The following is a 144179-nucleotide window of genomic DNA, read 5'->3' on the forward strand; positions in this document are numbered from 1 at the left end:
CAGAGGAGTATCGCTTCCCCTTTCAAGAGGAAGACACTCTCTCTACAGGAAGACACTCTCTCTACAGAAGAGTCATTAGAGACAAATTGCACTAATTATGCGGTTGAGAGAGCATGTGAGGAATTCGATGAATCCCTTATGAAATTAAAGCAGCCTCTCAAAACCTCATTTGGAGGAATGCTCTTCTCTCATGTTGGTGAAGCCAGCATAACATCAGAACTTGTACCTTCAAGGGCTCAACATGAGTTATACCAAGACATAAAGAGCTCCATAGAACATGACTGTAAGGATTCACAAGTTTCCAAACCGAACTCAGTTAAAATTGTCAGAGGACCAAGTGTGCCATTGTACACATTGGGTACTCTTGAAGAAGATGAGAGCCAAAAAGAGGACGAAAGTGAATGGGAATATGAAACAGAAACAGGATCTGAAGCTAAAACACAAACAGTCCATGGTTTCTCTCAAAGATTCTATCGTGGTATGGTTAGATTTCCCTACAAGCAATGATGTTAAGCACAAATGCACGTTGATTAGCCCTCAAGCTAGTTATAACATCAATATGACAATAAACACTTGGGTGTCATTGGGACAACCTAAACTCATCCCTACAAACAATGGTCTTGCAAGAGGAGCCAATGGACAAAGCATCGAAGTTCACGGCTACTTTAGCTATGCTAAAGTAACCGTGAACTTATCCCTACAAACAATGGTCTTGCAAGAGGAGCCAATGGACAAAACATTGAAGTTCACGGTTACTTTAGCTATGCTACTCAAACAATCGGTGGAGATGTGGAATTTAGATTCCATGTTACCACATATCTCCTTGAGTATGATGTAGTCCTTGGTGGCACTTGGATACGTGACTTCTTGTATTCAATTGATAAATCCATGCAAACAGTCACCTTGAACACTTCTGCAAGCATTGTACAATTGCTATTACGGGAGGAAGAGGAGCTAAAATTTTCAACGTATATTACTGAAAAGATTCCTAGGATTTATGTTGGATTGGAACTTTCAAATAAAATCACCACAGCTCAAGCACAGCTTTATCCAACACGAGAACACAATCTCATGACCTTCGAGCTATGGGATTTGTTAGGTCAACACTCACGGCTCATCCTGAAAGAATTCCCTTAGGCTTGAACATGCCATGATTAGGGTACTTTGAACATACAATGTATATTGAAACTAACCCCCTTACTTGCAAGTTTTTTGTGGTTGAGTATGTGTTAGAAGCATATTTGATCTTGTGGCATAAATGGACTATTGCTGTCCAAGCACCATTGTGCTTCGCCAGCGATAGGGTCATCATGATGGTCAATGACACAAAGTTAACAATACCATACTGTAAGGAAGAGGATCCAACCCTAATGGATTTCTATGATGTTGAACGCAAAAAGTTACAAGCCTCTTCCACAAAAACCCCTCTACACAATGACCTACCATCTACATCAACGACCGACCCCCGATAAAGCATATACTCTTTCAATTACATCCTCACCAACAAATTACAATGCCACAACCTAGCAATCCACTTCTATTCGTGAAGAAGTTCCCCACGTGCAACCATCTTACAAGGAACTCAAAGAAAAGCCTTGGAGCCTATGCCTCTTCATTCGACAAACCGCAGACAATCGCATGCTCAAAAGCCTCATCATCAACATCCACTCCACAAGAGACTCTAGCCTCATCATCGTAAAAAATACCCATGAGTCTCAAACTTGCACCCTCAACGCCAACTAATGTGAAGGAGGGCTCACAACCTTCCTCTTCAACCAAAAAGAAAAATCCACCAAGACAACCAAAATCAAGATATCTTAATGGTATCAAAATATGGGTGGAAAAGCAGCTACTTGTAGCTTAAGGCTACTACGAAGGTGCCAATCGAGTTTGGGTGCCTCGATTATCAAAGCCTCTTACTCAACACAGCACTCAAAAACCAAGGAAAAATAAAAGTACTCCACAACACCGTCCACAAAAGCCTATGTGAGTTCCTCAAAGAACTCCACCAAGTCAATAAGTATGGGTACCAAAAAGATTACTGCAAGCACAAGGGTACTACTAAGATAATACCGAAGCTTGGATTCCCAAGCACATCAAAAAGTCCCCTAAGCATGTTCAAAGAAACAAATCTTCGCACCAAACGCATCAGCCACCAATTTATAATGTTCATCAAAGATGGGTGGCTCTGCATGTGCTTCAACAACTAGGATACTATGATGGTAATCCCATCATATGGCTGTAAAAATTGAGCAAAGTGAAAATAGCCTCGCTATCGACTTTAACCCCAATAGCTTCACCTAAAGTTTGATAAGAATGGAGGCCCAAGCAACACCAAGCAAGTCACTCAAACACTCTCATGCATTCAACACCTACAAAAGAGCTTGTGTGTTCTAGCAACCCTAATGGTAACCAACCAGCAGTCTTATCTACCGCCTCGACAACATTTGAGCCAAAAATTCAAGCAACACCAAGCAAGTCACTCAAACACTCTCATGCATTCAACACCTACAAAAGAGCTTGTGTGTTCAAGCAAACAGTCTTATCTACCACCTCAACAACATTTGAGCCAAAAATTCAAGAATCAATTCTCACGTCTGTAACGGAGACTTATGAGCGTATCAAAGACAAACTCACAATGCTCTTTTCACCCCTGTGGATGTGAAGCGCAAGTGCAAAAGCCAAGCGATAGACATAAGAACCTATTCTCTTAAAAAGGAGAGTAGCCACAAGAAGGTAGTAGTAAAAACACACACACACATTCTGGAAAATAACGAGTGCCAACATAAAAGATGTGATACCCTGCTAAAGAGTCTTCCATGCCAGCAAAAGCATGCTAGTTGTGTTCTCGTAAAACAAACTATATGAAGCTAATTTTTATTTATGTAATCCCATAGAAGCCTCCATTTGTCTAACCTATAGAGGCCTTGGATATTATAGGTAAAGCATTTGAGAGGCATATACATATTTACAATAAGAAGGTTGTGATGTAATGGCATCAAGTATCCGTCTCGATGTCAGAGATCGGTGCCTGATTCCTTGCATGCCCTTCACTATTTGAAAACTGAGAAACATCATTGTCAAAATGATCATCTATATTTGCCACAAAAGACTGAAAGATTGCATTTGTCTGCTCATGAAGAGAGTGACCATTCATAACCACATTCCACATTTTACCCACTCCCGAGACATCATGTATGAAATGAGGACCAAACAAAGATGAACTAGCAACATTAGACCCCTCTGTCCAATTTCGAACCACCAAAGTTCTTGGTTTAACTATTTTTTTTGGTGTCTGCCAAGATTTCAAATCTTACTTTTCTTTATCTTTTTGAGGCAATGGTTACTTTAGCTTTTCCCTTATTAGCTAAAGCATTTTGTTGCTACACCATATATTTCCCCTTTGTTTTGTTGTGCATTCAAAGCTGGTTGAGGTGATTGCAAAGGCATAGATGCCTTAGGGGGCTTGGTATAAAATTGAAGGACACTCAGATTGCATATGTCCAAATTTACCATATGCAAAACATGAACTAGCAAACTTGTCCCATTTAAGATGAAAATAACCCTCTTGGGTTGGCATCCCTTCCATATGAATATCCAAATTCACACATTCTAAAGTAAGTCTTTGTGTTCCATAAAATGCAGAATTATGGACATTGCCATATGAGTGGGACGGACATACCAGTTTACCAAGTGACTGAGCCAAGTAAGGTAATGCCAATTGACAATATAGAGGAAGATCTTTGACTTCAAACCAGACATGGCATCTATGTCTTATGAGGCTTTGGTAGTCATTAGTTGGTGACCCTGGATAAAGATGAACAAGTTGTTGACCATAAAACAAAGGATTTTTTCTAGCTTGTATTTGGGATCTGTGAAAATGACTTCATAAAAACCACGATCCACTATGCACAAAACAACCTTCCAACAATGCTTTTAGCCATTGTCCAACATCCAACGTAGCAAGCATGCTACTAGGGAAAAAAAGAACTATTGCATTATGAGCAAGGTCCATCATAGGTGCAAACAAAGCCTGAGCTGGAACTGCCACACGAAATTCTGGAGGTGGTGCATCTCCCCAAGCTTTTTTCATAGCTGAAAATTATGAAAAAAGAAAAAAACACACACACACACTTTTTGTGAAAATACGCACTTTTTAGTGAGAAAACACACACACACACACACACATACACATACACGTACATCCCAACAAGCTTCACAGAAATCCTTCTGACATACTTGACGAGGCTTGGTTAATACCCGAACATGCTAGCCAACAAGGGACGTCAAGGCGACAATTACATCCTCACGCCCTCCGAAATCGAAGCTTTCAAGACGAATGGATACGTTCACCTCAAGGTGGGCTTTGATCGATGGTTTCATTTTTATTTAATCTTAATGATAATTATTTAAGTTCTCATTGATGTGGCCAGCAAAGATGACCTGAGTTAACTGTATACAATTTTAAAGTTCCTGTCATAGTTCCTTAATGCTCAAATCATAACATGAATGCTAGCTTCAACATTGTGCTTACAGCTGAGGCTCCTTGCTCCTTGTTATCTCCATTTACCTCATCTTCATGAAGCAACATGTAGGGTTGCTTTTGGAACATTATCTTCGGACTCCGAAATGCTGTACAGTGCTGGGAGTCTCCAGAATAGCTTGGAGTGGGCCTCGTGGTGCTAATATGGCTTGGACATGAGGGTACGTGGCTCGATGTTGCACTCTGCAGCACTTCCCTAATGCTGCCAAGAAAGAGGCAAGGAGTGCCGGTGTGGTTGACCACTCGTTCGGTGAGTCTAGAAGAGATTGTGGGTGTGGTCTGCCATTTGGTCCGAAAGAGGCAAGGCCAGAATTGCATACAGGCATGGGACTCACTAGAACATGCAAGGGAGGCCGATACCGTAGGTAGCATGTCACAAAAGCACGATTGAAGGAAAAGCGTCTTAGACGAATGAAGTTGGAGTACTTTGCTCTCTTGCGCCGAGGATTTGTACTTGTGGGCGGGGCTAAATATAGCAGACCAGCGAAAATGGTAGTTGATAAAGAATCTAATCCAACCCGTATTCCGTCTCTTGGGTAGGTTTTTTATGGAAAAAAGATTTCCCAGAATGACAATCGCTCAGACTTAATAAAGGTTGTCATGACACCTATAGTAGGACAAAGAACCTCTCGTGATGCTCGCGAACCAATTGACGATGTCTTCGTTGCTCACGTTCGTCAAGTGGGCGACAGTTCTGACCAGGCACTTTCCTCCGTTCAGAAGAAAGGTCGGAGTCATTGCTTCTCTTGCGGGAAACATCTACGCTCTAAACGCTACCACAGGTAGAGCCCTCTTCTGGAGCTCAGCATGGCAGACCCTCCCTCAGGAAGACTTTTGGTGCGTGCGCTGTGACTTTAACATGATTGAGGCAATAGAGGACAGGCTTGGAGGTGGCACGACCACAGTTTGAGGAGTAGAGTACTTAGCCTAGGAGGAGATGATTCTTGCTGTCAGGAGACAGGACCCTTGGCATCTTCCAGAGTTTGGGCGTAGCCTTGGGAGCCTTGGCTTCTCAAAATTGGATAGGAGGAGCACCGGTCCCAACCTCTCTAGACTTGACAGGTTTATGTTGATGACGGGCCCTCCTCTGGTTAATGATATCTCAATCCTGAAGTCTCTAGAATATTCTCCTCATGAGCGCCCAGATCCGTACGAGTAACTTGCTGAGAGATCCTGTCTGTTCCCAGTGCCCTTGTCCACTTATCTCCCAGTCATCATACTCAATGGTTTCACAGAAGGGACCAAATTATCCTTGAATGGGCAACGGAGTAAACTTGAATTTTGTATATGCTGGACAATGCAGTAGGGTTCATTGTCTCAACTAGTGTGTCACACATACTCTACCGTATGCTTTGTTGTTAACTCTGCATCATGGGTTCTCTAGGAATGTAGCCTGTGCAATGGACTAGCAGCTGCCCCAGACATATGCTCTATGCATGTCACAAGGGAATACCTAGGTATCTGGGCATCTGTAAATAATCCTCTTTTATAAATATCAAAATGTGGTTGTTATGCAAGGCTGTTTACGCATCTACAGCCGCCTGTCTCGTGGTGGAAAATCTCAGCCTTGTATTCCACTTGGATGGGTCATCTTCCCTTTCTATTGGCTGCCATTTAAGAATAACGGGCTGATCTGTCTACAGCATAAGCTCATTTTGGATGGGACTATGGCCTGCCAGACCCATGTTTTGTGATGTAGAGCTGCCATAGGTAATCTCCGATCACTCTGTTTCGCTCCTGCTTGCCGATCATGGCCATGAGCTGACGGTCATGTCACCAAGGATCACCAAGATGGATCAAGATTGGAGTGTTGTCCGACAAGATGGTGTTGGTAAGGATACAGACGGCACCGTCTCTGTCACACGCCCACTCATCCTCATAGAATCGGTCAAAGTGGGCCAGGTTTGGGGCTGGAACATGGCGATCCGATCTGGAAAACTGTAAACTGAACAGCAAAAATCAGGTCCTCCCATGTGCCACTGTCAGCCCCAGCCACTGTGGCATTTGTTTTGCCACTGCTGCAGTCCTTTGGAGCTTCAACCACCACTTGGGTGAGAAGTTGGGTGCTGATGGAGTTGCACACCTTGCCTTGGTTGCCATGGGGGCCAAACGCAGTGATGGAGATGCACACCTTGCCTTGGTTGCCCTGGGGCCAAACATGGGGGATCAGAAAGTGTGGCTGTGCCTCGGGAGAAGCTTTCCGTAACACCTGGTCTTGCCTGCTATTAAACGGTGCTGCTATATCATGAGTACGTCAGAGTTGGTCCCTGTGAGGGCTCTTCTAGAGTTCCTTTAGCACAATCAGCTTGCACCTGGTACTATAGGTCCTCAGGCATTCCAAGAGACAATTGACATGGCCAAGAGAAAAGCTTACGTACCCGTGATGTAGCATGTGTCAAGCTACGACCGTGTGAAACAATGAGGCCTTCTTTATACTTGAGTTTAGTGAGTCTTTAGCAATTCTTTAAACAACATACATGAACTAAAAGATGTAGTCAAGACAACACCAGATGGGGTCCCAAATTACCCATTGAAGGGTCGCCCTACAAGCAGGAGTATTTGCTTTATTTCTTTTGGACAATTGAATACAAGTTGAACTCTGTCCACAAGACTATGGGGACAAACTGACCGACTGACTGCCAAACGCAAGGACAAAGTGACCAAATGCTGGGCACAACTGTGCATAAGTTGTAGGCGAACTGTGAACCTATCTTCGAAGAGAATACACCAGCCCGAGACTTAGGGTTGGTGTGCTAAGAACTCTGGGAAGAGACTGAGCTTCTAATGCCTTGGGCTTGAAAGCACAAAGGATGTTGAAAGTATGCAAAGGTTGGTTGCCTAAGCACACATGCTTGACGGAGACTGAAAACTTGAAATTTTATCTGATGATTTATGGACTGTGGCAGACTCGACTTTATATATGTCCACATGGTACTCGTCGGCTGTGGTTTATATTGTTGTCGGCCTGTTTTTATTTGCCACGAGTGGGTTTTAATTAGCATTTAATGCTGAATAAGTCATGAACTTCTTGGTGATGGAAAAAGGACCAAAACTCCTGAATGGTAACTTTCTGCCCACTTGCTTGAGGCTTTGCTTCATGATCCCTAAGTATACACAATCACCCTCTTTGAAGTTGACATCTCTCCTTGACTTGTTTGGTTGTCTGGTATAAGCCTCCTGAGCTTTGGTAAGATACTCTTTGACTGACTCAATGATGGCTGAAAATGTTTTTGATGTCTTGTTGGCTTCTAAGGAAGGAGATATTATGCGTGAGAAGGGATGAAAATCTTTGACCAAAGGCTACCTCATAAGGAGTTTTGCCTGCACTCGATGAGTGTGTGTCATTGAGCACCAATGGGAGATGAAGCTCCCACTTCGACTGCTGACCATGGCAGTACGCTTTAAGCACATCAAAAGCCAACTGGTTGTAAATCTCTGTTTGGCCAATGGTTTGAAGATGGAATGCACAGGACAATTGCGATTTGGTACCAAAGGTGTCGAACAGAGCTCGCTAGAAGTGAGATGTAAACTTCGGATCTAGATTTGAAGTAATGGTCCGTGCCAGACCACATACTGGATACCAATGTTGGAGAAAGAGATGGGCTATATCTTCTGCTGTGGCCGTCTGTTTGCATGGTATAAGTATACAAAATTTATAGAATGTGTCAACTATTGTCATACACTTAGTATTCCGAGATCCGGAAACTGGTCTAATGAAATCCATCGAAATGTCATGAAACGGACCCTCAGGAACGGGCAATGGCTGAAGCAACCATGCATGTTTGGTGTGAGGTACTTTCACTTTTTGACATATGGGACATGCGAAAACATAGTTGTATACATCCCTGTGCATCTTCAGCCAAGAAAATGATCTTTCTAACTTCTCCAAACTACTATTGATCTCGCGATGACCACCAAGGAGTGAATCATGGGCACCTTGGAGGAGTGCCGGTTTCTTCTCCCTGAGAACACATAGTCGACTCCTGTAAAAGAGTCAACCATCCTGAATGGTGTAATGACCCAGTTGTGAATAAAGGGTCATACTGTAAGGAGTTCCAAACTTTGGACAAATCACATATTGTGATTTCATATTGTTTGAGTCCTTTCCTTGTATCTTCAACACAGTGGACTCTTGTACTGTTTTTTTTTCGAGAAGGACTCTTGTACTGTTTGAATAATACCTTTCCGACTAAGAGCATCTGCTATAGGGTTGTGCTTACTCCGCACATACTTAATCATTCCACCCAACCGTTGAAACAACTGACTCCACCGGTGCTATCTATCACTCCACTGGGCACTTGGCATAGTCTGTAACCACTTCAAGGCCTGGTGGTTTGTCTTCACAGTAAATTCCCTTTTGCAAAGAAAAGGTTTCCACTGTTTCAAGGTTGTGATAACCCCTAGCAACTCTTGGCCATAGATAGAATAGTTCTTTTCTGCATCATTCAACTTCCTGCTATAATACGCTACGGGTCTTCCTTCTTGTTGTAATATTGCTCCAATGGCAAGATTACTAGCATCAGTGATCACCTCGAAGGGATTATCCCATGATGTTGTGCATTAAGATGTATGGGGTCCTGCAAAAACTATATCTATGGGTGGCTGCAAGTACTATGTAACATTCATTGATGACTACACGAGGAAAGTGTGGGTGTATTTCATGAAAAGGAGAAGAGTGAAGTTTTCACTCATTTTCAAAATTTTAGAGTGATGGCTAAAAAGCAGACAGGGAAGCATGTGAAGTGCCTAAGGTTAAATGGAGGGGGATAATACTTCTCTAATGAGTTCTCTGATTTTTTGCGAAAGAATGACATTCAGAGACAATTTACATGTAGATATACTCCGCATCAAAATGGAGTTGCTGAGTGGAAAAACAGGCACATTGCAGAGATAGTACGAGCATTGATGATAGAGAAGAATATGCCGCATAGCTATTGGGCTGAAGCTGTTTCTACAACACTTTATATCATGAACAGGACTCCTACTGGAGCCATACATGATGTAACGTTAGAGGAGAAATTCAGTGGCAAGAAACTTGATTTGTCTCACTTGAAAGTTTTTGGATGCATAGCTTATGTGTATGTGCTAGATGAGTTGTGTACGAAGCTAGATCCAAAGGCAGAAAAATGTGTGTTTATTGGATATTTCCTTGAGAAAAAGCGATATAGATGCTATAACCTTATTACATGTGAATTGAGGGTAACCAGAGATGTGTTTGATGAAATGAATAGTTGGTATGCTGCTGAAAAAGATGTTGTTGGGGTTGATGTAAGTGGAAATGTGATTGCACAGAATGCAAGTCAACAATCACAATCATTGAGTGGACCTAGAAAGTCCTCGTGTTGGGTCTGTTGATAGACGACGGAGTGGCATACTGCGTCAAAATACTAGTTCTGAAAATGCAGTTGGTATATCACGAAAAGGCAAAGAGAAGGTTGGTGAGCCTCTTGGTATGCCCGACATTTCTGCAGGGCATTCTTATGTTGATGAAGAGTCTCGTGGCTCGGAGCAGAGCCTTAAGATGATGAGCTTGGAATTCCAGCTTTTAGAACACCTAGTGTAAGAAAGGCAACCGGTTGACAGGTTGATTTATATTGGTTATGTGGCTCATCATTGTGCATATATGGCTAAAGTTGTGCAAGATGTTGAACCCACATTTATTGAAGAAGCTATTGGGAATGTAGATTGGGAGAAAGCCATGGATGAAGAAATGGTTGCATTAGATGCAAATGAGACTTGGGACTTGGTGCCATTGCCTAAAGACAAGAAGGCTATTGGATGCAAGTGGGTACAAAATAAAGCATAACTCAGATGAAAATATTAGCAGCTATAAAGCAAGATTGGTTGCCAAGGGTTATGCTTAAACTTATGGCATTGATTATAATGAGATGTTTAGCCTCGTTGCTAAGATGGCAACCGTGAGAGTTGGTGGCTGCATCAAAAGGATGGTTTTTACATCAAACGGATGTTAAGAGTGCGTTCTTGCATAGTGAATTGCAAGGAGTGTATATGGATCAGCCACCAAGTATGAAGATGTGAGTCACCTGTATGCAAGTTGCGTAAAGCCTTGTATGGCTTGAAACAGGCATCGAGAGCATGGCATGATAAGATAGCACAATATCTTATCACCATTGGCTTTCATGTGGCAGATGCTGATCATTCATTCTATGTGCGGAAGAGTGATAAGGGCCTTGTGGTCATCACAATCTATGTGGATGACTTGATCGTTGGAAGTGATAGTGGAGAGGAAGTTGAGAGTGTGAAATGTCTCCTTAAGCAGAAATTTGACATGAAGGATTTGGATGACCTGAGGTACTTCCTTGGCATTGAGGTTATTAGGACGGCCAAGGGCATATGGCTGTCAAAGAGGCAGTATGCATTGGACATGCTGTCCAAATATGGTATGGCTGGTTGTAAGTCAATTTCTATGCCATTAGATTCAAATGGCAAGTTGAGTGCAGTTGCGGGTGAGATTTTGGAGAACCCCACTATGTATAGGAAAATAGTGGGTAGCTTGATTTACATGACGATCACGAGGCCAGATTTGAACTATACAGTTGGATCGTAGATTCAGTTTATTCAGGTTCCTCGGAAGCCACATTTGGATGGTGTGAGGCGCACATTGCGCTATGTGAAGTCTATAGTAGACTATGGTCTCTTTTATGAGCCTGGTACAGAGTTGCAGGTGTTTGGATACACCGATGCAGATTGGGCTGGTAGTATTACAGATAAGAGATCTACCATTGGATTTATGTTCTCTTTTGGGAGTGGTGGTGTGACATGGAGTAGAAAGAAGTAGCCAATAGTTGCCTTGTCCAGTACGGAGATAAGAGTATAGGGGCGCTGTAATGGCAGCATGTGAGGTAGCTTGGTTGTGTAAGCTACTTGGTGATTTGGGACTGCAGGTTGACAGACAGGTTGTTACCTATTGTGATAACTTTAGCAGTATACGGTTAGCGAGGAACCCGATTTTTCATGCGCGGACCAAATACATAGAGGTCCACTATCACTTCATGAGAGAGAGGGTCTTAGCAGGAGACATTGATCTCATGTATGTTAGCGCAGAGGAGCAGGTTGCCAGGTAGCTGGCATTTTTACGAAAGCCCTGGGAGCAAAGAAGCTTCGCAGATTCCGGACTATGCTTGGAGTCCTAGAGATGGAGTTGAGCTTGAGGGGGAGTGTTGAGATGTCAAGCTCAACACAAGCTGACACTTATGATATGCTTGGGTGATCATTTCCGCCACAGACATCACTGGCGTGTTTGGTAGGGTATTGACATGATAGATCTTCGCCAGTGATTCTACAGCTAGACTACACCAGCCACTAGTCCACCACTGAGTTGTGGCATACTTATCTTGCCAGCTCACTCACTTAGCGTGTTCACATTATGGACCGCATGTACATAGTACTTTAGTACTTATCTTGTATTTTCTTTTGGTAGAATCCTTTTGTTGAGAAGAAGAAGAACAATTTTCAGCCTCTCATCTTGTGTGTTCTCTTTTAGGGTTTGTGCGAGTGTGTGTGTGCTTGCAAGAGCTCAAGCTCTCTTCCTCCTTGCATCTTTTCGTTCCGCTAGGCTATATGTAGTGGCGTGCTTGCCCACACTAGCCCGAATGCCCGTGGTGGTATGACTTGAACGTCTCATCCCTAAACCTCGGACTCGCTCACCACCCGCTTTTCGGTGTGCGTACTTGGAGCCCGATCGAGCCCTCATGAAGTCACTACAGACTATGTGACATTACCTCTTCCTTAAGAAGAATTTTTATCCGCAAAAATAAACTTTGGAAAGTTCTTGGTAAGCGTACTCAAGCGTTTCCACGTGGACGCTGCATCCTCTCTATCCTTCCACTTAACAAGTGTCTCGGTACACAATATGCCTCATGTTCCGATCTCTAAATCCGAGAATACTCTCGGATTTGTGTGGAAGAGTCGTTGGTTCAATAAGCTCCACCAAAACGCGTGGAGAAACTATGTTCTCTTTATGATCAATAGTTTTTTGTAGTCTACTGACGTGAAAAATAGGATGAACTCGAGAGCTCTCCAGCAACTCAAGTTTGTATGCTAATCCACCAACCTTCTTAAGGATTTTAAAGGGACCGCAATATCTAGCCAAAAGTTTTTGACACTTTCCCATTTTTAACGTCTCTGACTTCACAGGAACTTTCAAAAATACGAAATCACCTTCTTCAAAGGTTAGGGACTTTCAAAAATATGAAATCACCTTCTTCAAAGATTACTTCTCTGCGACCCTTGTTTGCATACGTTGATACCAGAAAAGATGGTGGAATGGGGACTCAACAGGCAGGCTCACTGGATTTACCAACCCTCAAGAAACATGGCATGCTGCACTTCAGTCAAGCAAACTTAGAACTATATTCAAGATAAACAGATGCTACTAGGCATCACCGAATCATATCTCGGAATCCTGCTCTCACTCAAATGGTGCTCCTGCATCATCAGAATATCAATACTGCCCCCAACCAGGCATCTCTGAAGCTCCTACCTCAAGCAACCACGATAACGTACATAGTGTACGCCGCCAAGGCCCTGTACATTCCATGAGATGATCCTCATGGATGACTTGCTGAGGTGGAGGCTGTTGCTCAGCCATACGACGGGCCTTCGCAAGCGGCTTGGATGGAGAGTAATCCCCATCCGAGCGGCTATGAATCTGCCCACCCGGTGCGCTGCAAGAGTCTCGGACCAGGCGCCAGTGGCTGTGTCCCATAGCGACTGCCTCCCGCTCGGAGAGAGAAACCTCATGTATGCATACATAGCTAGGGTCTCGTGCTAGGTCTGCCACTATGCGAACCACCAAATGTCGATTCCCGGAGGCATCCGCACTCCCGATATCAAAGAAATGTGCCAACTCCCAGAGTCGGCCTATCACGTCTGTCATCTCCAAATCGCTCACATGGTGAGAAAACTCAACTGCCTGTGTCTTCAAAAGACTAAGAGCGAGATCCAGAGTCCACTCTCGGTCGTTAGTGCTGCAACGAGGGAAGGAGAAGGCCACCGCTGAATCAAGTGCCTCCTCCCCTCGGGCCGGAGGTATCACCACATGAACTCTGATGGGTGCTGGCTCATGGGGGCCCTCCGCTCCAAAAAGGCGTGTAAAGGAGTAGTCGAAAGCCTCCGAGCGCTGTCTAGTGTCGAGACTACTCAGTCGACTGCGGATAGAGGATATCCGTGAAGCACGAATCGGCATGGTAGGTCTCCTTTGCGGTGCACGAGCAAGGTCGGTGCTCAGTGCCCGCCGGATTGCAGGTGAGCGCCAGGGTACTGCCAGTGCCTCTCGGGGAGCTGAGGCGAGCGGAGGGGGAGGAGGGGGGGGACTTAGCTCCCTACTTTTGGAGGAGTCGTCCATTCTCATCTCACAGGATAAGTTGAAGGTGTTGATCAACAGTTCTGACCAAGCACTTTCCTCAGTTCAAAAGAAAGGTTGGAGTCGCTGCTTTTCTTGTGGAAAAAGAGGCCATCTGTCCAAAGATTGTTTGTCCAAGAAGAAGGACAAGATCAAGGGCAAGACTTCATCTTAGAAAAAAGGTAAAGACATGATACAGGATAGTGATACAGATTCTAGTACCACTTCTAGGGCTCCAGGGCGCTTCCAGCTTAGGAGACCCTAGATGGTGTGCTTCTCTAGTACACATGCAGTTTCCCCCCATGTGCTTCTAGCCAGAAGAGGCTTGTGGGCGGGATAGAGGGCTGATTACAGCTCCACTTACTGGTGCATGGGGATCGTGATTCGGAATTCCAATCATTAGACATCTGGCAGGACATGGTTATCTTTGGTACAACAAAGATTATGAACTGGATCTGTTCCAAGTTCATTGTTTGAGGGTTTTGGGACGTGATGTGTTCCGTCCACTGTTGGGGATTTGTTGGGGATTATGGGCGAGGTATGTCCAGCAACTCATCATCTATTCTTGGAGTTCACTGCACACTTGTGTAGGAATTCGTTGACAAGCAAAGTTCCTTGCTGTTCGTGGTGGCATCTTGTTTCGAGGAAACAGGTTGGTGGGTGCTCTCTCCGAGGTGATTCCAGTATTCGCGGTGTTGGAGGATCCATGGTTGCATCTTCATCGACTTATCTTCTTCTGACTCTTGCACACTATGAGGTGCAGAGGGGGTGTTAGAATTGTGCATCTCAGTGTTTTGGGGCTTTATTATTTATCTGGGATTTTACTGGATTTTTCTTCTATTTATTTGCCCAGGGTTAGTCGGCGAGCCCTAGAGGCAGTCGGCCAGTTTCCTCCTGCACTATATAAGGAGTTTCCCATTATTCACTCCTTCATCCAATTCCCTTGCACATAGTTCAACACTCAATTGCTGGCCGTTGCCATTGTAAAGCTTTACTGTTGTTATAAAAGGTGATCTTGTCCAACTCTCTCTATCTCCTTTGCACTCTCTCATATGTTTTTTGTTTATGCTTCCGCCTGTGCCGAGGTTATACAACCACTTCCTGCCTAGATATATATCTACTCTAGCTAAGTGCATGACCTGGAAATCGGATCTAGTCTCATAGTCCTGTATAGCCAAAGGTATACCCAAAACCACCGTGTACCAAAAACGGTTTTGTCATGACCGTTCGCCAATGAAACAACGTACTTATGATCACTTTTGGTTTTGGATAAGTGCAACTTCTTAACCAATGCATAGTTAAGAAAGTTGTGCGTGGTCGCATCGTCTACCATGACGGTGACTCTACGGCCACCTATCCTGCCATATAGACTGACCAAATCATGTGGTCCCATCGATGGCTACCTCATGGTCCGTGTAATGTAGCAAGCATGGGTACTATCCGTACGATAGACAGTTGTCTCTCGGAACTCTGCAGAACTGAGTGGCAACCTCTGGATGGTATGCATTTGTCGGAAGGATTTCCCCTCCTTGGTGTCAGTGGAACTCCCTCCAGTATCCGCCGGCTTAGGACATGCTGCTTTGCTATGTCCTGCCTCAAAGCAATGAAATCATAATTTTCTTTTCTCGCTTTCTCGTACTGCTCTTTTTTTAAGGATTCTCGCTTGGTTTTTCTCTTTTAGTCAACGTGGTTTCTTCAACCAGCATCCACCCTCCCTTCTCTGCTCATTATAGCCCCCTTGCCTCTTATCACCCTGAAAGAACTTTCTTTTAAAGCTCGAACCACCCCTTTCCTCTCCTAATTTACTAAGACCCGATTTAGAATGTCGCAAAACATCATCGTAAATCTGTGCGTATTTAATGGCCTCATTGAGATCTTTCGGTTCCTTGGGCTCCATAAAAGCCTTATAGTCCGGGTGTAATCCTCTCGTGAACCCGTGCAAAGTCTGGAATTCATCGATCCCTTTCAATTTAAGCACAATCTTGCGGTAGTAGTTGATGTACCGGGTGAGAGAAATGCCACGTATCGAGCATTTATTCCACTCATGCTAGGATCTCTGTAACTTATTCACGGCGGGTAGGAACTCTTTTCGAAACAATGTTTCGAAATTCACCCAGGTGCGATGACGTCTGGCATTGTCGGCCAAACTCATTTACCATTTATATGCTTTGCCTGTCAACGACAGGCTGGTCTCTACGGGCCTCATATCCTCAGTTGTCTACCTAAGGTTATGAATATCCGACCATTTCTGTACAAAGATATTCATTGAATCCTTGTTGCGCTTTCTCTCCTCTCCTCGAAAGCTCGGCGGCTTGAGATCCTTGATAAGATTAGCAGTCGTTATGGATTGCTTGGTAGGCGTTGTGGCCTGTCTGTCTACCTGCACTAGGCCCTACGACCCCTGGAGAAGGGAATCTCACCCTCTTCTGTGTTGGTTGTTGCGGAACTGTACTCCCTAATGATTTTTGCATGGCCAAGAGGCCAATCTTATTCGGGCAGAGCAGTCGCTCCAGGTTTTTAGTGCAGCTTCGGGAGCATTGATCAATTGGCGCAAGACAGTGGCCTTTTGGATCAGTAGTGCTCCCACTCCGGCATGGAGCCCGGACCCCGGTTTTAGATGGATTCCTCCAGGCACAGCAGTGCGGTATTTGGGATGCCAGATTGGCCTCGATTTGTCACCTGAGCAGCAGATTGCCCCGCTTCTTCTGAGCATTCGGAAGAAGCTACTGTATTGGAGTACAGCTCGACTATCCTTGGCTGGGAGGGTGGTGGTGGCAAATCAGGTGCTGTTAGCGACCATGTGGTACATTACGTCTTGCTGGATTTTCTCGAGCTCTTGCATCAGCCAGGTACAGAGGCTGATCAGGAACTTTCTGTGGTCTGGGCGGGACGGTCAGCCAGCTCGGGCAAAGGTTGCATGGGCAGTTATTACACTTCCGCTGGCTCAAGGCGGTTTGGGCATTATAGATCCAGTCGATCAGAGTAGAGCCTTATTGGGGAAGCTTATTGTTCGGGGGTTGCTTCCAGGCGCTGAGCCTTGGAAAGAGCTCCTCTTGCAGCGACTGCAGGCTCGGGCGCCCCCTGCAGGGGGTTCTTGGGCACCAGAGATTCGCTGGATCTTCATAGAGATGAGGAGGACAGGCCTCAGTAGAGGATGGGAGGACAGATTTGCTTTGAGTATCCTGAGAGCTTGGGAGTTGCTGAGACCGGGGCTCTCTCAGCGGCCACCTTCTTGTGTTGAGGAGCGGGCCAGGCAGCCGCTCATCTGGAGCCCAGCGGTTCGTACGGAGCAGGGTCATATGCTGGGTTCTCGGCCTCGTCTAGCCTGGGGACCTTTAGCGGCAGGCCCAGCTCGTAGTTTTGGAGACTGGCAGGCTTTCTGCAGTCTACCAGAGGAGACCCAGGCGGAGAGGCTGAGTCACTTCAGAGGGGGGTTGATTATGAGGGATGATATTCAGGAGGCACTTACAGAGGAGTGGTTCACACCCCTCGAGCCAGTGGCCCCACGGTGGATGGGAGCCTTTACACAGTTGGAGATCCTGATTGCTGTCAGAGCCAGCACTGAGGATGGCAGATGCCTCTATTATGAGATTCAGGATGAGGGCAGACTCCAGAGAGTGGAGGTGGAGTCGCCTTTGGTTGCAGAGTGCACCTTTCAGAGGATTCGGGTAGTGGCTGCCGCTTCTCGGAAGTGGCATATTGACCCCGACCCTGCTGATGTGCTCCCGGATTGGCGCATATGGGCATATGCAGCGCGCCCCTTGGCCCGGCTACAGTGGGACCCCGGGGAGTACGAGTGGCATGATCCTTATGCATCCCTTGAGGCCACAGAGATCACTTTTTTCTAGTATACTGTTCGGCTGGGACGGCATATTTTGACGGCGAGGAGGACGGTTTCTCCAGCGGCAGCGGGGCATTGGCGACTGCAGGGACTTTCACAGGAGTTCCTGGAGGATTTCTGGGCTCGGCTCTGGGCTAGTCGACAGGCCCGCAGGATCTCGGCTTTTCAGTGGCTGGTCGCCCACAGGGGCTCAGCAGTTGGCACTTGGCTTGTTTACAGCGGTCTTTCGGCGGCCTGCGTCCGATGCGGCCACCCTATGGAGACACAGAGACATTGCCTTTGGGACTGCCCTCAGGCACAGCAGATTTGGTTGCGGATGCTGTGTATTCTGGCCCCCCTCTCTCCAGAGGGTATGTTTACGTGGGGTGCCGCTGCTTGGTCGACTTCGTCAGGGCCTGCTATGGGCTATGAGATGGAGCAGGGCAGTCAGGCCATCAGATTTATTAGGGGCCAGCCTCGCCTGGTTCCGGCACCGGATTTCTCGTCCGCCAGCTGGACACAGGAGAGGGATTTACGATGGGAGCTCCTCAGCAGCCTCACCATCTGGTTCACCTGGAGGGCCCGGTGCTTTACGGCCTTTGAGGGGAGATTAGAGCCACCAGCAGAGACTGTTCGGGGGATTTGGCAGGAGTTGATCCACACCCTGCGAGGACAGTACGACCGCATCCGGGGAGACTCGGATGAGGCGATCTTACGGCGCCAGGCCTTTCACACCACTTGGCGCTGCGGCCCGTTCTACACCCTACACACGGGATCCCCCCGTTGGCACTACAGGCCACCTGTTTGGCTCTTCCCCCCCCCTATTGTATGATTTAGCCACTCAGTTCTTTATACTGATGCTTGTATTTTGCAGCACCTAGGGAGAGTCTCCCGGGCTGCCATGATGTATTCACTGCTCTTCTCTCTCTTAGGAGCAAGAGAGATCTTTTGTAGCCCTACGGGCGTTTTTACTTAACTAATGAAAGGATCTTTTCTCGGAAAAAAAAACTGTACTCCCTAATGGAGTGGTCGGAATAGCATCTAAACGCTTGTGGATGCTACTCAACATAGTCAAAATCTCAGATTGGCCTCTTTTAAGTTCTTTGGTCCTAGCAAACAGTTGTGAGATGGACTCTCTCGAGATATCTATATCCGACTCATCTCGGTCCATGGTATCAGTGTGGAGAGCATCGTCTCCATACTTCTCCTCGTCTAGGAGGTCATAAGCACTGCCAGCATCTATGGACTGGCTGTCAAATAAGTTTGTGGTATCCACCGCTGCGGATGGACCCATGGGGTCATTTACGGACAGGGGCGCAATGGGCTCTAAATCAATGGACACATCCCGGGTCTCATGTGAGATCGAGGGAGCAGATAAAGTATCGGTTTGGTGAGCCGCTGTTGCTTGGTGCATGCGGCTAAGCTCAGCCTGTGAAAGGACGGAAATGGAGGACAACATACGAGAAAAACCTCCTAGACCCCTTGCGGGTGGAGTACCCCCACTAGATATTTTGGATTTTTCCTTTTTTTTTCTTTTTTAATAAAAAATATATTTTAATGCTTTTTTTTGTTGCATATATGGAAAATAATATTCAATGAAAATAAATAAATAAAAAGATGCAATGTAAAATTGGAACTAGCTACCCAAAATATTCCCTGAGTTGTGCCGGCCTGAGTCGAGGTGGCGTGCGCTGCGGCAATGAATCCGGTGATGAAGTCCGCGATAGTGCTAGATGTCCTCACACCTTGGTGGAGTTCGAAACGTTGTTTCGAAAGGAGTTTCTACCCGTTAATGAGTTGCAGAGATCTTGGCGTGAGTGGGATAAATGCTCGATGTGTGGCATTTCTTTCACCTAGCACATCTCCAACTACCGCGAGATTGTGCTTACATTGAAAGGGATCAATAAAGTCCGGCAATCTGATGACAACGCGATGTGATGAAGTACCCGTGGTGGCAGCGCACAATGGCGTGGTGATTGCAGCCCGAATTGATTTGTTGCGCCACTGAATAGAGGGAGAGATTTTGCCACTGTGCCCACCCCCACTTTTGCTTGTACTGCAACCAACGGTTTTCTGTTGTGCCAGCCACGACTCTGGGGGGTCGAGAGAGAGAGTTTGCTGTTACTCACTCCCCTTCTTCTTGCACCTGGGTGTGGCTGAGTTGGAGACTGCGCTCACTCTTTCCTCATGCGTGGTTGTTTGTGTGCGCCGGCTATTGCTGCCGTTTCTTACTCGTGGTGCCATTTGTGGCTGGGCATCGTTGTGTTGGCTGCCGGTCAAGTGAAATGAGAGAGAGGGAGAGAGAGTGGTAACTCCCCACGCGGGTGCTGCGGTGCTGCAGTTGCTTGTTCGTGCTACTTGGTCTTGGCTGGGCTGTATGCCGTTGGGCTGGTCGCTGTTGCTCTGCGACGGGGCTGCCGTCTCTGTTGTGGCTGGGCTATACGCGCCCCTGCGCTACTTACTTGGCTGGGCTGTATGCGCCCCCCACCTTTTCTCCTTGCCGGCTGCAGGAGACGATGAGAGAGAGAGAGAGATAGCCCTTCAAGCTTCCATGGTCATGGCTGCTTTCTTCTCCTCCACCCACACACAGTCACCGTGCAGAGGATAAGATGATGTGATCCTTCAAAAAATCCAATTCTATGGTTCAAAAACCTTAGTGGGCCCGGCCCCCGTTCATACGGTGAGGATGACACCTATGCTCTGATACCAATGTTACGATGTACCACTACACGGAGATACACGGAGAGGAAGAAGGCCTGGCTCTAGTTCACCTCCCAGCCATAGAGCAGAATGGGGACTATGTGACACTTCCTCTTTCCCTTCCATCCCCCGTTGTTTTCTTTTGCATCTTCACTCTGTTTAGGGTCGTCACCATCATTCCCTCTTTCCTCTCACCCTAGAGACTTCTTCGTTTTCTTACATCCTTTGCAAAGCCTTCATCCCCCAGAAGTGTAATGTTATGGCACAGCTACATCAGGCAGCTTCCACCTTAGGCTCTTTTTCGTGATGTCTTGGCTTGTCATTTTTTAAATGTTTTGGAGTTTTTCTTCTTGTCACTGTGTTAGGGAGTGATTGTTTACTATGGTGGTTTACAAGCAATTGTCTTCTATTATGGGTTTGTTTATTCACACTGTTGACTAAATATGACTTCTGTGTAGGAGGTTTTGTCTGAGGAAGAGGTAACTGACTTGGAGGAGGAGTATATGAAGTTTCTAAGGCGTGAAATTCATGTGGAAGGTCGAGACTTCTGTGACATGTCTGGTGATTACGCAAAGCCACTTGATGAGTATTCTATTATAAATATTATGCTCCCATCCAGGTGTTCTCCCTTTTGGCTCTCAAACTTACCACAAATTTGTGTTGTTGTCAATGGCGGTCTAATGTATTTGTTTGGTTTTATTCACCTTTTCACTCACATGACTTGCAATGATTTTGCCCACTACCCAGTCCATCTATGCCGCTTACTTCACCCATCAGATTCGTTCCCATCCAGTGTGGTTTTTGGGATGCACATGTGACTTCTGTATTTCAAAATACAGCAAGGTCTGTCCTTTGCATTGCTATTTCATAAGACCAGGAAACAGAAACAAGTAGGAAATAACAAGTCTCTGACATTACATAGTATACATGAAAAATAAAATTATAAAATTCAATAGAAACAAGTGAAGGATCATAATTTGGAGGAGATGGCAATGAAATTCGAGAAAATCAAAAGCTAAGAGGAAAAAAACTTGGAGAGGAAATTAGGAAATGGGAAACAGAAAATGGAGCTTAGCTAGGAAACGACCATTTGTTACTATGTTGTGATTTTTTTGGTCGAGAATTATGTGCAGAAATGTATCAAGTGTTAGTTCAATAGAGTAGAAAGGCTTAGAGATACTGGTATGTACTCACTTGAAATTCCTGAATAAGTGGCACAGTATCTCATGGATTTTATGGTTGGACTACCATGGACCAGTAGGGTTCATGATTCAATCTAGGTCATTGTGGCCCGATTGACTAAGATGACGAGATTTATATCTACTAAGTGTGAAGAGCCATAAGTTGGCTCACCTCATCACTGAGCAATTGTACAAGCTGTATCGTTTGTTAAGGGCGATTATCAGAGACCGGGATTCCAAATATTTGCAATTGTGGCAAGTGGAGATTAGGAGTTATCGGGATTTCCAACTATTTGCAATTTTGGCAAGTGGAGATTATCAATGAACGGGATTTCCAAATATTTGCAATTGTGGCAAGTGGTGTTTACTGAAGTTTAACACACGGTTGAGCAAGTCGTTGTCAGATCATCCTGAGTCAGATGGTTAGATGTATACAGTGAACTAACCAGACCATGGAGGATATGCTGAAGGTGTGTGTCTTTAGGAGACAATGCGAGTGGGGATGGTACCTGCCATAGAAAGAGTTTGCATATAATTGTAGTAAGCATTTTGCTACTAGATTTATTTTGTATATGCTTATGTATGGGTATCAACCCCTATCACCCATAATTGTAGGACCAAGGAGTGCAACTAACTCTGGACATCTTATAAGACATGTTGAATTGCAAGGGGGAGTGTTAAAGTTGCCCGGAACCCAGGCTAACTTTATGCCAATGAGAGGAGACTTGCGAGTCTTACAGGTGGGTATGCAGGCAGTGGGTTTATCTTTAAGTCCCGAAGGAATCAACGTTGATGAGAACACGTACACATTACAAGTTGTCTTTTGGGTGTCGTGGTACTTGTTAGACCACAAAGAAGATACATGATACAGCGTATCGGTTAGCATTACTTGTGGAAGTTGGGATTCTGTCATGTGCACAGTGTATCTACTGTGTGCAACATGCACACAAGACTAGCTTCGAGGCTTGGGGAAGCTTGGAGCTAGGCAGGCTGATTGGCGAGCTAGGCTAGGGATAGACTGACGGGCGGGCACCCAAGGTGACTGGCCAAGAGCTTATAAAAGGGTGGCCAAGGTTAGTCAATTGTTCATAGAGTCTCGTGAGTCTTTGCAAGAGCTCTATGGTGAGGAGCCTGGATCTAGTGCAGACGTGCACCTGCTTCATGTAGTCGAGGCCTGGTAGTCTCGAGGCCCACGAGGGTAGCTCTGTGGCGGTATGGGATGTCATGGGGTAGAGACTGGTCGGTGTGCCTTGCTAGTTAGCTTAGCTCGTGGCTCGGTGGGGACAACCAAGACTTGTGGGTTTTGCCCACGGTTGTCATGGTTGGGTGGTGAGTCTGGCCTGCACCCCCTTCATGTTGTTTGGCTTTGTTTTGCAGGTTTCGAGTCATGTTTTAGGAGCGCTCTACGAGAAGATCCGTGGAGATTTGACAGAGGATCCAGGATGGGAGCTCATGGATTGACTAAGACTCAATGACTGAGCAGCCTACCATTCAGGCTGTGGGAGGCCAGTGGATGATTCGGAATGATTTACTGTTCCGTAATGACAAAATTTGGGTACCACAGGTCCCTGACATTAGGTCCAAGATTCTTTAGGAGTGTCATGACACTCCTTCTGCTGGACACATGGGGTACACAGGACATTAGCTTTAGTGAAACACACTTTCTATTGGCCAAAGATGAAAGGGTATGTAGAAGAGTATGTCCTTAAGTGTCAGGTTTGTCAAGCAAATAAAGCTGAACACTTTAGACAGGGTGGGATGTTGCATCCTTTGCAAATCCCAGGTAATAAATGGGAAAGTATTTCCATGGATTTTATTACTGGATTGCCAATAACATGTCAAGGCCACGATTCTATTTGGGTTGTGGTGGACCGCTTGACAAAAATGGCTAGATTTTTACCTACACAGAAGACTGTTACAGCTACGCAATTAGCAAGGTAGTTTATCGAGCAATTGTTTCGACTATATGGTTTACCGACTGCAGGACATAGTGAGTGATAGGGACTCCAAGTTTACAAGTGACTTTTGGAGGCTTGTTTTTGAGAAGTTGGAAACAACTTTGAATTTGAGTTCCTCATATCGTCCTCAATCTAATGGCCAGACTGAAAGGGTGAATCAAACTTTGGAGGACATGCTTCGTGAATATGTCTTCCAAAAGATGGAGAATTATCTTCCTATGTTAGAATTAGCATATAACAGTACTAAGGATACGAGTACGGGTTTTAGTCCTTTTATGCTTATGTATGGATTTCAACCTAGATCACCTGTTATCGTGGGATTTTCAAGACTTCATTACGATGCAGCGCGCACTTTTTTGCAAGATATGCAAGAAATGTTACAAGTTGCGAAGGAATCTATTAGAAGTGCTCAAGACAGAGATAGATTTTATTCTAATAGACATCGTTCACCCAGAGAGTTCTCTGACGAAACGATGGTGTATTTGCAAGTTTTGAAAGATTCCGAGACTTTACGGACAGGTCGATCTCCGAAATTATCCCCTAGATACTGCGGACCATTTCGGGTTATACGTTGAATTGGTTCAGTTGCATATGAATTGGACTTGCCTTCTCATGTGAAAGTTCATCCTGTATTTCATGTTAGTAGACTTAAGGAAGTACTGGGTGGAACAAACCAATTTGGTACTTCTCGAGAAATCATAGATGTGGAGGATATGACATTTGTGCCACACGAACCAAAAAAGATTGTTGGATTTCGTGAAAGATGATTATGGAATACACTACTCATAGAATACAAGATCAAGTGGAAGGATCGTGTTGAGGAGGACACTACATGGGAGACATTGACTACCCTTTAGAGGGACTACCCTGGGTTTTTTTATTGAGCTCGAGCTCTTAGAGGAAGGGGAGTATGTCATGTGCACAGAGTGTATCTACCGTGTGTAACACGCACACAAGACTAGCTTCGAGGCTTGGGAAAGCTTGGAGCTAGGCAAGCTGATTGGTGAGTTGGGCTAAGGATAGACTAACGGGCGGGCACCCAAGTATGGACAAGTGGGTGCCCAAGTGTGGACGCCCGGTGACCGGCCATGAGTCTATAAAAGGGTGGCTAAGGTTAGTCAATTGTTCATAAGAGTCTCGCGATTCTTTGTGAGAGCTCGACGGTGAGGAGCTTGGATCTAGTGCAGACGTGCACATACTTCATGTAGCCGAGGTCAGCAGCAGTCTCGAGGCCCGCGAGGGTAGCTCTGTGGTGGTATGGGACGTCACGGGGTAGAGATTGGTCGGTGTGTCTTGCTAGTTAGCTCAGCTCGTGGCTCGGTGGGGACAGCCAAGACTTGTGGGTTTTGCCCACGGCTGTCATGGTTGGGTGGTGAGTTAGGCCTGCACCCCCTTCATGTTGTTTGGCTTTGTTTTGCAGGTTTCGAGTCATGTTTCAGGAGCGCTCTACGAGGAGATCCGTGGGGATTTAACAGATTCACCTAGTGTTTCACATCAATCGTTTAGAAGAACGTCTAGGTGAGGGTGGAGGGGTATTGATCATTTCAACATTGGACTTGTGGCCTAGAGGTTAGCCGATACTACTCAGTGACTACTCACTGCGACGACACTCAAGGGGTGTGTTCTGGTGGTATGGGATGAGAGGATTTATTGCATATGTGGGGCATGTCTCTACATGCCTCTAGACCTCCAGCTTGGGGGTGAACCCTAGGGGCGCTATGGTTGGGTGGTGAGCTATGCTAGGCTTTTTGTGCTTCTTGGTAAGGAAGCTAACCACAAGTGGTCTTCTTGTGAGAATGCACAGCGGAAATGAAGACAACTGCTGTAGAGAGCAAGACATAGATGAAAGAGAGAGAGAAGCTAGTGTAACTCTGCTATATACACCAATAAATCTCGGAATACACAATGGAGAGTGTGGGGGGGCAAGGGGCCATTTTATATGGCCCAAGGCTACTGGTCGGCCAGTCTAGAACAGGCCGACAGCAGCCAGATACTCACGACCAGCAAAAATAGTGCACACGACCAATAAAACTCAGGTCGGCCAGGTCACCAGTAGTTGGCCAGGGTTGCACAGCAGGTCGGGTATCAAACAACTAGTTGGCCAGCAAAAGGAGATAGCTGACAACTGTCACAAATCCCTATATTCTAGGGACATGCGGATGCGTGTTAGGCCTAGAAACATGCAGATGCATGTATGTATTATACCTGGACATGTGTATGGATCATATGAGTGGATGCATATGAGTCCAAGGACATGGCAGGACATTTGTGGACTTTCGGGCGGTGCCCGTGTGGATTCCGGCCATGCACACATGGTGTGTTATGATGGCAGGCGGAATATTTTCAAGTACAAGAATGATGATAGGTGGTTCTCCAAGTTTACATGTGCACAATGCATAAATGATGCATGCCATAACTTTATTTTACTTTGTGTGACATTGTCTTGCTGCCTGGACAATGCTTGTTATTTTGGCTTGTGAAGTCCGAGGGACCGGGGACGCCCGGGCACCTTGTGGACACATGTGTGCACTCCTGTTTGGGCCTAAAACAGTGGGCTTATGGGTTTTGCAGGTGGTAAGTGCGTCCACACTCAATTTACAGCTTATTTCATTTACTGCTAAAGTTTATTGGTTTGCAGGTCCACACTCATTAATAAGTGGCCGGACAACTTATAATGCGTTCGCATTTGGTTGGACCAAAATTAATGAAGTCCGGACAACTTATGGCCATTTCCCATTTGGTTGGACCTAAACTTATACAAACAGGACAAATGGAGCACTATGGGCTGGACACCTACCTGGACACCTTATGGGGACACTTGTCAGCCTGTATGTGAATCCACCAAGCCCCATAGGTGGCACTGGAGAAAGGCGCCTCCTTCAAGAGGTCATTTGGGCTGTTTTATTCAGAATTCAGCACATTGGAGAGCTGGTTGAAGCTTTGGGAGTTGCTACAGGGCTGGTTGCTTGCTTCCCGGACTCACACAAGCTTGGATATCGATCCCCACACTCTTCTAAAGGGCTGGTTGGTAAATTTCAGACCTGTATTTTCTGGTTATTGCGAGTTTTGGGCTGGTTACAGGTGTCCAAAGTCAACTTGGACAATACAGGACAGCTCTAGGGACCTCCACAGGGCTGTAGGACCCTTTACAGGTGGATTTCTCGCGATGGAAAGCTGCTGTTTTGGACTGGTTATTGCATAAAACAGGCCGGACAGCAATGGAATATGAGAGCATGGATGTGTCTCAAGGATTCCTGGTGTAACAGGTGTTTAGGGCAAGCATTGGGAACACTTGCTCGCGGAGAACACAGGTTTCTGGATCAGTTTCTCGCGTGGAAACAGGGCCTAAAGATCCATTTACATCCTGTGCAGGGCGGAGTACCTGTGAGGATTGTGATACTCTTGTGCAGGGCGGATGTACCTGTGAAGAGGCTTGTGCAGGGCGGATGTACCTGTGTGTAGGGCGGATGTACCTACAGATTCTCTTGTTTGAGATGTATTCATACATGATGTATTTGGTAGAATCAGGTGCAGGCTGGTGGTGAATCCCCAGGCACCCATAATCTTGTACTTTGCAGACTCTTTTGGTAATATAACCTAAAGGGGGGGGGTCAGCCTATCATCGGCCCCTTTATGTGGTGTACTGTCATTTTCAGCTTTGTGGTTGTAATGCTCAAGTGTTAATGCTCAGAATCTTGTTCACATTTATACGATTCCAATACACGCGTCCGCCTCCCGTTACATTGGTATCAGAGCTCAGTTTTTCCCCTCATTGGAAAACGGTCTGAGGCTTGGAATCATAAGTGGTGACCTGATTTGAGTGTCATGGACAGCCACATTTCTGACAGTGTGGAGAACACACAGGACCGTGAATTTCATGGTACAAGGGATGCAAGAGATGCTGCAGGCAATGATGTCTATGGAGATGCAGGTACTCATGACACTATGCATTCTGATTTGGAATCTTTGAGGCGTCAAGTGCGACGCTATAGGGCTGAAACCGAAGAACTTAGGTCATTGAAAAATGACCCGGATGTACAAAGGGTGTTGGCTGCGAAGGCAAAAGCTTCGGTCCATGAAGTCACTTTTGAAGCAATTGCAAAGGAAATGGATGTTGAGAAACCCCGAGAGCTTGCACTTGCATACCTAATGGTTAAGGGTGATGTATACACTGAAGCAGATGGTAGTTTGGCTTTCAAGAAGCCACCCCTCATGGCTGCCCGTGGTGATGCATATGTTGCACAACAAGCAGAAAGAGCACAGCAAGTGCCAAATGTTGAAAGGATAAGAGTCTCTGGTGCTAGGCTTGATGCAGGTCAAGAGAAGAGTAAGGATGAGGGATCCTCTACTCATTCCCGCTTTGCTCCAAGAAGACATGTCCGTTCTCGTGTTGAGCTTTCCACTCATTTGGAGAGTGTGGCTCAAGAGAGAACGAAGAGGGATCGTGAATCTTCATCGCGGCATCATCATCATGCAGATGAACAGGATGTACATAGGGATGCTTATAGAAGGAAGAAGCCTCGAGAGTTCAAGTCCGGTGACAAGGATGTAAAGTTTGAAAACTTTCAGGGACGGATGGACTCTACCAAAGCACTTGCTTTCATTAGACAGTTTGAGATAGCTTTTTGCAATGAAGACTTTTCGGAAAAGTCTATGCTCAGGCATGTGGGAATGCATCTCAAGGATACGGCAAGTGATTGGTGGCTTGCAAAAATACTTGATGGAAGTGCTGCCCCAACTTGGTCTTCTTTCAAAATTCAGTTTTATGATCAATTCTTACCACCAAACTTTGCAAAGGATGTACGCAAGGAGTGGGATTGGCTGTCCCAAGATGAGGGAGAGTCCGTTGCTTCATACATAGCAAAGTTTTGGAAAGTCCTTCTCAAGGTTACTCCCTTCATGAAGATTGGAGAGGACGAGAAGAAGAGAAAGTTTGAATCGGGGCTCCATCACATCATCCAACAAAGCTTGGGAGTGTACCCAAATAAGACCATACAAGAGCTTATACACTCAGCCATGATTGCGGAGAACTTGCACATGAAAGCACCCACAAATAAGCCATTTGCAGGTCAAAACAAGAGCAAATTCAGGGCTGGTTATGACCAGAAAAAGGGTGGACAGCCACCTAAGAATGCTCCCAAAGATGGCCGAGATGCAAAGGATGACTCCGAAAAGAAGCCGGGGGGTAAACGCCACAATTTTGGGCTCTCAAAACAGCAATTGGAAGAGTACAGGAAGGCTGGAAAATGCTTTAAGTGTGGCAGTAAAGATCATATTTATCCTAAATGCCCACAGAATCCTAAGAATGCTGAGCCTAATGTGCAAAAGCCTCTTGTGAATGTTGTACCCGATGTGCAGGGTAATACTGGGCATGAGCCCAAGAGTAGAGTCATATGCAAGGCTTGGGGCAAATTGAAGGATCAGCCCGCTTTGTTTCTTTTTGATGATGCTTCCACAGATAACTTTATATCCGTACAGATGGCTGCCGCCATAGGTCTCAATGTGGAAGACATGGGAATGCAAATGAATGCAGATGCCGCCTTTGAGGGCAAACATGTTGATGTAACTCCGGTCATTGGTAAGCTCCGTGTACATATACAGGACTACCTCGACTATGAGAGCTTTTTAGTGGCTCCTCTTACAGGTTGTGATGTTTTGTTGGGGATGCCCTGGCATCACCGTTTAGAGCCTGTTAAGGCTTACAAAGAGAAGAAAATCAGCTTTGTACATAGGGGCCGTGAGCACTCTATAGATGCTGGTACTACTGGAAGTACCATACCTCTTGTAAGCCATGTACAAATTAATAAGGCAATAAAGAAATCAGCTTGTTCTTACTTGGTTTTTGTACGTGATACCATTGAACATTCTAGTGTTGATGTTACTGCATTAGATCAAGACAAGCTTAACTTTTTGAATGAGTTCAAAGATTGTTTTGCAAATGCTTTGCCAGCAAGGTTGCCACCAGAGAGGCCGGAAGATCATTGCATAGATCTAATTCCCGGTAGCTCTCCACCTAATAGGCCACCATACAGGGTGAGTGCTAGTCAACAAGAAGAGATTATGGCACAGGTGAATGAACTTTTGGAAAAGGGTTTGATTCGGCCTAGTTCCTCGCCATATTGCTCGCCGGTACTTCTTGTTCAAAAGAAGGATGGTACTTACAGGATGTGTGTTGATTACCGTGCCCTCAATAAGATAACCATCAAGAATCGGTTTCCGATTCCGCGCATTGATGACATCTTGGACAAGCTTGAAGGTTCGGCATGTTTCAGCCGAATAGACCTCAAGAGTGGGTATCATCAAGTGAGAGTGGCACCTCAAGATGTACACAAGACTGCATTCAGGACAGCCTTTGGTCTTTATGAGTTTTTGGTGGTGCCTTTTGGCCTTACAAATGCACCCGCTACCTTTAACAGGATGATGGACAGGGTGTTCAGAAAGCATAGAAAGTTCACAGGTATATTCTTTGATGACATTATTGTATTCTCAAAGAATGAAGCCCAACATCGTGAGCACCTGGCTATTGTGTTTAAAGAGCTCAAGGAAAATCAGCTCTACATAAATGCAAAAAAGAGTGAATTCTTCCTCCCAGAAATTCACTATCTTGGTCACATTGTATCAAAGGATGGTGTGCGCATGGATCCCGCAAAGATACAAACCATGCAAGAATGGCCAGAGCTGAAATCAGTCCATGAAGTGAGGAGCTTCCTTGGTTTATGTGCTTACTACAGGAGGTTCGTCAAGCATTTTGCTTTCATTGCCGCTCCGTTACATGATTTAACGAAGAAGAAAGCAATCTTTAAATGGACACAAGAAGAGAGAGATGCCTTTCAAAAGTTGAAGAGTGCAATCATCTCGGGACCGGTACTCATTATTCCGGATTTGCACAAACCTTTTTGTGGTGGAATGTGATGCATGTGGGGACTGCATAGGGGCTGTTTTGAACCAAGAAGGACATGCCATTGCCTATGAGAGCAGACGCTTGCAACATGCAGAGCTTCACTTACAGGTTTATGAGAAAGAGTTGTTGGCTGTAATTCATGCCCTTACTATTTGGAAACACTATCTTTTAGGGGCTGATTTTATGGTCAAAACTGATCATCAAAGTTTGAGATACTTTTTGACTCAAAGTAAGCTCTCAGAGAAGCATATGAGATGGGCAAATTTTCTCTCAATGTTTCATTTTCAGATTTTACACACTCCAGGGAAAAAGAATGTGGTGGCAGATGCCTTATCTAGACGACCACAGGTTCATGCTATTACAGTTGCATACCATGAGGACTTATCTGATATGCGTAATACTTATCATTTGGATGAGGATTTTGCACATGTATGGGCTGATTTGCAAGAGGGTATTGCTGTCCCATCTTATGTCATAAGAGATGGATATCTCATGATGCAAAATCGTATGTGTGTGGTAAAGAACCTTCGCCATAAGGTTATGGATGAGTGCCATGCTCCTCCATATGCAGGTCATAGAGGTATTTTGGCCATGGCACAAGCTTTGGAGAGAGATTTCTTTTGGCCACATATTCGCAAGGATATTGAAGCATATGTACGTGAATGTATGGTATGTCAAAAGGTCAAATTTGACAGACATAAAGCACCTGGATTGCTTCAACCTTTGCCTATACCAAATGAACCATGGGAAAGCATTGCTATGGATTTCATTATGGATTTGCCAAGGACGCCACAGGGAAATGATGCTATTTGGACCATTATTGACAGGTTTAGCAAGCAGGCACATTTCATTCCCGTGCGCAAGACAATAAAGCCAGATCATATGGCTAGGATGTTTTTGGCACAGATATTCAAACACCATGGCATGCCTAAATCTATTGTGGGGGATAGAGATCCTAGAACCACAAGTTTATTTTGGCGCGCATTGTTTTTCAATATGGATACAAAGCTGAACTTCTCATCAGCTTACCATCCACAGACAGATGGGCAAAGTGAAATAGCAAATTCAGCCGTCCTCGACTTGCTGAAATCTTATGTATCCGACCGCAAATCGGATTGGGAGAAGTATTTGCCAGTTGTGGAGTTTGCCTACAACAATACGGTACATACTTCTACGGGCAAGGCGCCCTTTGAGATTATCTATGGCAAGGTGGTACTACCACCCATCCTTCGTACAAAGGATGAGATTTTTGCAGCAGATGAGTATGTCAGAGACTTGGATACTGCATTTGCACAGGTACGGACAGCCATAGAGAGGTCTCAAACCAAGAATAAAAAGGCAGCTGATAAGCATAGAAGGGATGTACAATTCAAACAAGGTGATTGGGTCTTGCTGAAATTTGAAAAGGCATGCCTTCGGAAGAGGCCAGGAAAAGAGGGAAAGTATCCTAAACTTTCCAACAGGTACTATGGACCTTTTCAGATCTTGGAGAAGATCAATGATGTTGCATTTCGGCTTGTACTCCCAGATCATTGGAACATGCATAATGCTTTTCATGTGAGCCTATTGAGGCCTTATGTGGGACCGACACCGTTTGAGCCGGTTTTGGAAGACCCACCCGAGGTGGATGAGCTGGAAGAGATTCTTCAACCTGAACAGATTGTTTTTCACAAGGAACGAAAGCTTGCGGGAGGCAAACTTGTTCGTAGGTACCTTGTGAAGTTCAAGAATTATTCAGCTTTGGATGCGAAATGGATGGATGAGGCCTACTTCGAGGATTACCCAGATCTCTTGAAGGCCTATCTGGAGGCTTTTCAGTTGCGGTCAACTGATTAGAAGCCGGGGGGATGTCACAAATCCCTATATTCTAGGGACATGCGGATGCGTGTTAGGCCTAGAAACATGCGGATGCATGTATGTATTATACCTGGACATGTGTATGGATCATATGAGTGGATGCATATGAGTCCAAGGACATGGCAGGACATTTGTGGACTTTCGGGCGGTGCCCGTGTGGATTCCGGCCATGCACACATGGTGTGTTATGATGGCAGGCGGAATATTTTCAAGTACAAGAATGATGATAGGTGGTTCTCCAAGTTTACATGTGCACAATGCATAAATGATGCATGCCATAACTTTATTTTACTTTGTGTGACATTGTCTTGCTGCCTGGACAATGCTTGTTATTTTGGCTTGTGAAGTCCGAGGGACCGGGGACGCCCGGGCACCTTGTGGACACGTGTGTGCACTCCTGTTTGGGCCTAAAACAGTGGGCTTATGGGTTTTGCAGGTGGTAAGTGCGTCCACACTCAATTTACAGCTTATTTCATTTACTACTAAAGTTTATTGGTTTGCAGGTCCACACTCATTAATAAGCGGCCGGACAACTTATAATGCGTTCGCATTTGGTTGGACCAAAATTAATGAAGTCCGGACAACTTATGGCCATTTCCCATTTGGTTGGACCTAAACTTATACAAACAGGACAAATGGAGCACTATGGGCTGGACACCTACCTGGACACCTTATGGGGACACTTGTCAGCCTGTATGTGAATCCACCAAGCCCCATAGGTGGCACTGGAGAAAGGCGCCTCCTTCAAGAGGTCATTTGGGCTGTTTTATTCAGAATTCAGCACATTGGAGAGCTGGTTGAAGCTTTGGGAGTTGCTACAGGGCTGGTTGCTTGCTTCCCGGACTCACACAAGCTTGGATATCGATCCCCACACTCTTCTAAAGGGCTGGTTGGTAAATTTCAGACCTGTATTTTCTGGTTATTGCGAGTTTTGGGCTGGTTACAGGTGTCCAAAGTCAACTTGGACAATACAAGACAGCTCTAGAGACCTCCACAGGGCTGTAGGACCCTTTACAGGTGGATTTCTCGCGATGGAAAGCTGCTGTTTTGGACTGGTTATTGCATAAAACAGGCCGGACAGCAATGGAATATGAGAGCATGGATGTGTCTCAAGGATTCCTGGTGTAACAGGTGTTTAGGGCAAGCATTGGGAACACTTGCTCGCGGAGAACACAGGTTTCTGGATCAGTTTCTCGCGTGGAAACAGGGCCTAAAGATCCATTTACATCCTGTGCAGGGCGGAGTACCTGTGAGGATTGTGATACTCTTGTGCAGGGCGGATGTACCTGTGAAGAGGCTTGTGCAGGGCGGATGTACCTGTGTGTAGGGCGGATGTACCTACAGATTCTCTTGTTTGAGATGTATTCATACATGATGTATTTGGTAGAATCAGGTGCAGGCTGGTGGTGAATCCCCAGGCACCCATAATCTTGTACTTTGCAGACTCTTTTGGTAATATAACCTAAAGGGGGGGGGTCAGCCTATCATCGGCCCCTTTATGTGGTGTACTGTCATTTTCAGCTTTGTGGTTGTAATGCTCAAGTGTTAATGCTCAGAATCTTGTTCACATTTATACGATTCCAATACACGCGTCCGCCTCCCGTTACAACAACCCTCCCATACCTAGAAAAAATGGGAAAAAATACGTGGAAGTGAGGAAAAATGGGGAAACACAAAAACTGGGTGGGCACACCCACAACAGAGGCCCTGACATAATGTACAGGCATTTGACACAGTACCACGAGAGAGGCTCTTTCAGCGCCTGTAGTCTCTTGGCATACCAGCAGATATGACATGGGGCATCTATGCATTATATGAGCAGGTTTTTGGGCGAGTCAGATGCTCGGGAGGTATGTCCGAGACTATTGCTAGCACCATTGGCGTGAAGCAAGGATGCCCACTTTCCCCCATGCTATTTGGGTTATACATTGATGAGGTGGCTGACTTCATTACACGGGGAGGCGGAGATGGAGTTGATCTAGCAGGTACCTCAGTACATATTATGCTTTATGCTGATGATATTGTATTAGTGTCTGAGTCTCCAGGAGGTCTACAGCAGCATCTACATGCACTCCATGATTTCTGCACACAGAGGGGTCTTACTGTGAACCTTGGGAAAACCAAGGTTATGGTCTTTCATACATCGAGATAGGGCAGGAGTCAGCTGACATTCACTCTCGCAGGACGCCAAGTGGAGGTGGTGACATCATACGTGTACCTAGGGGTTACCTTCTCTACAGCAGCCACGCGCTTCACCATGGGTTCAGCAGCCAGAGCTAGATTGACACGGGGATATGCAGCATTGGCTATGCTAGAGAGACAGTGCCATTTGGCGCATTTTTAGGAGCCCCAGACGAAGGGGTGGCTATTTGACACATTAGTCACACCGGCATTGATGTATGGAGCAGCGGTATGGGCGCCAGGCTTTGCTACCCAGTGGTGGACACAGATAGAGAGACCACAGGCCCTCATGATGGCACGCATGATACGCAGCAAACCGTCAGTACCTCATGACATTATCCAAGCAGAGTTTGCTGCGCCTCCTATGATGGTAGAGGCCATATTCCAGACTATATGCCTGCTAGACAGATTCAGAGAGGAACCACAGGACAGATTGTCATACAGAGCTTTTGAGGCATCTAGACAGCTGGCTGAGGCAGGAGAGAGAGGTTCATGGTATGCACAGGTCACACATTGGTTCTCACAGCATGGCCTAGACATGGATCATCTACCACCATTCCAGTATGACAGGGATGCACCACATATCCGTCTCTCTCATAGTGAGAGGAACAGAGTATTGAGACAGGACCTATGGCAGCTCTATACACGAGAGACATGGATATCGCCTACACAGCCTCTTCCACCAAAGATGCTATACTACAGAGATCACTTCATGAGTATCACTTCATGAGTATCACTGATGATGGATTTATAGAGAGGCCTAGATACATGGAGGGCTTTTTACCACACGGCTTCCGAGTGGCTATTGGTCAGCTTTTCATCACATCGATTGGAGATTGAGACTGGCTGAGCAGCACGGATCCCCCGAGAGGAGAGGGTATGCAAATTGTGCAGAGAGGAGGTGGAGAGTGAGGAGCATTATGTATGCAGATGCAGAGCATATACAGCCATCAGAGAGAGATATCCCATTTTATTCAGAGAGCCACATTCCCTACGCCAGATCTTTGAGGCAGCAGACCAGCGCATACTGGGGAGATTCATTCTAGACATACAGCGTCACAGAGAAACATCATTATAGCCTAAGACAGCTCCAGAGGGGGGACGACAGACATAGATTACTACATTTTTTTAGAGATCCATCCCACTCCCAGCCCTTACACAGCAGGGAATTACTCTCCAGAGAGCAGAGACACTCAGAGCCCACAGGAGACAGAGGACACCTGGCTTTCGGACACCACGCGTATACCAGAGAGAGATGACAGAGATCAGAGCTGAGTTTCATAGAGAGGGTGCGGAGGGACTCACTCGCTTCAGAGCAGACCCAAGCATGTTCTTCAGGGAGCTGTGGACACCCCCTTCATTGATGTATACCATTTTATACCCCCAGTATGGTACATGATGGAGCTAGCTAGGTTGCATATCATGATTGTATACTCCATGCATATAGCTTTGCATTCTCCTAGTAGTAGAGCTCCATCCCCTCTCCCCCCACTCATTGTACTTATTGCACACCCAGATTCAGCTTTTTTTTTAGTTCGGTACTTTTTCATTTTGTTGGGATGACAGAGGATACCCCACACAGGTACACTGATTTGTCTCATAGGCCAAGTTCGGTCTTTTGGAAGACGTTAATAAATCTTTCTTTCTTTCTTTCTTTCTTTCTCTCTCTCCCTTTCTTGGAAGTAGGTGCAGGGTTGTAGGCAGCTGCAGGAAGTGCATAGCCGTGTGGGTTTCTCTCTCTCCCCTACACACTTGTGGGGTATCAGCTTGGAGTTTGGTGGTTCCAAACACATGAACACAGATATCATGTCGATGGCATTCAACTAATGGAACTTTCAGCTTCTCTTTGCTTTGGTTCGGGACTGTTTTGGAAAGGGTTTATGGATTGTTTCGTGGCAGTGCATGTGGCTACAAACATGAGTGATTCCGGGACTGTTTTGAGATCAGTTCGAGGGCTTTTTTGAAACTGATTATGGGCTGTTTTTGGTTGGCTGCAAATTCAGCTATGTGCTTGGGTTTCTGGCTGCAAGTACAGGTCACTTGGATGTGTTTCCTCGCATGGAAGTGATGCAAGCTCGCATGGGTTCATGTTCATAGATCAGATTGCTTTCTTCTTGCTTGAAAGGAACAGAGGGACCTACAGTTGTGGGCATATTTATGTTTCGAGATGTTTCATGAGGGAACAGGTAACTTGATGTATGCCGTTGTTGGCACTGTTTTTGAATGGTGCTGTGAATGATTTTGTATTTAAACAGGACAAAGGTTTCAAGGGGAAACATGCCTAAGGGTTTCATGTGGAAACAGGTCGTAGGTTTCTTGAGGAAACATGTTTTTGGTTTCTCTAGGAGATAGGTCACATGTAGGCAGTGGGTATAGGAATGGACACATGTTTGGTAGTAGAGCCTTGTTGCTGATTGGACAGGGGTTCGGGAATCCATGGCTGAGATGGATAGTACCCTTGGAAGACAGAGATCGTTGGTACAGGTGTGTCGACTGTATGGTATGCTCTGTTGTGATGCGAGTTCTCTTTTGGAGAATAGTTTGGAGTCTTTGTTGTGATGCAGGAGCACTGGATGTGTCAGGGTGTGATGCTGTTCATAGGGTGAGAGGCTATGGATGGTTGTGGCAGCCCTGATCATGGGAGAAAGCTTCTGTATGCAGGACTCGTGTGAAAGAGTCTTTTGATGTGAACAATGGTTGGACTTGTTTGTGGATGCCGAGTGGACAAGAAGCCATGATGTAGGGTCTTTGTAGGCTTCAGGAGTTCTACTATGATGACTGAGTTTCCAGCCCTATTGTAATCAAAGCTCTCTTATAATCAATTAAAGAAATACCGCAAGGGGCGTCACTGCGTTTTGGGGCCAATTGGCGTCCATGTACTGTTTGCAGAAGCACTCTAGCTCCCCCTGTTTGTTTTCCTTTTCTAGGTCTTCAAAGATGTTGAAGTGTTTTGTGTGCAAGTTTGTTTTTGCACCGCCCTTTGGTTTCATCTGAAGACCGAGGCCGGTTCACAGCTTCAGTGGGCAATTGGGCCCAATCTGGTGTTGACTCTCATCTTCTTTATCGACTCTTCTCTCTTAAATAAAGTGGATTGCATAAACTCCCAGGTGTAAAGAAGGCTTTGTTGCATGTTGCAACGGTCAACTTGTTGCATGCTACACTTGGGCTTAACCCTAACCCTAATTGTGGGTTAGTACACGTCCCTAGTCCTAACCCTAGGCATGTTAGGACGTAACAAAAGGAGGTGTTCCCTCAAGGAAGCGATGTTGCCTAAGATGCATGTACCAGAACCAGAACTAGAACCCATAGTAGAGCCAGAATCCATACCCGAACCGTAGATCTCTCTGAATCCCGTTTAGAGGAGGAAGAGGTCAGCCTAACAGTTTCCGTAGTGGTGGATCTCTCTAGATCTAGTTTGGAGAAGGATGAGGACAACTCAACAGCATCCGAGAAGCCCAAGTCTCTCCAAATCCTGTGAGGAGGAGGATGAGGGTACATGTGATCCAGAGATTGAGCTTGTAGATCGAGCCTGAGAATGTGGAGAAGATTCTACAAATGGACCATCATGGAATTAGAGCAATGGTGTATGGAGTACCCTAGTGCTCCCAGTTTAGTAGGAAGAGGTGTCATGTGCATCTGTTAAGCCCGATGCTCATGGACGTGATTATCCTCGCTAGCAGGTATGTATTGAGATTGATGGGTAGATTTGGACTTGATTTAGAGGCCCTACAAGCACCTAGAAGTGCCCGAAACATAGACCCATGAATGGGACACCTTTTGGGCACAATTTGGAGGCGAAATATGTCCTTTTGGACATTATTATGTAGGTCCAAGCGGCATCCTATTACTATATATATAAAGGAGGTGATGAAAAGCAGATATCTTACAGATCTCTCAAGCATCTTTCAAGTGTTGGCAAGAACCCCCCGCATAGAGCAGCCCAAGGCAGCTCTAGGCACAAAGGCAAGCATTTGGAGAGCACGACCAAGCTGTGGAATCAACAAGCTTTTGTATGTACACAAATTTGTCACCTGCACGCCCGTGCCATGGCTAATCCTCAGCATGAACACTGGTGGAATCCCTGATCTAAGTCAACATGTAGGGCATCATTAGCAGTAGGAGCATTACCATCAGCAGGAGCACCATCAGATCATCAGCATCAGCATCAGCATCATCAACATCAGCATCATCGCGGCAAAATCATCAGCAGCATCACCATCATCCCCATCTACATCATAGGAGGGCTTGGAACCCTATCAGCAACCAACAGAGATGCCCAACCAATAGGCAGCCAGGTCCTAAAGGCACAACAGTAATAGGAATTTTAGCATGAATATTTGACCACAAAACATGCCGACAGCGACTGGTACTGGCTGACCTGTACCTCAGGATCATATATAAGCATTCAATCATAAAATCAGTCATAGCAAGTAGTTCATTCATCATTTTATCATCCTCAGTCAATAGTAGAAGTCATGTAGGGCGAGAGGTCACCCCTATGGGGCTGACCAAGGGCCTAAGTTATGTACATACATTCAGCCACCTTTTTGTACCATATTGAATACAGAAAAACCCTGACACCAATCTCTCTCTTGTTCTCTCTCCTTTGTCGTCATCATGTTTATTTCAACATCTTGTTCTTAATCAAGCTTAGGGCTGTGGATCAGTACAACAAGGCTTGAGTGCATGCAACATTGGTATCAGAGCATTGAGGCTCAGCCCACTAAGCATAAGTCCCAAGAAGGTACACAATTTCAGCAGAAGAATGCAGCAGGGTAGCAGATGGAGCGGTCGACAACAGACGAAGCTAGAGGAAGCATTCCCTGAGTGTATGCACACATAACTAGTACGTCATTAAGCTCTCTGATGAGTTCCAAAGGCCTAGCAACATGCATGATCAGTTCCGGCAGGTGACCCACCTCTGTGTTAAGGGTAAGGGGATAACAAGTATGGGGATAGGAGTGGAACATATGCTCAGTTCTTCAACAAGACTTGGAAGTGGAGATCAGCAGTGGAAGGTGTTCAGACAAAAATATCAAACAAAGTCAAAGTCAAAAGTAGAACTTTAAGGTTAGAAGTCCAGGGAGGAGGGATGCCAGTGTCCACCCTGTCATCAAATTTAGTAGGAGGGGATGTCACGTGCACGCTTGTGCCATGGCTAATGGTCAGCATGAACAATGGAATCCTTGATCTAAGTCAGCATTTAGGGCATCATTAGCAGTAGAATCGTTACCAATCAGCAGTAGCACCATCAGATCAGTAGCATCATCATCATCATCATCAGAACCATCAGTATTAGCAGCATCACCATCGTCACCATCTAAATCATAGGAGGGCTTGGCACCCTGTCGGTAGCCTATAGAGATGCCCAAACAATAGGCAGCCAAGTGCTAAAGGCATGGCAGAAGGTGTGGGCAACACTAATTAAAAGTGTGGGCAACACTAAGTAAAAGAACAGTAGTAATAGGAATTTTAGCATGAATATTTGTCTACAAAATAGGCCGACGGTTGCTCGTACTGGCCGACCTGTACCTCAGGATCATATATAAGCATTTAGTCATAAATCAGTCATAGCAAGTAGCTCATTCATGATTTTATCATCCTAAGTCTCAACAGTAGAAGTCAAGTAGGGCGAGAGGTCATCCCTATGGAGCTAACCAAGGGCCTAAGTTATGTACATACATTCAGCCAACTTTTTGTACCATATTAAATATAGAAAAACCATGATACCAATCTCTCTCTTCTTTTCTCTCCTTTGTCTTCATCATGTTTATTTCAACATCTTGTTCTTAATCATGCTTAGGGCTGTGGATCAGTACAACAAGGCTTCCGTGCATACAACACTGGTATCAGAGCATTCAGGCTCAACCCACTAAGCATAAGTCCGAGGAAGGTGCACAGTTCTAGTAGAAGAATGCAACAGGGTAGTAGATGGAGTGGTCGGCAAGGCGAAGCTAGAGGAAGCATTCCTTGAGGGTATGTACACAACCAGTACATCATTAAGCTCGTAGATGAGTTCCAAAGGCCTAGCAGCAGGCATGATCAGTTCTGGGAGGTGACCCAGTATTGTGTTAAGGGTAAGGGGGTAGCAAGCATGGGGACAGGAGTGGAACAGATGCTAATTCTTGAGCAAGACGTGGAAGTGGAGATCAACAGTGGAAGGTGTTCAGACAAAAATATCAAACAAAGTCAAAGTCAGAAGTAGAACTTTAAGGTCAGAAGTCTAGGGAGAAAGGATGACAGAGTATCCACCCCGTCATCAAGTTTAGCAAGACCGGATGTCACGTGCACACCCGTGCCATGGCTAATCCTCAACATGAACAGTGGAATCCTTGATCTAAGTCAGCATTTAGGGCATCATTAGGAGTAGGAGCATTACCAATCAGCAGTAGCACCATCAAATCAGTATCATCATCATCATCATCATCATCATCATCATCTGTAGAACCAGCAGCATTAGCAGCATCACCATCATCACCATCTAAATCATAGGAGGGCTTGGCCCCTTGTCGGTAGCCTACAGAGATGCCCAAGCAATAGGTGGCCAGGTGCTAAAGGCATGGCAGAACTTGTGGGCAACACTAAGTAAAAGTACAGTAGTAATAGGAATTTTAGCATGAATATTTGTCTACAAAACAGGCCGACAACCGCTCGTACTGGTCGATGTGTACCTCAAGATCATATATAAGCAGTCATAGCAAGTAGTTCATTCATGATTTTATCAGTCATCCTATGGGACTGACCAAGGGCCTAAGTATCTACGTACATTCAGCCACCTTTTTGTACCATATTAAATATAGAAAAACCCTGACACCAATCTCTCTCTTCTCTCTCCTTTGTCTTCATCTTGTTTATTTCAACATCTTGTTCTTAATTAGGCTTAGGGCTGTTGATCAATACAGCAAGGTGTCCGTGCATGCTTTGGTATCAGAGTCTTCAAGCTCAGCCCACTAAGCATAAGTCCTAGGAAGGTGCACAGTTCCAGTAGAAGAATGCAGCAGGGTAGCAGCAGGAGTGGTCGGCAACAAGTGAAGCTAGAGGAAGTGTGATGGAATACAACAACCCTCAGGCAGCAGCGTGTTGAACAGAAAGTACAAGTGCGAGATGGAAAACACCAGATTGGGTACAATTGCTGCTTTGATACCACTGTGACAGAAAAGAGCGAACCTCGGGAAGCGTGCCGAACAAAAAGTACAAGCGCGAGATAGAAAGCACCAGATTGGGTACAACTGTCTCCCCAAGCGTGTGCCAAAAGCATCCCTGCTGGAGTATTTTATAGTTTTTTTATTACTAAAAATAGGTTATAAGGCTATTTTTGTCCGAGCTTTCTCATTTACAAAAATTGAGTAATAAAAAATATCAAAAAATCTCACTCCCGTGATAGTCCTCTTGGTTGAGAAGACAACCATCCTCGGTTGTAAATATTAGCGCACACGGGTGATTAAACACATTAACCGTTCCCATGTGTAAGCAATGATTGCATAGGCGTCCCCATTTGATCTAAGAGGTTATGACTAACATTTCCTCTTGTCAGCGCACACAGCTGCCACTCAGCTGGTTAACACAATTAATTCTGGTTTAAACTAAAATATGTTAGCGCACACAATCGATTAACACGCAGTTAATCTTGACGAAATTATACCAGCGCACACTGGTGGTTAACGAATAGTTAACCTTGGTTTAAGCCAAAATTGGCATGGTTTGCAAAGTAAGTCCGAACATGGCCTAGAGGCTGGCTCAGATGTTCTCATGGACATGGCATACCTCGGACAAACTCAGTTCAATGAATAACACTTGAATCTAGTGGTATAAATCCGAAATTCACTTTGTTTCTGCAAAATAAATTGCAACAGTAAGATCAATATGTTAATAAGTTAGTTCAAATCTATCATGAATTGCGAATTGGAATATAAATTTTGTTTTTCCAAGGTTCTGGAAAAATAAATTAAGACTAGAAAAACATACATAAATTAATATATTATTTGCTAGGTTAATGTCAAAACATGTGATGAAAAATAGATAACATGTGTATTTGAAACTTTTTAAAGTTTCTACAAAAATAAACTTAAATAACAAATATTAAATAAAACTTGATGACGTAAAATAGAATCCAAAAGTAAGAGTCTTACCTTGATGTATTGTTGGCTACAAAATGAAAAAGTTCAGAGAAATAGAGAATTTAAAACAATTCATAAATAACTCAAAATGTAATCATTTGGTAAAGATGAGGACTTACTAAGCGTACGTCGAGCTGATAATTGTCGGAAGCTCAACGCGACTCCATGGTAGAAATCATCGATATGACCAGGTTGTCTTGAGATGAGCTTTGAAATCGTCGCATGTGTGCGGGGCCATAGCACCATACCGGCACGACCATCAAATTTGGAAAATGATAAGCACATTTACCAATTTTAGTATCTTTTTTTTAAATTTGTTGGTGGTCGAATGTCACCTTGATAAAACGAGTGATGTGTTGCTCGTCCGTTTGGAGTTGGTCTTCTTGTTGACGATGATGAATTTCTTCTTCTCTCTCATCTTTCTCTTCTTCTCCTCCCTCTTCTTTCTCTTCTTCGTCTTCCTCTTCTTTCTCTTCTTCTTCTTCTTCTTCTCCTTCTTCTCTCTCCTCTCCTTCCTCTTCTTCTTCTTCTTTTTCTCCCTCTCCCTCTCCTTCTTCTTCTCCTTCTTCTTCGTCTCCTCCTTCTCCCTCTTCTTCTTCTCCTTCTTCTTCTTGGTCTCCTCCTCTCTCCTCCTCCTCTTCTTCTTCTTCTCTGTCTCTCTCCTCAGCTAGCGCTGCCACGCAACCCTCGTTTTATCCCATATAACGTCGTGTATGCTTGATGATGAGAGTATAAAGGGCAAAGTGCAGTCTCCATAGTATTTGTCTCTTAAAGAGACATGCGCGCTGCGCCGGCCGATGAGTGTGCTGGCACCGTCGACTGTTGACGCCGGTGATGCTTGACGTTGACATCTGTCGCTCGTTGTCGGCCATGTGGGTAATGACCGCCTCTTGCTTCGCCGCCCGTCGATGGTTATCCCGCTGCTGTAATATCTGGTGATATGCGCTTGGCCTCTGTCGGTGGGCACTGTTGTGGGCCATCTTGGTCGGCGGCGCTTTGACGCATGGTGTACGCATGGTGTACTTCGGTGTCGCCATCTGCGTTGGGCTCTTGGGCTTTGTGCTGCCACTTTGTCAATTCACACAGGACCGTTGGTCCCATGCTGGGTCGTCTGAGTGCCCCAAAGCGCACACTTTTTGACAGACGGAGCGTAGGCTCTGATACCACTGACGGAAAACAACGAACCTCGGGTAGCACGTCGAACAGAAAGTACAAGCGCGAGTCAGAAAACATGAGATTGGGTACAACTGCCGCTCTGATACCACAGTGACAGAAAATAGCGAACTTCGGGAAGCGTACCGAACAGAAAGTTCAAGTCGAGACAAAAAACACCAGATTGGGTACAACTGCCTTCCCAACCACACACTTTTTGACGGACGGAGTGTAGCCAGGCTGTGATACCTTTGTGACGGAAAACAACGAACCTTTTGGGAAGCACGTTGAACAGAAAGTACAAGCGCGAGACAAAAAACATGAGATTGGGTACAATTGCCGCTCTGATACCACTGTGATGGAAAATAGCGAACTTCGGGAACCGTATGGAAGAACAGAAAGTTCAAGCCGAGACAAAAAACACTAGATTGGGTACAACTGCCTCCCCAAGCGTATGCCAAAAGCGTCCCTGCTTGAGTATCTTATAGTTTTATTATTACTAAAAATAGGTTACAAGGCTATTTTGTCCAAGCTTGCTCTACAAGCTTTATTTTACAAAAATTCAGTAATAATAATTATCAAAGAATCTCACTCCCGTGATAGGAAGCATTCCCTGAGGGTATGTACGCATAACTAGTACATCATTAAGCTCTCACATGACTTCCAAAGGCCTAGCAATAGGCACGATGGGTAGGTGATCCACTGTTGTGTTAAGGGTAAGCGGATAGCAGGCATGGGGATAGCGTGGAATAGATGCTCAGTTCTTCAGCAAGACTTGGAAGTGGAGATTAGCAGTGGAAGGTGTTCATAAGAAAATATCAGTCAAAGTCAAAGTCAGAAGTAGAACTTTAAGGTTAGAAGTCAAAGCAGGAAGGATGACAAAGTGTCCACCCCGTCATCATGTTTAGCAGGAGGGGATGTTTGTGTCATGTGCACGCCCGTGTCATGGCTAATCCTCAGCATGAATAGCGGAATCCCTGATCTAAGTTAGCATTTAGGGCATCATTAGCAGGACCATTACCATCAGCAGTAGCACCATCAGATCAGTATCATCATCATCATCTATATCATCAGCATCAGCATTTTCACCATCTAAATCATAGGAAGGCTTGGCACCCTGTCGGCAGCCAGTAGAGATGTCCAAGCAATAGGCAGCCAGGTGCTAAAGGCATGGTAGAAGGTGTGGGCAACACTAAGTAAAAGCATAGTAGTAATAGGAATTTTAGCATGAATATTTGTCTACAAAACAGGCCGACAGCTGCTGGTACTGGCCGACTTGTACGTGAGCATCATATATAAGCATTCAGTCATAAATCAGTCATAGCAAGCAGTTCATTCATGATTTTATCATACTCAATCAACAATAGAAGTCATGTAGGGCCAGAGGTCACCCCTATGGGGCTGACCAAGGGCCTAAGTTATGTACATACATTCAGCCACCTTTTTGTACCATATTAAATACAGAAAACCCCTGACACCAATCTCTCTCTTCTTCTCTCTCCTTTGTCTTCATCATGTTTATTTCAACATCTTGTTCTTAATCAAGCTTAGGGCTGTGGATCAGTATAGGAAGGCGTCCATGCAATCAACAAAATTAGCATGCACGAACTAGATCTAGGTCAAGATCCAAGATTAATGTTCATATTCATGTTTTGGAATATACAGTAGATTAGGTCTACCTTGTCTACCATGTGTTTGTTAGAGAAGCAATTCGTTTCTTTGAAGAAGCTTGTGCCAAGAAATCAGATAGTAGTTGGTGACAATTGTTTATATCAACAGCTACATAGCAACAAAGCATATGACATGGTATAACTGTTGGCCCACGTTTGGTTGTGCTGAAGTAGCTGCAATGGACGCTTGAAGATATCCATAGTGGTGTGCCTGCGCACTAGCAACCCCTCGTCTTCGCCCTGGCCTCCTGCCCTGTTCGCACCCCCAATACCCCCCCCCCCCCCCCCCCCCCCCCCCGGCGTGAGTAGCTCCCCTGCACTTTCTCCCGCTTTCCCTTGTTGCTGCCCGCCTGCTGCCTCCCCCTCCCCCTCCCCCTCCCCCTCTGCCGTCTGTAGCCCTCGCCTCTTCCTCCCCTTCTGCCTACAACTCTAGCTTCCCACCCACCCTCTCCGCCTTAGCCCCCTTTGGCATCCTTCTTCGCGGGGCTTTCATCCCCCGCCCACCCTCTCCGCCTTAGCCCCCTTGCCTCTTTTGCCTCCTTTGCTTCTTCAGCCTCAAGACTGCTTCCCCGCTTTACCTTTTCCCTCCCTCCATTTTTTCCGATTCAGGTGTTTTTCGTTTTCAAGGTTTAATTAAATCCGTGGCAAGTTTCGGCCTCTTTTGGTCTTGAACCCCAAGAGGACTCCATGGCAGCCGCTTCGTCATCCCCGACTGAGGCCGCCGTCCCTCCAACTCCTCGCTTCAACAATTGCATCCTTAGAGGCCTCCACTTTGGTATGCAAGATTGTGGGTAGCCGCCCGGCACGCGGACAACGCAAGGATCTATTACAGGCTAGCCTCCCGGGCGTGCGTGGAAAGATCACTGATATTCATCCTTTGGCACATGGCTATTACCAGGTTGAGTTCGACTCACCAACAGCTCCGGACAGAGTCATGTAGCGAGCCACGTCGCACTACGTACGTCCCAGGCCTTCTTTGCACGGTGGCAACACGACTTCCACCCATCATCCGACCCTCTGGCCGGCATTTCAAGCTTTCCCGTGACAGTATGCTTCCCAGGTTTTAGGAAGGAGTACCTTCCTCTCCTCTCGGTGATAGGTGGTGCGATTGGGAGAGTGATGGAATCCCCTTTCACCGATGCCTTGGTTCTTGTTCGGGCGGCCGAGATTCCATCCCTTCGTATTTGCGTAGCCTCTCCGGAGACAATTTCTCATGCCATATCTGTTCCTTGCCTCTGGGGAGCTCCTATTCTATAGAGAGTTGAGTACTATGGCCTCCTAGGACAATGCTTCATATGTAGGCAGATGGGACATCTCGCTAGAGCTTGTCCTCGTCGTCAGTCTAGGAGACTGCCTCTAGTGGCCCCCCCTGGTCCTAGCTCACATCCTCTTCAGGGGGGTGGGAGGGAAGCTAGCCTCTAGGTAGTAGAGCACCAGGATCCGACCGCGGCCGCCATAGCTACAGGAGAGTGGTAGACCGTTGGCTTGATACGAAGCTCCGAACAGGCCACTTCTAGAGCAAAGTGGTGCCGTTGGGCATGCCATGCTGGCAGGCGACAGGAGGTTATGGTTTCGTCAGAGAATTGTTTCAAGCATTTATCTTAGCAGCCCCTCGATGGCGATGCACCCCCCCACCCCCCCCGCCTCCCCTCCCCAAGCGCGGCCCCGCCTTTACCTCAAGGAACCCACCTCCGGCCCTGCCTTTATGGAGGCCGTTACCTCATCGAGATCCCTCTCCAGGTTCCTAGATTCCTGTAAGGCCCTCATCCCCAGCCTCCTCCTCTCTGCTAGGCAGATTCCTTCCCTCCTCTTCCTTCTCCCTGCCCTGAGCTGCCCCGTCCCCCCTTGCCTCGTCCCCCCCTCCTCACCCACCTTCGTGAACAGCTTCCTTTGACCCCCCCTCCCTTTTCCGCCTTTCTGGAGCATTCCCGCCACCCAATCGGCGAGTTCAGTCTGTCGCATGAGGAGTCGTTTCTTGGAGTCGGTAGAGATGACCATCGCTGTCACTCGGGTGAGGGTCGCTAGGTGGCTCCCCCAAGGTTCTGGGGTAGCCAGTGGATTACAGTTTCTCCTGATGTCTCCCTGTCGAAGGACTCGTATGTTTGAGGAGACGGTGGCTCCCATTCGGTTTTGCATGGTGTTTCATCACTCTAGGCCCTCCATGTGCGATGATCTTCTCCTTCCCCTTGAGTGCAGCACCGGGGATGGAATGGGATACGGAGTTGGTATCTACCGCCATATAGGGACAGACAATCGAGCTCTCTCATCACTTCCATGATTTGCGCATCACAGATGTGCTTACCCATCTTTGGCCCTTGGCTCGGATGGAGTTGGGAGGCTCGGGCCACATAGATTAGGATGGGGAGGTGATGTCCTCCAGCTTAGAGGTGTTGCCTTTTGTGTTCCTTCATATCTCAGTAGTAGTACCCCTTCCCCCCTCCTACAGATACCTGCATTCCAACAGGTGGAGCTATGATTATGCTTATTCCCATGCTCGGATAGGGTGGTATCAGATGGAGGGCAGGATCCATGCCCACCAGGTGCGTCTTCGCCCCAGGACCGACTGTGACTACTTGTCGAAACCCACGACCAAGACTTTTCAAGTGGAGGACAATTCCGATAGTTCTGCTTCCCACAGAGATTAGATATGTGGGTTGTCTCATGGAACATTCAGGGTTTGGGGGCCCTCAATGCTTTTAGAGGCATGGCACCCTTAGAGGAGAGCTTCATAGAGCAGCAGTTGGGAGACCCATTGATATCCTCTTCCTCCCGGAGCACCATCTTTCAGAGGGGCGTACCTGCTAATGCGGGAAGATATTGTCCAGAGGAGTGACACTTTCTGGTCCCCCACTTTTGGCCCCTCTGGGATGTAGGGGGAGTATGTATTTCTGTCAGTGAGAGGAGCTATTGCCGACAGTAGTAGGCTCAAGCATCATTGACTCTGGTTGGGCTCAGTGGGTGACCATTAGGTTTGGAGTGGACTGTGTGGCTTTTTTAAATGTATATGCGCTAAACCCCGCAACAGGCAGAGCCATCTTCTGGAGTATAGTTTGTCAGTCCCTTCCACAGGCCGACTTTTGGTGTATGGATGGGGACTTTACATGATAGAGTCAGTAGAGGATAGACTTGGAGGAGGTATGGCTACAATTTCTAGCTTAGAGTACTCTGGTTGGGAGGAGCCATAGTTGTCAGGTACGAAAAGTTCGATTCGGTACGGTACGTTCAAATATGGTCTTGGAATGCACCGCTAAATTTTGAAAATAAAAATACGGTGGAGGTACGGGTCCATTTAAAAAATACTTAAAAATATAAATATATATTGTTATACACACATACACATAGATGCAAAACTTAGAGAAGTTACAACTTACCCAAAGCATAGAAATTTAGGAAGAGGGAGAGGCTTGAGGAAGAGGGAGATTCTTGAGAGCGCCTAGAGGGGAGAGAGGCTTGAACCTTGAAGGAGAGCTCGAGGGAGAGGATTGATCTTGAGAAATAAGCACTTGTGAGGGGAGGGTTGAGCAATGAGCACTTGTGAGGATGGGGTTGGGGGAGGGGCTATTATAATTTATATAGGATGCATGATGCATTGTAGCGGACTGGGATGCCCGTTGTGCAGGCACACTAAATCACTAGGGTCCTCTCTAGGGCAGTATACCGTCAGGTGTTGGCACAGGCTAGGGAGATGGCGACCTCTCTGTCCCACTCCACTACGCACTCACATAGACTCAAGACGGAACACCACACAAGAGCTACCTAAGTGACATACACACATCACAAGATAGAAGTAGGCAATAGTTGGGACATCACAAGACCATGTATTGCATTGGGGATCCTCTCTCGGTACAATAGGCTCTCTATATACAATGGGCATGCCCCTTGGGCTATCATGAGCCAGGTGCTAAAAGTGGTCACGAGATGACAGATGCCTTTGGAGTAGGTGAGAGCGCCGAGCACAAGTAGGTGACAGATGCTGTTGCAGCGGTAGCATAAGATGGGACGGTTATGGGGAGTAGGAGGGCGGGGGGCAGGGGTAACGGCAAGGTTGGCAGGTGTAGGAGATGGAGTGGACACGAGGGGTGGAAGGTAAGGGTTAGGGGGTGAGGGTGTGTGGGAGTATGCAGACTTGGCTGGCGGGTAGACATGTGTGGGTGCTGGGGTGAAGGATGTGAAATGACCGGCGGGGGTGGGTGGCGGATGAAACGGTTGCTGGTGATGCAATTGGTAGGTTGGCAAATGAGATACCAAGACTCTTATTTGCGTGATCAGCTCAGACACGCTCTCCCTGGGCAAGAGTTGAAGTCTTCCCAAGTCTTGGAGAATGCGGTCTTCATAGTTGCCCGGCCTAAAGGTGCGAAGGAAGGTATCCCTCAAGGTGGACCAATCCACGAAATGGTCACTCGGGAACTGACTAAACCACTTGTTAGCGGAGCTTTCTAGAGTGGATGGGAATAAATCCAAGTAGGCATCCTCCCGCTTGAGACCACGACTTTTGCACATAGAGATGAAGCGCTCCACGTGGTCATCCCCATCTTCTGAGGTGGAACCCTTGAACATGGGAAACTTGATGTTAATCCGGCCCAACACCACTGACAAGGGTTCTCGAACTGGAGGGTTGTTCCCGGGGTGACCTTGATTCATGGCGGCCATGGGTAGAGGGAGAAGAGCAAGAGCACTTTTTGGAGGCACGAAGCGGACTGGCCGCTTGTTGTGACTGTAGCACTTGACAGAGTGGGGACTCTTGATGGGACTGATGGAAGGAGAACTCCGTGAACGTGAATTGGGCATGCAGAGATGATGAACTATGACAGACTCAAAATTTTGGGAACTCTTGACTCACATGAGTCCCCAGTAGGATCGCCAATATTTTAGTATGCCTGTAGCGGATTGGGATGCCCGTCGTGTAGGCACACTAAATCACTAGGGTCCTCTCTAGGGCAGTATACCGTCAAGTGTTGGCACAGGCTAGGGAGATGGCGACCTCTCTGTCCCACTCCACTATGCACTCACACAGACTCAAGACGGAACACCACACAAGAGCTACCTAAGTGACATACACACATCACAAGATAGAAGTAGGCAATAGTTGGGACATCACAAGACCATGTATTGCATTGGGGATCCTCTCTCGGTACAATAGGCTCTCTATATACAATGGGCGTGCCCCTTGGGCTATCATGAGCCAGGTGCTAAAAGTGGTCACGATGACAGATGCCTTTGGAGTAGGTGAGAGCGCCGAGCACAAGTAGGTGACAGATGCCATTGGAGTGGGTGAGGCGCCGATGATGAGTAGGTGGGCACCACTTCGGGTAGCCAAACTTGGAAGTGGGGTTGCTGGAGATTCCCATTTTGTGTGGCTGGTGGTTGGCCTTTCAGGCGCCCTTGAGGTTCACAAACTTTGGATGCCTGATCTTGGGGGTGCCCGATCTTGGGTTCACACAATGAGGATGCCGACTTGGGGATGCCCGATCTTTTGGGGGTTCGCACAGTGAGGATGCCGACTTGGGGATGCCCGATCTTGGGGATTCACGAGGCTCGGGTGCCATACCACGGGCAGTGAGGGTGACTACATGCATCATGCACATTGCAAGCAAAGGCTAAAGCCTAAAACAGTCCCCAAAACGCCCAAGAAACGGCGACAAAAACCGTAAAAAACGGCAAAAAAAAACGGTCGTGTGGATTCGACCGAACCGGAACCGAACTGCATGAATCGAACCAAACCGTTCGTATCGAACTAGACTACCTGGGCGGTGCGCGAGCTGGGTGTCACTGTGGGAGAAGCTGATCCTAGCTCTTGGGGGGTAGGACTCTTGGCATTTATCAGAGTTTGGACACATCCCCAGGAGTTTGTGCTTCTTGAGGTCTAATAGCAGGAGCACTGGCCCCAACCTATCCAGACTTGATAGGTTCTATGTGGATGAGTGAGCTTGCAGTCGTGGGGGCATGATTGGTATTATGACAGGCACTAATTTCTCCGATCATGCAGCGGTTATTCTGTCTCTGTAGGATCCCTAGAGGTAGGACAGACACTTGAGCACTTGGATCCTCGACAGCCTCATTTAGGACTCCGAGATATGCAGCAGGATAGAGCAGCTTTGGGAGGGGCTGGATTTTCTATTAGGATCAGCCGCATGCACCTTGGATGTAGGCCTAGGTGAGATTAGCCGTTTACTGCAGGAGGCAGCATAGAGCAGATTGGTTGGATTCTGTGAGTAGGAGAGGAGCATCCGCTGAGGCCTTTCTTCTATTTAGCAACTTTAGGAGAGCACCCGAGATAGCCTGTGGATTGAGGGTCAGTTGGTTGCTACCTCTATTGAGCTTAGATCCATAGAGGAGCGGAGGGTGGAGTACAGTTACCATGCAAGAGCGGACACTGGGAATTTCTTTGAGATTGCAAGCCCCCACAAACGGAGAGATGGTATCCATAGGTTGTGAGGCCAAGATGGATCTATCGTTTCGAAACCCCCCCATGTGAGAGCCATAGCCATAGACTTCTTCAGATCCCTTCTCACGGGTGTCCCCATATCCTCATAGGTGGTGGATGCGTGAGAGCAAGTGTGGCAGCATACGAAAGAGGTGGTTTCCTCCTGTGACTTGGTTGAACACAATGCTAATCAATACACTTAAATACACTAAGATTTGAAGGACACTTGCTCATATACAAGAAGTAAATTGCTGAATTGACAAGAGACACACAATGAGCCGGAACGGCCGACCCCTCCCTTGAGTAAATTGTATTACTATTGGAGAAATTCAATACATAGCTTCACGGGCATCCTTTGCCAAATCCTCCATGCCAATGCATACGAAATTCAGCATTTAGAAAACAATGGTATGTCGATGTAGATCACCAAGGAGCTGCCTTGATGCCCGGCTCGACTTCAGTGCCCATATTCTCTACCATTGGCTCTATGTTCTACCAAGCAAGGTAGCAACATCTTCAAGAGCACATAGGACAAGAGAAATACTACACAGGGCGGCTAAACAAGGAGTCCTGCCCTTCTACTGAATAAGTAAATAGGGAGGATCAGGTCCTGGACATTGAGTCTTGTCCGCCTCGGGACTTCAGTGAGTGTGAACTTGGAAGCAGTCATAATTGATAAGTGACTTTTGGGCACCCAAACTTTAATGAAGTGGGAACGCACTCACTTATAAATATTGGCTAAGTCCTAAGGGCTATTTGAGCCTAGATTGGGTAATACTTACCACCTGTTCACATGCCACACAACCATGTCAGCAGATAGTTTCACACGCACGGTTCACGGGCGGGCGTCCCCTAGCCCGGAACTACACATAGGTCATGCAGGCATGAAAACAGCATGCAATTTCATTTGCAGGCAAGCACATAAAGATGCTATGCAATGCAGCATTCGCATGAGCAATTTCCGTTCATGAAACCATATAAGACCAGGCGTTTCCAGGCAAGTATATGCGATACGAGACCCAGTGGAAAGCCAATCCTCCAGGCGTTTCCGGGCATGTACACAAAGGCACAAGTCCCAGCGGAAAGCCAAGTCCTCCAGATATTCCGGGCATGATAACGTCAAGTCCCAGCGGAATATCATGTCCAACTATACAGCATGACACGTGTCAATCACATGCATAGGCACATTCCATAAGCCATGGACACCAATCCAATATGTACATAGTGTGAAAGCAAGAGTGAACCATTCGGGTGGCCAAATGGTGACATTCCCCCCCGCTTCTAAACAGTTGTCCGCAACTGAAATGCATCCAAATATGTTTGAAGCACATACGGGCAATCTTTGAAGAACTCTTCATCTACCCATTTAGCATCAATGGGAAGATAGTTCTTAAACTTCACAAGGTAACGCCTCACAACTTTGCCTGCAGCAAGCTTGCGTTCCTTGTGATACACAATCTGCTCTGGCTGCAAGATCTCCTCAAGCTCATCCACTTCAGGTGGATCCTCAATGACCATTTCACTGGGCTCCGGCCCTACATACTTGCGAAGGAGACTTACATGAAAAGCATTGTGTATGTGCCAATGACTAGGTAATGCCAATCTGAAAGCCACTTCATTGATCTTCTCGATCACTCGAAAAGGCCCATAGTACGTGGTTGCAAGCTTAGGATATGCACCCTCTTTGCCAGGCCTCTTTGCAAGTCTTGCTTTCTCAAATTTCAGCAATACCCAATCATTCTCTTTAACATCCAATTGCCTTCTATGCTTGTCGGCAGCCTTTTTATGCTTGTCTTGTGACCTTGCAATGGCTGTCCGCACCTGAGCAAAAGCAATATCCAAGTCTCTTACATACTCATCAGCTGCAAATATCTCATCCTTTGTGCGAAGGATGGGTGGCAAAACCACCTTACCATAAACAATCTCAAACGGGGCCTTTCCCGTAGATGCATGTACTGTGTTGTTGTATGCAAATTCCACAAGCGGTAAGTACTTCTCCCAAGAAGACTTCTGATCCGCCACATAACATTTCAAGAGATCCAACACAGTTGTATTTGCAGCCTCACTTTGCCCAGCTGTTTGAGGGTGATAAGCTAATGAGAAGTCCAATTTGGTGTCCATATTATCAAATAAGGCCCGCCAAAAGAGACTTGTAGTCCTGGGATCTCTATCCCCCACAATGGACTTTGGCATTCCATGATGTTTGAACACTTGTGCAAGATATATTTTAACCATATGCTTAGCTTTGATGGTCTTTTTGACCGGCAAGAAATGAGCTTGCTTGCTAAACCTGTCCACAATTGTCCAAATTGCATCATTACCCTGTTGGGTACGTAGCAAGTCCATAATGAAATCCATTGTAATACTTTCCCATGGCTGCGTGGGAATAGGCAATGGCTGAAGCAAACCTGGTGCCTTTTGCCTATCAAATTTGACCTTTTGACAGGTGATACATGCACGTACATGTGTCTCTATGTCCTTCCGCATGCCTGGCCAAAAGAAATACCACTCAATCATGTGCGTAGTAGGCATTATGCCTCTATGACCAGCATATGGAGGAGCATGGTACTCATCCAAAACCTTTTGCCTCATGTCAGACACCACACATAGGCAATTATCTTTCATGAGATAACCCTCTTTGATCACATATGAGGCATGTGCATGACCAGCCATCAAATCAGCCCAAATAGTGGCAAAATCAGCATCCGTATGATACAAATCACGCATGGTAGACAAGTCCCCATGAGAGGCAACCGAGATAGCTGCTACATACGGCTTTCGTGACAATGCATCGGCCACTACATTCTTCTTTCCCGGGGTGTGCAAGATCTGAAAATGAAACATAGAGAGGAAATTGGCCATCCTCATATGCTTCATAGAGTTTGAGTAAGAAAATACCTCAAACTCTGGTGATCTGTCTTCACAGTGAAATTAGCCCCAAGAAGGTAATGTTTCCATATAGTAAGTACATGAATTACAGCCAAGAGCTCTTTTTCATAAATGCCAAGAGATAGCTCTGCATCATGCAATCCACGACTCTCATAAGCGACGGCATGTCCCTCTTGATTAAGGACAGTCCCTATGCAATTTCCAGATGCATCACATTCCACACAAAAAGGCTTTTGCAAATCCGGAACGATCAACACTGGACCATGAGTAGTTGCATCTTTCAATTTGAGGAATGCATCTCTCCCTACATTAGTCCATTTGAACAAGGCCTTCTTCTTTGTCAAATCATGTAAAGGAGAAGCAATCCATGCAAAGTGCCGAATGAACCTGCGGTAGTAAGAGCATAATCCAAGAAAACTACGGATCTCATGCAAAACCGATTCTTGATGGTAAGCTTATTCAAAGCTCTATAATCCACACACATACGAAAGGATCCATCCTTCTTTTGAACTAAGAGGACGGGTGAACAATATGGGGAAGAGCTTGGCTGAACCAAACCCTTCTCAAGAAGCTCATTTACTTGCTTCATGATCTCCTCTTTTTGGGATGCACTAACACGATAGGCTGGCCTATTAGGTGGTGAGCTACCCGGCACAAGATCAATGCGATGATCTTCCGGTCGTACAGGTGGTAACTCATTTGGTAACTCATCAGCAAAACAATCATTGTGCTCTTGCAAAAATTTCAGCCTATCATTACAAAGAGTGTTTACATGTACATCATTTTCCTCAACAGGATCTCGTACAAAAATCAAGTACGCAAAAATACTCTTTTTCATTACTTTCTTAATTTGTACATGAGATACAAGGGGAATGGTATCACCCTCTTCACCAGCATCAATTACATGTTCTCGGCCTTTATGCATAAAGGTGATCCCGTTAGTCTTGTAAGCCTTGCACGGATCAATACGTGTATGCCAAGGCTTTCCAAGCAATACATCACAGCCATTCAAAGGCGCCACAAGAAAATCCTCATGATCCACATAGCCTTGAATTGTTGGGGTAAAGGCGTTATGCCCACCCTTATAGTGTGTACAAGCCCATAAGTTATAGTACATAGTACACTTAGTACTTTTAATGTACTAAGTGCACTATGTGTACTAGTGCAATATACATGTGTGATAGGGGAGTCACACACTCATGCTTTTCATGAGTTGACTTATCCCCACAACTCTCTCTCTCTCTCTCCCTTGCTTCTCTGTGTATGTCTCCCATGAATGAACTCTAAACCCTAATTCAGTTCCTTCTCCCATCAACTGGTATCAGAGCCGGTGCCCGTCGAATCTCTGTGCAAGCAGGCTTGCTCGCGTGAATGTGGTGAGGCGCCTACATCAACTGGTCGTGCTGAATTCTGGTCGCCTTTCTCTGCCCAGCCAACCAGCGTGGGCTGCCCAACAGCCACGAGGTCTGGCCAAGCTTGGCGCAAGAGGGAGGGCCATCGCTGGTGAGAAGCGTCATCAGCACAGTCGACTACTTAGGCTTGCAGCAAGGGACCTGGACACAAAAAAGCGTCGACTTGAGGCGTGTAGAAGGCGCCAGCGCTAAATGAGCGAAGGACGACTTGACACAAGGCGTGTAGCGTCGGCTGGTCCAAATAGCGAGCGAAGGCACTAGGCGGGTTCTGTGCAACAAATAGCGTCGAGCGTGGAGGCGAGCGAGTAGCGAAGGCTGCTGGTTAGTCGTCGGCTGGTACACGTAGGCGAATATAAGCGAAGGTCGCTGTGCATTAAGCTGGTGAAGCGTGGAGTTCCAGCGCACGCACTTGGCGCCAGGCGCTCAGCAGCGAGCGAACCAGGCAAACACCAGGCGGAGCGATGGCGTGGCAGCTGGTAGGCAGGCGAGCATAGAAGAACGCCGTGCATTCAGCTGGTAGGCAGGCGAGCAAGAAAAAAAAAAAAAAAACGCCAAGCATTCAACAGGCGCTCAGCCCCACGTCACCTGCTGAGGAGAAAACGTAACCCGTTCCGTAAATCTGCAGCGCAGCCAACTCCATCAACACAAGCAGAATCAGTTTTGCCTCCCCCTTTCTGCATCAGTTTCCTGCAACAAAATTCAGAAATCAAGGTATTTGCCTCAATTTTTTTTTTGGGGATTTGCAATTGAGCAGGTGCAATCATTAATTGAGCGAATACAGGCGCCGAATTGCTCAATTTTTGAGCAAAATTGGCAAAATTGGGTGACATTGGTCACAATCAGGATCAATTTGCAGGAAATTGGTCAAATCAGGATCAATTTGCAGGAAATTGGATGTCGAAATTTGGGGCTTTTGATGTAATTGTGCAATTAAGCACTCATACATGCAGTATGATGTGAAAAATCGCACATTTGGGCAAAATTGCAGCAAATTGCAGTGCAAATCAAGGGGCTTTTGTGCCGATTTGGTTGATTTGCATGCAGGCAATCGCATTTGATGCTATGTACAATGTGTTGATGCCTTACAAGCACTCAATGTGCCTGTAAATCAAGGGGCTTTCATGTATTTGATGTATATGTGGCCAGGGGGAAGCATCGTGAACACTCTGGATGCCTTCATGTGCGCCAATGTACCATGCATGATCAGAAATTGATCTCAAATCAAGGGGCTTTTCAAGTTTGTATGCTTGTTGAGCTTGGCAAAGCAGCAGGCAAGACATTTATGTCTTGAATCCTCAGAAATCAGCTTGCAGTCAAGGGGCTTTTGCCCAATTTCTGTTCGGGACTGTTTTATGCAGTGTACAGGACTGTAAAAGTCTGATTTTCACTCATTTGGACAGCCAGGAGAGCATTTATTGCTATTGTACCTGCTGGTACAGATTTGGCACAGCTTTGTGCATGTTTTGGCATGGCTGTACACTGTTTTGAGTGATCAAAAGGTTCAAATTCAGCTGCTGAAATTGCCGGTACAGGTTTGGTACATCATTTGTAAGCAATTAGTACTGTTGTACAGTACTTTGGAAGGGCAAAAGAGCACATTTAAGGTGCTGTCCAAAATCTGCAGCAACCAGATTTTGGTGTTTTCATCACAAAAAGTGGGAGAAAAGTTGCATTCTTGCTTCCGCAGTGGGAGATAAAGCTTGGGAGAACATTTGTGAGCACTTTGTGTGCTTTGGGTGCAGTGTTTGCACATTTGCAGGGAGTCAGGCATTACAGGTTGCATTTTGCTATGGCAACCACAGGTGAGAGCTCTTCATTGCTTCACATCAAGAAGCTTGAAGGCTCGCATAACTATGATATTTGGCAAACCCAGTGCTACAATGTGTTGCTCCAGAAAAAGCAGCACAAGCCTATCAAAGAAAGGGGTGTGATGCCCGCTTCTCTTACAGCTGAAGAGTGGGAAGATATGGATGAGCTGGCAAGATCTACTATCATGTTGTCTGTGTCAGACTCATTACTTTTCAGCATTCGTGAAGAGAAGACAGCTTGGGGAATGTGGCAGAGATTGCAGGACTTGTATGCCCAACAAAGTGCCTCAAGCAAAGTGTATTGGTTGAAGAAACTCATAGGCCTTCAGATGAAGGAAGGGGCGTCTATGACAGCCCATTTAAATGAGTTTAATGGTATTGTCAGCCAGGTCATCAATCAAAAGTTGGCAATGGACGATGAGTTCAAAGCCACCTTTTTGTTATGCACTTTGCCAGAGAGTTGGGACACATTCAGGACAGCCACTAGCAATTCGAATGCTATGCTGTCATATGCAGATGTTGAGGGTGCTCTTCTTCAAGAAGAGATGAACAGGAAAAACAACTCTGTTGGCAAGTCTAATGCAATGAATGCACGTGGGAGATCCCAGCAAAGGGGGAAAAGCCAAGAAAGGGGAAGGAGCAAGTCTCGCTCCAAAAAGGATTTGGAATGCCATTATTGTGGCAAAAAGGGACACATTAAAAAGCAATGCTACAAATGGAAAAATGATCAAAAAGAAAAGGGAAAAGGCAAAGACAAAGAGAAGGATGAAGCCAAAGATGTAAAGCCAAAGGGCAAAAGTGGAGTCAAGATCGAAGAAATCAATGTGTCACATGCAGGTGGCAGTGAGGATGAGGTCCTCTTTACGTCTTCACTTGATGCCCATTCACTTCTTACAGGTGGTCATGGTATGCACTCATGGATCATTGATTCAGGTGCCTCCTTTCATGTCACAGGTTGCAGAGACTTGTTTGTCAGGTACACTGCTGGCAATGAAGGAGTGGTTTATTTGGGTGATAACCATGCATGCAAGATTCTTGGCAGAGGTGATGTGAGGCTTGTGTTTTCAGATGGCTCACAGCTTATGCTCCATGATGTCAGGCATGTGCCTGAGATCAAGAAGAATCTGCTTTCTACTGGACAGCTTGATGATGCTGATTATGTTACCACATTTGGTAGTGGAAAGTGGAAGATTAGTAAGGGCTCACTGGTTGTTGCCAGAGGCTCTAAGGTGGACACTCTTTATTTCATGCATGCAGGTGTTTGTCACCATGCTAATGTAAATGCAACCGAGCTGCCGGAAATTTCTATGTGGCATAGCCGGTTGGGACACATGAGTGTCAAAGGGAATGGAGCAATTGTCTCGTTTGGGTTACTTGCCTTCTCTAAAGTTTTCAAGTTTTCAGTTTTGTGAGCATTGTATATATGGTAGGCAACTACAGTGCCCCCACAAGAAAGCTCTTGGACAGAAAGATGCTCAGTTAGAGCTTGTGCATACAGATGTATGTGAGATGCCTCAGCTTTCTTTGGGAGGGGCAAAATATTTTGTGTCTTTTATTGATGATGCCACACGCAAGGTGTGGGTTTATCCTCTTCGTTTGAAGAGTGATACATTCTCAGTGTTTCAGAAGTTTGTTGCTCATGTTGAGAATCAAACTGGCAAAACACTGAAGGCTTTGCGTTCCGACAATGGTGGAGAGTATACGTCCAAACAGTTTCAGGACTTTTGTGATGCTAAAGGCATCAAGAGGGAGCTCTCTACTCCTTATGATCCTCCACAAAACGGGACAGCAGAGAGGATGAACAGGACCATTCAGGAGAAGGTCCGTTCTATGTTGTCACATGCTGCATTACCTCATGGTTTTTGGGCTGAAGCTGTTATGACAGCCGTTCACCTTATAAACAGGTCACCTAACACGAGGCTTGGTGGGAAAGTGCCAGAAGAAGTATGGACAGGGAAGCCTCCGTCATACAAGCACTTGAGAGTGTTTGGTTGCGTTGCGTACGTGCACATACGCAGGGAAATGCGCACCAAACTTGATCCTAAGTCTCATAAATGCATATTCCTAGGATATGGTGACAGAGGTGAAATGGGGTATAGACTTTGGGATCCCATGAATAGAAAGATCATACGCAGCAATGATGTCATTTTTGATGAAACATGCATGTATAAGGAGCCTGCAAGGCAACAGGAGCCTAGCAGAGTCATCTTTGATGATGATGGACATCATGGACAACAACAAAGGGCTGTAAATCAGCCATTACAGCAGGAAAACCAGCCCTTAAATGGTGCTGAAAATGGTCCAAATGGACAGCCAGACATGGCAGAAGATATCCCTATGGATATACCACAGTTGGAGGATATACCGGGCATGATTTTTCAGCCTTATGGCATGGAACAGGAGCCACCAATGGGTGATATGCAGGCTGGACAGCAACCTGCAAATGATGGTCATTGGGTACGGAGGTCCACTAGACCCTCCAGAGCCCCTGACAGGTTTGTTCCAGGGGTTGACTACTTGATGCTTACTGACTGTGGGGAGCCCTCATGTTATAAAGAGGCTTTACAGAGGGCAGACAAGGCTCTATGGGAGCGTGCCATGAAGTCAGAGATGGATTCTCTGCATAAAAATGGAACATGGAAGTTGGTGCCTTTGCCTGCTGGCAAGAAGGTTTTGCCATGCAAGTGGGTATACAGGCTCAAAGTTGCATCAGATGCAAAGCCAAGATACAAAGCCAGGTTAGTGGCTAAGGGCTTCAAGCAGCAATATGGTGTGGACTTTGATGAGATCTTCTCTCCAGTGGTCAAAATGACCACACTTAGAGCTGTGTTAGCTTTGGTTGCGCATGATGATCTGGACTTGATTCAGATGGATGTGAAGACTGCTTTTCTTCACGGTGATCTCCATGAGGAGATATATATGCAGCAGCCAGAGGGTTATGCAGTGAGTGGAAAGGAGAAGCTTGTATGCAAGCTGAAAAAGAGTCTTTATGGGCTCAAACAGGCACCAAGAGAATGGTATCATAAATTTGATACATTCATGAAATCTCAGAAATTCAGGAGAAGTGACATAGATCACTGCTTGTACACCAAGAAAGGTTTGGATGGCAGTCTATTGATTCTCATTTTGTATGTTGATGATATGTTGATTGCCGGGAAATCTCGTAAAGAGATGGATGCCTTGAAGCAAAGGCTGCATCAAACCTTTGATATGAAGGATTTGGGTGATGCAAATCACATCTTGGGTATGCGGATACTTCGGGACAGAAATCAGCATGTGTTGTATTTGTCTCAGAAGGAATACATTGGCAAAGTTTTCCAGAGGTTCAATATGGACGGGGGGAAGAAGGCTAGTACTCCTTTGCCTCCATATGTGAAACTCAGTGCTATGGACAGCCCACAGTCAGATAGAGACAGGGCTGATATGGCCAAAATTCCGTATGCTTCAGCTTGTGGCAGTCTCATGTATGCCATGGTTGCTACTAGGCCGGACATTGCATTTGCAGTGGGAGTGGTTTCTAGATACATGGCCAACCCTGGCAAGAAGCATTGGGAAGCAGTGAAAGGTGTCATGAGATACCTGAAGGGCACACAGGATTTGTGCATTTGCTTTGGCAAACAGGATGCATTAGTGCATGGTTACACGGATTCGGATTATGCCGGTCATCCAGATAACTGGAAGTCTACTACCGGTTATGTATTTACATTCACAGGAGGTGCTGTGTCATGGATATCCAGGATGCAGAAGTGCACTGCCTTATCTACTACAGAGGCCGAGTATATTGCAGCCACAGAGGCTTGCAAGGAGGCATTATGGCTATCTCGGTTAGTGGTTGATTTGGGCTATACAGGGGATATTCCATTGTTGCATTGTGACAGTCAGAGTGCCATTCAGTTGGCAAAGAACCCTGTTTTTCATGCAAAGACGAAGCATGTGGATGTGAAGTATCACTTCATCAGAGAGGTGATAGAGAACAAGCAAATTCAGCTTGTTAAGATTCACACGGATGACAACCCGGCTGATCTGTTGACAAAGAGTTTGCCTCCGGAGCGGTTTGCTCATTGCAGACACTTGATGGGCATTGGATGAGGCCAGTTTTCAGCCTTGATATGGCCTTGTATATTATCATGTACATGCTGATTTTTTCTTTTCCTTTCCTTAAGGGCACTTTGCCTTTAAGTGGGAGGTTGTTGGGGTAAAGGCGTTATGCCCACCCTTATAGTGTGTACAAGCCCATAAGTTATAGTACATAGTACACTTAGTACTTTTAATGTACTAAGTGCACTATGTGTACTAGTGCAATATACATGTGTGATAGGGGAGTCACACACTCATGCTTTTCATGAGTTGACTTATCCCCACAACTCTCTCTCTCTCTCTCTCCCTTGCTTCTCTGTGTATGTCTCCCATGAATGAACTCTAAACCCTAATTCAGTTCCTTCTCCCATCATGAATGTGTATGTGCAACTTGCCAAAAATAGGCATGACCTGCACTTCTCTACCAACAAAGGTAGCCCCTACTTCAATTTGAGGACCCATGTCCTCCACTTCAATACCCAAAGCAGCTGCCATCTGAGTGGATATGAAATTCTCCGTTGCACAATCATCAAACATAAACAAAGCGGGCTGATTCTTGAGTTGTCCCCAAGCTTTGCATACAACCCTATCTTTGCTATCATGTGAAGTGTTGCCCTGCACATCCGGAACCATATGCACATTAGGCTTCGGTACATTAGCATTTTCAGCTTTGTTCTTCTTATTTGGGCATGCTCTTTCCATGTGCTTAGTGCTGCCACAAGTAAAGCATTTGCCTTCACGCAGATATTGCTCCTTCTTCTCAGCACTAAGACCGAAGTTTGCTGGCTTATAAGGGCGCTTTTTAGCAAACTTATTTTCAGCTTTTGGACCTGATTTCGCTTGGTTTTGGTCCCTTTTAGGTGGCTGTCCATCATTTTGCAGGTTTTGAACAGCCCTCTCTTTGCCTTGAAGTGAGGGTTTAGCCTTATTGGATCGACTCAATTTGAGTTCCAATTGCTCGGTGGCGGTGGCGGCGGCTGCGATTAATTGGTGTAAGGTATGACCAGGATACATTTGTAATCCCGCTTTGTACACGGGTTGCAATCCCGATTGAAACCTTCTCTTCCTTTCTGCCTCGGTGACATGCATAAATGGAGACACCTCCAAGAGCACTTTCCAAAACTTTTGTACATATGCATTTACCGATTTCCCCTCATTTTGCTTTACCCAATCCCACTTCATTGTTATCTCATTCAATGCATTGGGAGGCAAGAATTGAGCATAGAACCTCTCCTTGAACTCTTCCCATGATCTAACAGGATTCGGTGGGAGCTTCTCCGTGAGCCACCAATGGGCAGCAGTGCCTTTCATGAACATGCTCACATGCCAGATCATGGATTTCTGAGTGAAATCCTCATCACTGAAAGCAATATCAAACTGGGCAATAAAAGCAAGTGCCTTTGATGCATCATATTTCCCATGATATACGTCAAACTTCACAGATTTGTCTCCGGCTTTGAAGTCACGAGACTTTGATGCATGTGTGTGCATCTCAACATGTTTTCCCCCATGTTTGTCCATTGGGACAGCCCCTGTAACTGGCATCATTTTTGGACCAAAAGGTGATGCATAAGGCATAGATTCATGTGCCCTGTAAGCATGAGGCATGGCTGGCCCCTCAACATGCATTGATACATTTTCAGCCATAGCTTCTCCCTCATGAGCACACTCGAAGGCATGAGTGGCATGAGAGATACGCGGAATACCTGCACCAACAGAAAATTGCAGCCCATGTTGCATGTGTTGTGCATGTACATTTTCAGCCGGCAATGGCATTTGACATACATTTTGACCACTGCCATAAACATTGTATCCTTCACGGGCTACATAAGGTTTTCCTGCATGGCGTGAAGTCACTGATTGTTTCTCTCCCATAGCATGGAGATTTATCCTCTTAGACATAAGTTCTTGTTCGGGCACCAGTGGGGATTCCAAGACATGTGGGATGGTTGCCTTTTCTGCTCTAGACATCCTCGTTACGAGCCAAGTATGCACGTGCTGCATCTCTCGGTTGCATGTGCAACTCTTGAGCAATCATTGCCATTGCATGATCCATATAAGATTCAGCTTTCTTGGCCTTCAAACGATCATGTACCAATGGATCCTCGCGGCGATAGAGATTCAATTCTTCTTGTTGTGCATGGAGAAGACCCTGCATACGAGTAAGTTCAGCCCTCAAAACTATGGACTCTTCTTCTTGCATCTTCTCTTTGCCACGGGACGGCTGTCCCACATATTCATGTTCCCTATTGTGCACCACATGAGTTTGCTCATCCTGTAAAGCATTGGAGGCATGCATTTCATTGTCCCTGCCTCTTGTATTAGCATCTCCAACATTTATTGTATGACTGTCCATAATGTTCTAAGTGTAGAGATAGCTAGTGTTCACGGTGATCGTCTCTCACGATAGAAGTGAAAGAGAACCGTATGCTATGATACCAATGTGACTTGGTTGAACACAATGCTAATCAATACACTTAAATACACTAAGATTTGAAGGACACTTGCTCATATACAAGAAGTAAATTGTTGAATTGACAAGAGACACACAATGAGCCGGAACGGCCGACCCCTCCCTTGAGTAAATTGTATTACTATTGGAGAAATTCAATACATAGCTTCACGGGCATCCTTTGCTAAATCCTCTATGCCAATGCATATGAAATTCAGCATTTAGAAAACAATGGTATGTCGATGTAGATCACCAAGGAGCTGCCTTGATGCTCGGCCCGACTTCAGGGCCCTTATTCTCTACCATTGGCTGTTCTACCAAGCAAGGTAGCAACATCTTCAAGAGCACATAGGACAAGAGAAATACTACACAGGGCGGCTAAACAAGGAGTCCTGTCCTTCTACTGAATAAGTAATGACAACACATTGTCCAATTAGCTTACCAGTCTTCATAGAAGTTGTTGCAAGCGGAAGCCTTTGCGTTGGAAGCTTTAGAAGTGTTGATATCTTCGATTTGCTGCAATCCTTCGCGACAAAAGTCTTCAAGAGGATGAAGGGAACCCTGGGAAAGCTTCCCCTATGGTTCAACTTGAGAAAGGAAGGCTGAAATTAGGGTTTTCAGCAAAAAGACCAGAAATTACAGCAAAAATGAGAGCTGTTTTGCTGAATTTCAGTCATTGGGAGTGAGTAGGACTTGGAAACACTCTTGGAAGCTTGGAAAACACCCTAGCAAGTTGGGTATGGCTATGGAGAGCTTGGAAATGGAGAGAAATGGTGGAAAAACAGAGTTTTCAGCCTCCAAAAATCCTCATGAAGAGAAAACACGAATTTTCTCTTAATAAGTAAGTGAATTGGGGTCCAATCAGGTGAGGGGACATGGGGAGATGCCCATTTATCAGTAAAAAGGGAGAATCAGGTCCTGGACATTGAGTCTTGTCCGTCTCGGGACTTCAGTGAGTGTGAACTTGGAAGCGGTCATAATTTATAAGTGACTTTTGGGCGCCCAAACTTTAATGAAGTGGGAACACACTCACTTATAAATATTGGCTAAGTCCTAAGGGCTATTTGAGCCTAGATTGGGTAATACTTACCACCTGTTCACATGCCACACAACCATGTCAGCAGATAGTTTCACACGCACGGTTCACGGGCGGGCGTCTCCTAGCCCGGAACTACACATAGGTCATGCAGGCATGAAAATAGCATGCAATTTCATTTGCAGGCAAGCACATAAAGATGCTATGCAATGCAGCATTGGCATGAGCAATTTCCGTTCATGAAACCATATAAGACCAAGCGTTTCCAGTCAAGTATATGCGATACCAGACCCAGTGGAAAGCCAATCCTCCAAGTGTTTCCGGGCATGTACACAAAGGCACAAGTCCCAGCGGAAAGCCAAGTCCTCCAGATATTCCGGGCATGATAACGTCAAGTCCCAGCGGAATATCATATCCAACTATACAGCATGACACGTGTCAATCACATGCATAGGCACATTCCATAAGCCATGGACACCAATCCAATATGTACATAGTGTGAAAGCAAGAGCGAACCATTCGGGTGGCCAAATGGTGACACCTCCGCTCTTCGGACCCTTCCACCAACTCCCTTCACACTGAACCGGAGGCCTTGGCGGCACTTCCGAGGGGCAAATGCCCGGGAGTGGACGGGCTTCCAATCTCCTTGTTTCTTCGTCACTGGGATCTCATGGAAGGTGTCCTTAGAGCAGCCTTCAATGAGATTATGACTACAGGTGCCATGCTACAGAGGCTATCAGAGGGCTTGATCCACTTGATTCCCAAAAAGGGCGGTGACAGATTGGAGATTTGGCAGTGGGAGACCCAACACCCTGCTCGTGACCGCTTACAAGATTTTGGCCAAGGCCATCTGTAGGAGACTACAATGTTTCCTCCCCGACTTGATTCATGATACTTCGACAGGTTTTGTTCAGGGTCAGAGCATTCTGGACAACATCTTCACTTTCTGGGAGGCGATTGCTTCGGCTAGGATGTGCCAACAGGATCTCATTGTGCTCATAGTGGCTTTTGCAAAAGGCTATGATAGAGTTGATTGGGGGTTTCGAGAGGGGACCATGTGTCCGATGGGATTTCCGGAGGAGTGGATATGTGGTGTTTCTGGATGTTATTCGTCTCATTCAGGAAGCCAGAGGTGATAGATTTCCTCTCTCGCGTTCGGTTCGACAGGGTTGCCCTTTAGCACCATACCTCTTTCTGTTTGTAGCCGAGGCCATGAGCAGTTTTCTCTGAGCTCAGGAGACTGGGCTTCAGGGATTGCGTCTCCCCATCCGTACACAGGAGGAGCTGCTAGATTCCAAGTTCGCAGATGATACAGCAACATACTTATAAGGTGATGAGGGGAACCTTTAGAGATTTGCAGAGGCGATATAGATTTTCTGTTGTGCATCTGGAGCCCAGATCAATTGGCACAAGTTGTGTGGATTTTGGGTTGGCTCTTTGCCCACCCCGACATGGCGTTCAATTGGTGCTTTCTAGTGAATCTCGAGGGGCACTCCAGTCCGTTATCTTGGATGCTAGGTGGGCATCGATATCTCCCTGGAGCAGCAATTAGCCCCTCTCTAAGCATTCGGAAAAAGCTGCTATATTGGAGTTCAGTGAGGCTTTCCTTAGCTGGCCAGGTAGTCGTGGGCGAACAAGGTTCTTCTTGCCAGCATGTGGTAGATCACTTCTTGCTGGGCCTTCTCATGGGCTTGCATGGGTCAGGTTCAACGGTTAATCCGCAACTTTCTGTGGGCTGGCAGCGAATGGGAGGCCTGCCCGGGCCAAGGTGGCCTGGAGAGTGTGTAACTCGCCTGTGAAGCGCGGGAGTGGGTGTGCATCGCTTGACCAGGTGGACTTTAAAGTATTGTGGCAAACAATACACAAGTGGAGTTACTAGGCTTCTCCAACATCTCGGAAAGGTGGGGGGCAAGTTGCGCCATGCAAGGAAGTCCCCCTAGCTATATCCGTTGAGATCTTCAACAATATCAAGGGTGGATTGGGTGCTCACCGTGATAGTGGTAGAAGCTCAAGGGTGGATGGTCATTTCCCCGCCTTATGATACATCCTCCCCTCCCGCCTCCGTCTCCTCCATAGTCACACGGTGACGGGGGACGGGGACGGGGACGGGACGGGGGACGGCCATAAGTAGGGAACGGGGACGGGGGAGGGAACGACACTCAAAAAATACTTTTTTTTTAAAATTTTTCTACTCTACACTTATTCTACTTTGGAAGTACATCAAAATGAGCACAAATTTAAACTAAAATGGTAAGCTTTTGAGTCATATTAATAATTAAGTAGATAGAAAATGAGTCATGACTCAAGAGTCAGGACTAAGCCTTAAGGAGGCAGAATACATGGACGGACTCAAATGAGTCAATGACAAAAAAGTGCTGAAGACTAGAGGCTAGAGGCTAGAGCTAAGTAGTAAGGCCCATGAATCGTGATCCATGAATGATCATCCACGTGAAGTGCTCGCCTCATGGTCATGGGTAGCATTTGTGGTCTTCACACGCTCCCACCAAGAGGCGACATCCGCCCGTAGCCTACACTCTTGGCTAGTGTTTGTATGGGACTCTTGCATGGCGACAAACTCGTTGCTAAGGAAAAGCCTCCTCAAAGCATCGCTACAATCCTTCAACCGGCCCAACATGAGAAAGTTGTAGGTAAACCGGGTGTCGGAATATTTGAGGAGAGAGAGATAGGACCTCTTGTTGAACTCATGCCGAAGTCTTTGGTGGTTGAGGACAAAGGAGACCATGGTGTTGGCCTCCTCAATGAGCGGGCTGATCCATGGTAATGCCCCGATGTCCTTGAGGAGGTTGTTTAGGCAATGAGCCATACAAAAGGACACCGTGACGTGTCCATACATACCTTGGAGAATAGCTCCCGCCGCCCTATTGGAAGGCTCCCCATCCGCAACAAAGCCCACTACATGCTCGGGGCCAACGATCTCCATGGTGGTAGCCCACTCCACTGCAAGCACATCCGCGCTCTTCCCAGTGCCGGATGCATCATGAGATGAGATGAAGTACATCTCTCCGCGGGAATATGCAACCACGTCGTGAATACTCCTCTTGCTGGTGTCACTCCATCCATCCACAATGAGGGAGACTCCGTTCCTCTCCCATTGCCGCTTTGTGTTGTCGCGGCCGCTTGCTCTACAATGCGCTTCTTCTTCTCGAGCAATGTAGTGCGCAAGCTCTCGGATGAGGGGGGCGTATAGGTTAAGCCATACACCCCAATCTTCTTAACCATGACCTTGAAGTATTCCAACCTATTCAAGAAAGTAATTTACTAATGAGAAGGGGACTAGGATGATGAAAACATGAATGATGAATTGGCAATGATCGATTGCACTTACCTAGCCGCTTGAAAGGCAATGTGGTCGTGGAAGAAGTGTTGGGGTAAAGGCATTATGCCCACCCTTATAGTGTGTACAAGCCCATAAGTTATAGTACATAGTACACTTAGTACTTTTAATGTACTAAGTGCACTATGTGTACTAGTGCAATATACATGTGTGATAGGGGAGTCACACACTCACACACTTCGTGAGTTGACTTATCCCCACAACTCTCTCTCTCCCTTCTTCTCTCTGTGTGTATGTCTCCCACATGAAAACCTAACAATTAACTCTCCCATTCAACTGGTATCAGAGCCCTGGTTTTAGGGTTTTGTTCTCAAGTGCTGCATCGCTGGAAATCAACTGTAGAAGAGCTGCGTGTGGTGCCGCCTGTTTGTGCTCCCTGCGTGTGCTGTACGGACTTGTTTGCTGCGTGTGTTGAACTAGGTAGCAGGCAGCCATTTCTCCTTCAGCGGAGAACGGGTGCAACGGGGAAGGGCGAATCCAGGGGGGCATCGGCGTGGTACCCGGATTCGAGTGGTGGCCCATCAAAGCCTACCGCCCCTGCCCAGCCTTCATCCAATCGGGCGGCCATTACAGGCGGTCCGGCCAAAGCCTGGACGAGATCGCCTTCGGGCGCCGTGCTGCAGGTTCGCGCGAAGCTGGAGGAGTCGGGCGCCGTGCGTCGCCGACCTCGATAGCGAAACTTGTCACCCGAATCACTAGCAGTCGGCGCTCAACCTCATCGCGTGTAGCGCTGGCCCTGGGCAAGTTCGCTTCGCTCCTCGTCACCTTCTCCAAGGCGTAACAGCAGCGCCCGACCCTTGTCATCATAGCTCCTCTTTGCTGGTGTCATCTTTTGCTGCTCCGAAGTACGGCTGGACTGTACCCCTCTGCTGCCCCGTTTTCTACTGCTGAACCAGGTCGTACAGCCACGTACAGAGCTGTGTAGAGACTTTTCCGAGAGTTTTTGGTTCGTGTGAAGACTTCAGGGTTCAGCCTTATTACCTGGTTGTTCCTTGGTTGCTGAGGAAAGTGTTGGAACTTTGGAGAATTAGAAGTCCTGGAAGCCGACCTGGGTCGTTGGTTTCAGAGCTCCTCAGCTATTGCCCACCTGCACAGCAGCAAATATGAAGCCCTCCCCCCTTTTCCTGCATCAGAAATCAGAAATTTACGAGGTATTTGCTTCAATTTTTTTTTTGGGATTTGCAATTGAGCAGGTACAATCATCAATTGAGCATGTACAGGTGCCAAATTGCTCAATTTTTGAGCAAAATTGGCAAAATTGGGTGACATTGGTCACAATCAGGATCAATTTGCAGGAAATTGGATGTCAAAATTTGGGGCTTTTGATGTAATTGTGCAATTGGGCATTCATACATGCTGTATGATGTGAGAAATCGCACATTCGGGCAAAATTGCAGGAAATTGATGTGCAAATCAAAGGGCTTTTGTGCCGATTGGATTGATTTGCATGCAGGCGCTCGCATTTGATGCTTTGGGCAATGTGTTGATGCCTGTCAAGCACTCAATGTGCCTGTAAATCAAGGGGCTTTTATGTACTGGATGTTTATGTGGCCAGGGGGAAGCACTGTGAAGACTCTGGATGCCTTCATGTGCGTTAATGTACCATGTATGATCAGAAATTGATCTTAAATCAAGGGGCTTTTCAAGATTTTATGCTTGTTGAGCTTGGCAAAGCAGCAGGCAAGACTTTTATGCCTTGAATCCTCAGAAATCAGCTTGCAGTCAAGGAGCTTTTGCCCAATTTCTGTTCGGGACTGTTGTATGCAGTGGTCGGGACTGTAAAAGTCTGATTTTCACTCATTTGGACAGCCAGGAGAGCATTTATTGCTGCTGTACTTGCTGGTACAGATTTGGTACAACTTTGTGCAAGTTTTGGCATGGCTGTACATTGATTTGAGTGAAGAAAAGGTTCATTTTCAGCTGCTGTACTTGTCGGAACAGGTTTGGTACATCATTGGTGAGCACTTAGTACTGCTGTACAGTACTTTGGAAGGGCAACAGAGCACATTTAAGGTGCTGTCCTAAATCTGCAGCAACCAGATTTTGGTGATTTCATCACATACAGTGGGAGTAGAGTTGCATTTGTGCTTTGACAGTGGGAGATAAACTTTGGGAGAACAACTGTGAGCACTTTGTGTGCTTTTGGTGCAGTGTTTGCACATTTTGCAGGGAGTCAGGCATTGACAGGTTGCATATTGCTATGGCAACCACAGGTGAGAGCTCTTCATTGCTTCACATCAAGAAGCTTGAAGGCTCACATAACTATGATATTTGGCAAACCCAGTGCTATAATGTGTTGCTCCAGAAGAAGCAACACAAGCCTATCAAAGAAAGGGGTGTAATGCCCGCTTCTCTTACTGCTGAAGAGTGGGAAGATATGGATGAGCTAGCAAGATCCACCATCATGTTGTCTGTGTCAGACTCTTTACTTTTCAGCATTCGTGAAGAGAAGACAGCTTGGGGAATGTGGCAGAGATTGCAGGACTTGTATGCCCAGCAAAGTGCCTCAAGCAAAGTGTATTGGTTGAAGAAACTCATAGGTCTTCAGATGAAGGAAGGGGTGTCTATGACAGCCCATCTAAATGAGTTTAATGGTATTGTCAGCCAAGTTATAAATCAAAAGTTGGCAATGGACGATGAGTTCAAAGCCACCTTTCTCTTATGCACTTTGCCAGAGAGTTGGGACACATTCAGGACAGCCACTAGCAATTCGAATGCTATGCTGTCATATGCAGATGTTGAGGGTGCTCTTCTTCAAGAAGAGATGAACAGGAAAAACAACTCTGTTGGAAAGTCCAATGCAATGAATGCACGTGGGAGATCCCAACAAAGGGGTAAAAGCCAAGAACGGGGAAGGAGCAAGTCTCGCTCCAAAAAGGACTTGGAATGCCATTATTGTGGCAAGAAGGGACACATCAAAAAGCAATGCTACAAATGGAAGAATGATCAAAAGGAAAAGGGCAAAGGAAAAGACAAAGACAAAGATGAAGCCAAAGATGCAAAGCCAAAGGGCAAAAGTGGAGTCAAAATTGAAGAAATCAATGTGTCACATGCAGGTGACAGTGAGGATGAGGTCCTATTCACATCTTCACTTGATGCCCATTCACTTCTTACAGGAGATGGTCATGGTATGCACTCATGGATCATTGACTCAGGTGCCTCCTTGCATGTCACAGGTTGCAGAGATTTGTTTGTCAGGTATACTGCTGGCAATGAAGGAGTAGTTTATTTGGGTGATAACCATGCATGCAAGATTCTTGGCAGAGGTGATGTGAGGCTTGTGTTTTCAGATGGCTCACAGCTAATGCTCCATGATGTCAGGCATGTACCTGAGATCAAGAAGAACCTGCTTTCTACTGGACAGCTTGATGATGCTGATTATGTTACCACATTTGGTCGTGGAAAGTGGAAGATTAGTAAGGGCTCACTGGTTGTTGCCAGAGGCTCTAAGGTGGACACTCTTTACTTCATGCATGCAGGTGTTTGTCACCATGCTAATGTAAATGCAACCGAGCTGCCGGAAATCTCTATGTGGCATAGCCGGTTGGGACACATGAGTGTCAAAGGAATGGAGCAATTGTCTCGTTTGGGTTACTTGCCTTCTCTAAAGTTTTCAAGTTTTCAGTTTTGTGAGCATTGTATATATGGCAGGCAACTGCAGTGCCCCCACAAGAAAGCTCTTGGATAGAAAGATGCTCAGTTAGAGCTTGTGCATACAGATGTATGTGAGATGCCTCAGCTTTCTTTGGGAGGGGCAAAATATTTTGTGTCATTTATTGATGATGCCACACGCAAGGTGTGAGTCTATCCTCTTCGTTTGAAGAGTGATACATTCTCAGTGTTTGAGAAGTTTGTTGCTCATGTTGAGAATCAAACTGGCAAAACACTGAAGGCTTTGCGTTCCGACAATGGTGGAGAGTATATGTCCAAACAGTTTCAGGACTTTTGTGATGCTAAAGGCATCAAGAGGGAGCTCTCTACTCCTTATGATCCTCCACAAAACGGGACAGCAGAGAGGATGAACAGGACCATTCAGGAGAAGGTCCGTTCTATGTTGTCACATGCTGTGTTACCTCATGGTTTTTGGGCTGAAGGTGTTATGACAGCCGTTCATCTTATAAACAGGTCACCTAACACGAGGCTTGGTGGGAAAGTGCCAGAGGAAGTATGGACAGGGAAGCCTCCGTCCTACAAGCACTTGAGAGTGTTTGGTTGCGTTACGTACGTGCACATACGCAGGGAAATGCGCACCAAACTTGATCCTAAGTCTCACAAATGCATATTCCTAGGATACGGTGACAGAGGTGAAATGGGGTATAGACTTTGGGATCCCGTGAATAGAAAGATTATACGCAGCAATGATGTCATTTTTGATGAAACATGCATGTATAAGGAGCCTGCAAGGCAACAGGAGCCTGGCATCATCATCTTTGATGATGATGGACATCATGGACAACAACCAAGGGCTGTAAATCAGCCATTACAGCATCAAAACCAGCCCTTAAATGGTGTTGAAAATGGTCCAAATGGACAGCCAGAGATGGCAGAAGATATCCCTATGGATATCCCACAGTTAGAGGAGATACCGGGCATGATTTTTCAACCATATGGCATGGAACAGGAGCCACCAATGGGTGATATGCAGGCTGGACAGCAACCTGCAAATGATGGTCATTCGGTACGGAGGTCCACTAGACCCTCCAGAGCCCCTGACAGGTTTGTTCCAAGGGTTGACTACTTGATGCTTACTGATTGTGGGGAGCCCTCATGTTATAAGGTTGCTTTACAGAGGGCAGACAAGGCTCTTTGGGAGCGTGCTATGAAGTCAGAGATGGATTCTCTGCACAAAAATGGAACATGGAAGTTGGTGCATTTGCCTACAGGCAAGAAGGTTTTGCCATGCAAGTGGGTTTACAGGCTCAAAAGTTGCACCTGATGCAAAGCCAAGATACAAAGCCAAGTTAGTAGCTAAGGGCTTCAAGCAGGAATATGGTGTGGACTTTGATGAGATCTTCTCTCCAGTGGTCAAAATGACCACACTTAGAGCTGTATTAGCTTTGGTTGCTCATGATGATCTGGATTTGATTCAGATGGATGTGAAGACTGCTTTTCTTCATGGTGATCTCCATGAGGAGATATATATGCAACAGCCAGAGGGTTATGCAGTGAATGGAAAGGAGAAGCTTGTATGCAAGCTGAAAGAGTCTTTATGGGCTCAAATAGGCACCAAGGGAATGGTATCATAAATTTGATACATTCATGAAATCCCAGAATTTCAGGAGAAGTGACATAGATCACTGCTTATACACCAAGAAAGCTTTGGATGGCAGTCTATTGATCCTCATCTTTTATGTTGATGATATGTTGATTGCCGGGAAATCTCGTAAAGAGATGGATGCCTTGAAGAAGAGGCTGCATCAGACCTTTGATATGAAGGATTTGGGTGATGCAAATCACATTTTGGGTATGCGGATACTTCGGGACAGAAATCAGCATGTGTTGTATTTGTCTCAGAAGGAATACATTGGCAAAGTTTTGCAGAGGTTCAATATGGAGGGGGGGAAGAAGACTAGTACTCCTTTGCCTCCATATGTGAAACTCAGTGCTATGGACAGCCCACAGTCAGATAGTGGCAGGGCTGATATAGCCAAGATTCCGTATGCTTCAGCTTGTGGCAGTCTCATGTATGCCATGGTTGCTACTAGGCCGGACATTGCATTTGCAGTGGGAGTGGTTTCTAGATACATGGCCAACCTTGGCAAGAAGCATTGGGAAGCAGTGAAAGGTGTCATGAGATACCTGAAGGGCACACAGGATATGTGCATTTGCTTTGGCAAACAGGATGCATTAGTGCATGGTTACACGGATTCGGATTATGCCGGTCATCCAGATAACCGGAAGTCTACTACCGGTTGTGTGTTTACATTCACAGGAGGTGCTGTGTCATGGATATCCAGGATGCAGAAGTGCACTGCCTTATCTACTACAGACGCCGAGTATATTGCAGCCACAGAGGCTTGCAAGGAGGCATTATGGCTATCTCGGTTAGTGGTTGATTTGGGTTATACAGGGGATATTCCATTGTTGCATTGTGACAGTCAGAGGGCCATCCAGTTGGCAAAGAACCCTGTCTTTCATGCAAAGACGAAGCATGTGGATGTGAAGTATCACTTCATTAGAGAGGTGATAGAGAACAAGCAAATTCAGCTTGTTAAGATTCATACGGATGACAACCCGGCTGATTTGTTGACAAAGAGTTTGCCTCCAGAGCGGTTTGCTCATTGCAGACACTTGATGGACATTGGATGAGGCCAGTTTCAGCCTTGATATGGCCTTGTATATTATCATGTACATGCTGATTTTTCTTTTCCTTCATTTAAGGGCACTTTGCCTTTAAGTGGGAGGTTGTTGGGGTAAAGGCATTATGCCCACCCTTATAGTGTGTACAAGCCCATAAGTTATAGTACATAGTACACTTAGTACTTTTAATGTACTAAGTGCACTATGTGTACTAGTGCAATATACATGTGTGATAGGGAAGTCACACACTCACACACTTCGTGAGTTGACTTATCCCCACAACTCTCTCTCTCCCTTCTTCTCTCTGTGTGTATGTCTCCCACATGAAAACCTAACAATTAACTCTCTCATTCAAGAAGAAGCGGCCACCGCCATTTCCACCTCCTCCTTCAACTTGGGGTTCCAATTCTCCCCAAGTGTAGATTCTCGTCGTGGGCCACGTAATGGTTGAGAGGCCGTGGAGATGGAGGGTGCCGGCGTCGTGGATGGAGTAACATTCCGACGTGATGGTGAAGGTGATGGTGTGCATGATCGCGATACACCACATGACTCCATTGTAGAGGCTTGAGTTCCTCTCCCCATCGTCGTGGGATCCACAGCCACTTGTGGTGTCCTTCTTGTCGCTTCGACCGTCTCCTAGAAGCTAAGCTTGTCAAGAAGTTCCCGTCTCTTCTCGGGCGTGACATTCGTGCAAAACCTCACCTCATGCCCACTCTCATGCAAGAGGTGGGCTCGCACTTTGTCGGCGCCACCCGTTCACCGGTACGGGCAAAGCTTGCATACCCATGGCCGAGAACCGCCTCCATGAGCGGATGGGGTGTAGTTAACCTCCTCCCACCATGTCCATCCCATTGTCCTTCTACGGGAAGCCCTAGCACGTGAGGAGGATGCCATGGTTGAAAGATGGCTTGACTCTTGAGCCTTGAGGAGAGAGAGAGAGAGAGAGAGAGAGAGGCCTAGAGCCTAGAGGCTTGGAAGTTGGAAGACTCAAGAGTCAAGAGGCTTGAGGGAGAGGTGAGAGAGAGAGAGAGAGAGAGTCTAGATAGTAGGGCGGTGGCCCGCGGGCCTTGTGTGAGAGGCTTGGAACTTGGAAGTTGAAAGCTAGAAGAAGCTTGAAAGCTTGAAAGTTGTGTGTAGCCTTGTAGAGGCTTGTTCTTATATAGATAGGCAAGAGAGAGAGGCAAGCCTCAAGGGCAAGAGAGAGAGAGAGGGCCAAGCCTCAAAGGCTCAAGGGCCAAGGCCCAAGGCCCAAGCCATAATGGCCAAGCGGTGACTGCAACGGTTGGAAACGGCGACTGCAAAATGGCTATAAACGGCGAGCGCAACAGCAGAAAAACGCGCAAACGGCTCCCTGCCATCCCCTCACAGAACCGTCCCCAACCGGCGTCCCCGTTCCTGAGGCGTCCCCGTCCCCGTCCCCTGTGAGTGACGCTTCTTAGGGGACGTCCGTCCGTCCCCTGCCGTTCCCGTCGCCGGTCCGCCGTCCCGTTTCGGTGTCCCTCCGTTCCAAGCACTCAAAGAGGCAAAGGTTTGAGTCTCCCATGAGGCAAGCCACTCTTGCTCAAGCCACCCGGGGGGGGTCTCCTCTTCTCTATCACATCTCTAAGAACGGCAAGGATTAGCGGATATAGAGATCGCATGTACCATTATTGAGTCCAATCTCTTATTCCATGTGCTTAGGGTAGATCAATGGAAGTCAATGGTGAAAGCCATTGCAAATCTGGACCCATGTGAAGGATGGACCGGCATCTCCTATCATGACATGCGCACAAAGAGGCTTGTGGATGAGAAGGAGAGAATCGATAGATCTCTCAACCCGGTGCGGGCGGCATGGTCCAAGTATGGGTGTAGCATCCTCTCCGGCGGATGGAGTGACCGGAAGAATAGAGGCATCATCAACATACTTGTCTCTTGCCCTCTTGGCACATACTTTGTGTGGGGCGTGGATTCTGGAAAGGCAGGGAGGAAAACATCGGGCGCATTTATATAGCCATATTAAGCAAGCCATCATGGAGGTAAGTTTCAAATTGTGCTCAAGTCTTAAAAGTTTAAAGTTTAGCATATGTCACATGTGGCTATGTCATGACTCAAGTCTCATACGCTCATTGCATCCATTCATGTGTATTGTGACATGTAGATCGGACCGGAGAACGTGGTGCAAGTCATCACCGACAATGCTTCAAATTGCCGTCGGATGGGGAAATTGCTCGAGGAGGACTATCCATCCATAGTGTGGACGCCTTGTGCCTCCCATTGCATTGACTTGCTCATGGAGGATATGGGCAAGTTAGTGTGAATGAAGGAAGTACTAGCTCATTCTATATGTGGATGACATGTTACTGACTGGGAATGATAAGGAGAAACTTTCAGCCTTCAAAGCTGAATTGCAAAAATTATTTGAGATGACAGATTTGGGATTATTGCATTATTATTTGGGCATACAATTTGTGCAGACAAATATTGCGATTTATGTAGAGCAATCAAAGTACATTCAAAAGCTGTTGCACAAGTTTGGTTGATATGAGTGTTTACAGCCAAGCAGTGGACTGCCTCATATACTTATGCAACGCATACTCAGATATAGCAAATTTATGCACAACCTAGGTACAAAGCATTGGTAAGCAGTTAAGCGAATCTTCAACTATCTTCAAGACACCCTAGATCTTGGTTTGATATATGCCAAGGGGCAGCTTGTAGTTACATGCTTATAGTGATTCAGACTGGGCTGGTGACTATGATACATGGCAGTCAATGCGAATTGTTGAGGCACTCCAAGAGGAGCCACACGTAGGCGAAGCGTGTCAAATTGCCATGATCCTCTTTCACATAGAGGGTGCACTCTGTTGGACTATTGTGAAAGCCTTGGCTGGTCAAATAAGTATGTATTTTTTCATACCAAGCTCGGGGAGCATGTTTGAGACCATAAAGTGCTTTTCGAAACATGCATGCTTTGCTTTCATGACCATGCATCTCAAAACCAATGGATTGATTTACATAAACTTCTTCCCATTGAAAAAAGTTGGTTTTATGTCCAATTGATGCACTTTCCACCATCGATGATGGGCAGCCAATGCAACAACACATCTAACTGTGGCCATACGAGAAGTAAGTATGAAAGTCTGATCATAATCAATGCCCTTTTTTTGGGCATATGCTTTGGCCACAAGACTGGCCTTGTACTTGTCGATGGTACCGTTAGACTTTCTTTTCAAACTTGTACACCCACTTTGTGCCAATTGACTTCTTGCCAGTAGGCAAGTCTACCAAATTCCATGTGTTATTTTTGTGGATAGAATCCATCTCATTTTGCATGGCTTTCATCCAATGCTCATCCTCACGAGCCTCTTTAAATGGAAATGGCTCATGAAGTGTACTCTTGCAAAGCAACATCTGCATGTTCTCTTGCATTACGTGAACTAGCCCGTGTCCTGCTACCAAGTGGAGCTGAAAGCTTTCTCTCCTTTAAGGTACCGAGTAGCCAAAGAGGCACAACTCTAGCCTCTTGCGTTGCTGTCCGCTCTTCCTCCACTCCTTCCCCTATATTTTGAGGTGTAATGAGCTCATTTATGGGCTGATTTTGAGCACCTAGATGCTGTCCATTAGGCAAAGTTGATGGCTGATCTGTTGTGCCGTCAATTCTCAATGGGAAGGTGGCTGTCCATAAAAATTAGCCAATGGGTGGTCTGAATTTTCTGCAAACAGGTCTCTGCTATCCAAAATCCTGTGTGGAAGGACTAAAGAGACGGTAGTCTTTACTCCACTATTGTAACCCACAAATATGCACTTAGTGGCTTCGTCATCAAGCTTACCTTGCAATTGCTGAGGTATATGTGCATAAGCAATACATCCAAAAACTCTTAAGTGATCAACTTTAGGTTTTTTCTCGTGCCAAGCCTCATATGGCGTTATGGTTTTCATTGCTTTGGTAGGGCATCTATTCAACACGTGATTGCCTCTATCACAGAATTTGTGAGGTAAGCCTTTGCCTTTAACCATGCATCTAGCCATTTCTATCAATGACATGTTCTTTCTCTCAACAACACCATTTTGCTGAAGAGAGTATGGCATCATGTATTGATGCTTTATGCCTTTTTCTGCCATAAAAGCTTTGAAAGCAATGGACATGTATTCCCCCCTCGATCCTCACGGAGGTTCTATGCTTTGCAACCTGTTTGATTTTCAACACGTGCCACAAAATATTGAAAACATGCAAATACATCAGATTTTGCTTCAAGGGATACATTGTCGGCATAGGACCACACACATCACTGTGTGCAAGCTGAATTTCCGGGTATCCCTTGTTGATCCATCTTTTGGGAATGCAATTCTGTACATCTTATCCCATATGCACCCTTCACATACATGTTTTGGTGACAGTTCTACATGAGGCATGTCCTACACCATTTGATGCCTTTGCAATAGCATTAGACTACCATAATTCACATGCCCCCACTCGGCATGCCACACTTCTGCCTCTTGCATGGTAGGTCTAAGAGTGGTAACCACATGAGCATCATGCTTTCTCCTCAAACTTGTCAAGTTGATATAACCCATGGTACAATTTGCCAGATGTGACTAGTGCATAGTCACCTTCACGGTCTTTGATTGTGCACCTATCGTCCTCAAAGTTCACTGCATATCCTCTTTCAGCAAAAGAGGAGTTGGACAACAAGTTCTTCTTAATCATAGGCACATACAATACATCTGGAAGACATAAATCTGCACCATCTGCTGTTGTGAGGATCACCTCACCAACACCCTGAACTGAATAAGAAGAATTGTTTGCACATGTTACCCGTTTGCCTTCAGGAGAAGCCATAGTCTTCTTAAACAAATTCCTCTGTTAGGTAATGTGTTCAGAAAGTACCATGTGTCAAGTCTTTCAATGACACTAAGAGACATATGCTCTAACGATACATCATAACTGCAAGTAAGAAAAGTCCACTCATCTTGCACAAGATATACCGACGCATTATCTTTCACTGTAGGAGATGAAGAGGTATCTACAGCAATGCCGCTTTTCTATTTCTTCTCCTTTGTGGCCGCTTTCTGCACTCAGTTAAATAGTGACCCGGCATTTTCTAGTAGTGACACTTGCCCTTTTTCTTGGGCTTGCGTGCATCATTTGTGAAGGCTGTTCCAAATCAACCTTTGGCTGAAAATTGTTTTTGGCTTTTCCCTTGCCCTTGCCTTGGGCAAGAAAAGCCCCATCACTACCATGCAGGGCGGAAGATATGTTCTTCCGATTTTGCTCCTCTTGTAGCAACAAACCAACCAACTCTTCAAACAAGATTGGTTCCGAGTTTCCCCGCATAGATAGAGTGAGTGATGTGTGGAAGTCGAGGTAAGTTTCTGGTAGTGATGATAGTGTCCTAGAGACTTACTCCTTTTAGGAATGACCTCATCATTGTTAAGCAACTGCTCCCAAAGATCTTGGATCTTTGTAAGATGATCAGCCATGCTGTCCCCATCTTCCATGGACACATTTTCCAACTCGCTTTTAATATATTCAACTCTGGCCTCATTCTTAGCTTGATACATGGTCTCGTTTTGCTGAATTTGAGCCATTGGGAGTGTGTAGGAGGAAGAATGTGAACGAGAAACAATATTGGATGCATGAGAAACGCTCTAGCAAGCTTGGATATGGAGTTGGGAGAGTGGAAGTGCAGAAAATACAGCCATCTAGCCCTCTTGAAGTAGGCGCCCCCTTTTGAGAAGGGAGGTGAGAGGGAGAGAGGTGTCCACCTACAAAAGGTAAGTGCAAAGGGGTGCAAGGTTGAGATGACACATGGTTGGATACTTACTTTGGACAAAGGGATAAGGCTTGAGCACATGGACATTGAGTTGGGACCGCCTTGGGACTTCAGTGAGTGTGTACACAGGGTTGGTCATAATTTATAAGTGTGTTTTGGTCGCCCAAAATTTATTAAAATGTGAATACACTCACTTATAAATTAACATTAAGTCCTAAGAGATTAATTAAAGCATTTTGGCCAATACTTACCACTTGTCCATATGCAACACAACCATGTCAGTAGACAGTTTCACATGCATGGTTTCACCCGCGAGCGTTCCCTTACCTGGAACTACGCATCGGTCATGCAAGCATGAAAACAACATGCAAATTCAATTTGCAGGCAAGCAATGCCCGTTCATGAGACTATACCCAAGGGATGTTTTTGGGCAAGTACACGAGGTACTAGACTTAGCGGAAAATCAATCGTTCAGGCGTTTCTGGTCATGTCCAGACAGGCACAAGTCCAAGACGACAGCCAATCCTTCAGGCGTTTTCGGGCATGTACACACAGGCACACGTTCCAGGAGAACATCTAATCGTAAACATTACTTTACAGGCTTGAACACATCGAGTCGCAATGGAAGATCATGTCCACAGTATTATATGACAGGCATCAATCCCATGCATAAGCATAAACAAACAATGCATACCCATAGTGAGAAATCAAGGGTGGACCATTTGGGTGGCCAAATGGTGACAGATGGTGTTTCAATTTCTGTTTGTGCTAATGAAGGCTTGATCAATACCATTACTGGTTCGCTCTTCTTTGTTACTCCTGTCTTTTTCAATTAAAAGTGATACGAGATCATCAAAAGTAGTATCAGCAAGACGTAAAACCTCTAGGGTTTGTTGGAATCGAGTGATCCCTTGCATGCTCTTGATCAACACTGTCATTTTATCCGCATCATCGGGCTCACATTTCAAGCTAGTCAGCTGTTGCGTTAATGACCCAAGCTTGGACAAATAATCACTTAACTCTTCAGTCTCATACATCTTCAGATCATAAAACTTGAATTTGAGAAAAACTTTAGAGTGTGTGATACGATTACCAAAGATTGCTTCTAGCTTCTCCTAGATCTCCTTAGGACTAGATTGAAGTTGACATGATGCACAAGAGAGTTTGAAAGGCTGAGTCTGATAAGAGCAAGCTCTCTCATTCCGTTGCCACCATGATGTTGATTGGTTTGGATCTTGGATCTACATCATCACCGGAAGGATGGTGCAGACATCATGATGAGAAAGAAGGTTTACCCTTTGAATGAATAGGATGCGCTAGTGGCTCTGTGCAGCGGTAGTTGGCGTTGAGGCAGAGCTGCTGGTCCAGTTCTAATACCACTTGTTGGCAAACGTTTGGTTGAGCTGAAGCAGCTGCTATGGAGGCTTGAAGATATCCATGGTGGTGTGTGTAGAAGAGAGAGAAATGAAATGAAATGAAATGTTGTATTAACGTCTTCAAAAGGTCAAAGTGACCTATGAGACCAAAGTTACAACCATGTGACATCTGATACACTGTCTGGAAAAGAAAAGAAAGAACTGAAGGTAAGTATCTAGCCCTACAATACATTAGTAGGGACCATCCGGAAGAAGCAACTAGGGAGAGTGGGAAGCTAATGCTACTAGTTAAAATAGGGTACATGAGTACATGGATACATGAATACATGAATATGGGGGAGTACAAAAGTGACAGGGAGTACAACAGTATATGGCTGGAGTGGTAATCATCCTAGGAGCTCTAGCATGGGTCTCTGCCGGATGGCGTGGTTATCTGCCATAGTGAGATGCTTGGTCGGACGAGCCCGATGCCTCGCAATGATGCTTTGAATCCTCCGGTGTAGGCACCGTCTCTGATGCGAGGATCCGCGAGCCCTCGAGCGTCTGGATCTGCCCAACTGGATAGCTCTCTCAACTAGAGTCCCACGGGGTGCCCACTGCTGGGTTGTCGGCTGTGTGTCCTCCCAGGTAGTCCTAGGTAGTCCCTCTAAAGAAGTCAATAATCTGTCTCTGTGTGGACTCCTTGCCAGTCGGGCGTATGCTCCTAATAATGGACTCTCTGAGCCTGCGGATCTCCAGGAGATAAAGACCCAAGCATCGCTGATCACAATAGTCCATGACTCTAGCCAGTGGTCCAAATCCCTCTCTGAAAAGGCAATGGTAGCGCCCTCCAATCTCATAATATGCTGTGCAGCGACAGATGTAGTGCTCCTCCGTCTCTTGCTCTATCCAACAAATTTGACAAATCCTGTCCGTTGGAGGTATGCCTCTAAATCTGCCTGTCTCTATCTCTAACTGATGTGAAGAGGTGCGGATCTGCCCAATGGCGCACCTCAATCCATGAGACAGATAGGTATCCATGTAGCTCGGTCTAAGTATAAAGCCATCTTCAGTGGTGCGGAGAAGATGGTCTCTATAGAAAGCCATCTTCATCCCCAACTCATGTGAGGGCTCTAGCCATGTCCTCCTAGTGTCCAACTGAATGAGGTCCTGTGTCTGATGACTACTAATCTCAGAATGTGTCAAGGTGATAGAGGGTGCCTCCAGAGAGTACTAGAAGGGTGGAAGTCTGTCTAAATTGAACCCATGGAGCTCAAACCAGGATGCTATCTGCGCATACCAACATGAAGTGTCTCCCTCCATGGCTAGTTGATGAGAGGACTCTAAAGCAAGTCGTGCATACCGGTGTCGGGGAAGCTCCCAAGTGCTATGAATGAAGGACACTGATCCGGCAAGAGCCTCGACTACGATCGGTGGTGCTCCCATATCGGCTCTGATAATCTCATGGGGTACCGAGGCCTTAACCCGAATCATCCTGGAGATCATGGACACAAGTGGTCTCTCCATCGATCTTCATCCATCGTATGTGCGTCTTGATCGACTGTGACGGTCTAGGCTAGGCCCCCAGATTTGTACTCCATATAGCATAGCCGATGTGACCAGCATGTCAAAAAGCCACAGCTTAGTGCGTGGCTCCTGAAACTGTACCTGTGAGCACATCCTCTCTAGACCTCCTAGTGCTGCATATCCTCTAGTCAATCTGGGCTCTGCTGCCCCCCTCATGGAAAATGTGGGCCCAATGATATCACATGCACTCTGCACTCAGTGCATGGTGACAAGATCGCTCATCATCAGCAGTGCAGCAGTTGTACAGTATTAGAACCCAGTAGGATGATAATTATCGTACGGCGTGACCCCATTGTACATCCTCAGTCCAGGATAAGTCAGGCACGAGCTACGTAGATCATTCCTCAGCCTTAGCGGGTCAGTCAATCAGTCAAGTCCCTTAACCCACTTGGAGAGAATCATTCATGCATGTAGAGTCGGTAGAAGCCTTAGGGTTTGCATTAGAAAGCACTCAGCATCCTGCATAATATGCATTCATATGCCTGTGCATCATTTAGAACATCCTAGAAGCCTTAGGGAATTTACTAGGATTTATCTGGTATTTTTTCCATATTTTCTAGTATTTATTTAGCATTTATTGTCATTTATAAATATAAACTTTATTAAATAAATGACCAGCCAACTTGACCAGCCTCTAGTTAGTATAAATAGGCTTGCATAGGGCTTAGTTTCTCATTCAGTCTTCAGTGTGCTAAGAGCTTTCCTCCTCAGCCCTAGGAGTTCCCTTGCCTTCAGCACTAGACTAGTCTCATCCAGCTCTTGGAGTGCTTGAGTTTGCTTCAGCCAACCTTGGTTCTCCAATGCATGCAATTCAGCAGTCCCTACAGCCATAAGCACTTCAGTTCAGCCCCAAATCAGCATAAACACCTGCGTTTTCTGCATGTGAATCAGCCGCCTACAATTCAGTCCCTGGCAGCGCGTTTACAGATCTTCAGCCCCTTCAAGTCATCGTTTCTGTCCAGCAACAGCCCTGTAGCTTGCGTTTCAGTCCAGCATCAGTTCCACGCCAGAAAACAACCATTCAGCCCTGCGTTTGCAGATTTCCAGCAGTCCTTTCATGCGTTTTCAGTCCTACAGCAGGTTACATCAGTATTCAGCCTTCTGTACATCAGCCAGTCATACACCAGCCCTGTGGTGAAGGTAACACAGCATTCATAAGCATTTACAGCATTCTAACATAGCTTAGAACAGTGCACCATCTCCTTCTCTCGGCCTCAGGTGTGCAGCCCTTCCTCATGCCCTTGGGAAGAGTGCATAGGCTCGAGATTAGTTCATCGAGGTGTTTCTCCAGCTGTGTACAGTTCAGCCAATCTCCGATCCTCCGAGATCTTGCGTTTGGCTTATCTACAGTCCACAGTCATTCTCTCTAAAGAAATAAAGCAAATATTATCTCGTTATCGGGATAGGGGGCCCTTCAGTGGGTAATTCGGGACCCAATCTGGTGTACAGTTCTCATATCTCTCTCTCATATCTCTTTAAAGTTTGAAGTATTAAAGTGGATTGCTAAACTCACGAAACTCAGGATACTGAAGACGGTGTGAGCATTTGTGTGACAGGATCTTCCAATACAAAGACTTCCGCTACATATCACATCGGTATCAAATTCGTATTGTCCACACACACCGTATCCTAGCGTGGGGGCATCCTTGGATGGTTAGATTGCATTCCGGCACGACCACCGACTTCAGCATCATGTCTATTGAAGAGAGTACTCATCAGCCGGAAGACGTCTCCCCCGAAGGAGACCATGTTCTTCCGCCTACAGCAGACACCATAGCTCTTCTTAGAGCTCAAAACCATCTGCTCATGGAGCGTCTTCAACTCTTGGAGGCAGCAGCAGCACGTCCTTCTACACCTTCAGTAGCCACCCGACTACATCTCCCTCTTCTTTCAGATGGAACAACAAAGGAGAGAGGATGAGGCCTGAAGGAAAAGAGAAAAAGTAGAAAGACGGGACTATGAGGAAGCCCAACGCAGGATCGACGAAGACCGGCGTCAGGCTGAACTCGCTGCTGGGGAACACCAACGTGAGCTTGATCGAGAACGTATGTTAGTCGAGCACCAACGGGAAAAGGAGGCCATACACTTGAGGTATCAGCAGCTCTCCTCAGTCTCCCCAGTCATAGGTGTCACCAGCCACCAGCAGTCCGCAACAGCATCAACCACCATCATTCGCAGTCAACCAAACTTCAGTAAGTATGATGGTAAGTGTGATCATTCATCCGTTAATCAATTTATTCATGAGTTTAATGCTCATTTTCCACTAGCTAGGATCACAGACCCTCAAGACAAAGTCCACTTAGCGGCTCCGCATCTCACTGGTGAGGCAGTCACTTGGTGGCAGCACTGGTCTAGTATTCATACAAACGAGGCCACAGGTGTCACAGCCTTTGACTGGGACATCTTTGTCCATGACCTGAAGACCAGATTTCTCGCGTCCCAGTACATGACCGGTCTGAAAGACGAGTTCTATGGACTCAGACAGAACGGATCCCCAGTGCTTCAGTTTTCCGGTAAGGTTATTACTTTAGCACATCAGTTAGGGTTATCTGAGCAGGCTAAGATGGAGCAATTCATTCGTGGATTGGACTCTAACATTCGGTTCACAATTCGTAACTTTGAACCAAGTACATATGACCGGGCTCTGACTCTCGCTCAGAATGAAGAAATGAAGATGAACGGAGGCAAGCCCAAGCAGTCATCTCAGTCCAGTACCAAACCCCAACAAGGGAAGGGTAATTCGTCTTATAAAGACACTAAGACAGACAAGTCCTAGCTCTAGTTCAGGGGGTAAGGAATCCAAGCCTAAGAAGACCCCTGAGGAAAAGGCTCAAGCAGGCATCACTGGAGGCTATCTTCCTCCAGAGGAGCAACGACAGTATCAGTCAGAAAACAGATGTTTTTTCTGCCATACCATTGGGCATGGTAAGAAGGATTGTTCAAAAAGACAAGCGGAGCAAGCCTCCAAAGAGCCTTCTGCCACAGTTTCCGCAGTATCCCCCGCTCCTCCAGACTTGCCTGCTATTACCAATGCGGTTCAGATCTTACCTTCTATGCATTCCATGCCATCCGTGGTACTTGATGCTAAGCGGGAGGGTGAGGCAACAACCACACAGAAAAGCCTGATCCGAGCTTATGGCTCTGCCAAGGGCCGACAGTTCATAATCCTTTTTGAGATGGGCAGTTCTGAGGACATCATCTCTCCCCAGTTGGCTACCAACATGAGCTGTACCTTAGTGTCCTATCATTTGGAGGTAGACGGGTTTACACCTGGTTCCCGCACCCACATATCTCAATAGGCGCAGTAGTTTTCTTTTCAAGTTCAAAAGGCCTCATTCCAGCGAGATTTCATTCTCTCCTCTTTTGGGATGTGACATGATCTTAGGAATCCAGTGGTTTCATCAGTATGAACCTATTTCCAATTGGGGACAGGACACCTTTATTATCTCTAAAGGTTCTCCTGAGCCTGTCATGATTCGGGGAGATAGGAGCATTCTTGGCGTTCCTATGATTTCTCATTTCCAGGCCCGACGAGCTATATGCAAGGGAGCAGAAGGAGCATTAATTTATGCTCAGACAGCTTCTATCTCATCAATAACCGTTGTCTCATCATCTTCAGTCCCTCAGTTAGCAGATCTCCTTTCTCATTCAGACATTTTTAAGGATGATCTCCTACCCAGTATCCCACATTTAGCAGAACCTCCTAGCAAGTTTCCCTCTTGTCTTTCCAAGACCTTCAAGGGCAAGCTAGAACAGCAGTCAGTTCTCAAACATTTGAAACATGTTCCTTATGGACACATTTTCACAGTCACCACAGACCACCAAGCACTTAAGTGGCTCCCGACGATGCCAAGTGCCCAGTGGAGTGCTCAGCACACTAGACAGGGTCAGCTCTTCCAACAAGTTGGAGGAATGATTAAGTACATCCCTGGTCAGCATAACCCAGTAGCAGATGTTCTTAGTAGAAAGACTAGCATCTCGACCAGTCAGGAGTCTACCATTCTCAACATCTCTGGAAAAGACTTAGAAGATCAGTATGTTGATTCCACAGAGTTTGGTACTCAACCCAGTTTGGCCCTCAGTTTTGAGCCTGGCCATCATTCAGTTCACAGACATGCATGTAAGTTTAGACGAGATATCCACTTCAAGGAAGCGGATTGGGTCTCTCAGTGCATCATGAAACAAAGATTGAAACAAGTGGGCAAACATTGTCCTAAGCTTTCATTCCATAGTTTTGGCCCTTTTCCAATAGTCAAAAAGTTAAGTGATGTCTCCATGAAGTTAAAGTTGCCTACCAATTGGACAATGGTGGTAGACGAAGCAGAAGTTATTGAGCCTGAGCAGATCCTTCTTCATCAATGGAAGCATGGTTCCGGTCGATGGATACGTCAGTTCTATACAAAGTTCCGAGATCGAGGCATCCACGAAGCCGTATGGCTAGACGAGGAGTTCTTCCAAGAGTACCCCCAGTTATTGGCGGACTACTTGAAAGCCATGAACCTGCCGCCAAGCTAAGCAGGAGGGAATGTCACATGCAATCTGCACTCAGTGCATGGTGACAAGATGGCTCATCATTAGCAGTGCAGCAGTTGTACAGTATTAGAACCCAGTAGGATGATAATTGTCGTACGCCGTGACCCCATTGTACATCCTCAGTCCAGGATAAGTCAGGCACGAGCTACGTAGGTCATTCCTCAGCCTTAGCGGGTCAGTCAGTCAGTCAAGTCCCTTAACCCACTTGGAGAGAATCATTCATGCATGTAGAGTCAGTAGAAGCCTTAGGGTTTGCATTAGAAAGCACTCTGCATCTTGCATAATATGCATTCATATGCCTGTGCATCATTTAGAACATCCCAAAAGCCTTAGGGAATTTACTAGGATTTATCTGGTATTTTTTTCATATTTTCTGGTATTTATTTAGCATTTATTGTCATTTATAAAAATAAACTTTATTAAATAAATGACCAGCCAACTTGACCAGCCTCTAGTTAGTATAAATAGGCTTGCATAGGGCTTAGTTTCTCATTCAGTCTTCAGTGTACTAAGAGCTTTCCTCCTCAGCCCTAGGAGTTCCCTTGCCTTCAGCACTAGACTAGTCATCCAGCCCTTGGAGTGCTTGAGTTTGCTTCAGCCAACCTTGGTTCTCCAATGCATGCAATTCAGCAGTCCCTACAGCCATAAGCACTTCAGTTCAGCCCCAAATCAGCATAAACACCTGCGTTTTCTACATGTGAATCAGCCGCCTACAGTTCAGTCCCTAGCCGCCTGCGCTTACAGATCTTCAGCCCCTTCAAGTCAGCGTTTCAGTCGAGCAGCAGCCCTGTAGCTTGCGTTTCAGTCCAGCAGCAGTTCCGCGCCAGAAAACAGCCATTCAGCCCTTCGTTTGCAGATTTCCAGCAGTCCTTTCATGCGTTTTCAGTCCTACAACAGTTTACATCAGTATTCAGCCTTTAGTACATCAGCCAGTCATACACCAGCCCTCTGGTGAAGGTAACACAGCATTGATAAGCATTTACAGCATTCTAATATAGCTTAGAACAGTCCACCATCTCCTTCTCTCAGCCTCAGGTGTGCAGCCCTTCCTCATGCCCTTGGGAAGAGTGCATAGGCTCGAGATTAGTTCATCGAGGTGTTTCTACAGCTGTGTACAGTTCAGCCAATCTCCAATCCTCCGAGATCTTGCGTTTGGCTTATCTACAGTCCACAGTCATTCTCTCTAAAGAAATAAAGCAAATATTATCTCGTTATCGGGATAGGGGGCCCTTCAGTGGGTAATTCGGGACCCAATCCGGTGTACAGTTCTCATATCTCTCTCTCATCTCTCTTTAATGTTTGAAGTATTAAAGTGGATTGCTAAACTCACGAAACTCAGGATACAGAAGACGGTGTGAGCATTTGTGTGACAGGATCTTCCAATACAAAGACTTCCGCTGCATATCACAAATGAACACCACTCCAAGATATGTGTATGAGTCAACATACTCCATTGTCTCCTGTCCATATGTGAAAATAGGCGCTGATCTCCAGACCCACTGAGCTGTAGTGTTAAACACCATAACCTTGGTCTTACCAAGGTTAACTGAGAGCCCACTGTCCTGTGCATAAGCATGTAAAGTATCCAAGTGCCTCTGCATACCCTCTGGTGAGTCTGCTATAAGCACAATGTCATCAGCATATAAGAGCAGAGGTATCCAAGTGCCAGCCAACTGGGCTCCTGTAACTTGGTTGAACACAATGCTAATCAATACACTTAAATACACTAAGATTTGAAGGACACTTGCTCAAATACAAGAAGTAAATTGCTGAATTGACAAGAGGCACACAATGAGCCGGAACGGCCGACCCCTCCCTTGAGTAAATTGTATTACTATTGGAGAAATTCAATACATAGCTTCACAGGCATCCATTGCCAAATCCTCCATGCCAATGCATATGAAATTCAGCATTTAGAAAACAATGGTATGTCGATGTAGATCACCAAGGAGCTGCCTTGATGCCCGGCCCGACTTCAGTGCCCATATTCTCTACCATTGGCTCTATGTTCTACCAAGTAAGGTAGCAACATCTTCAAGAGCACATAGGACAAGAGAAATACTACACAGGGCGGCTAAACAAGGAGTCCTTCCCTTCTACTGAGTAAGTAATGACAACACATTGTCCAATTAGCTTACCAGTCTTCATAGAAGTTGTTGCAAGCGGAAGCCTTCGCGTTGGAAGCTTTAGAAGTGTTGATATCTTCGATTTGCCGCAATCCTTCGCGACAAAAGTCTTCAAGAGGATGAAGGGAACCTTGGGAAAGCTTCCCCTATGGTTCAACTTGAGAAAGGAAGGCTGAAATTAGGGTTTTCAGCAAAAAGACCAGAAATTACAGCAAAAATGAGAGCTGTTTTGCTGAATTTCAGTCATTGGGAGTGAGTAGGAGAGTGATTAGCACTTGGAAACACTCTTGGAAGCTTGGAAAACACCCTAGCAAGTTGGGTATGGCTATGGAGAGCTTGAAAATGGAGAGAAATGGTGGAAAAACAGAGTTTTCAGCCTCCAAATATCCTCATGAAGAGAAAACACGAATTTCTCTTAATAAGTAAGTGAATTGGGGTCCAATCAGGTGAAGGGACATGGGGAGATGCCCATTTATGAGTAAAAAGGGAGGATCAGGTCCTGGACATTGAGTCTTGTCCGCCTCGGGACTTCAGTGAGTGTGAACTTGGAAGCGGTCACAATTTATAAGTGACTTTTGGGCGCCCAAACTTTAATGAAGTGGGAACGCACTCACTTATAAATATTGGCTAAGTCCTAAGGGCTATTTGAGCCTGGATTGGGTAATACTTACCACCTGTTCACATGCCACACAACCATGTCAGCAGACAGTTTCACACGCACGGTTCACGGGCGGGCGTCCCCTAGCCCGGAACTACACATAGGTCATGCAGGCATGAAAACAGCATGCAATTTCATTTGCAGGCAAGCACATAAAGATGCTATGCAATGCAGCATTGGCATGAGCAATTTCCGTTCATGAAACCATATAAGACCAGGCGTTTCCAGGCAAGTATACGCAATACCAGACCCAGTGGAAAGCCAATCCTCCAGGCGTTTCCGGGCATGTACACAAAGGCACAAGTCCCAGCAGAAAGCCAAGTCCTCCAGGCGTTTCCGGGCATGTACACAAAGGCACGAGTCCCAGCGGAAAGCCAAGTCCTCCAGATATTCCGGGCATGATAACTTCAAGTCCCAGCGGAATATCATATCCAACTATACAGCATGACACGTGTCAATCACCTGCATAGGCATATTCCATAAGCCATGGACACCAATCCAATATGTACATAGTGTGAAAGCAAGATTGAGCCATTTGGGTGGCCAAATGGTGACATTCCCCCCCGCTTCTAAACAGTTGTCCGCAACTGAAATGCATCCAAATATGTCTGAAGCACATGCGGGCAATCTTTGAAGAACTCTTCATCTACCCATTTAGCATCAATGGGAAGATAGTTCTTAAACTTCACAAGGTAACGCCTCACAACTTTGCCTGCAGCAAGCTTGCGTTCCTTGTGATACACAATCTGCTCTGGCTGCAAGATCTCCTCAAGCTCATCCACTTCTGGTGGATCCTCAATGACCATTTCACTGGGCTCCGGCCCTACATACTTGCGAAGGAGACTCACATGAAAAGCATTGTGTATGTGCCAATGACTTGGTAATGCCAATCTGAAAGCCACTTCATTGATCTTCTCGATCACTCGAAAAGGTCCATAGTACCTAGTTGCAAGCTTAGGATATGCACCCTCTTTGCCAGGCCTCTTTGCAAGTCTTGCTTTCTCAAATTTCAGCAATACCCAATCATTCTCTTTAACATCCAATTGCCTTCTATGCTTGTCGGCAGCCTTTTTATGCTTGTCTTGTGACCTTGCAATGGCTGTCCATATCCAAGTCTCTTACATACTCATCAGCTGCAAATATCTCATCCTTTGTGCGAAGGATGGGTGGCAAAACCACCTTACCATAAACAATCTCAAACGGGGCCTTTCCCGTAGATGCATGCACCGTGTTGTTGTATGCAAATTCCACAAGCGGTAAGTACTTCTCCCAAGAAGACTTCTGATCCGCCACATAACATTTCAAGAGATCCAACACGGCTGAATTTGCAGCCTCACTTTGCCCATCCGTTTGAGGGTGATAAGCTGATGAGAAGTCCAATTTGGTACCCATATTATCAAATAAGGTCCGCCAAAAGAGACTTGTAGTCCTGGGATCTCTATCCCCCACAATGGACTTCGGCATTCCATGATGTTTGAACACTTGTGCAAGATATATTTTAACCATATGCTCAGCTTTGATGGTCTTTTTAACCGGCAAGAAATGAGCTTGCTTGCTAAACCTGCCCACAATTGTCCAAATTGCATCATTACCCTGTTGGGTACGTGGCAAGTCCATAATGAAATCCATTGTAACACTTTCCCATGGCTGCGTGGGAATAGGCAATGGCTGAAGCAAACCTGGTGCCTTCTGCCAATCAAATTTGACCTTTTGACAGGTGATACATGCACGTACATGTGCCTCTATGTCCTTCCGCATACCTGGCCAAAAGAAATACCGCTCAATCATGTGCGTAGTAGGCATTATGCCTCTATGACCAGCATATGGAGGAGCATGGCACTCATCCAAAACCTTTTGCCTCATGTCAGACACCACACATAGGCAATTATCTTTCATGAGATAACCCTCTTTGATCACATATGAGGCATGTGCATGACCAGCCATCAAATCAGCCCAAATAGTGGCAAAATCAGCATCTGTATGATACAAATCACGCATGGTAGACAAGTCCCCATGAGAGGCAACCGAGATAGCTGCTACATACGACTTTCGTGACAATGCATCGGCCACTACATTCTTCTTTCCCGGGGTGTGCAAGATCTGAAAATGAAACATAGAGAGGAAATTGGCCATCCTCATATGCTTCTCTAACAATTTAGTTTTGAGTAAGAAAATATCTCAAACTCTGGTGATCTGTCTTCACAGTGAAATCAGTCCCAAGAAGGTAATGTTTCCATATAGTAAGTGCATGAATTACAGCCAAGAGCTCTTTCTCATAAATGCCAAGAGATAGCTCTGCATCATGCAATCTACGACTCTCATAAGCCACGGCATGTCCCTCTTGATTAAGGACAGCCCCTATGCAATTTCCAGATGCATCACATTCCACACAAAAAGGCTTTTGCAAATCCGGAACGATCAACACTGGACCATGAGTAGTTGCATCTTTCAATGCGAGGAATGCATCTCTCTCTACATTAGTCCATTTGAACACGGCCTTCTTCTTTGTCAAATCATGCAAAGGAGAAGCAATCCATGCAAAGTGCCGAATGAACCTGCGGTAGTAAGAGCATAATCCAAGAAAACTGCGGATCTCATGCACTGAACTCAATTCGGGCCAATTCCGAATCGCATCAATCTTTGCAGGATCCATCCGCACTCCATCTTTGGACACAATATGCCCAAGATAATGTATATCTCTGACAAGAAGAACTCACTCTTCTTTGCATTTATGAAGAGTTTATGCTTATGGAGCTCTTCAAAAACAATAGCCAAATGAGCTTTATGCTCTTCTTCGGTCTTCGAGAAGACTAGGATGTCATCAAAGAAGACACCTGTAAATTTCCTGTACCCACGGAATATGCGATCCATCATTCTATTGAATGTAGCCGGGGCATTTGTAAGACCAAAAGACATAACAAGATACTCATAAAGCCCAAATGCTGTCCTGAAAGCAGTTTTGTGTACATCCTGAGGCACTACACGCACTTGATGATATCCACTCTTGAGATCAATTCGGCTAAAGCATGCCGATCCATCCAACTTGTCAAGGATGTCGTCTATGCGTGGAATCGGAAACCGATTCTTGATGGTAAGCTTATTCAAAGTTCTATAATCCACACACATACGAAAGGATCCATCCTTCTTTTGAACCAAGAGGACGGGTGAACAATATGGAGAAGAGCTTGGCTGAACCAAACCCTTCTCAAGAAGCTCATTCACTTGTTTCATGATCTCCTCTTTTTGGGATGCACTTACATGATAGGCTGGCCTATTAGGTGGTGAGCTACCCGGCACAAGATCAATGCGATGATCTTCCGGTCGTACAGGTGGTAACTCATTTGGTAACTTATCAGCAATACAATCATTGTGCTCTTGCAAAAATTTCAGCCTATCATTACAAAGAGTGTTTACATGTACATTAGTTTTCTCAATAGGATCTCGTACAAAAATCAAGTACGCAAAAATACTGTTTTTCATTACTTTCTTAATTTGTACATGAGATACAAGGGGAATGGTATCACCCTCTTCACCAGCATCAATTACATGTTCTCGGCCTTTATGTATGAAGGTGATCCTGTTAGTCTTGTAAGCCTTGCATGGATCAATACGTGTATGCCAAGGCTTTCCAAGCAATACATCACAGCCATTCAAAGGCGCCACCTGCACTTCTCTACCAACAAAGGCAGCCCCTGCTTCAATTTGAGGACCCATGTCCTCCACTTCAATACCCAAAGCAGCTGCCATCTGAGTGGATATGAAATTCTCCGATGCACAATCATCAAACATGAACAAAGCAGGTTGATCTTTGAGCTGTCCCCAAGCTTTACATACAACCCTATCTTTGCTATCATGTGAAGTGTTGCCCTGCACATCCGGAACCATATGCACATTAGGCTTCGGTACATTAGCATTTTCAGCTTTGTTCTTCTTATTTGGGCATGCTCTTGCCATGTGCTCAGTGCTGCCACAAGTAAAGCATTTGCCTTCACGCATATATTGCTCCTTCTTCTCAGCACTAAGACCAAAGTTTGCCGGCTTATAAGGGCGCTTTTTAGCAAACGTATTTTCAGCTTTTGGACCTGATTTGGCTTGGTTTTGGTCCCTTTTAGGTGGCTGTCCATCATTTTGCAGGTTTTGGACAGCCCTCTCTTTGCCTTGAAATGAGGGTTTAGCCTTACTGGATCGACTCAATTTGAGTTCCAATTGCTCGGTGGCGGTGGCGGCTGCGATTAATTGGTGTAAGGTATGACCAGGATACATTTGTAATCCCGCTTTGTACACGGGTTGCAATCCCGATTGAAACCTTCTCTTCCTTTCCGCCTCGGTGACATGCATAAATGGAGACACTTCCAAGAGCACTTTCCAAAACTTTTGTACATATGCATTTATCGATTCCCCCTCATTTTGCTTTACCCAATCCCACTTCATTGTTATCTCATTCAATGCATTGGGAGGCAAGAATTGAGTATAGAACCTCTCCTTGAACTCTTCCCATGATCTAACAGGATTCGGTGAGAGCTTCTCCGTGAGCCACCAATGGGCAGGAGTGCCTTTCATGAACATGCTTACATGCCGGATCATGGATTTCTGAGTGAATTCCTCATCACTGAAAGCAATATCAAACTGGGCAATAAAAGCAAGTGCCTTTGATGCATCATATTCTCCATGATATGTGTCAAACTTCACAGATTTGTCTCCGGCTTTGAAGTCACGAGACTTTGATGCATGTGTGTGCATCTCAACATGTTTTCCCCCATGTTTGTCCATTGGGACAGTCCCTGTAATTGGCATCATTTTTGGACCAAAAGGTGATGCATAAGGCATAGATACATGTGCCCTGTAAGCATGAGGCATGGCTGGCCCCTCAACATGCATTGATACATTTTCAGCCATAGCTTCTCCCTCACGAGCACACTCGAAGGCATGAGTGGCATGAGAGATACGCGGAATACCTGCACCAACAGAGAATTGCAGCCCATGTTGCATGTGTTGTGCATGTACATTTTCAGCCGGCAATGGCATTTGACATACATTTTGACCACTGCCATAAACATTGTATCCTTCACAGGCTACATGAGATATTCCTGCATGGCGTGAAGTCACTGATTGTTCCTCTCCCATAGCATGGAGATTCATCCTCTTAGACATAACTTCTTGTTCGGGCACTTGTGGGGATTCCAAGACATGTGGGATGGTTGCCTTTTCTGCATAGGCATCCTCGGTACGAGCCAAGTATGCACGTGCTGCATCCCTTGGTTGCATGTGCAACTCTTGAGCAATCATTGCCATTGCATGATCCATATAAGATTCAGCTTTCTTGGTCTTCAAACGGTCATGTACCAATGGATCCTCGCGGCGATAGAGATTCAATTCTTCTTGTTGTGCTTGGAGAAGAGCCTGCATACGAGTAAGTTCAGCCCTCAAGACTATCGACTCTTCTTCTTCCATCTTCTCTTTGCCACGAGACGGCTGTCCCACATATTCATGTTCCCTATTGTGCACCACATGAGTTTGCTCATCCTGTAAAGCATTGGAGGCATGCATTTCATTGTCCATGCCTCTTGTATTAGCATCTCCAACATTCATTGTATGGCTGTCCATAATGTTCTACGTGTACAGATAGCTAGTGTTCACGGTGATCGTCTCTCACGATAGAAGTGAAAGAGAACCGTATACTCTGATACCAATGTAACTTGGTTGAACACAATGCTAATCAACACTAAGATTTGAAGGACACTTGCTCAAATACAAGAAGTAAATTGCTGAATTGACAAGAGGCACACAATGAGCCGGAACGGCCGACCCCTCCCTTGAGTAAATTGTATTACTATTGGAGAAATTCAATACATAGCTTCACGGGCATCCATTGCCAAATCCTCCATGCCAATGCATATGAAATTCAGCATTTAGAAAACAATGGTATGTCGATGTAGATCACCAAGGAGCTGCCTTGATGCCCGGCCCGACTTCAGTGCCCATATTCTCTACCATTGGCTCTATGTTCTACCAAGTAAGGTAGCAACATCTTCAAGAGCACATAGGACAAGAGAAATACTACACAGGGCGGCTAAACAAGGAGTCTTTCCCTTCTACTGAGTAAGTAATGACAACACATTGTCCAATTAGCTTACCAGTCTTCATAGAAGTTGTTGCAAGCGGAAGCCTTCGCGTTGGAAGCTTTAGAAGTGTTGATATCTTCGATTTGCCGCAATCCTTCGCGACAAAAGTCTTCAAGAGGATGAAGGGAACCTTGGGAAAGCTTCCCCTATGGTTCAACTTGAGAAAGGAAGGCTGAAATTAGGGTTTTCAGCAAAAAGACCAGAAATTACAGCAAAAATGAGAGCTGTTTTGCTGAATTTCAGTCATTGGGAGTGAGTAGGAGAGTGATTAGCACTTGGAAACACTCTTGGAAGCTTGGAAAACACCCTAGCAAGTTGGGTATGGCTATGGAGAGCTTGAAAATGGAGAGAAATGGTGGAAAAACAGAGTTTTCAGCCTCCAAAAATCCTCATGAAGAGAAAACACGAATTTCTCTTAATAAGTAAGTGAATTGGGGTCCAATCAGGTGAGGGGACATGGGGAGATGCCCATTTATGAGTAAAAAGGGAGGATCAGGTCCTGGACATTGAGTCTTGTCTGCCTCGGGACTTCAGTGAGTGTGAACTTGGAAGCGGTCATAATTTATAAGTGACTTTTGGGCGCCCAAACTTTAATGAAGTGGGAACGCACTCACTTATAAATATTGGCTAAGTCCTAAGGGCTATTTGAGCCTGGATTGGGTAATACTTACCACCTGTTCACATGCCACACAACCATGTCAGCAGACAGTTTCACACGCACGGTTCACGGGCGGGCGTCCCCTAGCCCGGAACTACACATAGGTCATGCAGGCATGAAAACAGCATGCAATTTCATTTGCAGGCAAGCACATAAAGATGCTATGCAATGCAGCATTGGCATGAGCAATTTCCGTTCATGAAACCATATAAGACCAGGCGTTTCCAGGCAAGTATACGCAATACCAGACCCAGTGGAAAGCCAATCCTCCAGGCGTTTCCGGGCATGTACACAAAGGCACAAGTCCCAGCAGAAAGCCAAGTCCTCCAGGCGTTTCCGGGCATGTACACAAAGGCACGAGTCCCAGCGGAAAGCCAAGTCCTCCAGATATTCCGGGCATGATAACATCAAGTCCCAGCGGAATATCATATCCAACTATACAGCATGACACGTGTCAATCACCTGCATAGGCATATTCCATAAGCCATGGACACCAATCCAATATGTACATAGTGTGAAAGCAAGAGTGAACCATTTGGGTGGCCAAATGGTGACAGCTCCTTTGTCCCCTCGTGTCCCAATATAATCAGAGATCTCATCAATGTATAGTCCAAATAGAGTCGGAGAGAGCGGGCAGCCCTGTTTCACCCCTATAGTGGAGTGTACTGGCTGGGAGAGACCCTCTAAAGTCCGCACCTGCCCAACTACTGTATCATAAAGTGCCATAATACCCCAAATGAGCTCACATGGAACCCCCAAGTCTTGTAGCCTGCGCATCAGTCTAGCTCTGGGCACTGTGTCAAAGGCCTTGCGGAAATCCACAAAGCCACAGTAGATCCTCCTTCCATGTGCTCTGCCCTCCTCAATGATAGCCCTAAGGGTAAAGATATTATTTAAAGTAGAGAATCTCCTCTTGAAACCGGCTTGTCCCTGAGCTCGGACCCCTTGTCTCTCTGCCCATTTGCCCAACTCCTACTCAAGAATAGAGGGATATAGCTTGGCCAGCGAGTGACGAATCATAATGGTATGGTAGTTAGTCGACAGGCTCGGATCTCCAGACTTGAGTAAGGGCACAATCGTGGAAGTACTCCAAGTCCCAAGAATCCCCTCACACATGGCTCTATTAAACATGAGAGCTAGCAAGTCTGCAATTATATCTTTAGCATGTATGAAATGCTCGGCTACAATGCCCTCATGATCCTGTGCCCTCCCTGTATGCAATCTGTTGATGGCCCTCCTCACCATCTCTGTTGTGAAGAAGGTAGAAGTGGGTGGACAAGGCTCTGGAGGGTTCGGTAGTGGTTGCTGCATACTCGCCCCATGTATTTGGAGAGGTAATGGCCGGAGGCGGGGGGTGTTCTCTAAGCAATCTCCAGGCCTCCCCAGAATCCTGACTCAAAAATAGCTGATACATGTCTCTCTCTAGCCGAGCTAAGAATGCTCTCTTCTTCCGCCGAATGAGGCATCGGAAGATGATGCGTGACTGTCTATATGTAGTAACACCTGTGGCCATCTCTCTCTGTAGCCGGGCTCTGAGCTCCCTACAGTCATCGTCATACCAACTATTCTGGGGCATGCTCCCAAGATGTGGTCGTACTGTGGGCTGCGTGTGTGGGAAGGCCGTCGCTGCAGCTGTATGTAAAGCCTCTGTCAGGATCTGTGTGAGCTCGCTAATGGCCTCTGTGGATCCTCTGCACTCAACAAGCTGTAGATCTCTGCAGTGTATACTCCATCAGTCATCGTCATACCAACTATTCTGGGGCATGCCTCAAGATGTGGTCGTATTGTGGGCTGCGTGTGTGGGAAGGCCGTCGCTGCAGCTGTATGTAAAGCCTCTGTCAGGATCTGTGTGAGCTCGCTAATGGCCTCTGTGGATCCTCTGCACTCAACAAGCTGTAGATCTCTGCAGTCCGTAACAAACTCAAAGAGAGAGTGATTGCACGACTCGATGATGGTTTTGATTGGTTAATGTGATACGAGTTTCAAAGAGTACAATGCCTTTTATAGGCTTAAAAGCCTTATCTTTGACACATCAGATACACTGGGGCAATGACACATGGCTAAACGTATGGTATCACTGCTTATCACACTCACACATAAAACGGCTATAAGAGGTTGCTCACGAGTCACACACAAACAAAGAAGCCATCTAAGGGCTGTTTCACACACACGAGGCTCCGAATACCCAATAACAGCAACAATGCACAATAACACCATTGCAGTCCAAGGGAAAATTGCTGTATCACTGGACAAATTAAACATCGTGCTCAATCCTATACGTTTTTTTCATGCACCTAACCACAAAGATCACCTTTGTGCCGACATTTATGATTAAGGAAACAAGGTGGTTGGCATTAGTATTAGCAAGAGGTGCTTTGATTAGCTCTCAGCATTCCTTAATTATGGTTGATGTGGGCTTAGTTGCCTTCGAGGTGAGAGGTTTGGGCATGTTCAAGAATGCATAATCGATATTCTTTACTCTGATTGGATCTAGAGGGTGGAGGGGAAGAATCTCACAAGGGCAGAAGGCAGGGGAACTTTCCTCTTAGAAGGAATTTGAAGAACAAAGTATGTTAAATCATGACTTATGTACAACAACCATGTCTTCGTCCACGCCAACGTTAGGGTTTGCTACTAGCTGTTAGTGGTGCATGCATACGAAATATCAACCAGGGAAGTCTCAGCGCTTTTATTATATCTTTTACTCAGTCAAGGCTTTCTATTTGTGGCTCTCTTCTTTCCCAAGATGTGTTCATGCAAAGTACGGTTGTTGTTCTGGTTCACTCATCTGAATCTCTGCCTACTTTCAGGTATAATCCAGCATTGAGAGGCAGTATTTACGAGAAAAGAGCTGCATCAATTGCACAACAGCTTTGTGGGCCAGAGATGGTGTTTGACTATGATCAACTTCTAGCAAAACCGCCAAACAGAACAGATGGAGTTTTCTCTTGGTGAGTATTAGTCTTTTAGGCCAGTTTGTCAGCAGAGATTAAGAAAGATGGATTCTTAGCTTTATAAACTTGAAATTTCCTTTAAGCACTTCTTTAAAAGTAAAGTGTGTACAAGATTTTCTTTTTAAAATAATGTTTCTGTGTATATATCCCCTCCCCACCCCCACCCCCACCACAACCACCCCCCCCCCCCCCCCCCCCCCCCCCAACTTCTATTCAGTTAAAGGAAAATGGTACAACTGAGCTCCTTTCAGAAATGATATTTTGTAAAAACGATGGTGAAATCAAGTAGGGATGCTGTGGTTCCAAACTTGGGCACAACCAGTATCAACAAGTGCCTGTGCATGAAAATTTTTGCTTGTGTTCTGCTGTTGTGAAGGAGCCATGGATGTTTCCCCAGATGTTAGCTAAAGCCGCAACATCTTCTCTTGTAGCCGATAAAGACTGGGAGTGATGATGGGTCTCTAGACTAGGTGTGAAGGGATTTCCAGAACCCATAGGTGTTTGGCCCATGGGAGTGTTGGGCTGAAGCAAACGGAGAAAATTTAGGTAGACCTGGAGAGAACGGAATGTGCAGCCAAGTGCAATGGCAGCTAGTTAGGTAATGTTTGAACAAGTATCGGCAGCAAATCACAGCCCTGGCCAGGTTCCCAAGGCTCAGTGTGGGCCTGTCCTGGTTTAGCAGCCTGCAAAGAGCTTAATGTGAATAAAATGCCATATTTGCTGATCGTGGGGCTAGCATACAGCAGGCCAAAAGGTCCTTTCCCCCTCTCCTTACTATTGATTCATTCTTCAGGCTTAGTAACCCTCTAGTACGTGTAACACAGCTCCTGATTCAGCTTGAAGTAGCCCAGAGATTCAGTAAATCACAACAAATCCCAAGAGCCTACAAATTCAAGCAGAATTTAGCAACTTGTATGACGTATATGTGTATTTCTCTGTTCCTGGCTTGTGAAGCACAAAGAGAGCACTTTTTTTTGCTTTTTTTTTGGAGGGGGTGGGTGCGTAGGGTGTGTGTGCAGCAATTGGGATCTGGTACACTTCAGTAGATCCATGACCAAATCTCACCTTTTACAATTTAATGCTCTTCTTTTACCAAGGGTAAGATAATGTCCTCTCCAAATCTTTCTTTGTTCATAGATTTTTTGAATGTGTTTAATCATACACCAACTCTGAGCATCCCAAGTTTTGCGTCAACAGGCACCAAGATTTGGCTTATTGGCCTGTTACCAAGGACACGAGAACAGCCTCATTTTGGCTGGCCATCGACAATTCATGTGTCGAGAATGGTTGTCTGAGGTTTGTCGTTGGCTCTCATTTAGAGCAGAAACTGCGGCAGCATGGACCTCTTCACGGGGATAGGGACACATCACACACTCTAGCAGCACAGCTATCTGAAAAAGATGTTGAGGTGCCAGTTGAAATCAGTCGCGGTGATGTTACTGTGCATCACGAGCGTACCTTGCATGGATCTGGGGGAAACTTCAGCCCGAACAGCTGGCGCAGAGCATGGGTTTTGGCATTTAGATCAAAGTCAACGATTGAAGAGGAGCGACTTATTGGCTTCACACATTCACATAATGATGCATTGCAAGTCTTGAACAAGGTTGGCATTGAGGATATGCCTTGAGTTGGGCTCTTTTAGGCAGAGGTTTGTGTGATCGCCGAGTTCATTGGTTTGAAGGCTCTTGGTATTATTATGTATCCATAGAACTGGATAAAGATAACATAAAAATAAATGGTGGATGCTTTAGTTTGACCCTTAAAATGAGACTTGCACATGTCAACAAGAGCAGTGGTGTTGGTTGCTGAGAATAGACAATTTAATTCCTGGCAAATGTAAGAGCATCTTTACAACACCTGTTTTGAATGGTTTGTGTGCCTTTCAAATATTTGCATATATAATATGATTAGGATAAGGAACTGAGACTAATATAAAAGCAGTGGGTAAAAGAAAAGGTTTTTTCTTTGTTGGGGGCCACGGCACTACAGCGAGCTCGACGTCCTAGACTCCTTGGACCTCGCCAGCAACACAGACATCAACCCCAGCTTGAGAAGATCTTGGAGAGGCACATAGCCACCTTCCCATGCTCAGTGGATCTGCAGAGCCTTCTACAGGCTACCCCCATGCTTGATATCCTTGTGGCCCCCTCCTCCTACGGGGGGCTTAGCTGCATAGGTTGTATGATGATGATGATCCCATTTTGTATCCTATGTTTCGGATTTGACATTCACAGCTCATAGCTCTAGTCTTTGTTTTCTTTTGTACCATGATGGGATTACATAGACACTATTGTATCACTTGGGTCTTTTGAAGAAGTTTAATATAACTTTCTTTCTTTCTCCACAAAACCAAACCAACACACGCCCCCCCCCCAAACCTGCTGGCCCTTTCCCAACCCGCTGACGCATGGACATAGAGCATCTGGAGAGGGAGGCTTTAGGAGAAACTACTCCACACTTGATCACATCTTTACCCTATGGGCCATTGTAGAGGAGGCTAGGGCATGGAAAGCATGTATAGTGCTGCTTTGTGGATTTTTGCAAAGCCTTGGACTCCCATTCTATTATATTGAGATGACATTGTTTTGTATCGGGTTACATCTAGCCTATCTTTCTCATACATGCACGTTTGACAAGAGGATATGCATCCCTAGCCTGCCTATAGAGACTGTTTCCAGGTGCCCTATCATTTTCATGAGACGAGCTTTCGATGCACGTTTGACAAGAGGATATGCATCCTGAGCGACTGTTCTCAGGCCCATTTTCAAGGACCCTGCACCAAACGATGGTGATTTGTTACCTTAGTGTGATCAACAGCGATGTACAGGCCCCCCTTATGGGGACCAGATCTTAGTGAGGCAACTTTTTTTTTTCTGGGAAAAAGATCCTTCTATTAGTTATAAAAAAAACAGCCAACCGGCTGAAGGACATGCTCAAAGCGTCCAAAAGAGGAAAAACACTGGGGAGGGTAGTCCCCTCCATGGCTGGCCACTCTTGGCAGAGGGAACTACCTTATACAAGAAGAGGGAGGGGGGGAGTGGAAGAGCCACACCGGTGGCCTAGAATGCCAAGTGAGGTCGCAGGCACTGTCCGAGGGGAAGGGGCCGTACTACCAGGTGCGGAGGAATGCTCTTGATGTCTCCACATGCGGTCTGAATCTCCGTGAGGCGTCCCCCACTGACCACGGAGGATATGAATGATACCTGACCATATGGCATGGATGAATTCTGCTCGGGGGTGAGGGAGCCCTCAATGGCCTCGTTGCACCGTGCCTGCCAGATGTGCCATGCCGCAATGCTGCTGATGATCTCCCACCGTTGACAAGTGCCGGGGGACCAGGCTACTACTGGAGACTCATGAGTGGGGATAGACTCTATCCTGCAATGGGTGATCTTGAGGGCCTGACCATTATCTGTCTCTTCATAGTGAAGGGTGGATCTTAATTCTGTCACCCAGCAACTACCCCCCAAGTGATGATGCGGGAGGAAGTCCGGGAGGTGTGGTGAAAAGACAAAGAATCCTCAGCCAAACTTGGTGCAATTTGGAACAGTCCCAAAGGCAATGGTGCTGCTACTCTTGCGGGCGGTTGCATCTCGTGCACTGTGCTGGATGACCACCACAATTGCCAGCCATGTGCTAACTGCTAAACTTCTGTGAGGTACCTGGCAAAGGAAAAGGGTGACCTTCTGAGGCTGGAAGCGTCGCTTCCATTAGTCTTTGAGGAAATTAGGTGAGATGTCTTGGGAGAAGCAGTAGTCTGCTGAAGCGGGAGTACTGTCAATCTCGTGCATTTGGATCCAGCGTAGTGGAAAAAGGGGGTGGTTGGACTCTTTGGGCTGAAGGGGTCTGTCCACTCCCACTCGCCTGGGTCCCACTGAATCTGTGTCAAGGGTCAGCCCTCCCAGAGCGAGTCTCTAGGACCTGTCGGGCGCTACCTGCGGGGGCTGGGTCGATGTGCCAGCAGTGCTCATGGACGCTAATGATTCAGCTCCTCTGAAGTGAGCCACCACTAAAGTCCTCTGTTGGGGAAAGGGTTGGACGTCTGTGACAACCGACTGAGGAAATGAGAGTTGATCCCCCGTTTGAGCCCAGGACTGCGAAGGGGATGTCGTGACCCTTAAAGGCTCCCAGCCACGGGGAGGGGGGGGATGGCTGGTTCATGGCGAGGACTATATGCTGTCTGCCTCTAATCCCAAATGTCACATCAAGATGCCAAGTGTCCCTATGAGGTGCAACTACATACATCATTGATTACATATCCTTCTAAGGGGTTGTTCCCATGTACAAGAAAATCCACACACTAGTGGTTGTTCACACACACTAGAACCGCTTTATTTAAATAGCTTAAATACAGACATTACAATGCAAGTTTATACAACCACCTAGCATTGTGTTTATTCCCACATCAATTACCATTAATATCTAAGAATCCCCCCATGGTAATAATGTGGCTAGAAGGCCCAGTCTTCCCTAACTAGGTTTGCTTTTTCCTCCAGCTGCTCTTGACTTTGTATAGTTAGCAAGCTAGGCTATGGTGGGTCAAAAGGATCTATGGTGTGTGTGCAGAGAGAGAGAGAGAGAGAGAGAGAGAGAGAGAGAGAGATTAAGCATCTACTAAAGACCCAATGGGCCTATGAGACCAAAGTGATACAATAATGTCCATGGCATATCTCATCATGGAATGGAAAATAAAACAGAAAGAAAACATAAAGAGAGAGAGAGAGGGGATTCGACAATGCTCAGGAGAGAATCTTGCACGACTCTATTATGATTTGATTGATAACGGTTCACTATATAGCCAAAAGTACAATGTTGATGACATCACTGATTACTTCACACAAATACCCTAGATTCTCTCCATCGGATGTGTCCACACACATACACTCATAGAGTGTTAACACACTCACACACGGATACACAAACAGTGGTACACATGTACACGAGGCTTCGAATATCCAACAAACCCCCCTTCGAAGCGAGGGTGGAAGTGTGATGAGGAATTTTTACTAGGCAGGAATACATATGCTCCAAATTTGGTTCGAACTTGGCATGTCCATGGTTGCTGGCTCAAAGGCTCATGTAATATGATTATTGCTGAAATTATTGCATACTGCCTTCTTGCATGATCCTTTTGAGTTGTTTGTAGCTATAATATCTCTACACCTATGATGCTAGTGCTGATGAGGCTTTGTAAGAAGAAAGACCATATGATTGGATATAACTTTCTAGTTTTGACGGTCTTTAAATTTGACACCATCTAGGAGACTAGCAATTGAATAGTGGGGGTTGGTGGAGTTTACAACTTGTTGGAGTGTAGAAGTTTCCTTCCTATGATTTTGATGAGCAATCAATCAGCCATAGATTTAGGTGTAGGTGATTCTAGTTGAAAGGTCATGGCTTGGCCGTGTATATACTACATGCATAGTGCCAGGGATAATGAGGTCATACATAAATAATAGAAGACTAGGCCAGTATCATCCCTCCATTTTTTGTGGCATGGAAGGGAATAGAGGGGTGGAGGTTAAGTGCGCAGTGGCATGAACACTACTGGGATGGATGACCTCCTAGGAAGTGCCTCTTGTTTCCCAACATGGTATTAGAGCCAGGGAGGGCATGTTGGGATGTTGGTAGCGGGGTTGTCGACTTGCCAATTACTCTCCATGGAGCTGAACGAAGGTTGAATACATGTACGAGTAAGAAGGCTATGTCATGCTGGTATGCCCAGAGTAATCACTAGAGATGGGCATATGCTGGAATAGCCGAGTGACATCTCTGTGAGAGCAGGTAGACCTCTAAGCCAAGTGTTGTCAGAGCCACTAGGTACCCTATGTCTTGGTCATTGAGGGAGGGGGTTGGAAGGTCATGACCTGGCCGTCTACATACCACATGCATAGTGCCAAGGATAATGAAGTCATACATAAATAATAGAAGACTAGGGCCATTAGCATCCCTCCTCCACCATTTTTCGTGGCTTGGAAGGGAATAGAGTGGTGGACGTTAAGCGCACAGTAGCGTGAATACTATTGGGATGGGTGACCTCCCAAGAAGTGCCTCCCAATTTCCATCAATTCTACCATATTACCAAGTGAGTAAAGATGAAGTAGAAAAGATTTGGTAAGAGTGGAACCTTAATCTAGGGTCCTATCATGTGCTAAAGGCCATGCAAAATGCCATGGATAATTCCTAGTATAAGTGCCTAATTTGAACACCCCCACTCGAGTACAGTAGTGTACCTCCCAACACCAAGCTTCTTTTTGAGCATACCGAATTTTTCATGGTTGAGGGGTTTTGTAAAGATGTCTACAACTTGTTGGTGAGTGAAGCAGTGAATTAGGTCCACTTTTCCATCCATGACCTTTTCCCATGTGAAATGATAGTGAATCTCAATATGTTTTGTCATGGCATGCAAAATTGGAGTGTTGGCAAGATAAATGATGGACAAATTATCATATGTTTTGTCATGGCATGCAAAATTGGAGTGGTTGGCAAGATAAATGATGGACAAATTATCATGAAAGACTTTAGTGGGTCCTTGTACATTTGCCCTTTCCTTTTCTTGATCTTCTTCACTTCTTCACTTCTTCATAACAGTGTTACCATACTCATCGTGTAGTACACTCTTTAGAAGCAATGCAGTAACTTCATCATCTTCAATGTGTTTGTTGATTCCTGCAAGTTGGGTTAGAATGCTTTTCATATAGTTTAGATGAGTGGGAAGAGAATCCTCCACATTCATTTTCAATTCAAAGAACTTTATAAGAAGAGAGATTTTGGAGTTCTTAGCTTGTGCTTCAAAAAGTACATTAAGTGTCTCCCAAGCTTCATTTGAGGTGTCTTTCCCATCAATATGGTGGATGGGATTATCACTTAAACCTAAAGCTATAGTGGCAAGTGCATTTTCACCTTTGGTTAGCCATGTAGTCTCTGCATCCCTTGTGCTTGGTTTCTTATCTTTACCATTTGCAACATTCCACAAACCTTTCTTCATTAAAGTAAATTTAACTTTAGTTTGCCAAGTGTGGAAATTCTTCCCTTCAAACTCATCTATTTTCACTGAATAAGCCATTGTAGGGCAGTTCTTACCTTTGGGATGAATACCCAAAGTAGTGTTTAGTCCCTTTATAGATTTTAATGACAAGACAATCTAGAATTTACCCCCTCTATACATATGCATATTGTTGCTCAAAAATTCACTTAGACCCATAGCCCTTGCATAAGCATAGTAGTGTGGCTTCTTTTTTATCTTTGTAATCTTATTTTTAATGTAGGTTCCATCAGATGATTCACTTGACCTTGGCATTATGAAGGTTCAAAAGAAGAGTGAATATGAGCTTCCAATACTAATGAGCAGTGAACTACTAATAAGCAATGAGCTTCCAATACTAATGAGAAACCATAATATGAGTTGATAGAAGTTTGTGACAACTTCTCATTGGCATGAATAATGAATAAAAAATTACAAAGAAAGACTTGGATTAGAGATGCTTTTTCACTAATTAGGAAATCTTAATCCTACGTTGTAAACCAAAAAAGACGACCATTTTGGAGAATCCAAATGACAAGGTTAGGCTTGGCAGGAGTTCAAAAGCTTCAAGAGTGTTGAGTAGCTATGTATTTATGGTTTGATCCCATAGAACCATACTTAAAACACTTGTAACAAGGTTTAAACTAAAGTTGACCAAAATAGCTCTCTACTTATGTAGAGCTAGTACAACTGCTCCTAGTAGCGATTTCAGTTGAAACAGACCACACAGGGGTGTTCTCCGTGTGCCAAAACCCCCAAGGCTAGTTGGAATTAGAACAGTACCTTGTGTAGCCATTAATTTTTCATTTTGCTCAAATCTAATTGCAAAAGATGCAAAGCTTCCAGTCGATGAATGACGTCAAGTTTCTTGGATTGCTCTGGTCCGCGCGTACTCATGAGTTAGGAACAGTGTGTAGCAAGAGATTCTAATGATTGTGTGTAGTGGGAGTAATCAAGCCTCCACTACACACAGATAGGTCTGATAAAGAGAAAAAAACTAGATAAACATGATTATACTAGTGATTATGGCTAATTATGATAATGATAAACATAATGAAGGTATAATTACATGACCTTGATATCAATTGATGAAATTATGGTGGCTCATAATGATTAAGAAGCAACATGGTGAAGCATAATGAAAAACTAACGTTAAGAAGATTAAGACATGGATTAACACAATCATGCACACTTTGTATTAATTGAGTTACCTCTTAAACAGGCATCATGGTTACATTGATTCACTGAAGGAACTAGTGGGCATGAGGGGATTTTTTTTGGCGAGCAATTAGAGGTGAGCATAAATCCAAATATGGCGAGTAGTTTTTTAATAATGGGGGGCTCTCGGTATACTCTCTCTCTCTCTCTCTCTCTCTCTCTCTCTCTCTCTCTCTCTCTCTCTCTCTCTCTCTCTCTCTCTCTCTCTCTCTCTCGCCTACCATCCTCGCCCTCGCCTCTGCTCTCGCCGCCCCTGTTCGCTGTTCGTTACTGTTGTCGCCCGCAACTGTTCGCCGGCGTTCGCACCCCTGCTCGCCGTCGTTTTCTCTCCCGCTATGCTGGCCTGCCTGCCTGTCCACTAGCCCCTCCGCGTCCCTCTGTTCGTCTCGCTGTTCGCTATTGTTCGCCGCTCGCTGTTCGCGCCCCTGCTCGCCACCGTCTTCTCTCCCGCTGTTCGCGCCCCTGCTCGCCACCGTCTTCTCTCCAGCTGTGCTGGCCCGTCTGCCTGTCCGCTAGCCCCTCCGCGTCCCTTTCCCCACCCACCCTTCCTCAGGCCCCCAAGGCAGCAACATAACTCTCTCTCTCTCTCTCTCTCTCTCTCTCTCTCTCTCTCTCTCCTCCTTGCCTGTGGGAAGGGCTGTAGAGCAATCTCGAGGAATGGCCCCGAGTCTCCAAGAGAAGCTCGAGGCCCTCGAGATGGCAATGAAGGCACTAATCAAGGAGAACAAGAAGACATCTGATTCCAACCTCAATGAGGTGGAGAATAAACTACACCGGCACATCATGGCCCTCGAAGCACGGGTCATGGATCTTGAACAAGAGAACACAGCACTCAAGGAGGAGGTGAGTGCATTGAAAGTGGAAATGGTAGCCGTCAAGAACACAAGGAAGAAGGGGAGATCAATGACAACACTCTCACGGCCATCAAAGAAGAGATCTCCAAGGAGATCACAAAGGACATGGAGGGAAAACTCGAAGCCAAGCAGTCAGGATGGGTTGAGGTGGTGAAGAAGAACATCCGTAAAGAAGTGAGGGAGGAGACTCAAAGGGAAGAGCAGCAAATCATTCACACCACCATTGACCATTGAGGAGGAGAAGATGAGGCATGCCCAACATTCGAGTCACAGGTATAGCCGAGACACCCGACTCCACTCCTGAGAAAGATGGACAGCTTCTATGCATGAAGCTCGGCTACAAGGAAGAGGACCCCCTCCCCTTCACCAAAGCATGGAGAGCCGGGAAAGACTCAACACGCAAGCGAGCCCTCATCCTACAGTTTGCAGGAGAGACGGAGAGGGTCACCTTCATGAGGAAGAGGGTGATTCTACGAGGATTACAGGGAGATCCCATCTATTTGGATGACGACCTTACAAGGATGCAGATAGAACACAGGAAAACATGCATGCCGAGAGTCCTACAGGCTCGGAAAGAGGGCAAGAGAGCATTCTATTGCGATGGCCGTGTCATCATCGATGGCAAGGCCACCGATTAGCGCCAGGCAGCCTATGGGACATCGGCTATGGAGGATCCAGATTCACAGATACACACAGTAGTTTTGAACTACAATGGAGCACTTTGGACACATCCTGGGAGGATGGAGGAGGTCATGGAGGGATGGAGGAGGTCATGGAGGGACGGGACATCATACTACTTACAGAGACGCACCAGAGCCCAGAGAGGGGGCTACCCAAAGTATAGGGCTATCAATGGGAGTTTACATACAGGGGGACCACATGGCACAGCACATCGAGAGGATCTGGAGGTATAGCGGTACTCTTTAAGCGAGAGCTACAGGAGCGCCTACAGGTGGTAGCACGTGACCAGGAGGCTAGATACATGTGGATTAGATTGCAGCTCTCAGCAAACGGGGTGTTATACATTGCTCTATGCTACTTCTCTCCTAGAGGATCGAGATATGCCATGACAGCAGAGGATGAGAGTAGAGGCGAGGAGGAGGACACAGGGCCATTGGGAGAGTCACCATATGCAGCCCTTTCAGATGAGATCATACACTACTCCAACCTAGGAGAAGTCCTCCTTATGTGGGACTTCAATGCACGGAGACAGAGCCGACATTGTGACATTTATGATTTCGAGCACCCCAAGGTGATGCACACACTAGAGGTGGAGGACATGGGAGCTTGCAGGGTGTCAGAGGACATGGGGCCGGATAACACCAGATATGGTCATCACTTACTTGAGCTGGGAGCGCGACACCATCTCGTTATTTATAACGGGATGAGACAGTTGACAGGATTCAGAAGCACTGACATGCTTTCCACGATCAGGGGGGTAGCACAATGGACTACATCATGGGGTCCGTGGAGACCACACAGGCGGTTACATCTTTCACCATCCCCCCTGTCCTATTGGTGCGGATCACACGTACCTCTTACTGTCACTGGCGAGCTCCACACCAGCACCCACATAGCCCACACAGGCATCGCATGCAACTTTCTACTTCACCCATGACTTGGCAGACATATATGAGAATCATGTATATGACGGGCTATTCCAGATGGATCCCCTGTCACCTCTAGACACACTCACCACCCAGCTGTCATCTCTACTACATACGGTCGCCACCCGCAGCTTCCGCCATCATACACCATTGCACACACACATAGTTCTGGGAGCATGCCCCAGAATCGGTGGTATGATGATGAGTGCAGAGAGCTATATAGACACCTCCGTGTGCCCAGAGAGCACTGGGGACCATTACACAGAGACAGGCGAGCCAACAGATGAGGATCCTCACACGCTGTAAGAGGCGTGCATATGAGGAGGCACAGTACTGGGATATATACCACCTACTCATGAGAAGAGATGCAGCCACCACGGCATGGCGCAGGATGAGAGAGCCTCGCCCTCGTAACCCGATTAAGGATCCACACACATGGCACACATATGCAAAGAGCCTCTATCATATCCCTCAGCAGTCGCCCATACCACAGCCACAAGAATCCCGCCCTACCACCTCTACTTTCTTTACCGCCTCGATGGTAGAGAGAGCTATCTGCCAGTTACAGCATGGGAGATCGGCTGACCACACAGGTATACAAAGTGAGCATCTTATTTATGCAGCTGACACACTTGGACCCTTTGTTGCTCACCTCTTTAATAGGGCACTAGTGGAGGGCCTACTAGCTGAGTGGACTATGCACACCATCGTTCCTCTCCACAAAGCGGGAGACATGCTAGACCCCAGCAACTATAGGACTATCATGATTGGTCATACATTGGCCAAACTTTATGGCGCAGTGCTCGAGGCAGAGTTGAGCTCATATCCAAAGGAGGGACTGCGAGCACCAGGGCAGGCCGATGAGCTTTCTCCACTATAGACCATATATTCACTCTGAGATGTCTGATTGACTAGGCTAGGGCGCGGGAGAAGAGATTATACTATTGCTTTGTGGATTTTCGCAAAGCATTTAACACGGTGCCACGAGAGAGACTCTTCCAACGCCTACAGTCATTGGGGATCCCATCAAGATGCCCCGGGGGGCTATGTGATGTTATTACTAGCACCATAGGTGTGAAGCAAGGATGCCCACTCTATCTTACACTATTTGGGCTATACATTGATGAGGTGGCTGGCTTCATTGGTCATGGTGGTGGGGACGGGGTACTCATCTCAGGTACCACAGTCCACATTATGCTATATGCAGATGATATTATTCTGGTCGCTAAGTCACGGATGGGACTACATCACCATCTCCATGCACTCGATGACTTCTGCACACAAAGGGGGCTTACAGTGAACCTTGGGAAAACCAAGGCCATGATTTTCCACACCTCAGGGCCGGTTCGACGCGACAGGCCATCTTCACACTAGCAGGAGGATAGGTAGAGGTGGTAGATTCATATCTGTACCTGGGGATTACATTTACGACTCCGCCAAGAAGATTTACTATGGCACAGGCAGCCAGGGATAGACTCACACGAGGGTATGCAGCTCTGGCCATGCTGGGTCTTCTAGACGACTCGGTAGTATCCTCAGGGCAAGGCTCTTCCTCTGGTCCTCATGCCTCATTTTTTTAATATTAATATTGGTCAAGACCTCGTTGGGGGCTTCCTCCAGCAGTCCTCATGCCTTCTCACTGGATTCCCCTCAATGAGGAGATTAGAAAGAAGATCCTCTCTCTGAAGCACATGATACCCCTCCAACAAGACACCCAAGTCATGCAAATATCAATGCTTCAATTAAAAGGTGTTTTTTTAGGCCAAGTTTAAAGAGGGATTTATTGAATTATGTAAAGCAATTCCTTTCTGTTAGAAGATCAAAGCAAAAAGAGTAAAGTTTCTAGGGAAGTTTCATAGACAGTGTCACTAGGCACACTTCCAAGAGCCCCGCACAAAGGGGTGGTTGTTTGACACACTAGTCACCCCTGCTTTGATGTATGCTACATTAGTATGGGCACCTGGGCTCGCCACCTCCACATGGTCTCAGATAGAGAGGCCTCAGATTCTCATGCTCTCACAAATCCGCAACAAACCCTCCGTCCCACATGACATTATCTGGACGGAGTTTGCTGCACCTCCTATGCTAGTAGAGGCCCTCTTTTCCAGACGATCTGCTTCATACAGAGGATCAGAGATATGCCATCAGATCGACTCTCACATAGATCTTTTGAGGCATCCAGGCAGCTCGCAAAGAGTGGAGATAGGAGATCATGGTATTCACAGATGATACAATGGCTCACTCAGCATGGTCTTGACATAGATCACCTGCCACCTTTTCAATATGATATACATGCACCACACATCCAACTCTCTCACAGTGAGAGGAACAGAGTCCTTCAACAGGATTTATGGGCACGACGATACACTTAAGAGACTTGGATTACACCTAGTAAGCCTCTACCGCCAAAGATGCTATACTACAGAAATCAGTTTATGCGTATCTCAGCAGATGGATTCATACAGAGACCTGGATACATGGATGTGTACATGCCTCACAGTGCCCGAGTGGTGATTGGCCAGCTCTCACAGTGTCATCACACCAGCTTGAGATTGAGGCAGGTAGGGCAGCACGGATCCCCAGAACAGAGAGGATATGCAGACTATGCCAGGAGGAGGTTGAGAGTGAGGAACATTATGTATGCAAATGCAGAGCATATAGTGTCATTAGAGAGAGATACACCACCATCTTCAGTGGACATCCCTCACTCCGCCAGATCATGGAGTCTGTAGACTAGAGCAGATTTGGCCAGTTCTTGCTAGAGACACAGCGCCACAGAGAGACACTGCTATGGACTCATACCAGAGGGAGAGGTGGGCGATAACTCCAGCTCAATGATTTCTTCCAGAGATCTATCCCAGTGCCTATCCTGACACAAGAGGGGGGTTACACTTTAGCGCGCTGCGGACCTCCGAGCCAGACGGAGACCGAGAGCACTAGGCTACTAGACCCCAGACTACATCAGAGGGAGATCACAGAGATACAGGCTCGACATCAGCACCATATCCAAGAGCGGCTAGCTCACTTACACTCACACCCAAAGATCATGCTGGAGAGATGGAAGACTCTCTACACTTGTAGCAAGAGTAGCATGATCCGTGTGTAGCTCAATCCAATGGGATTTGCATCCCTTTCGGAGCTAGGGATTCAACCCGTGCCGGTGCACGGAAGCTTATCCACGAATGGAGAGAATGCTATGAACACCACTACTTGACATAGACTTTACACACACAAGCTCAATCTTGCCATAGCTCATTCACTCATCATCCCATTCATTCATGCATCCAATACAAGAAGAAAGCTAAGCTAATGCATACACAAGCTCAAAGCATACTTCATTCTCAAGCACTTACTTCCCTAGCATGCACACAAACCTTGAAGCTTAATGGAACTTGAATTAAACATGCATTCTCATTCACTACTCAAGCAATGCCTTGCCCATGGATAAGCTACAAGCTATGGAGAAGCTTAAGCTTGAATCCACTACCACACAAAGCCTAATAGAGAATCCACAAGCATCAACAAAGAAGCATGCACACTAGAGAATAGAGATGAGAAGAGAGAAAAACATCATCTCATTGCATTGAATTAGAAGAGCATTGCTCATACAATAGTGTAGATGGGGAGAGAGAAGAGCTTGCACCTCTATGAACAAGAGGGAGAGCTAGTCTCAAGAGAGCTCAAGCATAAGTTTAGCCCAATGTGTGCATAAGCTCACAAATGAGCCACTATTTATACTAAAACTTCTAAAACTCCCAAAACTTCCCATGTGGGATTATTCTCAAGCCCACTCCCACACTCACCTACAACTTGGAACTCTTTACAAGAGCCCTAAATAAGAATGTCAAGTCTCTTGTTTTCCTGCTTCCATCTTTGTGTTGCATCCTTGTATTGATCACCACTCGTCACACAACATTCTCCCCTTCCTATTTTGCGCACGTCCTCGAGCGCGTAGATGCCAAGGAAGAGTAGAATCTCCAGTGTGTACCTGCAAGCAAAATGATAGGTGGTTTGTGTGTTCTTTTTTCTTTTTTTTTTGAAAGCAAAAGTACTGACAGCAGACAATAACGAAATAAGCAATTTTACTGAATAAGACATGGCAATAAACGTCCAATTAGCTAGAGGAAGGAAACATTGAAGCAGTGTAGATATTGAATAGGTTAGTTCAAGCCTTAATAATTACTACCTGCAGCTAACTAAAGTAAAGAATGTTTTATGCCAAATGTATTGTTCTTTTCCTAGAAGGCAAAAGACAACAGTTAATCAAGGGACTATCGAGTAGTATACTGAGCCTATGCTAAGTCAAAGATGTCGGTTCAACATTAATAAATCTAACATAATTATGTAGTGGCAGACTCTTGATATTGCTTAGTGTTTGGTTTAATATTTTAATTACAACGGCGACCATCTTGGATTAGACAAGCATTCCTCTTGGTGTCTTTCTATCCCTTTTTTTTATTTTTTTGGATAGGGCCCTCTTCAAGAGTATGTTTGCGCACCCGCGGTATGGCTATTCCTTACTACACAAGGCATTGGTTTGAGAAAGGTATAGACCTCCCTCGCCTACCATGAATAACAAGGCAATAGGCCACAAACATATACACTTTTCTTTTATTTTTGTCATGCCAATTTTTGTTATGGAAGGTTTATTAGATTGTCCCTAAGCAATGTCCTAGTAAGGGCAAGATATGCACTGACGGTCCTATGATTAATTTAGTCTCTTTGTCCTAGGTGTGGAACTTTACCTTTAGCACAAAACACTAATTACTTTGTATTGCTAAATGGGTAAAAACAATTACGGTCAAACTTACACTATCAAGTCTAAAGCTACTAAAATGCTATCCTTACTCTAGACCAAAGGAGATGCATATTGCCATGCTTAGTAAAGTGAAATTTATAAACAATCAAGCAACAAGAAAAATACAGAAAACACTAGAGATTGACATGAGTTCAGCTGTTTCTATTAAAGCGCTGGTTGTTGGTGAAGAATTGTTTGCACTTGATTGTATGACTGTCAGTTGCCGTACTGAAGCGGAAGATGTAGTTTGGTGCTTGTATCTGTTTTATTCCGACAAAACAAACTAAAGAGAAAGAAAATTAAAAAGACAAAAAATAAAAAACATTGGTGCTAAACACCGGATTCGACCGAGGGAAAAAACCCAATGGGAAAAAGTGCCCTGGCTTCTAGTTCTTATTAAGAGAGTACAAGTGCTAGTCTTGCACTGGGGGTGGATGTATGTCTGCATTCTCAGGTGGGTGGACATCAATAGCTTCAGGATGTAAAGATAACCCAGAACGTAATCCTATCCATGGAGTAGATGGCAAGGGAAGAAGTGCATCTTCACTAACATATGGTATGGGCACAGTAGGAAGGCTAAAGAGACACCTATGGTTTTGAAACCGTTCTAAAGACTCACTCACATTGAGCCAAAACTGACATGTAGATTCATGGGGAAGAAGAACCTGCAAAATGGGAGGGTTAGCAAACAAAGTGTGTCTTCGCGCCATGTTTGAGCTCTTTCCTCTTCCGGGAGTCTTTGTTGGTTGGGTCCACGTTGCGGCATCATAATTGCCCAGAGATTATGTCGTTGAGGTGTGACCCCCATGATCTGCTGCATCATACCAGTGCCATAGCGACGGAAGTATGTGCGACACTGCCAACATATATGGGAAGCATTCCCAAATACCATACGAGCACAATCGGCAGTGTGGAAACGGATGATATTGCTGGTAGTATAACTCCACAAATTGTCTAACTCCACAAATTGTCTTCCACAGCAATCCTCACCCACTGGGGCATAAAAATATCGGGAGTGCGTCTGAAAAGGTGCAATGCTGTGGCCCCCTTGATGGTCAGGGTGAGTGCTATCTAGGTCCAAAGATGGACTGCATGTGTCCAGCCAAGTCTCCATTTGGTTATTCTACACAACACATAAGAAAGTGTTCAGATTTTAATGCAAGTTGAACGAAGAATGCTAGTATGTACAGGCATGACGGAAATAGAGCTAATAGATTCGATAGATGAATTGCCAAAAAGTAGCTTTTGTAGCATGATAGCTCTTTCAAGAATGAGTTTGCTTTTGGATGTAACATTATGCAAATTGTTTTTGGGGTGTTGACGTATAGCACAGGTTCCTTTTTGTTGGACTCTTTTTGGTACCCATTTCAGAGTACGTGCAAGAGATTGAAGTTTAGTCGGAGGTGAGATTTTAGCGATAGGCATAAGAAATGCATTGTGACAAATAGGAGGAGGTGTGAATGGAGATGTTTGAACACTTCTGAGCTTTGGCAACCATATGGCAGTTGTGTTCTTGCCATCCCATTGGGCTTTCAAAATTTTCTTGGGTCTTCAGAGTGCCCAACTCTAACACCTATGCCTGTAGACTTATGGTGGGGCTGGTAATGTAATTTGATTAGGGAAAGAGTAGAATACCGACGACATTCCAAATAGTTGGAGTTGTAGGAAAAGACAAACTTTGACAATGCTTGTGTTTTGAGGAATAGACTCTGAACTTGATTCGGTTGCAATATCCTCCTTTTGATGTGTTGTCTCTGAGATAGAAGTGAGTAAAGGTACCCACTTGCCTTTTTCTTCCCATGTCAGTTTGGAGTATCCCTTCCTGTTCGAGACCCTCTGATGATGTCCGATTGACGCGTCAGCTTGTGTTTCCACCTAGATTCTTTCAGGCTTGGTAAGGCGTGGTTTCCAGTATTGATTTGGTTTCTGTAAGTGAGGTGGTATTGATTGCTTTTGTTCTTGAGTACATTCAGGAACATAATTATGTTTTGCTGCAGTAGTCCCTGCATCCTTCTTTGGTAGCCACAAGGTAGTAGCACCCTTGTAGTAGCCTTGTGCTTGCAGAACCTTCTTTGGGATCCACCGTTGTTGAGTGGTCTTGTTGGAGGTGGAACTGTTGGTTTTGGTGAACCTCCTCTTTAGCTTTGTATTCCTTGGATGTTCCTTGGCAGCATTGGGTCTTGGCTTGCGAGCTGCTTTAGGTAACCATATTTGAATTCTAAATGCTTCCCCCCTTCCGTAGCCTTGTGCATATAAGAGAGATGTTGGCACATGCCATCCTTGAGTATTGTCATTGTCATTATTCACCCAAATCATTGGATCTTTTGAGGATGTCTCTATCACAGTAGGGATGGTTTCCACCTTTTGAAAAGATGGGAGTGCCGAAGCACTTGATCCTGTACGGTGAGTAGAATTTACCAACAAGTCATGAGTTCCAGTCTATATCGCATCTGGTGGTTCTAATCCATGATCTGCCTAGAACAACATCCACCACTACTTGGCTCTTGTTAGCAACATAAAAAGTCACGTGCATAGATTGATCCTGAATGGACATATTAATACAGCACTTGCCTAGGGCTGGGGTTTCATCACCAGAGAAACTCTGAAAGTTCAATGATGCATTGGTGAGCAAAGGTTGGCCTAATGATGTCCATGCTTCATAAGACAAAACATTGCAGTCAGCTCCCGAATCTATAAGTACAGACGCTGCAAAGATTGCTCTTTGAGTAGGGATCCTTACTTCAATATGAAAGGGATCTACAAAGTCTTCATCATCATTCAAGTGGATGGCCATGATAGCTCCCTTGTGGCGCTCTCGTGCTAGTGCTACTCTAGCCTTAGCTTCTTCTTTTGGTTTTCGTTTCCTCTTCTTCTTTGGGTTGTCACTCTCCTTCTCGTTTAGCTTTTGCACTAATTGAAAGCCGTCTCTCCATTTCATCTCGTCTTTGATGCAATCATCAGCTCCCAAGTAGTACAAGTACTCGTTCTTACCTACAAAGATTGGACATCTTCTCTTTCTTTTTGTTGTTGTTGTCTCTTTTCCTTGACTTTCTGTTTGCGAAACTTCCGGTGACTCTTGCAAAACTTACGTTTCGGTTTATCACTACTAGGAATACTCAGCAAGACCTCTCTTCCCTTTAACAACAATCTTATCTTCTCTAACTCTGATTCAGGGACTATGGCATCGTCATCAGAATCCTTCCCACCATCAGAGGATTCTAAGCATCTATCCTCATCTCCTTCATCAGCTGAGCTGTACTCATCAAGAGGGGATACTTCCTCTACAGATACCATATCTCCTAGCAATAATGATTTGTTTGCTTCATACCTAGGGGCTTCTTGAGGTTCCTCTGCATAGATCGGTCTTAGCATTCTTACGGGAATAATGTCATACCCATCTGGATCACAGAACTATGTTTGCCTTGGCAATGCACAAGTGTCTATGGTAGCTAAAACATGGTTCCATTCTAAGAGATCTATCAAGTTCTCAGGAAAAGGTATAGGGATATACGTCTCATCCGTCACACTTCTGTCTATGGTAACATTTCCAGGTTGCAAGTCTCAACAAGATGCTCCACAGATCCATAGATCAGCTCTTCCTTCAGACATAGTTGCTCCCGATGCTTCTAAAGAAGCGGAATCAAACTCATCCACAAGAGAGTGCGTCACATCTCGATAAGCATGGTTTTTCAGATTCACCCTCGTGGTTACATTCTCATGTCTGAGGTACAAGTAATTGTAACCCCAGTCTTGAATCATTTTGAATTGGCGCATGAATGGCCTTCCTAGGATCACTTCGTAATTTGTGTTCTTGCCAAAGTCTACAATAGCAAAGGTATGTTCGTACTCAATGCCACATGACTTGACTATAACGTTCTCAAGCAATCCTATGGGACTCTCTAGATTTCTGTTTGCCAATTGCAAACTCATCCTTGTACTTCTAACTGCAGGTTTTTCCCACATTTCCCATACAATTTTTGTTGCTATACTCACCCCTGCTCTGCTATCTAGAATAGCTATAGATTCAATCTTGTTGATCTCCACAGGAAGCGTAGTATTTCCTTCATCGTCTTCACAATGCTTGCCAACTTTTTTCACAAGAACCGGAATTGTTTGCTTAAGCATTAGCTCACCAGGTGGAGGAGGTTGAGCTCTTAGCACCGACAGTGCTTGCTCTTGAGCAACTAAGGTTCTCTCATGGTTCACAACTTGCTGCCTAGGTGCAGAGTTGTTTGCTTGTTCCCTTCTTTGTATCCTTGCAATGTGATTGCAGTCCGAAGTCACATGTGTGTAGTTCCATTTACAAAGCTGGCACCACTTCTTTGTTGGTTGATTGCCAACCAATGGTGAGAAGGTTGGGCACTGCTCGGTTTTATGGCTACCTCCACATCCTCCATAGATGTAGGGGCCTGTAGGTACAGTATGCATGTATGATGGTTGGGGTCGGTAGGAAGGTCTGTAGTATTGCCCCATCTTTTTCAGTACTATCTCGGCAATCTGATCTGTATTAACTAATGGCACACTAGAGTCAGAGCCCTTCCCAGAGCTACGTTTATCATCCGGATGACTATCTTGGTTTCCCATGCCAGTCATGTCAAAGTTGTCATCGTAATCCATGGCATCCATGCAACACTCATTGAAGATGACATGCTTCTTTGCGTACAAGTGAGCGTGAAGCGTCTTGTTTCGTAAGCCTTCCAGGAAGATAGAAATTAATCTTCCTTGGCTTGGCTTCTCGTCGTCAGGGCATCGATTGATGTACTGCTTTAGCCTATTTACACAATCTCGCACAGATTCTTGATCTTTTTGCTTAAAAGCGTAAATTTGAGCTACCGTATTGTGGTTAATTCCCATTTTTGAAAATGCAGCTATAAAGCTCTTTTCCAGCCCATTGAAAGATCACTTTGCCTCAGGCTCTAAAGTCTGAAACCATGATAAAGACTTACTCTCTAGCGTCAAGCCAAATCCTTCGATTTGCGTATACGTATCCGTGACTTGCTCCGCATGTATAGCTTGCTTAAAAGCTGCTATATGGTCATATGGGTCACCGGATCCGTCATACTTCTTGACAAGCTTTTGCAGCGCAGATGGTCTCACTTTTCTAGAATATTCATCGTCATGTCTCCTATATGAGTCTCGGTCTCTAAATCTAGGCTCTTCAAATGTCAGTTCACTCGGTCTATGGGGTTCTCTTGGAGGTACATATCCACTTGCTCGTGGTCTTTCTTCTCCCCTAGATTCTCTAATAGCCCCGGGTCTCCTCGTAGGATTAATCGTTGGAAAGACTGGTCCTTTAGCAGTTGTTTGCATGGAAGGTGCTGGTCGAGCCACACTTGGGGTTCTAGCCCATGGTGGTACTAGTGTTTGTCCTCGAAAGGCAGATTCATCTGGACATGCCGTGTCTAAGGTAGACACCTCAGTAAAAAGGGGCCTTCCTTTCCATGTCATTTCCCTAACCTCTGGCCATTCAAGGGTTCTAAAGTCGTTCCCCCATCTATCATGAACACGCTTAGTGAAAACTTCTAGATGCTCTACAGTTATTGTATGCGTGACTGCTGGAAGCTCTAAGCTCGGGTGCTTAGTGGTTGCATAGTAGGTTTCTACCACATCCCTATACACCTCTTTAATTGGGTCGTCTTGATAGATTTTAACTACTGGAATTTCTTTTACTATGTCCCATGGGTTTTTCTTGGTCTCTTTTTCTTTTCCCATTCTTTCTCTATCCTCCCAATTCCTGTCAGAAAACAATTCTTCAAGTAAAGAAATAGGTGCACCAGGTCTACGCGATGTTCCTGGCACATTTGGGTCCGATGGAAGCTCCTTTTTCTGCTTTGCTTGTGTGCTAGGTTGAAGTACACCCAAAGCATCCACTTGTTCAGATTTTTGGTGACCTCGTATAGCGTACTCCATTTCTACCCATGTACATATCGTTTTGGTAGTTTACCCATGGTGTTGGTTCAAATGCAGAATGAATGTCTGCAATTTTAACAACAAACCGGCTCATTGGATCTTTGTAGATCTCACCGCCATGCGCGTTTGTATACAAGAAATGGAGTCTCATGTTGTCAATCAACTCCCCATCTGGGATTTCAAATGGATTAGCAGAATCTACCATACCAATGGGTGTGGATGGTCTATTCATGCCAAATGACTCATTTATGTCCATTGAAATATCACTCTCGGTTCTTGAGAGGCTCTTTGTTTGAGACTCCGAAGATGTCTCGAGAATGCTCTCCAAGTTGCCAACAACCGATTGAGTGCCACTCCCTTGAGTGGTTACCCTAGATGGTGCACTAGTGTTACGTCCCCCTAGTATTGTTCCCGAGCGTAGATGCATACGCTATTTTTAGCTCGTAGCAGTGTCCAGTTTTTGATATATATATATATATATATATATATATATATATATATATATATATATATATGTGTATGTATGTATTTTTTTTTTATAAACCTTACCTAACCACTAAATGCAACTAACATGAATATGTGTGTAAATACCTATTTTATTTTTATTTTTTTATTTTTTTATAAATATATATATATATATATTTTTTAATTATTTTTTTATTTTGTTAGTCTTTATTTTTTTAAAAAAATTTGCAATTTTTGCATACTAGGTAATTTTTAATTTTTTTTCATTTAAAAAAATAAAAAATAAAAAAATAGTAATAAAAAATAGAGAGACGGAAGACTCTCTACACTTGTAGCAAGAGTAGCATGATCCGTGTGTAGCTCAATCCAATGGGATTTGCATCCCTTTTGGAGCTAGGGATTCAACCCGTACTGGTGCACGGAAGCTTATCCACGAATGGAGAGAATGCTATGAACACCACTACCTTGACATAGACTTTGCACACACAAGCTCAATCTTGCCATAGCTCATTCACTCATCATCCCATTCATTCATGCATCCAATACAAGAAGAAAGCTAAGCTAATGCATACACAAGCTCAAAGCATACTTCATTCTCAAGCACTTACTTCCCTAGCATGCACACAAACCTTGAAGCTTAATGGAACTTGAATTAAACATGCATTCTCATTCACTACTCAAGCAATGCCTTGCCCATGGATAAGCTACAAGCTATGGAGAAGCTTAAGCTTGAATCCACTACCACAAAAAGCCTAATAGAGAATCCACAAGCATCAACAAAGAAGCATGCACATTAGAGAATAGAGATGAGAAGAGAGAAAAACATCATCTCATTGCATTGAATTAGAAGAGCATTGCTCATACAATAGTGTAGATGGGGAGAGAGAAGAGCTTGCACCTCTATAAACAAGAGGGAGAGCTAGTCTCAAGAGAGCTCAAGCATAAGTTTAGCCCAATGTGTGCATAAGCTCTCAACTGAGCCACTATTTATACTAAAACTCCTAAAACTCCCAAAACTTCCCATGTGGGATTATTCTCAAGCCCACTCCCACACTCACCTACAACTTGGAACTCTTTACAAGAGCCCTAAATAAGAATGTCAAGTCTCTTGTTTTCCTGCTTCCATCTTTGTGTTGCATCCTTGCATTGATCACCACTCGTCACGCAACACATGCTCCGAGGTATTTTTGCCTTGCCATCGCCTATGTATCACATATTACACCCCCATTATGGTACTGGTTGAAGCTAGACAGATCTGCATTGCATTCTTGTATACCCTGCGGATATAGGTTGCATACTGAGCCTCTAGTAGTAGTGCTCCATCCATCACACCCCCCCACTAGCTCAGTACTTTCAGAGTTTATTTCATGTTCATTTTGTCCTTTTTTTCTGGACATCTAGAAGACATTGACAGTTGTACATTGATTTGTCTCATAGGTCGAGTTCGGCCTCTAGTAGACGTTAATACAGCTCTCTCTCTCTCTCTCTCTCTCTCTCTCTCTCTCTCTCTCTCTCTCTCTCTATATATATATATATATATATATATATATATATATATATATATATTTCTCTCTCATCTATCTCTCTTAATCTTTGTCAATAACAAAATAAAATTACTTCAATAAAATGATACATTCTAATAAACTGATACAAGCTCAAATAAAATTACTCTCCTTGGACCAGCACTTGCATAAACTTTAATAACTCTTTGAACCATTGCTTTAGTCTTATCAAGCACTGGCTTTGATGTTCCGGCCTGGACACCATGTGAATGAATTCCGGTGTGTATTAGAAGCCGTGTTAGACTATCATCACTATAGGACACCGACTTCACAAGGTTTCTTTATGCACCCTTTGAAACTAATGTTAGTAGGAAAGCCATTGTTCAAATACCAAGGACATGTGGTGGTTAAACAATGCATTTCACTAATGCAATAGCTTATCCTACACACCCCCTGGAAAATTCACATTCGATGTAGCTACCTTTGTCCACATGTGACCATCGTACTTATGATCCATGCAATCCATACCTGCTCCAGAACCCATGGTGGCAGTAAACTCAAATCTAGGAAGCTCATTCACATGAACACCCATGGTATACGTCTCACCAGCTTTGTCAAAGTATTCTCCTTTCGCATGTTCAATAAGAACTCTATAATGCTTTCCGATTTCAAGGGTGAAAGTACTTCATGGTTGGGTAACTGGGTGTATAGAGGTACTGCATCTAATATAGATGTCTTCTGTAGCACAGAGGTACTGCATCTAATATAGATGTCTTCTGTAGCACACTATGATCAGAATGTGTTGAACTTTCAATATTCACATAATTAGAGGTACCGATTGATGTATTGGATTTTGGACTTAAACATACCTCATATGTAAGAAATATCAGGTCATCAAGGAGGTAGAGCTCCTTGCTTTTCTATATCTTGAAGTGGAACAAGGACAACACATGTCTCTTTATCCGTCGTTGTGATTGTGAGCCTCTAAACCCTTGAACCGTGATGGTAAACATTTTCGAATAAGAAATTTTTTGTTCACAACGCCTTTGCCATTGCTAAGGCACCGTCATCTCACATGTACCATTGTTGGGAAAAATAAGCAGAGCCTCCATAATAGAGATAGAGAGAGAAATGTGTGTGTGAGAGAGAGAGTTGGAGAGAGATGTGTGCATGTGTGAGAGAAAGAGATAGAGAATCACTAGCTAGGAGTTCCTAAGTAAATAATTATTAGTCATCATTTATGTTACCGTTTGTATTAGGGTTAGGGTTAGGGTTAGGGTTAGGGTTAGTGTTAACCATTTTAACTTTAGTGAAAAAAAAGTACAGATTTTAAAATTTTATTTTTTTTACAAAAATATTTTATTTATTTATTTTTATTCTTTTATTTTCTCTTTGCAAAGTAACACAATACTAGTTGTTTTGTGTAATAGAGTGCAAAACACTAACACAAGTACTAGCTATTTTGTGTAATAGAGTGTAAAACATTGAGCATCATAGAGTTCTTTTTTTTCAAAGAGCACAAGTTTACATCCCGTAATAACAACTCTAAATAAAAAGAAAAATGCTATCTCATACTGAAGGGTAAGTGCTTCATGAGCACAAAGCTTAGAAAGTAAGGTCATCAAAGATTATACAATGCCAAATTACCAAAGCAAAAGCAAAGAGAACAAAGAACCAAAGCATAGTCTTAAAACCACGTATGCTACTTCCTCAAAGCATTTTGAGCCAAAATTTATGAGTGTCCTATTTCATATAGAAGCAAAAATATCATATAATGGCACACAAGACATAAAACATCTCACTATTTGTAAGTGTGCGTTGAAATCCTCCAAAACCATGGAGATTCTTCAAGTTTCTCCCACCACATTCTTGAATTTAAATAAAGCTAGTAGTGACAAATACTTGTAAAAATACTCTTGAGACTATCTTTAATTATGAGTACATGGACCAACTTAGAGACTTTAAATAATATAAATTAGAGACTTCAGCAAAACAGGTGTTAAAAAATCTTTAAAATATTGTAGACAAAAAATATATGGGATTAAGCAATGTTATATTTCAAAAACATTAAAAATGTAGAGAGAAAGGTAAAGGCTAACATGTACAATAAATAGTCACAAAAAATATGAAGGGGTAGACCATGGTTTAAGGATATTAGGTGGCCATTCACTACTAATTCTCATACACTACTGTATCCTTTATACACTAATATACATACACTAATATAAATGTTGATATAAGCATTGTTATATGTCATGATATAAATGCTGATATAAAATTTCTTATGAAAAATGACATTCTTTATAATACTTAAAATAGTTCTATAAAAAAAGACATGCGTTATATCCCCTATTATAGTTCATTTTAAAATTTGATGTTTTTTGTTAAATTTCAAGGTTGTGTCAATTTTTCTAAGGTGTATTCAAAATTAGGAATCCAAATCCATAGATTAAAAATAATATTTAGTACTATTAGGAATTTAAATGAAATATAATCTAAGATAAGCTTGGGCATTTGCCATTTGAATGTTTGTGAGTACTTTCCCACCCCAGTGACTACATACACCCTAAGACACTCATCCTCTATCACCCATTGATCCACTATTCGAAAGAACAAGTGTACCCATCAACCCATTTGAGAAAGGACAAGTCTACCCACCATCAATCCATTTGAGAAAGGACAAGTCTACCCATTGACCCATTTGAGCAAGGACAAGTCTACTAAGTAACTCACTATGAGCAAGGACAAGTCTACTCATTAACTCACTAGGTACTGAGTAACTCACTATGAGCAAGGACAAGTCTACTCATTAACTCACTAGGTATGACATAAGAAATGTGGAGAACTCAAAAATATAAGTACTTCCTTCTGCACTTGGCTCTCCACTCTTTGAGCTTTGTTTTTGAAGAACTACACATACTGTTCTATTTATGCTAGTTCTAGTTGTTAATTACTTCATTCTTTTAATAATATATATCAATATACAATTGTTTTGTTTGTAACATATATCAATCCTTTTACCTATAATATATATCAATCCTTTTATTTATAATGTATATACAAACAAAAGTTTATCAATGAGTTACATTAGTTAATTACTTCCTTTTTTAATTATATATACCATATAGGAAACATGGAAAATACATATTCGAGCACGTGACGTGGCTACAAAATGCCACGTCATATTACCGAGCATTGGCAATATGATGTGGCCACTGACATGGCGCTGGCCAACGAGCGTGGAAATAATCACGATTGCACACACGTGGACGGCTGCACACGATCACCAAACATGACGAAAATGACACCACCCTGTGGTGTGCGTTAATGACACCACGCTGCTCTAAACCGCTTCACTTCCTCATGCGCTAGTGCAACTTTGCAAAAAATATTTCCCTCTGTTTTTCTGTGTGCGCGTGCATGTTGGTCTCAAGAGGCTGCTTCTTATATAGCCTTCCTTAGCGTGCGAGCTATCGATGGGAGTGCCTTTTCTCGTCTCAAGCCAAGGTGTGTAAAGGTGATGCACATATAAAGACAAACATTGCATGCATTAAATTGTTGTCCAAAGGTCGTATTGCCCAACATGTAGCTCTGAACCAAGTAGATTGTGATGCTCTTGATGTGGTTTGAAGTGTAAGCGCACAACGGTTCTCTCTAGATTGGTTGTCTTGGTATTGAAGAATGAGTAGTCTTCATGTGGTACCTCAATTGGGATGGGATGATGTACTTGCACAGGGTTAGAGTGTGCATAAGTCTGCAAGGCATGAACTTGATTCCTTGAGGCACTCCCCTTTGCCATGGGGTTATTTTTGGCAGGTAGCTCAATCCTCAAATCAAAGAGAGATGGGGTGATCCTTGCTTTCCACAATGGAGCTTTGGTGGAGAATGGCATACTGGAACTCTCTCTTTTAAAGAATCTATATGATCCATAGGATTTCTTGATGGGAGATATGCTTGGATAGAGGTGTCTACAACATGGATTTGTCGAGATTGGTATGCTCTGAGGGGTGATATTTGAGCATGATGCCTTGGCTCATTGGAAGATGTGGGTATCATGTTGTTATAATGATTACATGTGGGACAAATAAGAGAGTTGCTATGGTATGGATTGCAATGTCATTAGAGTGGTGCATGTCATTCCATCTCCTAAGCTCTTTTCTAGAGAACTTTCTGATAAGAATGGGAAAAACTCACCATTAATCCTATTCAATAAAGGATTTTAGTCTTTTTTTTAAGGTTCATTTGGATTGTAGCATGTGTGATGCTTGCATACCATGCGATGGCTTATAGGTCTTGTTTGTTGTGATTTGTTTTTTTGTGTTCTAGCTTTGTTTGATGTGGGTGGAAATACGTCCCAAGGATATGGACCATTTGTATTTTGGGTTCTTGTCTATGTGATCTAGTTGCATATGATCTAGATGTATAACTTGAGTGGCTAGGTTAGGTTTTGGATTGGGTTATATTTAACCATGGTTAGTTTTGGTTTGTGTATAAAAGGGAATCTTGATGTCTTTTTTTTGTATTGACCACCATCAGGAGCAAGGAGGTGATGTTGTCTCTCTATCTTTTATCGTTTTTGAACACTTATGTCTCTATGCATCTCTCTCTCTCTCTCTCTCTCTCTCTCTCTCTCTCTCTCTCTCTCTCTCTCTCTCTCTCTTTATTTGCCTCTTTCCCCCATACATTCTGGTGTATGCACACTTTAGTATACACACATACTAAAGCACACTCATGTACAAATACACTCACTTCTTGCATGCATCTCTATCCCCCCACACAACACACTCACGTACACACACTAGTAATACACACAAGTCACCCCTACTCATGAATTTAAACTCATTTGCAATGTTGTATGTTGCAGAATGGCTTCATCAATTCGATCTCGAAAAGCTCGTCCAGCAACCAGATGTCATTAACATTTCTTAATCGACATTGTCTAAGAGTATTGAAAATGCAAGGCCAAGTGAGATTGTGTCAAATGTGGTCCAAAGAAAAAATATAGTAGGATCCTCTACCCCACGAAGCTCTCGAAAAAGGGTTGTTAGGCAATCGATGGAAGAGGAGGACGAGAACTTACCCTCTCAACTGGCTGGTGCAAACTGAGTGTTAAGATTCTAGAAATGGGATTGGTCATGGTGAAGGACATAGATTAAGCATAGGATTAAGGTGGATTAAACCACACTAAAAACTCCATGACTAGAGAGAGAGAGAGATTGCACACTCAACACTATTCCCTTGTATTCACATATCACAATGAACCATACAATGATATAGGCTCTCAAGCCTTATCCCACTTTACACATCATCATCCATGTGGCAACTCCTTTTCCACTTCTTTTGGTCAACACTCACACACCATACAATATTACATGTGGCATTCCATCTCACCACAATATCTTGCACTTCTAGAGTGCTTTCCCACATACACACAACACCGCGATTATATCTCTCAACACCCCCTCTTAATCGAGGTATTCCATAACTCACCCATCATCCATCATCCATACAATGTAGCATTGCACAAATGCAATCGCTATCTCTCAACACTCCCCCTCAATGATACATTGGAGTGTCCATCATCCAAACATGTGTGCCCGTGTCTACCATCTTAGACACCTAGTCCATTTTGAGTCGACTCGTCGCTCACAGCGGAACCACTGAGTCCGATTTGAACATGGAAGTTCGGGTGGGATCCAACCCATGCGCATGCACCTCACACGTGCATCGCTCATGCACACATCTCAACAACCATTTTGAGCTTCTAGGTGAGCTCGGGCAGGTTACCCTCATACCATGGATGATTACAAAAAATTCTGTTTTGAGCACGCATGCTCGTGAGGACGATTTGTCCATCATCATTTTTGGGTGACAAAATAAAAGTTATACAATCCATTTTGGTCACAACCGGGCAGGGGACCCTCAATGTGTGTGTGAACATTTTCTTAAAAAGCTTTGAAAATTGGTTGTGTGAATACACCCTTATAATGGCTAAGGGTTTTTTTTTTTTTAACAATAATAAAATTTCTTCAAATTAACGCATGCTGCCAGCTCCGCCACTCTGACATCTGCACATATGGTCAACTTTTGTATTGAACGCCTGCCAGTCTTCTCCTCTGCAAATTCGTCGTCTTCTTCATCCTTCTCTCGACCTGTTCTGCACAACGGCTCCTTGCTCTCGACGACTGACTCTGCACTCGGCTACCGAGTGTCTGTCCTGCTCGTTTCCTCGCACATACGTGTTATTGCTAAGACTCGCCTGCCTCTCAACTAGCTCCTTTTCTTCTCTAGCTACTGTCAGAGGTCGCCGTCGTCGTCGTCTTCCTCTTGTTGAGATGAGCGTTACTCGCACTGCTCCGTGCGTCTTGCTACTACTCTGTGCTAGAATTTTGCCTGCTTCTGATTCTCTCTTCCGTGAAGTCCACCTACTTTAGTCCGTCTGCTGTTGCTTTTCCATAGCTAAGGCTTCAAGTCTTCCTTGGTCTACCTGCGCTGCATCTGCCTTGCTGTGCTTTAGCTCCTGTTGCTGCAGCTTCCTTGTTTACTGTCGCTGCCCTCTCGTCTCCTACTCCTTTCTATGCCATTTTCAAGGCTCTTAATAGCTTTGCTGCTTTTCTCATACGCCAAATAATTTTGGCCACAAGCCTTTCTTTGCCTTCTATTTTGCTACCTGCATAGGCTCATTCCAATTTGTCTCATATGTCTTGCTTGAATCTCTTTCAAGCCCTTCTTTCCAAGGTTCCAACAGCCATTGCTATGACCATTGTGAGCTCCCAAATGAGCCCCTCACTTTGCCTCATCCATTTAACCTCTCATTTAACCTCTCTCTTGAGGTGTTCCATTACCATTGACATAGCCTTCATGGCCTCCAAATCAGCATGCCCTTCCTTCACTGCATGCATCCATTCAAGGGTGCTTTTCATTTTGGTTTCTCTCAAGAAACCAAGGTGCAAACCAATGTGAAAACTCCAAAGCTTCCACCAAACATTGCCCATCTTCTATGAGCAAAACCATGAGCATCACTCTTTCCAATGTGCTCAACCATGGACTTCTTCCAAGCCCATAACCGCTTGTCCCTTCTTAGACAAGCATTGCACCTCTTACACTCTTTGCCCAAATGCAAAGAACCATGGGATCCACAAATCCCAACAACCAGCAACCCTTCAACATTGAGCATTTTTCCATGCTCAAAACCAAAAACTTGAGGCAAAACTTTACAAAACCAACCTTCTTGAGGCATAATCAGCAGCATATCTTCTCTTGGCAGCTTCTCCTTGACGGTGATGAAGACTCCATAGCCTTCATAATGCTGAAATCTGCATTTTCAGCTTTGTAGACAGCTTCTTTGATGATGACAACACCATTTGTCATCTCCACAATGAGAAATCTCCACTTGAGACTTCAATGGCAGCTTCATTGCAACCTCCTTGTTGCATAGCTCTTCTTTCAAATCCTCACAAATGCAAATCTCCTCTCAAATCTTCACAAATGCAAATCCAAATCATAATATGAGTGTGCATAATTTTTTTTTCTCATAATAACTCAAAATAATGCTTAATCAAACAAACACACAAACAAGCTAATATACATAATAATCACCCATGACCAAGAGCCCATTTGGCTCTGATACCATATTAAGATTCTAGAAATGGGATTGGTCATGGTGAAGGACATAGATTAAGCATAGGATTAAGGTGGATTAAACCACACTAAAAACTCCATGACTAGAGAGAGAGAGAGATTGCACACTCAACACTATTCCCTTGTATTCACATATCACAATGAACCATACAATGATATAGGCTCTCAAGCCTTATCCCACTTTACACATCATCATCCATGTGGCAACTCCTTTTCCACTTCTTTTGGTCAACACTCACACACCATACAATATTACATGTGGCATTCCATCTCACCACAATATCTTGCACTTCTAGAGTGCTTTCCCACATACACACAACACCGCGATTATATCTCTCAACACTGAGATGTTGTAGGACTGGTTGTCTTCACACTTTGTCGATGACGTGAGACTTCCACCTGTACCGTTGAATAGGCTTTGTGTGAATCCAGCAATTCGAACCATAGACACCATCTTTTGGAACTTGAAGAGAGCTTCAATAGGCATTATGTGCCATTAATGGGAGAGTTCATTGTTTTTGAGACTTTTCTTGGGGAAGCCCCCATAGAACATAACCCTAAGGACCTGATATGAAAGAATGGGGTTTCGTGGCAACAATCGAATATGTTTGATGAAAAGCTCAAAGAAACACATAAGTGGGCTCACCTTCCAGGAAAAATTTAGTTATTTGGGATGAAAACCATAGACTTGTGTCATGGCTTCAATGCATGCAAACAAGTAAGTTAAATTCGCACCTCTTTCTTTGGAATGTTTTCAAATTTTCTTGAAAGCTCTAATATAATTTTCTTCATTTTCTTGGCTACATAGAATGGTTACATTATTTGAAGGATATGTATCCTCAAGTTCGGTGTCGCGTCATTTCCTTCACAAAGGAAGAAGAGGCAGCGTTATTAATGAACCTTGCAAGCCTCAACATGTATATAAATATTTCACAATACAGATGTTCATTGTCTTGTATAAATGTATTCTCTCTGAAGCTATTAATTGTTTTTTTTTCATCAGGGTGACTCGTATGCATATTCCACACACACAGTAGGACATGATATTTTTCTTATGCAATGTTTCAGTCTAACAAATCCAAATACTCTGCCTACAGAAGCTAACAAAGGACGAACGAAAGATATTTTTCTTATGCAATGTTTCAGTCTAACAAATCCAAATACTCTGCCTACAGAAGCTAACAAAGGACGAACGAAAGTGGGCGACCACAATAGTTGTTTGTAATAATAAAACAGTGGGCAAACCAAGTTGGTACAGTGTCCCAATGACACCGTTATCCCAATTTATTTTTCAGGTAATATCTGTGCGTACCTCTAACATTTAATTCAAAGACGTTACTTCTTTAGCTCAAATTTTTCCTAAGTTTGCATCTCTTGATTTTTGTAAGAACATGATGACTTCAAGAAGATGATTCAAATGAAAATGGGATTGCATAAGGAAGGGGAATGCACAGAATATGAGGAGGAGGTGTACCAGAATTACTTAAAGAAACTAGACCTCATTATCACGAAAAAGGAGTACACATTCGCAGCCCATTGCAAATCTTGCAAATAGAAAGGATTTCTTTGATGTGGTGTTTAAGTACTAGGATTGGCATGAGAAGCATTCACAATTCATAATAGAGAAGCTGCAACTCATTGCCCGCTCCAGCTTGCCCCCACATGAGTAAGTTTCATCTGCTGTGTGCAAAGAGCACAAGTTGGTTCAAGGAAAGTTTGAGAGTGTAATGTATGGCTTCTCTATTTTTCTAGAAAGGGAAAGTTGGTTCAAACCATTGCTAAAAGAGAGAATAACATGAAGTCTGCATGGATACAATGTAGAGAACTAGCATTTTGCATGCTCTTCAACAAGCACGTGTATTGACATCACTTGATATGAAGTGCAAAATGGAAGAAGAGAATCCAATCTTGTGGGAAGTTCATGCGGAAGGAGAATCAAAGGGAATAATGTACTTGAAAGATTATTTTAGTGATTGCAAAGCAAAACACTTCGACACCGCATTTGTATCTTGGCAAAAAGCAATGCAGTCTGCGATTACAGCATTGGCTCAGCCACACCTCATAAAAGTACAGCAAGACGTATCATATATAGATATGCTTAGAACAGAATATTTCATTCCATAGCTTGTACACCAGGTATAGGTATGCTGATAAGACAACTTCTAAATTGTCCTATTTATTATTACTAGGTGGTGGGTATTGATGAAGAACACAGTTTCTTTCCCCGAGCTTCGTCATCCCGCAGATGAGTGGGTGTTGAGTGAGGTTGAGGATAATGGCATATATCTTGAAATATGGATAGAAGAACTTGCCGGAAAAGAAATATGGAGTTTGTGCCCATGGTGGTTAGATTATGCCAATGGGACATACCCCCTTGAGGAGGAGGCCTTGTGAAAAGATATTATCCATGTTTTGCTCCATGTGATATATTGCATGCCTTGCTCCATGTTAACCATTTGTTTGACGTAATTTTATGAAGCAGATCCAAGCAACCTATAGGCCATGGCAAGAAAGGTGTAACTAGGGCAGGCAGTGGGGAAGCATTGCCTACAAATGTCACAAAAGATGTAAGTGGGCGAGGCAAAGGTACAACTAATCTTAGCACCAAAAAAAGGGTGGCAAGTCAAATGTGAAGAGAATTGGTTCCCAAGGCTACATGTATTCTTTCCAACAATTTCTTAAGAGAGGATGGAACCTTTGTAACCACTTGCATCGATGATCATTTTGGTGATGTAGTGGAGACAACCAGAGCACATGATCTTGCTCTTGAGTTGCAAGAGAGCTATCGTCACTCTGACGAGAGAGATTCAGGTATGAACCACCACTTTCTTTTCTTCTAGTATTGGGAAAGCAAAAGAAAACTCTAAATCATTATTTAAACAAACAAGGTGTATTTCATGAGTGTGCAGGTAATAATGTTGATTGTTGTGGTGTTTGTTCGACACCCACCAAGCGTCCGACCTCCAATATATATGAGAATGAACGGTAAGGATGCATCTACTATGACCTCTTGGTTTACTCACTACATTGACCTTCTGAGTGAGTCACTTTGCCTAAAAGGAAGGCGTGTCACTCATATTAGGGGGACAAATAATCAACCACTACAGGGTGCAGTTGATGAGCGACTTGTTGAGATTGCAAGGTATAAAATAAACACTACGCGTTTTTATTGGTAATGATTCAATACAATGTAATACATTGATTTTAAGTTTTTCTTCATTTTGGTAGGTGGCTCCTTGTGGTACTTTCACAATGGAGGGGGAACTAGTACTTGATTTCTTTTCAAGGACTAGTGTCATGGCTAAGGCGTGCAAGGAGCTTCGCTGACATTATATAAGCATAGAAAATCATTGGCTGTGCTATAATTAGGAGTTGGCCCATTTGCAAGATGTGCCCATAGACCTAGGTTTCACGTGGTTTCAAGGTAAAGAATCCAAGAAAATTATTCAAGCAAGTACGCAACCTCAAATTTCGTTGGAACCTTGGCGTGGACAACCCCAATGGTTACCAGGACATGCTTCATATGTACCACGTGGTGCTACTTCTATAGCTCAGCAACTTTCTTACTATCCACCACCATCTAGAGCTACCAATACATCCCGACAACTTGGCTAGTATTCACCACCACCAGGAGTAGAAATGACACCAGCAATGATGCCATACTCTTATGGTATACCACAGCCTAACATGACCAACCCATATCAGTATCCGAACTAGGGGGGGACCTCCACGACCCAACATAAACCAGCAAGATCATGAAACTTCAAGTAGTGTTGGTGCCTCACATGGAATATGAGTCTTAGAGATGACCATGTCATTGGTTGCCAAAAAAATTTATTTTTGTTTTCTATGGATTTTGTATTCACTGTCTCATGTATGGAAACAACTTTTATCAATATCTTGCAAAAAGTGTGAAATGTGTTGGTGTGTACATGTGTCAATATCTTGAGAGAGAGAGAGAGAGAGAGAGAGAGAGAAATGCCCTATGTGTTACATATGAAATATCTTGCAAAAGTGTGAAATGTATGAATGTGTTGGTGTGTAAATGTGTCAATATCTAGAGAGAGAGAGAGAGAGAGAGAGAGAGAGAGAGAAAGAGAGAGAAATGTTCTATGTGTTATGATTTCAACCAAGCACACTTATTAGTATTTTCCATGGAATTTATATTCAATGTCTCATGCATGGAAGTGACTTCCATGTGTTATGATTTCAACCAATCACACTTATTAGTATTTTCCATGGAATTTATATTCAATGCATGGAAGTGACTTTTATCGACATCTTGCAAAGAGAGTCTACATGTGAATTGTGTGTGAGAGAGAGAGAGTGAAAGACAGTAGATAACAAGAGGTACCTATGTGTTACGATTTCAACCGCTTACCAATTTTGCAAAACTACTCACGTGTAATTTCTCGCCAAAAAAAAGCACCCGTGGGCATGAATCGAGGGAGCATCTCTTATATCTTCTCTTAAACCTCCTCCATAAAGCCTAGAATCTCTCCACATCTCCGTAACTCATGGGCTCTGATTTTTAACTCATCTACTGGTGCTTTTACATAGATAAAATGATTATGAACCTTAGCCCCTTGTTCCCTAATGTCATAAAGGATATTTTGGTGTATTTAATCTAGCAATTTGTCAACAAAAACCAGGTTCTTTGTAATATTTGAAACATCAAGTACATCTACCAAGTACTTCATTTTTGGATCATCCTGTGTAGATAATGGAACTTTACCAACATGCCCAATGGGATGCATACTATCATCACATCTATTTTTACATAACTTTTTTTTTCATTTTTTCATCTCTAAACCACTCACCATGACTTGTCATATGGTTAGAGGTGTCAGAATCCACATACCAAACATCTTTAGATCTTGACACATCTCTTGTTTGTGGAATTGAGAATATGCGACATCAAAAACAACAACTACTCACTTTTAACTCACCACCTTGTTTACTTGATAATGCATAGTTGCCTTGCTGTAACTTTTCACTTTTATTATCATTTTGCTTTTTATAGTCGTCCTTGGTCACATGCCCTAGTTTTCCATAGTAGTAACACTCTATGCTATTTGGACTCTGATTTCGTTGCCAATCACCTCGGCCCCGTTGGCTTCCCCTACCTCTAGCATTAGGAAAAATTTGGGCTCATTTTTGGACCCTCTAAGGAATGCCACATCATCAAAATGGGGCCATGGAATTTTTTTTGTAAATCAACTCCAATTTTTTTGGCAGTTGCATATATAGAATCTACTCTTCAAGATCTTTCCATTGATATATAACATGATGGGGTTTGGACATGACCCATGGAGGAAGATGTACAAAAAGCAGGTTCAAAAGTGATGATGTGGACCGTTACGGTAGCCTTTAAACTTGATTCTAATTATTTGAATTTCTAAAGGATGAACCTGTTAGACTTGGGTTCCCATCAATGCATTGTGGTTAAGTGCAAGAGGATCCAAGGAACTCGTGGAGTAATCCCACATGCAAATGGGGGGGCGGCGATGGAGCTCTAGATGTAGTATAGTGGACATGGTTTGGTATCTTCCCCACCCAGGTTTGGACATGAGGGGGGAAGCAGTGGCAACAAATGATGGGGAATGTTGCTTTCCTGTGGCCGTTATGGTTTGGTGGTGACACATGGGATTCGATCATGGTATCAAAGCGCTAGGCGCCTGAAACTTCTGTTGCATGAGATCTTTCTCCAAGCGATGGTGAGAGGTGGATGCTTCATTGCAAAGGGCTAGCAAAGGTAATTGGGACTAGGGACCTCTGAAGAGATGTTCATGTGAGAACGCAAGAATACAAGGATTTTGGTTAGCTATGGCGATGTTAACAAACTACTTTTGGCCAATTGTTCAGTTGACAATATTGTGGCAAGAGTTGATCATGTGGCAAGGGGGGTTCACATGCATTGTTGGAGAGAGAGTGTTAGAATTAGATTGCCACCAATACATTATGGTGGAGTGCATGAGGAGTAGTGCTAAAAAAAACCGCATTCTACTATATTGTTCTGGCCAAAATTAAGAAAATTTGATTAAGATTTTAAATAGTCCTTATTTTAAGGAATGATTTTTCATATATTTTAGTTATAAAACCAGCATATAGTAGAGATTTCAGATAGCCCTTATTTTAAGGAATGTTTTTTCATATATTTTAGTTATAAAACCAGCATATAGTAGAGATTTTGGAAACAAAAAAATCGATAGATTTAAGAGTTGTCCTTATTTTGATTGGTTGAAAAATATGTTTTTTTCGAGGATTGGTGGAGGAGCCAAGGAACTCGCAGAGTAATCCCACATGAAAATCAAGGGGGCTTGGAAGGAGCTCTATATGTAGCATAATGGGCATGGCTCGTAGGTATCTTCCCCACCCGAGATTTGTGTTGACAAGAGGGAGGCAACATGCATAATGGGGATTGCTACCTTCTTGTGATCATTGTGGTTTTGGTGGTGGTGACACGTGGGATTCGATCAAAATAGAGAAAGGAGAGAGAGTTACAGAGAGAGAGGAAGTAGACAAATGATCAAGTTCTTATCATAGCAAAGAGGTTACAAGGGTCTAAGTACAACTAACAAATGGACATGTAGAATATGCAGTGGGAAAAGGATATATAATACAAGGGGAGAGGGTCTTTATAGGCACATGACATGATTGGCCTACTCATATGAATAATATCCCACGACCTACAAATTAACCATGACCTATAAATTGTGAGAGAAAATACACATGCGCCTATTCCCCACACTAAGAGACGCACAAATTCTAACAAAACCTCCCCGGTATTCATCTTCTCACAGATGAGAAGAGTAATCAATTTCTAAAAATTAGGAAAGTTCTCTTGAAATGGAGGTCTGAAACTGGCTGTATTCTTTACCAAGACCATTCAATATAATCATCATCTATTGGTGATCCAATATAAGCAAGGGCATCTGCAAGCCCTTCAACCTTCACTGTGAGTAATCATTTATACTCAACTTTCCTCTAGTCACATTATGCAACTCCTACTTTACCTGTATCTTTTGAGCTTGGATGTTTACAATGTACATCTTCACCAAGGTGTCCCAAGCCTCCTTAGGCATTTATGCATCCTATATATGCACAATCATAGAATCTGCCACACTGATAGACAACTAATATATCACCTTTCTAGATTTTTCATACCATGCTTTTTATGCGTGCACTTGTTGAGGGGTCGAATTTTCTTCAGCAATCTTCGACTCTTTTTCATCACCTGTGCGATTAACTTTCAACACCCTTTTCCCATAAGGAAATTGATCATCCTGAACTTCTATGCCTGGAAGTTATTCTTGTCTAGCTTCTCACTCATAATTTGCTTGAAAGATAAGAATAACTTTCATACTTGGAAGTTATTCTTGTCTAGCTTCTCACTCATGATCTGCGAGACCTATACAGACCTCTTTACTTGCAACAACTTACCAAACAGTGCTTGCAAAACATCTTCTGCACTTGTAATAAATCTGTAACCTTCTACTACGGTACTGTAAACCTATTATAATGCCATTGTATGTGAACCAATCATACACATATATATCCGCCAACACCTGCAACACTTAGATTCTCTACATAGATTGTCTTATAACCAGATTTGTAATGTGACTTTATATCGAACCAAAATTTGGTCATATAGAGTCAAAATTGACACTTCATAGAGTGCTTGTTGGCAAAAAACTTGCAGAGCCAAAATGGGTCCCAAAATACACCCGAATCGTGCTGATACGTGTAAAATTCAGTTATATGTTAACCACACATAATATGGTCTTCTTTCTTCATCCAAGAGGATGCCTCAATCTGAGACAATGACTTTCATGTCTGTCATAACTCTCGCATCTACCGAAGGTGTTACTCCAAAATCAAAGAGAGAAAGAGATGAAAATACGTTTACCCATGTACTTCTTCCTTGCTTACTCTTTTCTTGCCTCTTTCTTTCCTCCTTAGCTCTCACACAAAGAGTACACAAACCAGTGCTTTAATACCGTAAAGAGATTATGGGGGAGAGGGAGAGCTTGAGTTCCTTGTAAGAAAACACACACACACACGAGGGCGACACAAGAGATATATGAATAGCTAAATTTTCTTCTATCTTCTTCTCTTCTCTTTAACCATTAACATAAAGAGATAAAGTACATACTATAAGGGAAAGTACTCTCCTACTATAACATATAATGGTCGGTCCCTAGTGTGAACCTGACTACATGAGCTAGTGCTATAACTATGCTATAACTCTAATACTCCAAAGTGGTTGTCACATAGCCTATCATCCACTTGGCAGTATATCAACTATAATCTCACCAACCGTGCAAGTTACATAAGTGCAGAAGCTATCACACATGTAAGTCATCAATGTCCGTAGCACTAATATCTCAACGCTTCTCCTATAGGTGTGGATATATTTCTACACATAACTCTTTGTCTTATGGATAACTCTTTGTATGGTATATACATGGCACATATAGATCTTTGTCTTATGGATGACTCTTTGTATGGTATATACATGGTATATACATGATGATAGTGATGATAAGGAACTATTGCCAAGAGGAATTAAGTGATGGCAAACAATGAGGAGAAGGATGATGCTTTTGATGAATGATGATAAAAAAGAATGATGATTGATCTATTCATTGGATGTGTTTAGAAATATTTTTGTTTACTCATTGTAATCTATTTTTTCGTAGAGTATTAAAAGTTTATTTTTAAATCAAGTGTATGTAGTCTTTTAATGTATTCTCTATCTTTAAAATAGTACCATATCATTTCCATTAATATCATAGCATCTCTAATAGAATTTAATAACTTAGGATAGATTGGGAGTATGTTGTATTATTTTCATTAGTATTATATCATCTTAAAATTTATAAATATAGGGACTCCTCCAATCTACCCTAAATTTGTTTTATTTTAAAAAAAATTAGACCTATATTCGTTTTTATTTTAGCTGTTATTTTTTGTGACACTTTTATCATCATAGAGAGGTTGTTTAGTCATATATGGTTCCACATCAAAGATACTTGCGTTCTTTCATACTTGTGTTGTTAGATTTGGGAAGGACATGTGGACCTTTTGTCTTTTTAGCTTCGTGTATTTAAGTTAACAATGTATGACAAGCAAGACCACATGTGATTTTTGTGAGTAGAACCACATTTTACATGTTTATTTTACATCTATAGGCCTACTAAAATATAAAGTTTAAAAACATCAAAAAATTGATAAATCAATAACACTACTGTCAGTTAGACCCCATGCTCATATGCATGGGATATGAGCATTTCCTTTGAGAAGGAACCTTTCCAAGGAGAAGATAATTTATAAGGTCATAATATCTCATTTAGATGTTTTGTAAAGATGTAGAGACAACCTTGGTGAAGCCATAGGAGCTATTGGATTTGCCAACATCGACATGAAGCAAAACGTCTCAGATATGTCAAGTGTGTCTGTGGATTTGGGAAGCCACCAATCAAAACAATGAGCTAGCATAGCTAGTGTATAATGCACATTTAGCTGGCCTAGATTCAATCCTGGACATCCTCATCTTCCAGAACCAAAGGGCAAGAGCTCAAAGTGTTGGCCAAGCACATTTACTTTACTTCCCACAAATCTACCTGGCCAAAAATCTAGTGGCTTATCCCACACAGTGGGATCCTTACCTATGGACCAAATGTTAACTAAGACATGTGTTTTAGGTTGGATGTCATAGTTTCCTACCTTGGAAGGCTTAATGGATTCATGTGGCATTAACAATGGAGGAACTGGATGCAATCTCATTGTTTCCTTGACCACCACTACTTGTAAAAATTGCAAATTAGGGACGTCTGACTCGTCAACAAGACGTTCATTTCCCACGATATGTCCTAGTTCCTCTTGAACTCTCCTCATTATTGTTGGGTTTCTCAAGAGCTCTGTAAATGCCCATTCCACTGTGATTGCCGACGAGTCAGTTCCACTTCCGATGGTACTTTAAAATAAAAAACAACAAGATGACATGAGATGGTATAAATAATTACTACTCTAATAGGAAATCAAATGATTTATATATAGTTTGGTTACAAATTCAGTACCTTACCCAAGAGATCTCCTTAAATGCCCTCTTAAAAATCTTTGTCATATACACAGAGCCATAAATGTCCTCTTACACACCATTTGAGAGCATACAAAAATACAAATTGATCTAAATATGACCCCATAACCTATAGTCTATCCTCAAATCCCTCTTTCTCCACTCATATAAAAATCCCCTCTTACACCCGACTACACAACTATTAAGTATTTCTATTTTACTAATTTTTTTATTGGGGCATGAGCGCTACCATTCAGGCTAGAGACTCTTGGGCAACTATTATATTCCTCTTACAAAATTAATAATACACAAAAGGAAAATAAATTAATAATTCCATTTGTCCATTGGGACAATCTCCCGCCCAGCGTGATCCTGGCGATGACGTTGTTGAAAGCGGTGGAGCGCAGCTGCACGCTTGTGCCCGCTTGCGTTTTCTCCAAGATGGACAGCATGAGGGCGGACATTTCTTCTCTTCTGACGGGCTTGAAGTACTCCATGCGTGCGTTTGTTGCTCATGAGCTCGGTCAGGCGCTGCTGGCGCATGAACCTCCAATAAGGGCCGTAAGGGGAGGTGACAATATCCGTGGCGTTTGCGATGAGGAGATGGCGGGCGGAAGTGGCGGTTGGCCGGGAGGCGAAGGCGTGGTCATGGGTTTGGAGGATCTCTTTGGCCATGGCAGGTGAGGAAGCGACGATGGAAGGGACGCAGCCGAGCTGCAGTGACATTAAGGGGCCGTGGATGCGAGACAGGCTGTGGAGGCTATGGTGAGGCCGTAGTTTTCCAAGCAGATGGAGATGGCCGATGACAGGCAAAGCCAGAGGCCCGGGAGGCGAGAAGTCTGTGCCCATTGTCGACCGCCTGCATCGTCGCATCCCAGTGAGGAAGGCAATCGCAACACTCGGGAAGAGGAGAAAGACGAGCATTAGTGCACACCACGACCACTCCCAGCACCCCAGCTCATTGTACTACACACCTAACCTCTAGAAATGTGTCCGTGCTCACACAAGAGTGTGCCTGTGTCGTGTGTGTACAGTGTAAGTCTCGGAAAAGATCGTTTCACCTCAGCCTATAACTTGTTCAACTTTAGGAAAAACCTTTTCATAATTATAATTATTGGCGAAGGAAAATAACCTCTTCAAAAATTTCAAGATTTAGTTATATTTTGGAGAATATATAAAGAAAATGCCTGCTCAAAATCATAATTTCTCCTCAACCATGGGCAAAAAGAATTCATGTAAAGTCTAGTAAAAAGAGTTTCCCAAATACTGGTAGAGTGTGAGAGAGAGAGAGTTCACCTCTTTTTCAAGCATTTCGCAATGTCCATCGACCATCCCAAAAGTGGCATCATAATTCAAAGGCTAGATCCATAGAGATAATATATAGTACTCTAAGGGTCCTTTCAATGTTTACATTAACTGGATGAAGCCAACAAAAAAGTGAATTGTCAATGAGACTTTAGTGTTTAGAAATTACTAGAACAAGGGAATGGAGACTTTAGCTTCAGAATTATATTATAATACGAGAAAGTTCAAGAAACAAGGAAATGGAAACTTTAGCTTTAGAATTATATAATTTATAAGAAGAGAAAGTTCTAGAGAAATAAACCATACGTACCAAGTCACTCAATCTTTTCATCCATTTGATTTTGTGTGTGTGCATGAGAGAGAGAGAGAGAGAGAGAGAGAGAGAGAGAGAGAGAAATCGGAGAGAGAGAGAGGCTCCTCCATCCATATACACTTCCAAAGTTTCAAAGGTAGAGATTAATCACAAGTTGTTGAGACAAAGGTAGAGATAAAAATCAATTTTATGTTCTATCATTTTTAAAACTAGCAAAAGAATCAATTTCAAAGGTATAGATTAATCACAAGTTGTAGAGACGAAGGTAGATATTAAAATCAATTTTATGTTCTATCATTTTTAAAACTAGCAAAAGAATCAACACCCATGAAATCTTTCATTTCACACAACGAGATACAAAAAGACCTAATAAAAGGAAAACGAGATGATGTAATAAACCAAAACTAAAGCTTGTAACACTACAGTAGAATGAGAGTCTACGAGTGAAATAGTAGCGCTTTTATAACTAGAAGGGTACGGAGCTGTCGGGCCTATTTCGTTGTTAACATGTTTGCAAG

General features: G+C 44.7%; 1 protein-coding gene across 1 annotated transcript; it reads left to right on the forward strand.

The window, feature by feature from the left end:
* The first annotated feature begins 3969 nt into the window (after positions 1-3969).
* On the forward strand, positions 3970-102830 carry LOC147603569 (uncharacterized). Its single transcript, XM_086795824.1, has 4 exons — positions 3970-4359; positions 20886-21046; positions 100800-100940; positions 102141-102830. The coding sequence occupies exons 1-4, from the start codon at positions 4267-4269 to the stop codon at positions 102568-102570; spliced, it is 825 nt and encodes a 274-aa protein (XP_086651950.1). The 5' UTR covers positions 3970-4266; the 3' UTR covers positions 102571-102830.
* Positions 102831-144179: the final 41349 nt, after the last annotated feature.

Source organism: Cibotium barometz, chromosome 63 (assembly GCF_041138505.1).
Source record: "Cibotium barometz isolate CiBa-2024 chromosome 63, ASM4113850v1, whole genome shotgun sequence".
Lineage (NCBI taxonomy): Eukaryota > Viridiplantae > Streptophyta > Polypodiopsida > Cyatheales > Cibotiaceae > Cibotium > Cibotium barometz.

Bases quoted from the DNA above. Each gene is read 5' to 3' on its own strand.
- LOC147603569 (XM_086795824.1), top strand. From the start codon at position 4,267: ATGCTAGCCAACAAGGGACGTCAAGGCGACAATTACATCCTCACGCCC. The intron at 4,360-20,885 runs GTGGGCTTTGAT...ACTTCTGTGTAG, and splicing joins ATGGATACGTTCACCTCAAG to GAGGTTTTGTCTGAGGAAGA. The intron at 21,047-100,799 runs GTGTTCTCCCTT...GCCTACTTTCAG, and splicing joins AATATTATGCTCCCATCCAG to GTATAATCCAGCATTGAGAG.